General features: G+C 44.2%; 4 protein-coding genes across 8 annotated transcripts in view; all 4 read right to left on the bottom strand.

The window, feature by feature from the left end:
• Positions 1–43,860: 43,860 nt before the first annotated feature.
• Positions 43,861–80,941, bottom strand: SCG2 (secretogranin II). Of its 2 annotated transcripts, none has more exons than XM_050977961.1 (2): positions 80,824–80,941; positions 43,861–46,210 (listed from the first exon to the last, which is right to left on the bottom strand). In XM_050977961.1, the coding sequence occupies exons 1-2, from the start codon at positions 80,915–80,917 to the stop codon at positions 44,319–44,321; spliced, it is 1,986 nt and encodes a 661-aa protein (XP_050833918.1). In that variant the 5' UTR covers positions 80,918–80,941; the 3' UTR covers positions 43,861–44,318. The 2 variants fall into 2 exon arrangements, with proteins under 2 accessions (XP_050833918.1, XP_050833920.1); XM_050977963.1 differs by lacking the exon at positions 80,824–80,941 and adding an exon at positions 74,210–74,418.
• AP1S3 (adaptor related protein complex 1 subunit sigma 3) lies at positions 46,064–100,884 on the bottom strand. 2 transcript variants are annotated; one of them, XM_050977964.1, is made up of 5 exons: positions 100,808–100,884; positions 88,330–88,508; positions 87,064–87,172; positions 85,953–86,090; positions 46,064–46,210 (listed from the first exon to the last, which is right to left on the bottom strand). In XM_050977964.1, exons 1-5 carry the CDS (start codon positions 100,808–100,810, stop codon positions 46,199–46,201), a joined length of 441 nt encoding a protein of 146 aa, XP_050833921.1. In that variant the 5' UTR covers positions 100,811–100,884; the 3' UTR covers positions 46,064–46,198. The 2 variants fall into 2 exon arrangements, with proteins under 2 accessions (XP_050833921.1, XP_009087475.1); XM_009089227.4 differs by lacking the exon at positions 46,064–46,210 and adding an exon at positions 84,520–85,002.
• Positions 100,885–107,794: 6,910 nt separating this feature from the next.
• On the bottom strand, positions 107,795–130,068 carry WDFY1 (WD repeat and FYVE domain containing 1). Its single transcript, XM_009089224.4, has 12 exons — positions 129,854–130,068; positions 123,756–123,823; positions 122,953–123,026; positions 121,705–121,759; positions 120,213–120,363; positions 117,945–118,057; positions 116,292–116,418; positions 114,603–114,708; positions 113,162–113,263; positions 112,351–112,481; positions 111,331–111,439; positions 107,795–110,644 (listed from the first exon to the last, which is right to left on the bottom strand). Exons 1-12 carry the CDS (start codon positions 129,988–129,990, stop codon positions 110,585–110,587), a joined length of 1,233 nt encoding a protein of 410 aa, XP_009087472.2. The 5' UTR covers positions 129,991–130,068; the 3' UTR covers positions 107,795–110,584.
• Positions 130,069–137,312: 7,244 nt separating this feature from the next.
• Positions 137,313–143,834, bottom strand: part of SERPINE2 (serpin family E member 2) — a 23,654-nt gene continuing 17,132 nt past the window's right edge. For all 3 annotated transcript variants that reach the window (XM_030227396.2, XM_030227397.2, XM_030227398.2), the window contains 6 exons: positions 143,294–143,491; positions 140,681–140,879; positions 140,439–140,539; positions 139,355–139,441; positions 138,724–138,807; positions 137,313–137,981 (listed from right to left, as the gene is read on the bottom strand). In XM_030227396.2, the coding sequence (XP_030083256.1) occupies positions 137,944–137,981; positions 138,724–138,807; positions 139,355–139,441; positions 140,439–140,539; positions 140,681–140,879; positions 143,294–143,491 (707 nt within the window). In that variant the 3' untranslated portion in view covers positions 137,313–137,943. The remainder of the gene's footprint in view (positions 137,982–138,723; positions 138,808–139,354; positions 139,442–140,438; positions 140,540–140,680; positions 140,880–143,293; positions 143,492–143,834) is intronic.

Below are 143,834 nucleotides of genomic sequence, written 5' to 3'. Positions count from 1 at the left end.
TAGATTGGACATAAATCTCATCTTTATAGAACTGCAGAAGCACAGACAGAGGACTTAAAAATCACCTACTTCCACACTCCCTGCCATATTCAGGGATGCCATTCCCTAGCTCAGAGCCCCATTTGACCTGTCTTAGAACACTTCCAGGGATAAGGCATCAAAAACTCTGGGCAGCCTGTTCCAGTGCCTCACCACCCTCACAGTAAAGAATATTTTCCTTACCTCTATCTAAACCTGTCCTCTGTCACTTTAAAACCCCTGCCTCTTGTCCTGTCACATTCTGCCCATATGAAGAGTCCTTCTCCCTCCTTTTTATAAGCCCCTTTTATATGGTACATTAAAACCTGCACTGTGTCAATTTTTTTTTTTTGGCCATCCTATGTGTCTCTAATGTGTAAGTGATTTTAGGAATCATTTGCTTCAGGTCCTCAAACTTTGCTGTGTAGCTGCAGAGTGCTAAAGTTTTACCACAGTTTGTTTTCCCTGTGGGAATGAATTGTGCATCTGAACCCAGCATTTGACTTCAGAGCTCTGCTGTGCCTTTACTCTGATGCCTTTGTAGTTTGAGGCTTAGCTGGAAATTGCTCCTCAGATTTTGAAATCCCTGCTCGAATTTTGTGAGGAAGAGGGTCCTGAATGGAGATACAGGTTTGAAACATGAAGTTGAATTCTAGTTCTCAGCCTGACCTCCAAGGTGATCGGTGTGTTGTTGCTGCTGCTGTGTGCAAGGCTGAGGAATCCTGGTGAAAGGCACTACAAAAGTTGACTCTCACCTCCAGTGGGAATGAATCCTGGAGGACCAGCTAAGCTGCTTCCTTTTCCTCAGTGAGAATCAACTACTCCAGGTATTAATTATTCAAAGCTGGTATTTCTGCACTATTTAGGGAGAACCTGGTGGCCCAAATGGCTCCAAGAATAGCTTCCCTTTGTTATTTTTTAATGTGAATGTTTTAGTTAGCTTCATTATCCAGGGATGTTCTTACTAAAGCTATATCCATCATATGTGTTTAATGCACATGAAGCATTAAACATCTTAGCCCAGTGTTTTTACCTGCATGTCCAGAGCTGATCAGACAGCAATTTCTAGGGTCAAAGTATCTCTATCTAAGTGTATCTACAGAAATACAGGATTGGGAGATTTTAATGCTGTTTTTGTAAGCAAGTGGCCTGCAAGCTGCCTGATCCATTGGTTGCATGTGGAATGCAAACCTTCCTGCCAGCTGGGAGAGACTGCAGCTCTGCAGGCTTGTCTTGGCTTACAACAAGGACTTGAAGCAACTGATTCCTAAAATCACTTACACATTATAAAGGCACATAGGATCACAAAAGAAAATGGACACAGTGCAGGTGTTTTAATGTATTATATAAAAGGGGCTTATAAATAAGAGAGAGAGGGGCTGTGAGAAGTTTTAATTTTACTTTCAGTGAAAGTCTGTTAGCCTTTCACACAGCCAAATGAACTCACAGGCAGATACATATTGACTGAAACAGCATGAAGACATTTCCTGCTTTCTTCCTGCCCTTAAAGCCTAAACCTTGGGCCTAAATCTAAACTAATAGGTGAAGAATTTAAGAATATTATAATAAAGCTGTAACTAGCTTTCAAATATACTTCAGCTTCCAGTCCTGTGTCTTTCCTGGCCCTTTTCCCACCCAGGAGAAAGAGTTTCCTCTGTGTGTGTTGTTTCTCCTTAGGCTGGCAGGGAGGTACTGGTACTGCCAGGGGGGTCAGCAGGGCAGAAGAGCAGAGAAGAGATGAAAGATGTGGCTCCACAGGTCACTGAAGACCCTGTGGTGAAGGTGTTTGTGTCTGTCACCCTCTCCCCATCTCCTCTCCATGTCTCTCACTGCTTTGCCTCAGGCTCCTTTGGTGCTCACTGGACCCACACAGAACTGATTTAATGAGTGACCTGAAAGCCTGACTGGTTTCATGCTGTGAGAAATTCTGTTGGCTGCTGGAGCTGGCACCTGGCAGATCTCAGCAAGAGGCTGGCTGTGCAGCTGTGAGCTCTGCAGGAGAAAGGAGAAATGCAGAGGAGAGGGACAGACTTCTGTCTCAGCAGGGACCAAACACTGCTGCCCATGAAACTGCAAGCACAGTCTGAGCAGAAAGGCTGATCCAGGACAGAGCCTTGGATCCTGGAGGGTGTGGTGGTGATGGAATGCAAGACATCTAAATCCTGCACTTCACAAAGATAACAAGTGCTACATGCTAGCACAAATCAACCTCCAATGTCTAGGGTCACTTGTTTCTCTGTAGATGAATTAAAATTGGAAGGTAGTCTCTTCAAGATGTTTTTAGGACTTGATAATGAGCTATCAAGTGTTGCTTGGTTACAACAGAAGTTGTATTAGAAGAGAGGATGAGCTTTCCCTGTGTAATATTTGACATGTTAGAATACACCCCATACTCATTTCTTTGGCTTTCTCGAGCAAATCATTGTGCTGGCTGATTTTGTCTGCCCACATCTACAGGTCAGGATAGTTGCATTTAGATTCTGCATGTTGATTTATTTTATGTTATGTGAATACAGAAGTGTTGGAAAATGTTTATTGAGTTGGAGAGTGTCCATCCTGCTCCAAGTTTACATGTGAACCTGAAAAGTTCTGTATAAGACCTGTTTTATGTGAAGATATAAAAGGTGAAGATTTGCTAAAATTACACACAAACAAAAGCCACACATCTAATCAGTATTTCCAAGTATTATGGCTAAAGTTATATTTCTGAGGGGATGAAATTTGCTGGTGGATGTGCTTTCCCTTCCAGTGAGTGAGACATCAGCCTTTTTCTAAGCAGCAGTCTTTGTGGCGTCAGAGGGAATTTCGTCTGCTCTAGAGGATCTTTGCAGAAGCTCTTCATCCCATTCTTGAATGCTGCAGCTTTCCAAGCCTGTGTTAGGGTTCTGATACACTGACTGCTGTCTTTCACAGCCATGGCTTTCTGAAATGTCTTTCTCGAGTCTTCAGTAGCTGTCTGGAGAGAGAAATGACCCACAGGAGAATGAAAAAAAAAAAAAAAAGAGAGAGAGAGAAAGAAAGAACTTTGCCATTGAGGAGTTTTGGTGGTTCTTTTCACTTTTTTTCCAAATATGATTAAATGTGTTCTGTTTTTTCCTCCCTGGAGGACCTAATGGCTGAAAACCTAGAGCAGGGAGAAACCTGGAGAAGTTTGTGAGGCCCCTGTTTACTTTTTGTAGAGTACTAAAATCTTACTGGCAGAAGAATGAATTTAACCTTACAGGAGCTCAGCAGTGCTTTCGGCACTGTCTTCCCTGAGGTCTTTTGGTTACCGAACAAATCAGTGCCCACAAAAGTGCAAAAGAGCAAAGTGAAACCCAATCCCCAGGTGCAGCCAGGCGGCCCCGAGGCTGCGGATCAGCTTCAGCCCCGCAGTCACCGCGGCAGGGCTGAGCAGATAAGGCATGGTCATTTGATAGCCCCCCATGGTCATTTGATAGCCCGGCCACAATGTGCTCTCATTAGCTGAGAATGACTCACGAGTGCTGAGAGGACTTTTCCAACTCTTCATAGTAGCTAAATCCATGCCTGAAGTACACATCTGGACTCATCTGGAAAAACATCTTCCGAGTTCCACCTCCTGTGACTCTCCTTGCTACAATTGCATTCATTATTTTCACTCTTTCGCAGAGCTGCTGTGCCCAGCACAGGATGGACAGCACAACAGGAGGATACTGGGTGGGTAGGAACACATTCCTAGGGATTTGCCCCCTCCACAATTCCCTAGACCCCCTCCCCCAAGTGGGCAGCCCAGGATTCCTTTCTGGATCCTGCTTTCTGAAAGTTCCAAGGAGTGAAGTGATGCACCAGGGAGCCCAACACTGCTCCTGCTGAGATGCCCACCATCCTGCTGCTCCAAGGGCCTTGCAAAATAAGGAAAAAAAAATAATATTTATAATTGCAAATAGGTACAGAATACCAAGGCTCCCTAGGACACTCACAATAATTAACTGGCTTACATTTCCAGGCTTGAAAATTGTATGTGGATTCTGATTTTTGGAGACATTGTGAGTTGTAAGTTACTAAAGATATAAGGCACTTTGCAAGGTTTAATGGACATATGTAATTACCCCAGGAAGTAAGAATAATGTAATAAAAAGACCTTGAAAATCTATTAGTATAACCATAGGTCCCAACCTACATTCTACAATAAGCCACAAACCAGATGGGAGTTCTTCTACAATACTGGCATGTCAATAAGGAGAAAAAGACTTATATAATTATTTTTCCTTTAATATTAAATCTTCCAGAAGCCAGCAGTAACTTGAATCTGCTGTTGCCTGAACTACAAAACCAGCTTCTTTGAGAAAAACCTGTAGAAGAATTGTTAATTTCTGGAGGTGGATAGAATATAAATGTATGGGTAAACTTTGTAATATTTGTCTTTTGCTAAAACATACCAAATGTTTGGTTCTGTCACCTGTGATAGGCTGAGGGCATTCCTCTGGCTCTGACAGAGCCAGCAAATTGAGGAAGGTAAAATGAGTCTGAACATTTCCAAGGATTATATAAGAATGTGACAATTAACTGGGATGGGAGAATACAGGTAAATATGGTTTGACAGAAAGGAAAATGTTACCAATGTTTTTGTGTTGGAAAAACACACTGGTAAAAAAAGGAACTTTAGTGAGACATTGTGAAAAGCAAACATGGAATTAGGGAAGAAATTATCAAGTTGCCAGCAGTACAATTGGGAAAATGAAAGACAATTTCATAACAATAATCAATTGTGTTTTGCATTGCAGGGGAAAAAAAGGTAATATGGAAGTTATTGAATGGTTGGAGAGCTGTTTTCCATTGAATGTATATGACTTTTATACCCATTGATTTCTCAGAATCCAAAATGCTGCATAGTTATACAAGATCCTGGACAGATGAATTACCTGCATGAACTGAAATAAGTACTGGTCATTGTCTCTGGAAATCCTGGAGGACATGAATATGTGAGAGGTGTATTTGGCACTGTTCTGTGCAAAAGTGTAGGCACGCAGTTTGTGGAGTGGGGCTGGCCCAGCCCCATCCCCAATGGGCACAGCTGTGACAGCAGGTGAGCAGCACTGACAGCAATGAGCCATGGAGTGCCCAGGGGCACTGACCAACCACCAAAGGGAGCAGAGGGCACACAGGGGCAGTGCAGCAACAGGAGGGGATAAAAGGCTGGGACAAAGAACAAGGAGGGCAGAGGCTTGCAGCCTGCTGAAGTGGTGAGGTGTTACCCTGTATGGGTTGGAGCATTCTGAAATGGTGTGGTGACACTCTGTGTATCGTGGCCCTCTCAACTATGCCATGTGCTGTGACATAAAAGGAGATCTGTGCTTTCTGAGATTGTAGCTCAGGGTTTCAGCAGATCATCCTCCACAGCTCAGAAGAGCATTGTTAGCCCTGCCGAGCACCAGGCACTGCTTCCCTGTTCCCTCTCACATGTGTGCCCCCATTCCCTGTACCCCCATTCCCTGTACCTCCATTCCCTGAACCCCCCCCCCCTGTATGTCCATCTCCTGTGCCCCCATCCCCCGTGCCTCCATCCCATGTATGTCCATGCCATGTGCCCCCATTCCATGTAGGTCCATTCCCGTGCCCCAGGAGGGCAGTGCACAGGTCCAGCTGCAGGAGCACACGTGTCCCTGTGGAGATGCCTACATCTTTCCACGCGGAGGCTCAGCAGGATCTCTCCCATGCCCCGGTGTGTGCCCTGCCCGGCCGAGCAGGGCTGTGTCCGGCTGGCCCGAGGTGTCCCAAGCGTGGGATCGTGTTGACCTCTAGTGGCTGCAGCGGGGACCTTGGGGCGGGTGCGCCGGCGGCTCTGGACCAGTCATCCCGCACAGACACCTCTCAGTGCATCGCTCATCTCTTTTTTGGGTGGCATAAACTCTGCATTTATTCTGGATTTAATCTGTTGGTGGTTCGTGGGGACTTTTTCCCCAGAATGTTTGTTTTCCATACAAAATGTTGCAGCTGTCTGCTCTAGGGCAATAAAAGCCCTAATAAAGAGCCCTAATCCATACCTTCATGTTCTCCTCACCCTCCTGGAACCTACTTTCATGTTGTGCTTGGGCTCTTTCACATTCTTGAGGCAGGCTTCTACCTTCAGGAGCACCTTGGGAAAAGATGCCCAGGAAGGAGAGCAGGATGTGCCTGAGCTAAGCTCTCCCCAGCCATTGCACTAGAAACAGGAATGTGACAATTTACAATGCACATTTCAGATGTGCACTTATCTTTCAGCCAAGGCCTTGACATTTTTATTGAGGGAGCACAAATTGCTGACCATCTCACATGCTCCTGTGAAACAGCTCTTTCTGGAGCATTTTCCCTCTTCAGGAGAAGCCTGTAGTGCTCACTAGTGCTGCTGACAGTGCAGGCAGAACCAAAGGATCACTTGTGATCCTGTGTGGGTGTGACAGCTGTTCTACACAGTGGTGGCCCCAAGGGAGCCCTCACCATGACATTGCTCAGCTGAAGCTGAACAGGCCCTGCTCCTGTGTCACAAAGAAGAGAATTTCAGCCTCACTAAAGTCGGTGAAGGCTCTCAGAGGGTGGCAACGTTTATCCCAAACCTTATCTCGTAATTGAGCTGTAATTGAATCCAGCCCTGAGAGCCTCAGTTTGGAAAATGAGAAATGGGCTGTCTCTTACATCTCTAACCAAAAGTGGGCATAAATAATTGATAATAGATCAAATTTGCTGAATTGTATGAAGGAAGCAATCTGTTTTCTTGCCAGCTGTTGTGCTGAATAACCGAGAGGTTTTAGTGGAGACAGATGACAATGTTTAACATCAGTTCCTTCATGCACATTGTTCTTATCATTGTTTGTAATTTGAAAACTGTGCTGGGGGCTAGAGGAGATTAACAATTCCAAAGTGAGTACCAGGGGAAACAATATAGCTCTCTGCAATGAAAGGAAAACAGAATAATGTGTCTGGCACATCACAAGAGCCCCGAGGAAGCTTCAGAGCTTGTCCTCCAGCTGGGAGCCTGCCTCTGCTGGTGCAGGGTCTGGCAGGGCCTCCAAGGCTGCTCTGGTGCATTCCTCACCCACAGCCCCCTTGTGCACAAACTGCAGTGCCAGCAGCTTGGTTCTTTTGTAGAGAAGGCAGCTCTTCAGTGGCCTCCAGATGTTTACAGCTGCAAAACAGTTGAAGAAGAGATGATCTGCCTGATAACGTGTATTCTTTTCAGTTATACCACTTGGCTTAAATAAAAGATTACCTCTTCTCACACCTAAAAAGAAAATAGTGAGGTGTAGAAGATCATGACTGCTTGGATAGGAGATGAGTGTGGCACAAATGTATGTCAATGAGGTGAGGAGGCTGGTTCCACTCTTCTTGTCAGCCTTTTCCTGCAATTAGAAACTATTTTGTAACTTGCTTTCCATGTGTAGTTTGGGGGCTCATGATCTTGAGATGATAGGAATCAAACATTTTCCATGAGCATTATTTGCTTTTATTGGATCTCATTTGCAAATTAATAACCTACACTTAGTTTTTCTGATCTTAAGCTCACCTAACACATTCTTGAGCAAAGAGCTGTTAGTTTTGGGCTTCTATTTATGGCAGTCAGTATCACAGCAGAGTCTTCTGCTTTCACCTTATGATTGAAGACATCAGCTCAGTGGGTGAAATCCCAGCTCTTAAAAACAATGGGAAGAGCCCCTTCTGCATGAGCTGGTTGGGTTTCAGTCTTTGGCTCCAACAGCTGCTGTAAAATGTTTTATGATACATTAACCTTTCCAGCTCTGTCATTACACCTCTGAATGGGAGACTCAAGTATGTTTGCTAATTGATAAGCAAACTCTTAAAAGTGCTCAGTTGTTAAGAGTGAATTCAAAAAACACATAAAAGAAGGTGATGGCAAATTCAACCAGCTGAAAAGCACATCTTAAAGATGCAGCTGGTTTTGTTCAAACAGGAGGCTTGCAACTAGTGTTATACCATCATCAGTGATGTGATGTTGCCTTCTACTATAAAGAGTTTTGCTCTAATAAATGTCAGAGTTTGTGTTTACATTTAAAAGGGAAAAGGAAAGTGTGATTTTTATTTCTGTGATCTGATTTTGTCAGGCTGCCTTTCTAGTATGCAATTTAAGTTGAAACCAGAAACCTTGAACACTGTAACACATTTGTTGACTTCTGTTTCCAGTGCTTTTATTGCTTCTCTAACATGTGTGCATTCAAATGAAAACAATGTTCTTTCAAAGCCACAGCTGCTATTTGCAAGAGAAAGCTAAAAGGTGTTTGTAGAGAAACCTGTATTTTGTGGTTTCTTATTAACAAAGTCACGGTTCTGGAAAGCTTTGTGGTACTTGTGCTGAATTTCATGTTGCCTTTGATAATTCCTCAAATATGTAGTTATGTAAACCCAGGCAACTGAAAAAGGGGTGGAATGGAGCATAATCAGATTAATTTGTGTATTTGGTTGGAGTTATATTGCTTGAGATGCTCTGATCAGAGAAACAGGCTAGAGAAATGTCAAGAAATTTGTACATCAGAGGCATAAAAGTGCTGCTACTGCCTCTTGTCTCCCACTGCTGTGTTTCATGGCTGGTATTGCAAAGCACAGATTTAACCAGGAGGAAGCTGTAGTCATCCCTTTGCAAGCATTAATTTGATTATCTACTCCCCATGCAGCATTATTATGTATTTGCAACTTGCATGATGATGAATACTTTTTATGCTGGAAATAATTATTTCCCAAACTCGATTCCAATCACTTTTGGTCTTTCTACCTGTAGGATGTTTTATGGGTGAATTGAAACCTCTTCAAACTATGGAAACAATCCCTGTGTGAGTTTGAGCTAAACTCCTTTGTAATGCCACCATTTGGCTGGCTTTGGAATAGTTTAAATTGTTGCACAAAAATTTGCATTCTCTCTTCTTTCTGAAGTAACAATCTTGGCCTCCTGATCAATGGCTATTAGTATGTTTTGTGTGCAGCAGTTCTTTGTGCATAATTATACTCAGGGAGAGCTTCCCTAGCCTGTAAAAATTTTCCATATTTATTCAGAGCAGCAAAACCCACGTACTGCTCTTGAACATCACTGAACACATCTCTGTCAGCCTCAGCTTGACTCAGCTCATCTTCCTTTTTAAAAAATAATAAAAGCTCTTCTCCTATAGTCTTTTTTTTATCCCACTTAAATAATGATCTAACAAAGGGAAAAAGTTGTGCCAAATGACTACTTAATCTGTCAAACTACTCAGAAAAAACAAACACAAATCTCTTGATTCCTTGCCTGGCCTGTTATGTTACATTACAGTGAATCATTTTTTTCCTGTGCTTCATTCTCTTTTCTTTATTTCATGAGCAAGGGCTGGAAGAAGTTTTATCTCTGAGCAAGGTGCAATACAAAGCCAAAGCAATATTCCACCACTTAATGGAAACTGCCAGATGCTTAAATGCCTGCTTGACTGAGGTGGGAATACTGAAGTTCACTTCTTGTCCTTGGAGGGGAGACATTTGGGAAGGAATCCAAAACCAGATGAATTAAATAGCAAATCCCCTGTGGAGAGGCTGTTGGTGTTTCAAGATGGAATTCTGTCGACAGTAACAAAATAATGTATTTTTTGGGTTTTTCTCTTTTTGAACAAAGAAGTTTTCACATTTAATTGGTTCTTTTCCTAGGTGGAGTTCAATTGCAGTGAGACATTTTGCTAATGCAGATGTTGTAGAGGGTTTTGTGTATCCATGTCCTTGAAGTGTGGTTGTTATAGCAACAGGCTTAACTATTAAACAGGTTTTAGTCTTATATCTGCTTCACAGAAATAAGGTAATTAGCTTTCTGCAGCATCTTTAAATATCATGCTAGCTAGTAAAAGAGATGAGTATCACTTATCCCCCTTAGTAAATTAGTTATAGGGTATTATTTTTCCCCAAAGGCATTATCTGTAAAATGGGCCTGTTATTAGTCTGCCTAATTTGTTTCTGCCTGAGAGAGAATATGGGAAAATAATACTTCATCTACATATGCAGTGTTAAAATGTGCAAAAATGGTTACATTTCAAAGAGCTCACAACCTGGATAATTCCAAAAACCAAATTCCAACTGTGGCCTTTTAGCATTGAAAGTCTTAGCCAAACTTTGCATCTGCACTTCATAATTCCCTGCTCAGTGCTAGCTATCACTGCCCTCACCTTGCTCCAAGCCTGTTCTGCACACTGCCCTCAGCAAGGACAGAGTTAGACAAACAGTCTGGTGAAATGGGTACTTGGGAGATTCCTTTTGGATCTGCTTTTCCCTTAAAATTACCTTGAAATTAAACTCCTGGCTGATGTGTGAGCTTACAGCTCAAAATTTACCGAGCAGAATTATCTGTGGTAGGATCTGGTTGTGGGAGCAATCTCTAAAATCTGTTTTTCCCTTCAAGCACCAGGATACAGGAAGGGGAAGGTGGGGGAGTGAAGGGAGAAACTTTCAATTTCTGTTTGCATCAAAGGATGTTCCCCAGACAGGAATAATGGAGCTGTGGAAAGCTTTTTACAGGGGTTCTGCCTGCAGTGCTGCTGAGCCCTCTGCAGGAGCTCAGGTGGGGCTGGGCACACTGGGCATGGGGCACAGGAGCCCTGGGGAAGGACAAGCCCTGTCCCTCTGTGTCCCTCTGTAGCAGCTCTGGAGAGGACAGCCCAAAGCAGCTCCCCTGGGTTGGTCCCATGTCACTGCAGGACACGAAATAACACGACATGGACACGCAGCTCTCTCTCAAGGCAAAAAGAGAATATTTAATTTCTGACTCTAACCTTTACAGATTTCCAAAAGTGGCAGTGGATTGGAGGGTGACAGTGCCACCTCTCCAATGACACTGGACAAACCAACAGTCCACCAAATTTCTCCTCCTCCATAAAGGAATGTAAAACAATAAGTTATTTGCAAAAAGTGTGTGAGAAAGTTCTTTACAAAAATGTAAACATCAGAAGGCTTGGAAAAACTCAAGAAACAAGGGCAACAGTCCCACATGCAGATGATGGGGTGCCAGGCACAGGGATGGGGAGAAGAGCCATGCTGAAATGCAAGGTTCAGCTGCCAGAAAATGGGCACTGTGAGGTGCTGAGGTCCTGCCTGCAAGCAGCACCTCCTTAGGTGTTGCAGCTCCCAGGGCTTCCATCTGACATCCAGCTTTCAGAGGCCTGGGCTTTCTTCTGGGTTATGGGGTTTTTGTTATGTTTTGGGGGTTTTTTTTATTTCTTCTTCCATTGAGACGTCTGAAAAAGGAAAATGCTGTTCAATGGAAAACAAGTACTTGCAGGAGGAACTGAGCTTGCAGTGCAGGGTGTATGACAGATTCTGGTGTAGGGCCTTTTGAGACAGCTTTGCTGTTATCCTGTCTCTGAGTGAAGCATTTAACTTCCCCAGCTCTGGGGGATTGCAGCATCTTGGTACCAAGTCTTGTGGCTGAGGGTTTGTCTCTTGGAACCTGGATCCAAAGTCTGACAAATACAATGAGAGAAATCCTTCACAGTCCTGGGGAGAGCCAGGGAGGTGGGGGGCAGCAGACAGCATGGAGAAGGGAGCAGATTTTGGGGGTATAATTTTTTAAATTAAGAAACCTGAGGTTTAATTATTACAACCCCTATTGTCGTGACCAGATTAGCAAATTAGGAAAAGCAGTGTTGCATTACAATGAAATAACTGCTGGTTCAAAGAGAGCAGCAAGAGTTGTAGCTGTGTGTGCATTCTTGCATCTTATTTGCCCGTGGCACCCTGGTAATCGAGTGTACACAAATGAGCTGAAATTAAATTTGTGTAATTTTGCACAAGCTAAATGTGTGGTTTTTTCTGGTACATATGGCCCAGAGCTGCACCAGGTATTGATAGTCTTGTTACTAGGTAGCATTGATCTAGCAGGTAGAATTGATCTACAAGAAATGTTAATGATATTGATGGATTTTAATTAATTACTTTAAATTATTGACCTTTTTATTTTCAATAAACTTCTGTGTTATGTAGAACTAAGAGGGGATCTCTGTAATGCTTGCAGGACTGTATGTTTACTCTCATGGCGCAATGCCTGCAATGTATCTCAGTAACTGTCTTCCAAAATTCGCAATTTTGCAGGGTTAGAATGGCTATAACTCATTGATTGTCCTATGCACCACTCAAATCTGTCTAGGGTTAAGTTATTGAACCTACAGTCCAGCTTTTCATGGTAGGAGGACAATCAGTCTTTGGAGACAATGTCGTTGGTTTGAGGGGGAATTGAATCTTGGGTGAAAGAAGCAGGGTTTTTTTTTCCTTTATTCCTTGTCTTAAAAATAGAAATGGAAATCTTAGTCATGTCTTTAATGACTGTCTGCAAATTGATACCATAAATTTGTGAATAGTGTTCTGCCACTTTAAAAAGCAGGCCAGAGCTCATGTGATATACTTGTACAATACGACCTTTTATTTTTAAAAAGGTAATTTTCAGCTCAGCCTCCAAACCCTGGAGCTTCTGGTTTCAGAACTGTGTAAGATTTGTTTTGCAAATCTCTCTGTTGCTCTCTCAAGCCATTCCTTCCTTGTAGCTCATTTGACAGACCGGTGTGGTAGCTGGATGCTTCTTTTTCCCCTCATTAATCAGCCCCTAGAGCTCAGGGCACCCTCCTGAGCTGCCCTGCCTGCCAGGGACAGCAGCACCCTGCATCACCTCACCCTTCCCTGGGGATGGGCTGCACATCCTCCTGGAGCAGCCTGGCAATCACACACTGCAGTGGCACCTCAATCACAATCACAATCACACACTGCAGTGGCACCTCAGTCACAATCACAATCACACACTGCAGTGACACCTCAATCACAATCACAATCACTCACTGCAGTGACACCTCAATCACAATCACACACTGCAGTGGCACCTCAATCACAATCACACACTGCAGTGGCACCTCAATCACAATCACAATCACACACTGCAGTGACACCTCAATCACAATCACACACTGCAGTGGCACCTCAATCACAATCACAATCACAATCACACACTGCAGTGACACCTCAATCACAATCACACACTGCAGTGACACCTCAATCACAATCACTCACTGCAGTGGCACCGCAATCACAATCACAATCACACACTGCAGTGACACCTCAATCACAATCACACACTGCAGTGACACCTCAATCACAATCACTATCACACACTGCAGTGGCACCGCAATCACAATCACAATCACTCACTGCAGTGGCACCTCAATCACAATCACACACTGCAGTGGCACCTCAATCACAATCACAATCACACACTGCAGTGGCACCTCAATCACAATCACAATCACACACTGCAGTGGCACCCCATGGCTTCTGAAGGGCCGCCCTGAGGAGCAGCCCAGCCGTGCTGGTACCCAAGGCAGCCCTGCCATCCCAGGGATGGATGGAGGGATGCCCCAGCTGGAGCAGCGATGCTGCCCAGCTCCCGTGTGCCCTCGGGCTGCACAGCCCACCTCCCGCCGGCTGTGACGGTGATTCAGCAGCAGCTCGGGTGACTCATGGAGCTGCCGAGGAGATTAAAATCAATTCCTGCTTCGGAGATGACAAACTGCCCTTTGGAGTCGCATCAATCTGGGCTGATCAAAACCGGCCCGGAGTTGGTGACGCGGCCGCGAGAGGGAGCTCACAAATCCTGGGAATGCCACAGGGATTTGGCGGGGTGACCAACAGAAGGGTTTTAATTATGGTTATTAGAAACAGTTGCTTGTTTCTTACTCCAAATCAGTTTATTTTGTCCTTTATCGAGTTTGGTTTTTCCTGAAGTTTTTGGAAGGTGTTAGCAGATTTAACTGTTGAGGCAACCATATTCAGGCTTCATTTGTGATCATTCTGTTTGTTGTATTTTGGTTAAAATTTAACCAGATTCTGCTCTTCGACAAGGAAAAAATCCTATAAAAGACTGAAATGTCAAACGTGGCCAATAAGTGTGCTCTGTCTCACTCAGCATCTGCCTGTAACCTTCCTTTCCCTATAATTGGACTGCATACATAATTGTAGGGAGTTATGTGCAAGGTTACCTCCATTCCTTTTGGCTCACACAGAGCTCCAGAGGAAGGACAAAACTCAGAAGGTCCCAGTCTTTGTCTCCTGTAATGTATTGTGAAACAACTGCCTGGAGAGCACACAGGGAAAAGGCTCTGAGCAGCAAACCCAGCCCCTAACTGGAGGGGGTTTTATCCCCAGCCAGCAGGAGCTGCCCATGGGGACATGACAGGCTGGCCTCAGGTCTCAGTGACACTGGAAGCAGGACACAGCAGCAGCACAGCTTGTATCCCCCGTCACATCACTCAAAGGAACCCCAGACCAACATATACTTTCTAAATTATAGCCAATATTTAATCAAATCATAAGAAATTGGATGAAAAACCCCAACCAACCAAAACCACACACTAAACTTTGCAAATAGCAGAGCGAGACTGTGCAGCTGGCATGGCTGAAGGGAATCATTTCTTGTAATTACAATTTAAAGCTTGGGAGGATTTTTTTGTGTTTGTGGGGATATATTTCCTCTCTCTTTTATTTTTCATGTGCAAGTTAACTGAATGTTTCTACAACACCATATATATTTCTTGTGAGATCTTAAAGGAAGGAAAAGATTGCTGTAATCCTCAACACTTCATGTATGCATGAAGCTCTGGAGCATTTCCAAAGGCTTTTTTTTTTTCAACTAAAGTCTCTAACTGGCCTCTCCCTGAGATTATTCCCATCTATGAGTCTGATGTATTTCCCTCTGTGGCACTCCCAGTTTGCTCCTTGTTTGCAGCTAAGGATCTGGCTGGCTTTGAGTGATTCCCAGCAGGATGAAGTTCCTCTGACGTCCTGTAAAGAAGGAGCCCTCTTGCTGCTACAGATCTATTTATTGAACAGTCAGGAAAATGCCTTAAAAGCCTTTATTTCCTCTGGCTGCAGCTTCCACACAAGTCAGCAGGCTCATTAAATAACCATTTCAGTGATATACACTTGGGGGTGTATTTCCCCTGTGCTGCCAAGCCAAAGGGATTCGAAACATGCTGGAGTTTGATGTGGCTGGAGGTTGAAATGGGATTAAAGAAGGCAGGGTTTCCACTGGCTGTCAGCAAAGGAAGAGAGGGTGAGTGTTCTGAGAGCTCAGCAAAGCTTGAAAAAGCTGCAGCTAAAAGAGCCCTGAGCTTCATCCAGTCCTGTCACATCCCAATGCCTTGACCAGCCCTTGTGCCCAGGCTTGGTCTTACAGCATGGTGCCTCTGAGACATGGTAGCACCCACTAGAAATGGGATGTCCCAGTGCCTAGGGACCAGAATAGTCCTTCCTTTCCCATAACTCATGTTGCCTTAGTGAAATCATGGACACAGCTTTTTACAGCCAGCCCCTGGGGCCCAAACCACTTGCTTCTTCTGCACCTATATGGTGGCATCCTGTACATTGTCCTTTAGCTGCCCCCCAAGTTCATCCCTTCCATTGAGCAGATCCCCATGTGGCTTTCCCAATCAGACCTGAGGCATGCACAGGCTGTGTTGGATTTGCTCTCTGCTGTGTAATCTGCACTCCCTTGGCATGAACATTCCAGTGAGACTGGATGACATGGCATAGGGGATCCAGGCTGCTGTTTCTTTGTCACTCAGCACTGACTTGTGCTGACTAATGCCTAAGAAATTATATGAACTTTTTACAAAGAAAAATGTGCCACATGGATGGAATTTTCAATCTTGCTCAAATGTCAGGCAATCTGCTTGCAGAAATTAGCGTTCTCATTTCTTGACTCCTCGACCTTAATAACCAATGGAAATATTGAACCAACCTTTTAAAACTGAGATTACTCATTTAAATCCAATTGGAAAACATGGTGATGGTAAGGACAAAAATGTCAAGGAAGTTGGGGGCCTGAGTTACATTTGCCAACCATGTTAGGCTTTGAAATCTGCTGATTTCCTGCCAATTACAAGTTTGGAGGTGTTTGTGGAGATCAGTTGTGTTGGCCTAGATGTTACAGGCTGATAGGAGCTTTTGTATTTCCTTGTGAAATGCGCCATTAGGATGGAACATGTTGTGCTCCTCTGTTTCTGGTTGCTAAGTACCCATTCTTCACAGCTGTACCTTGAGGCAGAAATTTAATAACCCTGTGATGTTTACTGTCTTTCCTACAGAGCTGCAAGATTTCTAGTCGTAGGAAGGAATACAGTCAAACAGTGCTTTAGCCAGCTGGATAGAGGCATATAACAGACAGGTTTTCCAGCTGGAGTGGTATGTATGGATGGAAATTAACTCATGTTTGCCAGTTTAGGTGCTGTTCTAGTATTAGTGTGACCCCTTGGGAAGTGCACTTTTGTGGACAAATGCTGTACTGAAAAGAAAGGGTATGACAGAGGACAAAAAGTAATTTTAAATTCAAAATGGCTATCTTCCCTGAACTAATACCTTATATCTCAGAAGGTAACTTGCCTCGAAGCTTAAGACCTGGGCAAATATCAATGTTGTTATGCAGTAATATTAAAAAAAACCAAAACAAAACAGTACCTCTCTGAAAGAAAAAGTCATACCATTCCTGTGAAAATGAATGCAAGGGATCCATGCTGTTGGAGCTGAGGAAAGCCTAAAAGCCAGCTACAATTTATGTTCTGTTTCCTATTAGGAATTCTCTTGACTGCAGCTGTGGTGTTGTGGGATTTAGAGCTTTTACACTGGTGGGGATTTGGCACATCAGAGCAGAAGGTATCTGCTGGTTGCTTGGGGAGATGCAGAGAATATCTGTGTGCTAGACAAAACAGAAGCACGTCATATAAGGTTCCTGTTTGTTGGATGAAATCTTTTGCCCTGCTCAGTAAGATGCTGATGACTTTGATACCTTTTTCAATCCATGGCAGGGAGGTTGGAACAAGATGACTTTTAACCCAAATCATTCCGTATTTCTATGACTGAGTGATTTCCTGGCTAGACAATTATAAAGGTTTTCCTCTTCTTTGGACCTTCATGAATGGCCCTTGTGTTTCCAGTGAGCTTAGCCAAGAAGCCCACTTGAAAATCTGTTGGAAATCCAAACATATTCACATCTGGAGCTGTCCAAGGACATTCCAATTTGAGCTTGCCTTTCTCCAGATTCTTATGTGTGAAAAAGCTGCAGTTTATTTCTCCCCTACATATTTACAGGAAGGGCTAATGCTAATCTTCCAAATAAAATTAAATTGGAGCAAGTTTGCACATTTTGATCTGCCTCAAAATCAGCATGACAAAAGCACTCCCTAAAGGAAACAAGAGGTGTCTTTTGTTTTGTTTCTTAAGATGAACCCAGGGAACAAAGGACTGTCTTGCAATGCAGGGATCTCTAAAGGAAGAGGCCCACCTTGCCAGAAGGAAAAGAGAAAATTCAGTGCTCCAAAGAGAGTGAGACATTTGTGCTTGATAATCTGTGCATTAAACATGACTGTCTTCAAGCAGAGCCAGAAACTGTTGTCTTAGATAGCAAAGGTTCTATCATCATCATAGTACAAGGATTTCATATTATCAGAGCTTCATACCTTCTTGATACAGGCAGCTCCTCTACACACTGACTTCTCCAGGTCCTCACAGTAATCTGACTCTCCTCTTTCCTTACTCTTATGTATCACTAGTTCTTATTGATTGCAGTGTGGCCTGTTAAGATCAGGCCCACCTCCAATCTTCAGCAACTGACCCAGCTGTAACTCATTGGGGGACAAGATCACCCTCTACAAGAAACCATGTGTGATATTTGAATTTCAGTACAATACTCTTTCATTGTTCACCTGTGTTTTGTTTTTCCTCTCAGACCCTTCTCTCTCATCTGAATCTGGGATTTTTTAAAAAAATCTAACAATGAGTTCCCATCCCAGTTGTTACTGAGCACCTCAGATTTATGGGAAACTACATAGGAGCACTGTGTTCCTTCACTTTTTGTGGATAATTAACTGGCTCAACTATATTTGGACTTCTTTCAAACTGCAGAATTATTTACAAGAATGGTAGCTGATCAGGTATTTTCAAAGAAAGTTTAGTAATAATATACATCTACTGATAGCAACTAAAATCCTAATTTCCTAGGTGGGTTTGCTCCAGTGTAGGAGCAAATTTTGCTACCCAAATTAGGATATTGTGGTGAGCATGCAGCTTGTGATCAGCCCTTCATGGAGGGGCTGTGTTCAATACTCAGTATATTTTCCAAGAACCTCATCCTAGGGAAGGTTTAAAAAAGGCTTATCAAAGCCTTTTGCAGGGCAGTCCTGTGTCTCAGAGGAGGGGAAATGCATGGTGTCTTTCCTCTCACTGAGCAAGTTCTTAATCTTGGGAAATCTTTGCAAGAATTTATGATAACTTGAAATGGTCCCACTTTGGGTGGTTCAGTGAGATATTTTATATCTCAAAATAGGTGGAGCACTTCCTTTCCTCTGAAACAGTGTCTAAGCCTTAATTGGAGATGTGATTATAATTAAGGTCATCTTTCCCACTCCAGCAATCAAAGCAGCTTTTCAAGCCCCTTTTTAAAGTACTGTCTATAAAGCTCTTAAAAACTCATAAACACATCAAAGAGTTAAAAATAACTCCTGTTGTTTCCCTGTTGCTTTTTCTCCAGGGCTTTGAATTGCATCCTGTAATCTCCTGAATCTCTGCTCACAAGCCCTTCCCACAAACATCCCTTGCACTCTGCTAAAAACACAATCTACTGCTCTACCAACACATCCTCACACCTTGCTGTATATTAGCTCATCTTCATTACAGTATCTTTAACTGGAATTTGCAGCTGATCTTTGAGGCTTCCCAGCAGAATCAACGACTTTTTGCTATCAAAATAAATTATTTCCCAAAAGCTTCCTTCCTGTGCTGGGAATTCAACACCACCAAAAGTGAAACGGGTTTATTAATTAATTTCTTGGTCACTTTGTTTGTAGTTTTTTTCCAAGGTGATCCCTGCTTAATTTACAGATGTAAGTGGCAAGCAGGGTGGACCTATTGTTTATTCTCTGGGTGTGTACACCTGCAGCTGGGAAGAATGAGCAGATGTGTGGGTGCTGAGAAGCTCATGTTGCCTTAGGCCACATCTGATTTTCCTGAAAAGCTCTTGTTGCCTTTGGCCACACCTGATTTTCAGCATAGGTCTGGGGCAGGGGTTAGAAACAGGGAAAAAGGGAGAAGTCATTTCAGCTGAATAACTCTTTAATCTTCTCTCTGTTTACCCTACTACTGTGCAAAAGCCAGGCAAATCTACCTTTTTAATCCTCTCTTGAGAGAGATGCAAAGAATAAAGATGTGTGTCAGGTTGTGAAGAAAGAGAGCAGTGACTTGGAACAATCCAGCAGTGTTTGCCCACTCTGAACAGCAGAGATAAGAACAGAGGTGATAAAGAAACCCAAACCCCACATCAACAGCACAATATTAGAAGGGCGATTAAGATGATGGACCTGAGGGAATGTACACTGCAGTGATGAAAGTGGAGTACCTGGGTTTTAGGTTACCCAGGAAAACAGGCAGGTTGGACTGACCTGTGCAGGCACTGATGAGGCAGAGGGGCACAGGCTGATCCCATCAGTGCTGGGATGCTGTGCTGGGGTCAGGGGCTGCAGCACAGGCTTGTCTGGCATCAGCAATTTGCCTGATGGGAGCAGGGCAGCTCCATGACAAGCAACCAAGCAAGGGCAGTAAAAGGGTGCTGCTTTGGAGCCAAGTGAGTTTGCATTTAAATTTCGACTCTTGGTTTGTCTTTTCCCCTAAAGCTGACCTCACATCTGCAGAAATGTTTGTGTTTAATGAACCTGTGCAAATTCCAGTGGCAATTGCTGCTCATCATCTTCTTGGATCCTATATATAAATGTACAAATGCTGTACTCTGGTCAGCTCTATTTATAACTGAACACTGTTGCTTTGTGCTTCAGTGCTCATATATGGTAGCCAACTACAATTAACTAATCCATTAATTAACCAGAGAATTTTTATGTCTGGTGACATACTTTAGCTTTGCTGTTCAAGGAAGGAGCAACAGAGAACTGTTCAGATTTTTAAGGAGGCTGGAGTAAAACTGTTCTTGAAAATCTACTTTCCAGCATTTACTATGCCCTTGGAGGATGAATTGAGGCCAGTTGGCAGGCTTTCCTCAACAGAGATGACAAAACTGATAACATTTTATAAGCTCCCACTCCATATTTCTGTTTCTTGTGACTATTCTTAGAAAGCAGAGTTTTTATGGGTGCTAATTATACCATTAAAATGCCAACTCTTTGTGTCTTCTGTAAGAAAATTGCTGTAAAGCTCACACTCAGTAACACTTCTTTGGATCCCAGTGATGGGCTGGTGGGTAGGTGTGACCCACAGAGAGTGAACACTTGCAGTCTGTCTAAACTGAGCAGAACTGACTAAAGCAAAGATGATGCAAGAAGCTCAGCACACCCTCTTCTCCCTCTCCTTCTCAAGTGTCCTGCCACGGAGAGGTTGGAGGTCTCCTGTGCTAGGGCCACAGCTTGAATGGAAATACTGGGGTTTGAGCTTTCCTCTGTTTAGGAAGGAATTCTGCCAGCAAATTTCTTGTTCCTTGCACCACCTCTAAAGTCTGGTGCAAAATAACCTCCCAGCACTATCAGAAAGGTAGGATGTGCTCCCAGTTCTGAGGATTGTCTCAAGTAGGGCATGATATTTGGTGTTTCTAACCTAAATGGTGTTAGGTCCTCAATTAGAGCCAACTTGTAGTCACCTGCTCTTCAGCCCCTGACTTACACTTGGCTATTAAAAGCTACAGATTTTCCTGCAGAGCTGTCAAGTAAAATGGCTCATGAGACAATGCCAGAGAACTTAACATGGGCTTATCAGCCTCTTTTGATAGGCTTGTGACTGTAGCCTTGATTTACAGCCCTGCTTGTGATGCAGACATCCCCTTCAGAGCTGTTTTTTCCATTTCTTATGTAGTTCTCTTGTTGTTCCTGTGCCTGCAGATGGTTTCCCTTGTTTGAGGAGATGGAAACGCACATGCACAAATGCTATGTAATGAGGCTGTTCAGAATAAAGCTATCACCTTCACTGGAAGATGATTTGGATTGAGACAATGGACCCAGATGCCTGTGATGCCTGTGAGCTCCATTTTCCAAGACAAAGAGAAGCATGTACAAGGTCTCAGGAGCCAAGAGCCTGAAGGTAAGCCCATCACTGACTACAGAGAGGCCACAAGGCCCCAGCAAGGGGGCAGGGAACAGCCTGGTACTGGCAGTATCTGTGTCTCTGGAGAATGTTTGCCTTTTCTTCTTCTTGAAACAATCTTGACATCATGAAGTACAAAAAAATCACAATTTGTTCTATTAAACATGTGCACATCATGGTTATATGTACTTCATGACCTGATGTCTCTTCCCACATCATGCCTAGGGCAAACAGCAGGTCACAGTGGTGGGAGAGGGGTGGAGGAGGATAATTGCTGTGCCAAAGTGGGAGCCAGGCTGTCCTGTGTCTGTCTGCTGGAACAGCAGCCAGCCTACCCTCCCAAACCTGGCTCTGCTTTACATCCAGCCTTCTTTGTGGTTCCTGCTGCAGTGGCAGCTGTTTCTTGCATCAGGCACAGGACAAAGCACCTGCTGTGAGAGAAACCCCGAGAAAGAACAGCATTTTGAAACTCTGTGCTGTTAAAAACTGCTCAGCTGTAATGCAGAAAGGTGCAAAGGGACCCTGTCCTTTAGGATGAAAAGCACAAGGCAACACAAGGCACAAGGGCAGCCTGGAGAGAAGAAATACTGTCTTTCATTGACGTTTCTGGGTGAGTCATTCCCCCTCGGTCTGACTCAGCACCGAGCATGGCCACACTCCCCAGAACATCTCCCATCTCACACAGCCACTGCCCCAGGGGCAGAGCCCCTGCTGGGTCTGCAGGGCACCCTGGTGGCTCAGAGAGTGCCTTGGCCAAGCAGCTGTGCCCGGGACAGTGGCTCTGACCCTGACCTCCCTCTGCAGCTTGGCAAAGTCTTGCTGACATCTGCCTGAAGCCTGGGTTTTCTGGAATTTACTTGAAAAGCTTACAAGCAAAACGAGAGAGGAAAACCTTTCTGTGATGTTCAGACTGTTGCTGCTCGTTCCAGGTGCTGATCTAGATCTTTCCCATTTGCTGGGAGAGGCTGTCTGCAAACTCCTGCCCATCTCCCGAGCAGCAGGAGGGGCTCCAGCTCTGGGCTCTGCCGTTGCCATGGCTGTGCCCCAGTGTAAATGAGATCACAAACTGGCTCCCTGCCACTGCACATGGGTTCTTGTGAGAACTGAATTGTGCTGGTCATTGTTTGCTTGGGTGGTTTTTCCCCAGCAAGCCCAAGAGTAGCCCTGCTCAGATAATCCTCACCTTGAGGAAGATGTGGTGGTGATGTTTCCTTTAAAAGGGAAAATGAAAGGAACTAAAATGAATTAGAGAACCAAACAGTCCCTAAATTTGGACACTGTGTCTCAGGGTGTGTTTTCAGTGGTTTTGTCTTCAGTGACATGCCTAATAACTTTTGTTAGCACTTGGCTAAACAGAGGGCTGGGAGGCACAAGGTCCAAAATCAGCTCTCCAGATCTGCCACCAGTAATCTGGTTGGTTGGGCTGAGTGGCTGAATCTTTTGATGCAGATGCTTCCCTTGAAAAAAAAACCAAAAAAAACCAAACAAACAACAAAAAAAACCCCAAATAAACAAACAACAAAAAACCCCTGTATGTAATTTTTCTATTTTGGCTCTTTAGATGGTATTGATGAGGCCCTGGTATGGCTCTGCAGCAGCCCTCTAGCAGGAATATCTCAGGCAAAGTCTGCCTGATATCTAAAGTGCCAAGGGTATGAGTGGAGGTAGGTGAAGTAGGTGTAGGCTCAGCTGCAGGAGACATATTTGATGTGCAAAGAAATTTTTCTTTTCCCTTATTCACCTGGCTTAGGTGGCTGGGAATATTTTTCTAAAAAGGATTTTTCCTTTCCATTTTGTTTTGTATAGCACTCATGTACTGTATGCAGTACATATCATATGTCACAACATTCAGAACTTGTATGCTGTGAACTAAATCATTGGACTGTCTGAACAAAAACCACTCCCTTTAATACGTTCCAATATCTTCTGAAAAAGTTAAAATTCAAATACATTTCTAAATGTTGCACCTCTAGAATTCTTTATGTGAGGACGTGTCTTCCTGTAAGAGAGTTATTTTTTATTTTCACCATCCTTTTATGGAGGTTTAAATTATCTAGAGTTATTCAATAAAAGCCACAAAATTGCTCTTTACACAATTACTCAGAGAGAGTGTTCCATTATGTGACAGTCACACAGTCACATAATATCCCTTTCATCATAACTTTCTGCTGCTTTTTCCCACTAAGTGTCTGAGAAAGTAAGACAAGTTCAAAATATTCCAGTGCTCCTGCTGGCCTGGGTGCTGCTGTTGCCAATGGAGAAGTTCTGGGTATTTCTGTGTGGTCCAGAGAAGCCTATTTTTTAGGATAAATAATGTGGATGTGCCTCTCCACCCTACCCAGGATTCTCTGACCTGACTTGCTTTCATAATTTCAGAGCATCTGATTTCCTTTCTATCCTGAGCACTGACTTCCTGACTCTCATATGAAAAAGGTGATGATGGTGATGATGCCAAGCACTTGAGACAGACTTAAGTCTAAGGAACTTGGTGGATTTTGAGGAACACTCACAGGTGTGAGCTTGGGGGACTCAGGTTTGGAGTTTAGTTCCTATGGGTCCTGTAGCTCTTGGATCAGACTCTTTGGTCTCTCTATGTCTCAGTTTCCAGCCTCCAAAAGGAGGAAATTTCTCCACTGCAGAGGGGTGCTGTGAGCATAAATGCTAAAAATCATGAAGCACACTAATCCTATGGGAATGGAGGCTCTATAACAAGGATGGGCAGAGAGCAAAAAAGGTTTTTACATGGCTCAATTTAATGTTTGGAATCTGATGAGATGGAGCCATCTCATTTGATGGTAAAAATCAGAAGTTTCATTGATTTGTTGAGAATCAGCCTGGTTGAAAATTTTGCAGATGTTTCTATGATGAGAGCTACCTAGACATGAGAAGAAGACTTTTCCTGTGTGAGCCTGTGCACAGTGCACCAGCAGTGGGAGGATTTCAGAGCTGGTCTCCTCATCCTGGATTCCTGCTGTGCCTGGTCAATAAGGGCTCAGAGATTTATTAGGTCTTGAAAAGCCCACAGGAAGGAAAAAAAGGTTGAATGTATCTACCCCTGCAAACAAATAGTATTTTATATTTCATCAAAGTTTTCTTCATGGAAAATTATGGTTTTGCTTTCTATGTTTGCAGGCTGAATGCTTTTCAGCTTAAGATCCATTAAAGGGTTTGTTGTGCTGATCTGGCTGAATGAATAGTTTAATGATAAACAGTCAAACATGGCAGGAAAATATGAAAAGCTGCAGGTGTAGGTCCCCCAGCAGGGCTCTTTGAAGTCAGACTCACTTTTGAAGTGCTCTGTAGGTTTTACTCTCACCTTGCAGAAAGCCTCCTGGCTGGCAAGGAAGATTTTCTCCCTCAGAGCTGCTGGCAGCCTGGCAGGTGGGTGAGCAGGGGATCTGCTCTTCCTTACCCACATCCATGATGTTTGCTTTCTGATTCCTTTCTGCTGCTCAGGTTTCCCCTGGAATCCCTGTTACACTCTTTATTTGGTACTCAGGCTGTGAGGAAAGTGTGAACCCCATGCATGGAAGCTGTAGGTTGCTGTGAATTTTTCTCACACTACTAATGGAAATTCAGTTCTGAAAGCAAATTTGGCTTCACAATTTTGGCAGAAAATACTGTGTTAGGAGAGCCAAGGTCATCTTGCCTCGTGATGAAGAAGAGTGTGAGGTCTGAAGAGGCAGTGGGGGATCTGTCCTGTCTTGCATGGTGACTTTCAGCCATCTGCTTGGGAGAGTTTGTCCTCTGCAGTGCTGCAACAGGGCATGGGCAAGGTGAATGGGAATGGAGGAAAACTGCCCTTGTTCCCCTTCCCCTGAGAAGACACATCTCCTGCAGCTGCACACAGGGGCAGAAATGCCACTGCTGCTACCCTGGGGGCCTGTCAGCTCAGAGAACCTAATAGTCATGGAGAAGGAAACAACAACAGAAAAGGGAAAGTTAGAACTCATGGAAGGGACAATTATTTTCTCCTGAAAATTTACATGCAAAGCAGGAATTATTCCTTATTTGAACCAAAAATATGAGGAACAAAGTTGCAATGTGTTTTTCTCTAATCGAAATAGAAAATATTTCCAAATGCACTTATAAAGAATGACACTTTTATTTATTTATTTATTTATGTTTTTTGGATGAAAAAGAAGGCAAAGCATTTTTGGGAGGCTGTGATCAAAATAAAGCACAAAGGGTAGGCTTTATGCTGGATCACATTTGCAGGTTTTTCATCCTGTAGCTAAGCCAGGTGTTTGGAGTTTTGCTGCCTGTGCTGCCTTTGCCTGGCTCCCTGCACTGGCACACCTGGCTCTGCAGAGCTCCTTTCCTCTCCAGAAACAAAAGCCTGCTGGGGTTCCCTGCTCCACAGAGCAGAGCCAGAGGCTAAGCCAGGCTTGAAGGCAGCTCCTCTGTCTTGAATTACTTGCACCTGAATGGAGCTACCTGAGCCTGTGCCAGTTCCTGGGAATTGGGCACTGCCCAGCCTTGGCACCTTATTTATTGTTCAGGTGGTGCCTCTTCCTTAGGAGCCATGGTCACTTTTGGCTTTGGGTTAAGAATGTTCTCAGGCTTGAAAGTTCCTCTTTTTGATGGTGAAGGAGATGTTATAGTTAGCTTTTAGTGAGTTTTGAGTTTTTCCATGAACTTTTTATGTGCTGTTACTCACAGCAGTGTGTGAGAATATTGCATGTGTAATGAAAGCCATTTGGCTCCTTTATTTAGTTCAATAAGCATTCATCTAAGAATTAAGAATTTTGTCTCTGTATTTGAGAATCTGACTTCATAAATAGCAGCCTTTGATATAATCAAGTTTTCACATATCTTCAAGATCAAACAAATCAAATAAATCATGCAAGCCTGTATCTTGCTCCCCAGTTGGCTGTTGATTAAATGTGCTAAATCCAAGCCCTCTCAGGGCCAGAGTCTTGGTCAGAGGCATAAACAAATGCTTCCTCATCTAAGAGCAGAAATGTTTGTCACTGGATAAAAGTTAGAAAATATTGAAATGTGAAACCAAAGGAGCAAACAAAAATTGAAAAATGTTTTCCTGTATATGTAATTAGAGGTCTGCAGATTGTGGAACCCATCAAGATAAAAGTAATTGCTCCCACTGCATAGGACAGGCAGGACAAATTGGTTGTTCTCTATTCCCTACAAGCCAGGCTTGTGAATTCAGGTTAATTTTGTTTTGTGTTAATTGTGTCTTGTGCTGACAGGTGAGCAGGGGAAAGGGGTTTGGAGGTGCAGACCTCCTGGGCTCTCCCCAGAGATGATTGTCCCACAGGCAGCAGAGCAGATAATGAAAAACCTGGCAGGGAGGGCTGGAAGTGAGAGTGGTGCAGGTTAACCAGTGAGTCATGGTGTAATGCTGGAAGCAGCAGGGTGTTTGCCAGGATGAGTCAGAGAATGGAAGGATAAGGGTCCAGGTTCCTGAGACTGGGAGGGGTGGTTAGTGCCTGCCCCAAGAGCTGCCATGAGCTGGGGAAGCCCTGGTTAGGACACTTGGCCTCCAAGGAGGCTGCACACCAGCAGGCTCCACAGCAGAAGTGCTGCCACTGGCTTTAGCTTGACCTGGACCTGGGCTGAGATGTGTCCCCTTGGTGAGATGTTTCTGCTTCAGACTTTCTTTGCAGCACGGGGAGAGCTGACCTGCTCCTGTCTGAGAGCCAAACTCAGCTACTTCCCTGAAACAAGTGGAAAATTCAGAGCAGCATGCTGCAGGCTTTATCTGCCTGCCAAAATAAAGCTCTTGGGAGCAGAAAGGCACAAGCCTGGAGGAAGGATGACACAGAAGCAATAACAATGCTGCCTCTGATCCTTCACCACCTCTTTTACAGCCTGGATGCTGCCTGATTAGGAATTGGAAGTGCTAGCTTTTCTTGCCCACGTTTCTCTTTGCCATCTCTCCTGTGGTGGTGCAGGACTGAGGTGTTGTCCCTTGTCTCATGCAGCTCCTGATTTTCTCTTTACAGCAAGCCTTCCTTCAGACAGGGAAATACTCATTTTTCTAGCCAGTAAAAGAAACAGCAGTTAAGTCCAATACAGCAGAAATGTGTGTCAGGAAAAACCCTAAAACATCTCAGATCCCAGCACTCCCCAGAGGCTCAGGTACAGTGGAGACCTGCTGGCCAGTGAGGGTCACAAATGATTGTGCAGGATGGGATTGTGCTCAGGAGTTTCTTTATCCACGGAGTTCTCAGGGCTGTTTTCAGTGCCCTAAGCCATCCTACCTGTTCCACTTCAGCAGAGTGACTCCTGGGCCAATACTGAGGTGCTCCAGCTCTCATCCCCTCCCCACTTCCCTCTGGGTTCCTTTGTCAGCCCCTGTACCCATGGCCACAAACATCAGAAATCATCCTTGTCACCCCAATGCTCAATGGGTGCAGTCTGTTCCCCTTGGCAGAGCTGGGTTCATAAACCAGGCCAGGGGAACTTAACAAAAAGAGGTCTCAAACAGTTTCCATTTGCCTCCTGACACACTCCCTGATCTGCTGGAAGGTAAGCTGGGAGACAGGGCCTGAGGTGGCACACAGAGGGTCCAGGGCTGCCTCATCAATGTCTCTGGCTGGAGCTGCTGCTGCTCTCCCTCTCTGTTGCTAAGGAAGGTTTCTATGGCAAAGGCCCACCAAGAAAGTGAGAATTAGAGAGAGTCAATGCTCAAAAGGGATGAGCTTGATATTATGGGCAGCTGGCTTCTACAGGGGAAATAATCTGCTGGAAAGGAAGAGTGGCTGTGTCAGGTGCTGTGCAGAGCAGGAGGTGCAGCTGGTGGAGCTGTCACTTTGGCTCATTTTAATGTTGGTAGCCTGTGGTAAATGCAAGCCATTAAATGAAATACTGGTTGTGAGATATTCTCATTACAGGAGTGTTCTTGTAGGATGATAAGCTGCAAGCTTCAGCCACACTTCAAAAACTCTTGCTGTCCTGTAGATGTGTCCCCTCAGCTGGAGCAGAGGCAAATGGGATCTGAATCCCCTGAGTAAAAATGTTCCAGTTGAAGTGGAACTCTGCACACAAGACATCCAAAAATCTTGGCACCCTTAAGGCTTGCCAACACCTCAGAGCATCCTCCTTGGTGGCCTGGAATAGTCCCAAAGTGGTGTTGTATTTGCAGGGACCCCCGTGGCAGGGAGGAATGAGGAATCTGACTCCATGTTCTCAGAAGGCTCATTTAGTATTTTATGATACTCTATTAAATTAAAGAATACTAAACTAAACTATACTAAAGAATACAGAAAGGATACTTACAGAATGCTGAAAAGATAATAATGAAAACTTGTGACTCTCTCCAGAGTCTGACACAGCTTGGCCTGATTGGCCAGTGAGTGAAAACAACTCACAGCAGAATCCAATGAAACAATCACTGGGGGTAAACAATCTCCAAACACATTCCAGACAAGCAAAACACAGGAGAAGCAAATGAGATAATTATTGTTTTCATTTTTCTCTGAGGCTTCTCAGCTTCCCAGGAGAAAAATCCTGGGTGAAGGGATTGTTCAGAAAATGTGACTGTGACAGAGTGGTGCTGCTCTGTGTGTGCTGCAGAAGGACTTGTGTCCCATCCCTTGTCCTCTGGGCTAGCAGTGGTACCACCAGGGCTGCCACTGGGCTCTGAGCCTGGTGTTTGGAGCACTCCTCAGGAGGGACTCTCCCAGACCTGCACAGGTTTGAACACAGAGCATCTCTTCTCAAGGAAGCATTTTCACCCTGTGCCAGCTGGAGGCACTCTGGGAGGCACAGAGCTCCTGCATGGGGGAACCACTGGAGGCAGGTCACTGGGGGAAGGGTACAGAGAACAAAAGGACACTTGTCCTTCTCCATGGTGGGCATCACATTCACATTCAGGGCTTTGGTTCATCTGAGGCTGGACCTGCCTGCTGCAGCTGTAACTCAGAGCAAGGACACAGTGGCTGACTGGCAGGTGGGGACAGCAGGAGGACAGCAGCCTTGGTGCAGGAGGGATCCTCCAGTGCTGCAGCCAGAGCTGCATGGGAGATCACCCCAGGGAGGGGGGTGAGTCCCAGCAGTGTCAGTGTGCTGCCTTGAGGGCCAGCAGAACGTCTGGTTATCATGGGAAATGAGCAGATCTGGGCTCAGAAACAGGGCTTCATCCAGCTGGATGGCCCTTGCAGCCTGCAGCTAACCTTGCAAAAATGGACCATCACTTAGAGTTTCTCTCTGAAGTGGGACTTCTGAGATTGAGGATTGCTTCCTGACAGAAGGAATGTGAAATCTCATGCTACTGAAACCAGTTTTCCTTCTTCAGCTATTTCTCAGTGCTGTTGGTCTGCCACTTTTAACACGCTTTAACTTTGCTGGGGGAAAAAGGTATTATAAATTGGTATCTGCTATGTCCTGTGGCTGCTCTGATTGCCTGTAGCCTGCCTGCCCTTCCAGAGAGCTCAGGACAAGCTGCCAGAAATTCCTTTCCTTGTGTGATACTGCTCTGATTTTCTTTCCTTCTGCAAGCCTATGGATGGTGCTGCTAATTCACTGACGACATGAGCCTGGCCAGAGGCTGTCCCACTCCTTGCTCATGGAGGCAGAGTAAGAGGATTAAACTCTTGAGGTTAAATGAATGACCTGGCAACTCTGCCCAGCATTTCTGTCTTGCTCTGTGGTAAATAGATGGTGGCTGGCCTTTCTGCAGCTGATTAGAAGAAAGTGGTTAGAGAAAAACCTGCATTAAGGCCAGCTGCTATTTTTGGTCTGTGTGATGAGAGAAATACCAACTCTGCCGCTGTGCCTGCCCTCCACCCCTCCCCAGCTGGATGATGGAGGGAGGCAGGGGCAAGCAGAGCCACAGGGGTTTCCCCACCCACCCCCAAAGCCTGCAAGTGCCCCAGATTCTCTATGATCAGAAATATCCCTGTGGCCAAGCCCCTGTGCTGGTGTCCCTGCCCTGTGGTGCCAGACTGCACTTTTGGGGTTGGAGGCCTTGAATCCCTCTGGTGCTCAGCCCAGTGGTCTCAGCTCCATCCTGCAGAGCCAGCTCAGCCCTGCTGTGCTGGGGAAGCAGCTCCCTGCCCCAGCTCACTGTGCTGTGAGGCTGCACTGCAGTGAGCAGTGGCTGGAGGCTGTCCCTGCCAGGGACAGGGACAGGGGCTGGGCCAGCACAAACCTGGCCACGCTGAAATTCAGGGACAGATGTGCTGTAACTTTAACATTGGCTCTAGTAATGCATGGGTTATTTGCCCTTTAACTTGAAAGCTAAATACTCTTCAAAGCTAAACTGACTTTAGCTAAGTTTTTGCATTCCCTTGTACTGCTCAGAGGCTTTCTTTCACACAGCTCTTGCACTGCTGCAGAAATCACCACACACCCATGAGCATGGTCTCAGGAACACAGACCAAGGGCTTCTTCTTTGCTGTGGGGTCAGGAAAGAGACATCACACTCATCTCACATTGCCTCAACATTACCTTGCTACAAGAGAAATAAAACCTTGTAGAGGAAATAATTTTCTTGAAGTTACAAAAGACTCCCTTAAAATGTGCATCCTGCTGATTCCTTGTGCTCTTGGATGCTCAGACTTGGAAAGGCTTAACTCAAATCCAAGTGGAAAGATGGTTGGTGGGAAGCACTCGGCAGTCTGTTGGTTTTAAGAGGTGCAATAAACCACTATAATAGTGGGCCAATCCTCCAAACTGCACCTTGGGATGAGGCCAGACACTGCATCCATGATCTGGGCTCTAATCTTTCTGACATCTCACCCAGACATGCTTACCACAAAGAAGAGTTACCATTTTTTAAAAGGCATTGTTCATAATTTAAAGCTGTAGCTTAAAGACATTACAGCCTGCTGCCAGAGCTGTGATGTATAATCTGCAGAGGTTTACCCCCTATTAGATATTACTGCAGAAGTGACTTAAACCTCCTCCCTCAGTTAAACAATTCTCTAAATGTCATCACTGTTTACAGTATTAGCAGAGCACTCAGCAATGATGATCTGTGCTCTGACAGCCTGGGAGCCCCTACAAACAGCAGCAGATTTACACTTTGCTGAAAACTGCCTCATTATCTGCAGCAGCAAAGCTCCTCTCATAGTCTGGTGTGCTCAAGCTGCAAATGGAGTTTGTGTAGACTGTAATAAAACCTACTTCCTGAATGGTCTCCCAGGTGTTTTAGCACTGATTTGTTCTCCTTCCATGCAGTGAGGGCTCCAGGTGGCAGCCAGAGGCACTGGGCTGTGGTGCAGGCTGGGGAGCTGCAGTGGGATGGGCTCCTGGCCACGCAGGAGTGCCACAGAGAAAAGGGCTCAGGGCTGCCACAGCAAAGCAGGGCCACTGTCCATCTGCTTCATGGCTCTGCAGCAAACTGGGGGCTCCAGGCACCTCCCAGCAGTCTTGCTTCCAGCTCTTATGGCCAGACTGCTTTTCTACCTAATCCTGACTGGCTTCAGCTGGGATATGCCATGCTGCCTCATGTCCACACACACACACGAGGTTGTTAACTGCTACAGCTGGTATTCCTGCTACACAAATTGTTCAGATTTCCCTGTGTCCTTCCCTGGATGTCCATTCAGAGCACTGAGTTCTTTGGTCTGGTTATGTATTAGATTAAATAGTTTTTCCTTCTGACAGCTCTGTGTTTGCTGGTTTTCAGGTCCTTGATTGCTCCTGTGCTCTGAGATGGGAGGGACAGGACCTGGTGGTAGCACAGCTTGGGTGCACTGCAAATGAGGCTCCCTCTGGCTGATGGGCTGTGCTTGGGAGAGCTGAGACCCCAAGCCCACCTTCCTGGAACAAAGCACTGTGAATGACTGGAAATTTTTCCCTGTCCTATTTTCCTGTGTGCCTGTGAGTGCACAGCACCAGAACCTTACAGCAGCTCTCTCACCCATTTTCCAGCAAGGAGCTGCTGATAAAGCCAGAGTGCAGGGAGCCACGCTGGGGCTTTATGGAGAAGGGCAGGCCCTTGGCTCCATTGTTTGTAGCACAATGCTTCTCATTCAACAAGAAATGCACAAACCAGTTATAGTTCAGCTAATCTTACTGATCTTCTTTTAATTAATCCCTTTCAATGGAAGTTCATTTCCACTTGCACAATCAGCCTGGCAAAGGCAGATACTCCTGCAGGAAGAAATCACCCCAGCAGAAAAATCACTCTTGAGATCAAGCCTGGGAGACATGAGACAAACAAGCAAACCAGACCTACAGAGATAACAAAATAGGAAATTGAAGAACAGTTTATGCTGCTGTCTCTCCTAAGTTGGCTCAGTTGTTTTGCATGTGTGACTAATGTTGCAGAGGCAGCTGCAGCTGCCAAGAGCCAGCATCCCAGCAGGACTGATGCAGCCCCAGCCAGACTCTGCACTTGCTGGAAAACAGGAGATGGAGATGGCTGCTGGGAGCCCCTGAAGTGACCACAGAGGCTGGGTGCTTTCAGCTCTGTTGCTTTCCAGTGAGCCTCCTTCAGGCTGTACCTCCCTAGCTGCACGTGGAGCTGCTCCTGGGCCTGGGTCAACTCCCCTTGGGCAGCTGGAAGGGTCCTGCAGCAGCTACTTTGGTTTTACTCAAAACTTGAGCAGTGCTTCTGTTTTAAATACAGGAACATAAGAAAATCCTTTCTAGGTTTGTGGAAAGAGTTTGGAACTTAACGCCCAGCTAGGGCAGATTTTAACACAAGATTTAAAAGCTTAGAAACAGCATTAGAAAAAGGAGGGAGCTTTAGAGCTTTGCCTTAGGGACAGGACACATTTCACAGACATGGTCTCTAAAGACCCATACAAGGTCTGGGAGATACTGATGGCAGTGGACTCCCACTGAGCTCAGAGCAGTCAGATTTTTGCCATTAATTTCTCTATAGGCATTAACACAGCACAGCTAGCGATAATGGGCCCTGCTACAGCTCTGCAAAAAGTGAAACCAGAGTGTAGTAAAATTTAATATTTCTCAATAACAGCAAATACTCTGAATTGTGAAGATGCTATAGATATTGCAGAAACATTTGGTAACTAATTGGCCAGAGTGCTTGTGGATATTTTAAACATTTCCTCTGCTAGAAATGGAACTGAAAAGGCCAGGGCTGATGCAGTTATAATCCCATTTCTGTATTTACTGTGTTCTATGACCTCAGGCAAGAGCTGATCAGCCAGTTCCTGTATGTGCATTGCAGAGCATCATCTCTCACTCAGCCTGCACCTCTCAGACATCTCCTGGGTCAGTGTGGGCTGCAGCACCGTGTTCAGGCAGACCAGGAACAGGCCCATGTGCCTCCTGGACTGCTGTGGACCCTTTGCAGCAGCCCCCAGACTCCCAGATGCCCTTTCCTGACAGGCACAGGCAGACTGGTGCAGGTGGGGTGCAGGGAGCCCATGCTGAAATAGGGAGCAGCACTGGGGGTCCCAAGGTGGGGGTGAGAAGAGCTTTTACTCCTGGGGGGCATGGGGGAGCATGGCTGGAAAAGCTGCCTTGGCAGTGCAGAAAGCTCACCCTGTGGATTTGGGCTCACCTTGGGTGTGGCACAGAAATCAGCAGTGGAAAAACCTCCAGAAATTTCTGGAAAGCCTCCAGCAATGTGTCTTTAAAGGTATCACAGCCTGTTTCCTCTTTGCTGGCTCACATTTGCTGCACTGCAAACTTGGCATTCTAAAGGCAGGTGAGGAGCTTGGGGACCAGGAATGGGACCAGGGTGACAGAGCAGGGACAGGTGTAAAACCTTCCAGGTCAGGGTAGCCCTGGCAAACGTGCCACCACCCTGCTGGGTGCCCTGCTCCAGTGAGAGGGGAGTCAGCTCTGGGCTGGGAGGAGCTGATCAGGTGCCCAGGAAAGGGTGAACTCAGCTAAAGGGTGAACTCAGCTAGAGGGTGAACTCAACTAAAGGGTGAACTCAGCTAAAGGGTGAACTCAGCTAGAGGGTGAACTCACCTAAAGGGTGAACTCAGCTAAAGGAGCCATGAACTCACCTAAAGGAGGGAACCCCTTTAGAGGGGCCAAGGGCAAGAGCAGAGGAGGGGAGGGTTGTATTCCCCTTTGGTGGACCCAAAGCTCCAGCTGGCTGCTCCTCCAACCCTGTGAGCACACAGGAGATGTTTCCCCAGAAATTCCCTTGGGAATTGCTTCATCTGACAGATACCTGCACACACAAAGAGACCTCCTGCAAGGGCTGTAGCACTGGGTTAGACTCAAGAACATCCTTTGCAGATGCAGTAACCTGACTCTGTGATTCATTTATCTCATGACTCTGTGTTACCATCAGAGCTGCAGCAATTCCAGGTTTAAGGGGGATCCACCCTCTAAGTAAAAGAATAATTTACATTGAAGTAGCTAATTGGCACCTCAACACTTTAATATATCCACTTACAATTGCATTTGGTGTTGGAGAGCATTGTGTGAGGTAGCTAATGACACTGCCTTCCTTCCCCTTTGAGCTTTCTGCAATGGGCAGAAAACCATGCTGCAATGAGAGGGCTGGGCTCTGTAAATTACCTGCTAAATTGAACTGGATTCTCAAAATTAACTTTAAATGTCGGTTGAACTGCTCTCACAGAACTGCAAAGCTGAAAATTATATCAAATTCTAAATTACATGTGACGAAAGCAAACTGGCTAGTTCTGGGGAGCAGAACTGCAGCTTTTATATGCTATTATCAGTAATGGCCCCTACCAGACTTCTCTGGAATAACAATACTTCCATGGATGGGAGGATACCTTATGCTGGATACAGGATATTTTGCAATAGGCTGTAGTTGTGTCCCAACATATTTGTATGATATTTAATTCTCCACTAATTATCTTGCCAGAAGGAATACAGAAAGCCTCTTACAGATGCTATTGGCCACAGAAATGCTGAAAAGAAGATCCCAGTTTCTGCTTTCTAGCTTAAGAGAGGAGAATGGTATTTTCTTTTCTTGAAGCAAGATTTTTTTATCCTGAAGAATGAAAGTCTCTTTTGAGTGAAGCAGTCTGCAGATTCCTGAACAGGTAAAAACCCTTAGAAGCTAAACAGACAGGGAATTTTCAGAAGAGAATATAGTTCATTTTATGTTCAGATGATTCTTACCTTCAGTTTATACTTCATTTTTATAGAGGAGCTTTGAGAACAACTTCAAGAGCTGTATAAAAATTTGTGTTGTGTGAAATGAAGTGTTTGGGGTTCAATAACATTTGGATCCATGTACGTTGGAAAAACTGCAGCAGGGATAGACCATAAGTGTGTCTGTCCTTACATGGCCCCAGCCACTGCCCCCTGTGCTCCCCAGGATCCCCTGATCCTTGAGGATCAGGCTGAAGAAGAAAAAAACCTTCCAGAGCCTGCCCAAAGACAGTGCCTGTGGCAGGGGAGGGCAGGGGAGATCTGTCTGGCACAGCTGGGAGCTCTGTCCCTGGGAGGGCTCCCCCTGCACCTCCCCAGCCAAGGTCCAGGCTGGTCCCAAGGTACCCCAGCTCCTGGGGCTGCAGGGATGGCACAGGGCCTGCAGGACATGGGAGAGCTGTGCCCTGCCCATTTCCAACAGGAAATATTAATTATTTTATTATTAGTTCTTAATGCTCAGGGGTGGGCTCAGGAGGCACAGGAGCACATTCCTGTGGGCCCTGGGAATCAGTGATGGGTCTCCACAGAGACCTTGGACATTTCCTCCCTTGGCTCTCCTCTTGGGCTGGGGCAGGTGGTCCTGTCCCAGCTGTGCTCCCACAGCCTGCCAGTCCTCTGCTGCCTCTGGGACACAGGGCAGAGCAGCTCTGCTGGGCAGGGACTGGTGCTCTCCAGAGATCTGGCTGCACATGGAGCTGTCACACACTCAAACAGGACACAGGGGACATCATTTGTCTCCATTACTGGTCTAGATGGCCAAACCTCTGCACTCAGTGAAGTCAGCAGGGCTGCAGCAAGGTATCCCAGCACACAATGTGGCTATTTGTAGGGAAAAGCCAACCCCAGTGTTTTCTTAGCTGTGCCAAGGCACAGCAGCTTGGGAAGATGAGCTGTTTTAATGTAGGTGCCCAGTTTTAGGCAGCCAAATTGTTTCACAGTTCCAAAAGTCATAATATTTTTATAAAGCCAGCATCCCTGGCTTTAGCTTCTTTTGTCAGAAGATGGATAAGTAACAGACACAAAGAGGAGCCTTCCTTGTGAGAAAATCAAGCTGAAGACCTGTCTCCAGCTGCCCAAGTCAGATCTGGTGGCAGAAATGGTCCCCCACACCTCATTCCTAACCTGTGAATGCCCAGCAGGGTCTTGCCTGCTCTCCTTCCATATTTTCTCCTGTCTGTAGCAGCAGCTGCCCTAAAGCACCTGCTGCTTTTGCATCTCAGTAGTCTTTGTTAAAAGGGGGGTAAATCACTGCAGTGCCTGTGCTCACCCAGCAAGGCTTTACAAAGCAGTGCACTCCTTCTTCCTAGGCTCTTGAAAGATGTAAAGTAAAAAGGTCAAGCTATAAATCCAACTTTGTGCTCATAGGATATGTAGGAGGACAAATAATCGTATCTTGTCAGGCAAATGACTCTTTAAATTATTTCCATCTCCACACATAGAAAGTCAAAGCTACTGAGATGTGCAGCTCAATAGGTAAAATGTGCAGCTAGCCTAGAATTGCAGCACATCTATTTTCAGGTGCCACAAAACACATGTTCATCAAGAAGGCTATTAAAAAATTCATTTCCTAAAGACATCAGCACGAGGCTATGGAGGAGATCAAGTACTGGGTAATGAATTTCACAGGCAGCATAATGTGCACTATAAAAAGGTGAGCTATGAGGCAAAGTCATTTCCTTGGGAAAAAGGCAAGTGTCTCAATGGCCTTGGCATAGGATAACTATATTCTACTTTATCTCTGCAGTTTGATATGTAAAGTATGTATTTTTGAAAGGTCACTCCTTTTTTATATTTATGGAACATTCTGCTTTTGGCTGCTTCTTTGGAGAGGTGCTATAGGGCAGGACTTAATTTAAAAAAATACCCAAGCCAAGGGTGAAGTTGCACTTTTTTTTTCCCATTCTGGATATTTAAGCTGTAGGAGCTGGTGAGCAAGAACTTTATCCACAATAAAATAGATTCAGAATTTATAAAGAGGATGATTAAGCTACGTTTACTGACTCAGGCACTAAATAAGTCAGGAGGATGGTAAATGGAAGAAAAGTAAATTGTACAACCTGACTAACAAATGAGTTAGCCAAGAAAGTAACCACTGAGGTGTCAGCTCAAAGACAGAAGGCTCCCAAAGCCTGAGGTTGCCCAGGGGAATGCTGATCTTCAGGCAGTCTCCAGGGCCATTTTCCCCAGATGTTTCCATTATTCTGCAGCATGGCCAGGCTCCCAATTATCATTTATCTTCCCTGTGGCACATGGTGGTAGTGAGGGACAGGGATGGGAGGGCTCCCCAACCTCATTCATCACCTGGCTTTGGAGAGCACTTCAGTGAGCATCCAGTATCAAGTTAAAAATATAACTGTTTCCTTTAGCAGGGTTAATGAAATAAAGCTGATCACATTTTCTGGCTGCCTACTTGGGAATCAGATGGATGGGAAAAGGTGTTTGAGCAAGCATTGACTCGACTGAAATTTTCCTGGAAGGTTGTTGTCAAAATATCGTTCCTCAGGAACTTGACCTGCCTGCCACAATCTATCTTTGCATATTTTTAATATCCAAATTACTTACCATCCCTTTTGTTCCTATATCCATGCCTGAAGAGTTTTCCTATTTTTCAGAGTTGTTACTCCAGCCTGTTTGGAAGGCTGGTGGGGAGCTGAGGGGGATGTGTGAGTAGCATCCTAGCTTGGAGCCCAGAGGTTTGGAGCCTGCTGTGGCTCCCTGTGCAGGAAGCAGTGACCAGCCCCACGGAGGGCACATTGCTCTCACCTGAAGGGACTCCATGGCCACAGCAGAGCTGAAGGAAACCAGAGTTCTCTGTGGCTTCCCCTGCAAAGGGCTTTGTTTGACTACACAGCAAAGCACATGCTTGAGCTGTACAGTTGTCACTGTGTCTCCAGGGGTTTGCACTGCTGACCTGACTGTCCCCACCTGGGAGGGGGACATGGGGCAGCCAAGGCAGCACCACGTTGTAATAGGACACTAAATGACACACTGGAACGTCCAAGGCAAAAAGGCCTAGTTTATTTCTGACTCCAATATTTATAGATTTTTAAAAGTGATCATGGGTTGGAGGATGAAATTGCCACCTCTCTAGATACACTGGTTAAACCAACAGTCTATCAAATTTCTCTTCTTCTAGAAAGGAATGTAAAACAATCATTATTTACATAAAAGTGCGTGAGAAACTCCATTACAAAAATATAAACATCGGAAGGCTTAGAAGAACTTGGGGTGACAGTGCCAAGCACTGCTCTGTCCATGGTGGAGGATTCTGGTTCCTGCTCCACATCTTCCCTGGGCTGGGAATGAGCTCCAGCTTTAAACCAGCCTCGTTGTGTGGGATATCACACAATCTCCTGGCACAGACACAAACAGCACCACGCAGCACAGAGCTGGGTGGAGCTGTTGGATCCACCTGAGTTGGGTCAGATATAAATAAGACTGATGCAAAAGGTGTTGCCAAAAGGGGAAGCAGGCAGTGGCTTTGAACTCTTGTGCAGCATCAGAAAAGTGCAGTGTGCTGACTCTAAAAGCAGCAAAGGAGAAACAGCATGAAATAAAACAAAATCAGTGGTTTTGTAATCAGTAAAAAAGTAACAAGCGATAACGTTTGAGGATTTGGCAGCTTTCCTTTTTCTCTAAGCTTTTATCAGCTGTGGCATTTCTGACAGTAATTTTTCTTCTAGAATAAAAATATCCATTAACTTTTCCCTGCAGATAAAGATCCTATGGATGAAATATCTCCTTTGTCACAAGGAGAAGGCTCAGGAGCACAGAAGACAGAACATCTTGGCATTGGAGCAGCCACTGTGCCCCAGCTGTTTGTAAAAGTTTGTGCTACTGTGGTTGCACCAGCTTCTGAGTGAGGAGAGGGCCAGGGGGCTGGCATTTTTTAAATGGAAATTAGAAAGTAGAAAATCTATTTAAACAATTTCAGCCTGACTATTGCTTCAGGGAAAGCAAAGTCTGGGGCCATGGGTGAGGCTAAAAGCTCACGAGTTTGCACAGTAACATTTCTCTAGTCTAAAGTACCCAGTAGAGCATGGTGGTAGTCACAGACTTACATACAGAATAAATTTTCCAATCTAGGCTTTTTTTTTCCTTATCCTCTTTCAGTGTGCTAGTCACTATCAAAAAGTTTCTACCTTGTTGCATTCATGTTTGTAAGAAAAAAAATCAATTGATAGTGTGTTGGATCTGAGTAATTTTACCCTTGCAGAAAACGGTTTTCCTGTCAGATTATATTTCCATCCCAAAATTTACTTACAGGCATTTAACATGTCTCCTGTAGTTATGCTAAATGAACAACAAGCAAGGAATATTGGGGTTTTCCCCATTTAATGATTTATCTTTGTTTTTACCTTTTTCTCTGTGTGTATATGCTGTTCCTGGCCTGGCTCTTACACACTGAATAGGGGGGTGCAAGAAATCTAAGTGGTTTGTTGTGCTGCTATGACATTTCTCAGCAGGTGGCAAAACATGTAGCCATGTTAAAAATGTGTTTCTTGGCAGAAATTATATGTTGCATCTCATCCAGGCAGTCTCATACCTTCTCTTAGGTCAAAGAGGAGAGAGAAAAGTGGGGATGGGAGGTTTCTTTTTGTGTTTAGATGTGTATAACGTGAAACTAAATGGTATCTAAAATTTGAGCTAGGAAAAAAGATCCACTTAAAGGATGTACGATTTTGGAAAGAGTTTTAATAGACAAAAAAAAAATGACCACATGTTTCACCTGGAGATCTCAACAGGCAGATGCTGTGCCCCTCCTTTCTGTGTGTTGGCATGAACTTAGAGGAAAATAACCCAAAAATGCTTTCCCAAGGTGACCCTGAGCAAAGTCCTGCCAGGGAAGGATCCCACTGTCTCCAGTAGATGAGGTGTCCCAATGGTGGTGACTGCAGAGCAGCAGGAAAACTGCCCTGATGTGGGTGACCCCCTTGAAAAACGTGCTCAAATTTGCATAAACTCTTAGTTCTCATTAAACATTTAAATGGAGTGGCACAAAATGCACCCCACAGCTACACCTGAGCAGATTTACTCTAGCTTAAGCAAGAAGCCAAACAAACCCCGTGGGCCCAGATTTGCTGACATAATCAGGGAGACACAGAAGTGGAATAAAGCCCCTCATTTCTTTTAGATCCTGGCTTGGTGCTGCCCATCCAGCCCAGAGGACCTGGAGACTTTGTGGCACTCCCACCAAGGCTCTCCATAGAGCCTGGCTTCTCTGCCAGGTAAACACAGGGCTCAGCTTTCAGGCTGATGCCAGGAAGGGTTTTGGGAAGCACATCCCTGAGCAGCAATTGTAGGGGCTGGGCAGTTGCCAACAACCCCTTTTTAAGATCTCCTTCCCCAGGTGTGTAGGACCTGCCTTGCTCACAGGTTTTTGTCTTGGCAGAGCTCTGCACTTTGGACCATGTCATTACACAGCAGATCTGCTGAGTGGCTGTGGGGAGCCTCTAAAATAATTGTGCCATAGTCGTTCACCAGGGTACATTACATTTGGAATCAGAGGTCACTTTCCTTTCTTTACAAGGGAAAACATTGTGAGTGAACCTGTAATTTTGAGTACACTAATTCCAAGACATTTGCAGATACCAAGTGGTTTCCTGGAATAACAGCCTCTCTCAAGAGAAACGTCAAATGCATTTAATCAGCCACATTTAGAGCTCTGCTACATCTACAAATGAATTATTAATGACCTCAAATGTTTTTGAATGATCCAAAAGTCAGGAATAACACGGCTCCTCAGCTAATCAGCTCTGATTCAGGGCTTCTCCTTTCCACTTTATGCACTAGAGGCTCTGCACCTGCCTGCTGCTGCTAACTGGAGTTCCTGTAGCTCACATTAACCTCTTTGGAGGCTCCTGGGTAGCTGAACAAACACAGAGTGCAGCTGACATCCAGCTGTGTCTGTATGGATTTGTGCATCACAGAGTAAATAGCCCTGGAGCCTGGGGGAAGGTGCAGGATGCTCCAGGGAATGGAATGCTGTTCCCACACTGCACATCCCACAGAGCCCCTCTGCTCCTGCCATGCCATGTGTGACCTGGCTCATGGCAGATGGGCTGGCTCAGGTGTGTCTGGAGATGCAGGTCGGGATCTTTAGTGTTCTCATTAGTAACAGCAGGAGTGGCAGAGTGAAGCTGTGAGGCAAAGCACAGCTCAGGCTGCCTGGGCTCCAGCCTTGGCTCCCCTTTGTCATGTTAAGAAAGTCACGGGTTATGTCACTCCTCCTGCAAAACAAGTGTCTTGTAAAGTGCTTTGGGAAACAGTTACAACTGTCACATTGCATGCAACTCAACCCCTTCCACTGCACCGTGGAAATACCCTTTTAGAAGGAAATAATTGCTACAATCTCATTTCTCTAGTCGAGGTAATTTGGTTACATTAATTTTTGAATCAATAAGTGTTCTCATTTAAGAGCTCCAGCTGACAAAATAATGGAATCATCAAGAGGCAGATGTAAACAAAGCACTTGCAGTAGCACATGAATTAATGAAAAAAACAAAACAGCACTTACTCTTATGGGTACTAATAAATGAATTCCAGGGTATGTACAAAGAAGAACTACCTCAGGTACTGCAAAGGTGTTCAGTAGCTTGATTTATTTGGATAAGATACAGAATTTCTGTTCAATCTGTGTGTGTTGGGGAGGACCTTCAATATGAGGACACAATGAAGCAAGTTTTAGGAGGAAGAATTGAGCAGAAACATTTTCTTTGCTGGACAAAAGCCACTGGCACAGAGGGTATAAACCAGCTGCATCTGGGATGCTGTCAAATCATAACACAAAAAGGGAATTAAAAATCTGTTCCTCACTTTGCCTGAGTAAGAATTGCAGGGTGGTCACTTTATTTAGTACATAATTATAGTAATAAGCTTGATAGTGTATCTGTTATGGATTATGCATTCTGTGTGCATTATTAACAACATGACTGTTTGTCCCACTGCAGCCATAAGGAAAACACAAGCCACAGACAAATGAGAGCAGAAGCAGCCGTGGCCATGAAGAACAATTAAGTACTACACAGCCTCTCTGCAGGGGAAGGCTCTGGAGTGGTTTAATGGAGCAGATCTCATGATGGGATGTACTTTTGGATAATGCTGTCTTACATATTCAGGTATAACTACTGCTCTGCTGCAGGAGCCTTGGTTGCATAGCAAGAGGCAGCTCCAGCTACCAGGAGAGCGCTGCCTATTTAATATTTTCTCATTTCATTTAATTCCAATGTAGAGTTGGAGATGAGTTTGTTAGAAATAAAGCACTTCATAGGGAGATTAGTTGTCTGCTTTCCGTGGCTTGCAGAGGGAAAAGTACTGATGTAACTTCTTAGCTTGAAATCAGCTTGACACTTCATATAGATCTGTTAGACAAAGTTCTGTTATTTCAAGCACAACTCCCCTTTTCTTGTTTGGGAAGATGAACCACAAAGTCCCTGATGGCTTGCACACACTGTGAGTGAGGTGTTCTTCTAAAAAGCGATGTAGTTACTCATGCCAAGATTAGGATTTTCCAAAGCTTATTCTTCTTCCACACAGTGTCTGACAGATCTGTCCCTTAATGCATAGGTTTGTACTACTGGTTTCTTGGATTCAAAATCATTCTGGTATCTAAAGTTGTCATTGGGCTCTCCCTAAGAGCCTGGAGGCAGTCAAGCAGCTCCCCAGGGCTTTGGTCAGCTCAGGAGCCTGGGAAGCCCAGGGCAAGGGAGTGCTGCAGGCCATGGCAGGAGGGGAATGATGCTAAGGGACTCCCCCCCGTCATGTGCCACCACATGTGACATCAGGTCCTACACATGCCTGGAAAATCAGATATGTTATTGTCCTGTGTGTATTCAAGGAATAAAGGCTGGAACAGGGGCTGAGCTCCTGACTGCTGTGAATGCTCGGGGTAATGGCAACCCTGAAGATGAAGCTTTATTTCTGCAGCCTTTGTACTTCATTAGACATGGCCAAAAATCATCCCCACCCCACTTAGCCCAGATGAGCTGCTGCAGAATACCACAGGGAAAACCACTTTTAAACTCTAATCCTGGAAATGAGCTGTCCCATGAAAACCACCTCTGACTCACAGAGTTATGCAAGCACATTTCCTCCTGTAAAAGAGCCAGAACCTTTCCAGGCCACCTACTGCAGGTCATGATAGGAGCTCAAGAGGCAATTCACGTGTCCAGATAGCGTGCTGAATAGTAAAGGTCTTCTGTGTACTTGTGGGACATGTAATGGTCATTTCATGGAGAAGGAAATAATGTTTTTATCAGACAAACAAATGCTGTTACAGAGGAGTTCCCTGCCTGCCTTGTCTTGGATCTTGCCTCTTCCTTTGAGGTTGTCAGTGTGAGAGATGGAGGGGACTCGTCTGCAGAGCTTCCCAGAGCTCACCTAGGAAGGTTCCATTCTGTATTTTTTCAAAGCTTCATCATCAAGCCTGTCCCAGCTGGACAGATCATCTGTGTTCCTCCTGCTGCCAGGAGGTGCAGACACACCTCTTAATTCTGTGAGGCCAAATTTTCAGTTGTACTGCAGCTATTACACTGATTGACTTCAGCAGGCTCTTTAGGTACCCCCTGCCCTTAAGGGTAATGCCAGTTATGTTCTTATGACCCAGAAAACCCCAAGTTTATGCTTACATCTTAATTTGTAGGAAAAATAATATATTTCAGAAGGGTAATCTGTAGAAGTAAAAATATGTTTCCAATTAGCATGACTTTATCAAGTGTCACAAAGAAACAAAGTCGATTGTCCAGAAATAATTTATTCATCAACAATAAAACACTGAATAGAAAAAGCCTTGTAAATAAAACTATATATATATATAATGCTTTATTTTTTTATTCGATACTGCACAAAAACCACTACAGACAGTAACAAAATAATCCAATTAATCTTAAAAATTTCAAATTATAATTGTCACTCTTCATTTATCATGTTTTATTAACAATGCAAAGGTCATTTGTTTACATATTATACTTTTACTTGATATCATGAAATTGTTTCTTAAAACACTTGAAGCAATTGGTTGTTTGCCCCATAATTTATAACATAGAAGTATATCAATAAACAATATAACAGCTCTGAGAAAGATATGCAGACTGTTCAATGGTAAATAGTCTACCATAGGCTGTTTAGTGTGAGAGCAGGAATAAATCACAACTGAATTGGGATAGAAGTCAACACATTGAAGAGAAATAATACTTGGGGAACAATTACATGTTTTCCATTGCTCGCTTGGTGATGTGATCTCTTTCAAGCTCTGATTTCTCCTGTTTTAGATACTCCAGCACCTTTGCCAGCATATCCTCATCCAGGTACTGCCTGGTTTGTGTGTCATCAGCTTCCCCAGCCATGGAGAGCCTTTTGCTGAGCGAAGCCAGCTTGGCAGCCTCCTGTGGTCCCAGCTGGTTTAGGTGCTCTCGGATGGCCTGCTCCAGGTGCTCCTCGTCCTGCAGGTTGCTCTCCGAGGCTGCAGCAGGGACTCTTTTCATCTGGTTGGTATTGATCACCTCGGGGTATTTTGCCAGCACCTTTGCCAAGTAATCAGCCAGCTCTTCATCCTTCTCATTCAGCTTCTCGTACTCCGCTTGTCGCCTTTCCAAGTCGTTCATCCAGGCAGCTTTAGGGAGCAGGTGTCCTTTCAATCTTCTGGGAATGTAAGACAGCCTTGGCAAATCGTTTTCTTGATTAAGACGATTTAGTAGGTAGGAGGGATTCTGGTTAGCTAAATTGTCATTTCCCAGAAGGCTGACAATATCTTCAATATTGAGGTCTTCAGGTAGATTTTCTGGAATAAGAGGCTGCTTCATGTACCCATTTTTAGAGTTTATATTATTTTTAAATATATCACTCTGTCCTAGATTGGTTTCAGTTATCTCATCGAGGTCTTCTGGGAATTCCATTTCCTGCTCAGCTTCCAACCTTTCGCTCTGAAGCTGATTTTTTTCTCCAGCTTTCAACATGTCTATTAAATCCTCAGGAGGAATTTGCAAATTTCTTGAGATTTCTATCAGCTGAGCTATAGCCTGAGGATCAAGTTGTTTATCCAAAAACATGGATGCTCTTTTTTCCTCAAGTTCTCCTCCAGTCCTTAATTTCCTATTCCCAGCATTACCCATCAGCCTCGTCAGATAATAATTCATTAGTTTTGAGACGTCCTCTGACACTTGATCTTTATTTTCTCTTCTTATTTCATCCTCAAGGAAGCTGAGTTTTCCTGATCTTTTCATTTCATCGTCAATCTCCTCTTCGTGCTTATCAATTTCCTCTTTGCTGTCTTTTATCTCTTCCTGTGTTTGGCTTTCCACTTTTTCCTCTATGGGATTCCAATCTTCTCCTCCAACCACATCTTCATAGGCGATGTTATTCACTTTGTACACATCATCTTCATCATCTGTATACAATTTCTGGTCCTCATCCAGCCTTTCTTTCTTGTGGTTACTGGGTCCTGCCATCTTTCCCAGCTCCTGGAACACGGACTCCAGCGTGGCAAGGCTCTGGGGGGTGTACTGCTCCTCCACGATCTCGTTGGTACGCTTGAAAGGACTGTCCCTTGAACCCTCTTCATAGTGCCCCAGTGGCATCTTGAGGTACTTCTGCCACCTCTCAGGCCACTTGTAAGCCTCATAATCATCAGTTACTCCAGCTGGAAAGTTGTTATCTGGACCCAGACCGTAGGGCTTACTCTCCTTTGGGCCAGCTTTTGACTCCTTCTCAGCTTGCCGCAAGGCTTCCAGCATCACCTTAACCCACTGGGACTCATCTTCAGTCAAAGAATCCCTCACATTCTCTGGGAGGTGCAGCTGGTCCTTGCTTTCTCTCTGTGGGAGGAGGTAGGGCACACTTTGATAAGAGCTATAGTCAGGGCTGCCTTCCCCCTTGTTGGTTTGCTTGCGAAGGTCCTCGATGTATTCCAGAGCTTTGATCATGTCGGGATTTGGGAGCCTTGGTAAGTTTTTCATTGCATAGTCTGGGTCTTTCTGAAGCAGCTGGTGCTGCTGGAAGGAGGCTGCATCAACCCAACAGATTAGGACAAAGAAAAAGGTGAGAGCACAGGCTGCTCCAGGCTGGAAGGTTTTAGTTTCTGCCATGTTTAAAATATTTCCTTTAAATAAAGAAGAAGAAGAAAAAAATAAGTTGTTAACACATGGAGACAGGCTTAGGAAACAGAGCTATGCAAGAAATTTCTTATCTCTATGCTCCATGTACTTTTTGAACATTAATTGTCCAATGGCAGCACCAAAGTACAAAATATCAATCCTATATAACTCATGAAATGCCCATAGACATACCTAGATGTCATTTTGATCATGAGAACAAAGCACCTAAATGACAAAATTGGTGTATCCATACATTTAAATGCTGCTCAAAATACTGATATTAAAAATACAGACAGAAACATTTTGTGACATTGCTCCATAGGGCATCTAATTTCATGCCAGGACAATACAGCTGAATGGTGCTAAACTCCAATAAAATTAATGTGATGAAGTGAACATGACATATAAAATTACTTGCAAGTTTATTTCTGACATTGCTGATAGTACTGAAGCTATTATTTCCTTTATTTTGCTATTTCATATAAAAATTATTTGTATTACAATGGAATATCAGTTAATGACTCTATGATTCATCTTCCTAGGGCAATGATGAGAGGAAAAATATGAGAGGAAAAATATAACTTATCCTAAAGGTATAAAATAATTTTACTGAATCCTTGAAAGCCCATCTTGGAAATGAGCTCGAGTAGGTAGGTTCTGAGCAGTGATTTCATTCATTTGCTTATTCATTCACTCCAGCAGAAATTGAATCAGGTCCCAGGACAGGCAGAAACATGACCACTGGCAAATTTGGTTAGATCAGTAGAAGCCCATGTCTGCCCAACTGACCCCAGACAAAAATAAACTCTGGAGCAGAACTGGGAAAAACACTCCTGTGACAGAATTAAGATGATTACAGCATCACTGTGCATGAGGATACAGCTGCAAAAGCCCAGCCTTGCAGGGAGCTGGGCACCCTCCACACAGCACAGGGGAAATTGCCACCAGTCATTCCCCAGGACACTCTCAGGCACTGGCACACTGGGGCCACAGGACAGATGGGACTCTTTTCTGACCCACTTGCATTAACAAATAAAGCACAATAATGAGAAAGGAATGATAAAGATATCAACTCCTTTGATTAATTGACCTATTTGGTTCCTTTGGTTCTTGGCTTGGTAAAAGCATCATCTTATTGAGACTCTGGTGGTTCACGAGAGCCTGAAAGAGCTGTGGACACCCGTGTTTCCCACTGCTGGAAGCAGAAAGTGAGCACGGATATGTTCATTTCAGCTCACTTGTAGATTTTTTCCACTCTGTTTTTTTCCTTAACATAATGTGACTTAACTAAATAATTAAAGCCCTATCAGTTCAGAGAGCTGCTTATTTCCCCCCCTTCAGTAGGCATGAACAGGCTAACAGGCATAATAGCAAACAATTTCCCCAAACATTTCTGACTTCAAGCCTGGATACATTTGAGCATTGATTTCACAAATGATTAGTTCAGCAGCTAATTAACCAGTCCCACCCTCTGGATCTGAGTTTGCCCTGAGTCAAAGCCAACACATTGCTTCATTTTCTGTCACAGAAAAGGCATTAGCCCTGCACATAAATGTATATATCCATTAAAAACCCAAACAAACAAACAAAAACATGCAAAAACTCCCCCAACCAAACATCACCTTATTTTCTATTTCTGCAGCAAATAAGTGAAATTAAGGCTTTCTTTTTCAGCAGACTGGTCATTAACAGAGTTCATTTGATCAGCACATGAGAAACTGTCCTTTCCACGGGATGGGGGAAGGGAGAGTCCTTCTATAATCAACTGCCAAGCACCTCCCACTCACAAAAACCAGGAACTCACCCTCCTTCTCTGCACACAATTTGGACTGTTACAGCCTTTGCAAGGGCTGTCAGCATCCCACTGAAATCAAAATGTGTGCAGCCAGGCAAAGTTTAGTTTAGTGTTCCACAAGGATGTTGCTCAGTTGGGTACTTCCTTTGCAGGAATAACAGATCATTGGCTCCTCTCTCCATATTTGGTCTGCATTTGCCTCTAGGTCAATTTTTACTTCTAATTTATTGGCAGATGATATTTGAAAGCCTTGTCAAACAGATTTGGGAATGATTTCTTTTACAAGCTATCATTCAGGTCGTAAATCTCGTCATTAAATATACTGCGCTATCCAAGGTAAGAGGATTCCTCCCCAGTCTTTCAGACTTTATTTCCACATTTGTTTTTAAAACAGGACATTTTAGCCTATCTTTAGGAAATATTGTAAACATTCTCTCCTGTGCCTCTCAAAGAACAGTATGCTAAAACAGCTCTTTTGTCTGCAGATCGATGACTCTGAAGGCAGTCTAGATGGAGAGCATATTTTCTCCTCTATTAGAACCTAACAAACAGGAAAATCATCTTTTAGCCAACAAATAAAGATGAAGAAGAAGCTCCTCTTTACAAAATGAGGCAACCACGATCAGAATTTAACACATACAAAGGCAATACAGACTGAAAAAAGTTCCCTAATAAACAGACACAGAAAATATCTTCTTTCTGGGATGTTTCCATGGTAGCAGTAATTTTCTCTCTCATTCTCCTGGCAGTTGTTTCTGATATGACTCTAATGTTTCCAGTGAAATTCAGCTATGAAAACTCATAGGTTTTTCTCATAGATGTGTCCCTGTTCTGACAGCCTTAGGTGAAACATAAGAGCAGTTTTCCATAGGGAAAATAAATATATCATGCACTCTTCCTCCCATTTCTTTTTTGCAATAAATAACACGACTGCAGCACATCTGCCTCGTTTAAAATCATCCCTAACCTTTTACCCTGTGGAAGGAACTGAAAACACAAACAAAACAGCAACGAAGGGTAAAAACCCCAACCCACGGCAGTCCTACTGACTACCAGGACTGTTTGCAAGCGGATCCGTCTGGGAAGTGACTGGGAGGGTGTTTGGAACCCCCCGCCCATCCGCGAAGTGCCGTGCCGGCGAGCGGGCACGGCTGAGTGCCGCCGCTCCCGGGAGCGCTCCCGCTCCGCTCCCGCCTCAGCGCGGCCGGCGCTGGCAGCGCACGGATACAGTACATATGTATTTATACATACACACATGCATTTTTATATGTGTACTATATATATAGCCACAGAGGCTCATTTTATAGAGATGTGTTCCCTTGCGAGCCCCAGCCCCGGCACCACCGGCTCTCGGTGCGACTTCATCGCTCTCGGTGTCGGATCCTCCTGCGGACCCCTGGGGCTCCGCGCTGCCTACATCCCAATCTACATCCCCACATCCCTACAGCCCGACGGCCCTACCTGCGCTGCCGCCGCTCCGCCGCTCCGCCGCCTTCAGCACCCGGACAGCGCCCGCTTATACCGCCCCGGCCGCGCGTCACGGCCCCGCCCGCCCGGCTCGGTCCGGCCCCGCCCGGCTCTGCTCCGCCCGCCCGGCTCTGCCCAGCCCAGCCCTGCTCTGCCCAACCCGGCCCGGCTCTGCCCAGCCCGGCCCGGCTCTGCCCAGCCCGGCCCGGCTCTGCCCCGCCCGGCCCGGCTCTGCCCAACCCGGCCCGGCTCTGCCCAGCCCGGCCCGGCCCCGCCCGGCTCGGCCCCGCCCGGCTCGGCCCAGCCCGGCCCGGCTCTGCCCAGCCCGGCTCGGCTCTGCCCAGCCCAGCCCGGCCCCGCCCGGCTCTGCCCCCGCGGGCCCCAGCGACCCGCAGCCCGCACGGCGCGGGCACACAGCCGGGCAGGTAAAACCGGCAGCGGAAAAAAACCAGGGAGAAAAGTGATAAAATACAGAGGGGAAAAAGGCACGAGGAAAATAAGGAGAGAAAAGCGAGGCAAGGAAGAAGGAAGGGGGAAAGGGGAAAAGGTTTAAAAATAAAAAAGAAAGGAAAAAGGCAGACGTGATACAGCCGGTGCCTTCTGCTTCTCAGGCTAGGAGGAAGGACTCGATAAACCCGACCCAGACCTCGTGGGGTGGGTGCCGACCAAACCAGCAGCAGGGCACACGCCCAGGGCTGTGGGGCAGGAGCAAACCCCGAGGTGGGTGCAGCCCAGCTGTGAGGATGACTCTGCACCCCAGGGTCAGTGTGTGTGTGTGTGTGTGTGCCTGGCTGTGCCGCCTCTCAACAGCTATGCCCAGCAGGTTTGTTGGTTTTTTTTGGTTTTTTTGGTTTTTTTTTTTTTTTTTTTTTTTTTTTTTTTTTTTTTTTTTTTTTTTTTTTTTTGTATTTTTTGTCTTTAGTTCATTGACTGAGCTATGGTGGAACATTTCTGGCTTTGTCATGGGGCAGGGATAGTTCATGGCCTTGTCATCAGGTGTAGGAGGTCCTGGAGCTCTGGACCAGCTAGAGATGGGTGCTCCTGAGGGAGGGGGCTGAGCGGGAAGGACACCCCTCCATTGTTTGTCTGAGGTACATGGACAAACTGAAGCACACTGGGGAAAGAGAAGGCAGAAGGTTCCTCCTGCTCCAGCAGCCCCCATCCCAGCCTGTGTGCCCTGGCTGTGGTGGCTGTGGCATGGGACAGGGGCCAGGCTGGCACTCCTCTGGATGGGGATGGAGCCAGAGGGGGACTGCCCATCCTTGGGGCACTGCCAGGCACTGCTGAAAAGGCCCTCATGGTTTTACCCCCATTCTCAGCACTCAAAAAGGGCAGCACTTGCACACCTGGATCACTGGGGTGAGTAAATACCACCATGCCATAAGTCACAAAACACAAGATGTAACACATGGCTTCAGCTGATGCTCAGAGTTTTAGCTTGTTCCTTCTGTTTCCTTCCTATCACAGAAAGGTTGTTTTACTTTGGCTTTTAAATAAGGATTCCTTTTACCCCCAAATAAATCTTTCCTGACAATTTTGACCTTTTACAGCACAAAATGCAAAAAAATCCTGGGATGAATGTACCTTCTAAGCCAATAAACATTACAAAATTACATTATTGTAAGAACAGTAAGCTAGAAATAATTGCAGCCATGAACAGACAACAAGAAAATCCTGGCTGCATTTGCTGTAGCTGACATGGAGATCTGGAAATAGAGATCTTGTTTCACCTCATGTGGTTTTATGAGTAAAACACAGTCTCAGTTTTTGTGCTGAAACTCTTCAGCAGCAGCTTTATTCTGGCCCCAGATTCCATCCAACACACACAAGCTTTCATTAGCAGACCCAGGAAGAAAAGAGCCCAAAAAATACTGCATTAGGGCCCATGATAGCAGCCCTGAGGAAGGGAAACAAAGGCATTGCTGCAGGAAGCTGAGGGCAAGGTCCAAGTGCCCTCTGAGCAGCTGGGAGCTGTATTGTGACCACCACATCCCCTTCAGCAGGGCTCTGAATGCCCACAAAACAGCTCTGCAGACGCTGCTGCCACTGATACACCTCAGCCCACGGACACAATACTCAATGTAATCAAAACCAACAAACAAAATAATAACAAAAAAAAAAAAAAAAACCGAAGAAAAAACAAAACAGCAGGAAATCTCTCAATTCAGACTTTCAGGAATTTTCTTGTGCTTCTGCAGGTGTTTCCAACAGGCTCTCGTGCATTCTGTCACCAAATGACTAATACTTATGGAGCAAATTCTTTCCCTTGAAATCATCCTGTTGAACCCCATCCATCCATCCATCCCTGATCTTCTGCATTAGAGCACATTTCAGACAACCCAAATTATTTGGCACATGAGCAAGATTCCATCCTCCTTAACCACTCACCTCAGATTTACAGCATATAAAGTCAGCCAGACACTTGGCTTAGGTCTCTGCTCTGGCTGTTCTGGGTTCAGTGGATAAAATTTTCCAAAGGCTCTCTACAATCCATCTGTCAATTTTGCTCCATATCAAAAAGTGTTGCCTGGACTTTGTGCTCATGATTGGTTGCATCCACACAGCCCTTACTGAATGTACTTTTTTTGGTCATATTGAATGTGCAGCATTCTTTTCCTCAGAATGAGTCATGCAACTGAAAATTGGATCTGTTCTGTCATCAGAAGTTCCATGGCATTTTATACAAGAGTAAGATCACATCACAGCATCTCTCAATTTTAGGAAATTGCATTAGAATTAGCTCAATATCAACTGCTCAAGCAAAGGAGAGGGGTAATCTTGTTTTTCTGAGTGAATTTTGACCATGTGCAGCCTTTTGTGCATCCTGGGAGCAGCCCAGCTCTCTCTGCAGTGATTTCTCTGAACAGCTTGCCTTGTCACATGCTCTCCCTTACCTAGTCATGCATCATGAGAAGGCAAGAGTTAATCAATCAACCCTGCACCTTGCAGCAAAAGGCTTTTCTTTCATTTCATGCAAGAAAGAGGGCATGGGGTTGGGAGGGGAACTTCACTGCAGCAAACAGAGGATGGGGGGTTCCAGCCCACTCTGTTTTGTCCCACCCCAGCTGGAATATCATCATCCCTTCAGTCAGGGGGGAAAGAAAAGCCAGGAAACTTGTCTTGAGGAGGAAGCATGGTCTGGCAAAGGGCCTTGGGGTCACTGTCCTTGTGCCCAGGCCCCAGGACACACCAGCACCAGGGGGGTGATGGTGCCCAGAGCCACAGCAGTTCAGGGACCATGGGCTCCCACCACAGCTGGCCAGCTCCCAGCAGAGGATGGAATGATGATCTTGCTGGGATAACCATCCCAGCAGAAACAGGGAGGCAGCACATTTGTCTTTTCTAAACACCAGAATGGTTTCTGCTTCTGCAGCTCTGGCTCTCTCCTCCTCTAATTGGTGCCACCAAGATCAGCACTGCTTAAAAATAAAGCAGGGTTGTGTCAATATTGATTATTTCCCTCCCTTCTTCTGTTTCTAGTGGCAACTAAAAATAATTTACAATTCATTACAGACATGACATCTCCTGCAGAATAAATGCCATTTTCACATTTAAAATTCAGCCCATATCTGACTTGAATATCTTCATTTACTCTGAATATAATGAGAAAGAGGAGGTTTTCTTTCCTCATAAAAAGCTCATCTGCCATCATAGATACAGATTCATTTAAATTATTTTAATTTTAAAGTACTTGAACTCTGCTTGTATCAACATCAGACTCGTCATTTTCTGCTCATTTTGCACGCTTGAAAGATCAATCATATTTGTATGCAAATATTTTTGGCCTCCCTAAATTTAGTGCACAATAAATGGCTCAAATTTCATTTCCAAAGCCATAAGGGGAGGGATAAATACAGCATTGTCAGGAAAAAATAAGGGTTTTTGCAGTTTTCAACCACAGTCCTTTAAAAGCAGGGATGTCAAGGCAAGCATCCACTAGCTGTAGATCACTGGGCTTTATCCAACACTGCAAGGAGATTAAGCAGGTTTAACACCAGCCTGCCCCTCACACCTCCCTGAGGGGACATTTCAAGAACAGGAAAAGCTAAGGAAAAACAAAACAAAAGAAACCAAATCTGGATTTTTATCCAACATTTACAAGTTCAGGGTTTCAGACTGCTTGCTTATTAAAAACTAACTGAAGAGGAGCCTTAGGCAAGGCTTGGCTGCCCCCCTGCACACAGGGTGTGCCCCAGTGCTCGGCCATGGGATCACCCCTTCACACCAGGGCTGGGCTCAGCTGTGCCACCCCTGCTCAGAGTCCTTCCCTAGGGCTGTGTCACCCTCCCAGTGCCTCTCCAGTGTCTGCAGGAGGAGCCCAGCCCCACTGCCTCACTGCTGCTACCTGCCCAGGGTCCTACACTTCCTATGGGATGCCTGAAGCTCGGGATAACCTCTCCATCCCATGGGAGAGACCCCTGCTCATGGGATCTCTCAGCCCAGCCAGGGCCAGAGGGGCAGAGAAGCCTGGGCTGGAAGGAGCTGCAAAGGCAGCAGATGAATCAACAGGGGAAGAGTTTGCTGCTACACTTCTTCCAGTATAGCAGCCTCCACTTTGAGTACCCTGCACAGGAATAGCAAAACACCAACGGATTAAGGAATATATTCCTTCTCATAGAACCACAGAATTATTTTTATCTCCAGGCCTCCCACACACATACTCTCATATTTTTCTCCCGTGGAGTTTCAAGGCTTTTCACAAGCTTGTGACATCTGCTTACCAACATTTGGGGTGTAAAAATACCGATATCTGTTCTGCATAGCTCTTGTGAGTGCTACATTTACCAGCCAGTAAAGATCAGGAGTCTCCTGGGAGCTGGCTGGATCAAACTGTCATGATTTCAGCACTGCTTTGCGTCAGACAGCAGAATTTAAAGTCAAAACACAGATAGTTCAGGGAGGAAGACAATGTGAAGCCCTGAGTCATACCCTGCTGAGGGTGAGGAGAACAGATTAATAGACAGCAAACATGAATGAAACTGAAGGGCTCATTTAGTCACGCGGCTGCTTCTGAAACCCAAAATAGGATTTATTTTTAGTCATAGGGCATGAAAAGAGGATTTCTTTGCACTTTGCCAAGGAGAAGTTGAGAAGAGAGTTTCAATTAGCATGGGGCAGGCTCCCCTTTGCCTTGACACCCCGAGGGCTCAGCTGCAGGACTGGCTGTGCTCAGGCAGGGGTTGCTGCTCTCAGCCTGCTCCAACAATTCGTCATCCAGGGCATGCTGCACGACCCAGCAACTTCCAGCATCATTCACATAAGGAGAGGCAGCCTTTACTCCAGCCCCAGCCCACTCTGCTAAAGTTGAGGCACAATAGTCTGCTTGAAGCCAGGGGGGTTTGTCTGGGGAGCTGCTCTGCTCCCCACTGCTGGCTCATGGGGAAAGGAGACACAGCAGCCCTGTAGTGGCAGCTGGAGAATCTGCATGGGCCAACCCCAAATCACTGGAGATTACATAACTGAAACCCTTCAGAGCAGCAGCAGCCAGCAAAACCGGCTTGCCTGTGCCTTCCCAGTGCATGCCACCTGCTCCTGTCAAGATCCTCAGCTGGTGTGAGTGCCCAGCCTGGGGTATTGGCAACCTGGGGTACCTGGCTCAGCCAGGATTGCCCTTCAGTCGTGATTTCACATGAGAACACAAAAGTTTTACATGGGAGGGAAAAAAGTTTGCACAGCAGTGATCTGTACACACATTTATGTGAGTTTTCATTTTAAATCAACAGAGAGAAGTGCTTTCACAGCTGTGCATAAGATCAGGTCCATTATTTAGTCCTCTGCTAAAACATTCAGCAATTCTGCTCTGCAGAAACTTCATGATCTTGGGGCTAAGTAATTTCTATTCCTTACTTACGTTAAACCCTCATTAATATTTACATTAATTACTCATAAACATGAAGAAGCTCAGTGATTTTGGATCTCTGTGTCTCTGGCAGAAAAGTGTCCATTTTGTTATCAGCTGCCTTGTCTGACAACACAGAATGGGGGTTAGAGGAGCAAAATTGCCACTCCAAATTAAAACTTCTGTGCTCCCTCTTTTTTTCCTTGAGAGTCCAACCATTCCCAAAGCATGAGCCAGCATATTGGCATTACTGCACGTGGGCAAATGTTCTTCCATCCCCAAGCCACTAGGGCAACAGGTGCTTTAGCAATGGAGCATGTGAGAGTTTATGTGCTAAAGCTAGGAGGGCAAAAAGCCATGCTCTGCTCTGTGCCATAGAACATTATCACCACTTCCTTGTGCATTGTCCTCGTCAGGGTCATTAGTTTCCCTGGTTTCATTACAGCCCATTTTGTGGCCATAGGTTTGTCCCTTGCTCAGTACAAACGTGCATGAATTCCAACCCTATAGCTACAGTAATTTATACAAATCTGGGTCAAAGTCAAATGCAGTATTTGGTCAAGGATGTGACAAAAATAGGCAAAAGAGACTCAGTGCAAGGCACAGCACAGAGACAGTGTTATAGAATTCCTTCCTTCTACAAGAAAAGAGCAAACAATTTGTTAGCTCGTATGGAGAAGGCAAAGCCACTTCATGCCATGCCCTTTTTAAAAAATGTGTACTAAATTAAAAGTTTAGTCAACATGATTATGAGTGATTGCATCAAAAAGAGAGCACAAATTCATGTCCTCCCACGTGGTTGTGGCTATTAGCTTTGTCACATCAGCATCAAAGCAGAAATCTTGTTGTTTTAGGGTTTTAGTGCTGACTTTGAATTTCAGGATACAGACGCAGGGAGAGCTGGCTGGCTTCAATGGCAGCTTCCCTGTTCAGTGGCTGTGGAATGAAGGCAAGTCCAGAGTCTCAGAGCAAAAAGCAGAACAGATGCAGGTTAATCATTTACCTCCCCCTGCTGCAGGCTGTGCTCAGGAGTGACCCAGCACAGCCCACTGACCTACTGACACCCACTCCTGGGTGGTGAAGCTTTCATGCCAACAAACAGATGTGCAGGAGGCAGACTGTGGGCAGCAGGAGACAGAGAAATCCAACAGTGTGATCTGTGAGCTGCACAATTCCTCAATGGACAAGTGTCCACGGAAAGGCACCATGCTCCATCCAACATGGGATGGGGTGGGAGCCAGAGGGTGGGTGCAGCTGGGTACATGGCACAACGTGGCATCCATCCACTGCAACATTAAGAGCTCTGTTAACATCTACAATTTGCTTTTTCTTATCTCTCAGTCATGAAAAGGTCTCTTGAGGCAGGATAAGACTGATAGGCAGGCTGCTCCCTTCTCTGGCAAAAGTCAAAATACAAGTGGTGACATTGTTTCTCCAAACAGCCTCCAATCTACAGGACAACTACTAACATTTCTGCAAGCTGGGAAGAACATTTGTTTGGATGTCCAAACTGTTTTAGATAGCAGTCTCACATCTCTCTCAGCTATAAGATCCTTGACTGGCAAGTAAAATCCATATAATCAGGTGAAAATGCTGTGATTTTCCCCTAAGGTAAATACTTTCTGTCTCACATACCTCACTGCTAAGTGCCTGAGATGAGCTGAGTGTCCTTCCCAGCCCTGAGGCTCCTGCTTGGGAGGGTACATTTTTCACCAGACTTGGAGCTGGTGCAGTTTGAAGCAGTTCTGGTGCGGCAAAAGTTCACCCCGGGTCCATCCCACCAGCAGCAGGGCTGCAAAACCCAAAAAGCACAGCCCAGGAGCTGCTCACAGATGCAACCTGCATCCCCAAGGACTCAGGGGCCATCTTCCAAAAAATCCACGAGGTATCCTGTCATCTGCTCCTCCTTCATTCAGCATGATGCTGCATCTCATAGAAGTGTTCTGCTCTCCCAAAATAAATGGTCAGAAATTCAAGGCAAAAGCAATTCATTGCAGCTGTTTAAAATCAGGTCACAAAGCCCTCAATGAATTGCTGTCAGCATCACCCCAGTGTGGCTCACAGGTGCTCCTGTATGGACCTGGGGTCACAGGGAGCTCTTTAGCTGCCTCTGGGTTTCCACCAGAGTACCTCAAAGATGGACCAAGAGGCCAGATGCTCTGCCTGGCACTGTAGATCTTCTCTGAAGAATTAAATGGATTACTTGTCCACGCCAGGAGGTTTCCACCATCTGTTGCAGATGTAATATCGATGAGGTTCTCAATTGTACATGACCAGTTCAGGATGCTGTTGTATGAGAAACACACACAAAACCAAGCCCAGCCATTTCAGGTTGCTGATGCTCACTGTGGATCAGGGAGCCCTGACCAATCTGTTTGCTGAGGTGGATTCTCCTCATTTCCCCCAGTGTGCTGGTGCCTGTTGTGGCAGGTGTGTCCCCATGGTGTCATGCTGTGCCTCTGAGCACGGCTGCAGGAACTTTGGGGAGCCCCTGCTGGCTGGTTCTCACCCTGGTGCACAAAGGTCCCTTTCTCACTCCTCATCCTCTCTTCTGCAAGGACCTGGAGTGTGGCATTCACATTCTCTGAACAGAGAGATGTAATTCTCTCTTTCAGGGCTTTTTCCTGGAGAAGCACAGAGAGAAAAAAGAGAAAACAATTCTTCTCTCTACTTGCTGCTCCTGTTGTTTTTGCACATGTGGAATGTGTTAAGAAGATTGTTTACCTGAAGTGATTTGGCAATTAGATTCTGCTGAGGATTGCTTTGTTTCCTTGGCCAGGTGGAAAAATCTGTGCCCTGGCTGTCTGGAGACAGTCACTGGTTTTCAATAGTAATTTGGTATGGTCTAGTATAGTATCTTTTTAATATAGTATAGTATCTTTTTAATATGGTATAGTATAGTATCTTTTTAATATGGTATAGTATAGTACAGTATAGTATCTTTTAAATATAGTAATATAATAATATAACAATATAGTATTCTTATACATTAATATAATAATATAGTAATGTAATATAATCTAGTTTTAATAAAGCAACTGTTCAGCATTCTGAACCAATGGAGTCAGTTGCCAGTCATTCCCTGCATTAGGGGCACCCTGTGTTACTGTACCTGGTGGTGCTGGCAGGTACAGACTTGGTCCTGTGCACCAGCAGAGCCCCTGAGCTCCTGGGGAGGACATCAACCCCATTTGATGATATTTTTTGAAGCATGGATGTCTTTTGTATGGGACAGGAAGGATGGGAAGAACTGTAATGTGAGGAGACACAGCAGGAGTTGGTAAGTGAAGGCAGCTGCCAGGGATGCAGCTGCAGTGCCTGAGCCAGCAGAGCACAGAGACCAAACCTCCTCTGGAAGCCACAGACACAGGCTGGAGCTGGGGAGAGCAGATGGTGCAGGAGCTGAGGCAGGAATCTGAGCCTGTCTTTGAGGGTCTGTGCCAAGGAGGTGGGACCAAAGGCTAATTAGGCTGATGAGCAGTGATATTAAATGTATTAAATGAGGCTTCAATGTAAGAGAAATCTTAGGAAAAAATAGTTGAAGGGAAAAGCATAACAGAGTACATCCCAGCATAGGGGAGCAGAAATACAGAACCTGCTCCCAAAAGTAAATCCATATAAAAACTCCAGTTGTGTTTCCTGATTTTTACCTACCAAGCACATATATGAATTCCAGCCATTTATTTGCTTCAGTAAACCCACAGGATTCAAAATATATGCTTTGGCTGTAATGAGACCAAATGTATTTGGAACGTGCACAAAATTAAAAACACATCTAAGAGCTTTGAGCAGCAGTCAGGGTTTGCTGAATGAGAGCCCTTAACCATGATTTTTAATTAGTATTGACAAAATCCTTAACACTAAGTTTATGTTGTTACTCCTCCCAGCTGCATAGACAGCCAGGGCTCAGAGATCATCTATCAACAGCAACACCCAGACAGCATTACTTGGAAACCAAACACAACTGCAGACGCTTCTCTGTGCCAGTGGCATCAGACAAAACCAAACCAAACCTCTTTTCATAATTATTTTAACCAAATCCAACCAATCCTTTCACAAAACAATGACACTTCAGGAGAAGAGAGTAAAAAAACAAAAACAAGCAAGCAAGCAAAAAATTTCCAGGCAGACAAATAATAAAACAAATTTGATTGCTCTGTTGATCATCAAAAGCAGCACCTACAAAGCTGCCTGATAAATCTGGTATCTTCCCATGGCTATATTGCATATTAGCCTAAGACTACTCTGACCTACAGAGTAGCTGTTGAGTTCATACTTTGCATTGTGCTGAAGTAAGTCTTAAATTCATAAAACAACATGAATTTTAATAATGCTGAGCAAGTCTTGCCTGAAATATCAGCTGCATTAGCTTAAAAAAGATGGATCACCAAATACAATAGTATATAACCACACGTGCAGAAAATGGTACACAGCCCAAAGAGGTGGTTTGATCAAATTTTTAGGCAGAAAAGCAATGCAAAGCAAATCTTTTTTATATAGTTTTCTAAGTCCCTAAATCCTTACATAGCACAGACAAAAGTTCTGAGATGACCCTGTGCCTTAACGAGGTCTCTAAGTGCTTTAGGTGCTGTGAATCATTCCTCTCCAAAACTTACTTCCATTGTCTTGTGAGTACAGAGGTTTGCAAAGTAGTTTCCATTCCTATACATTTCTTTCTGCTTCATTTAGAGGCTACCAAGATACCTTAAAATAATCTGGAACAGCTGTGGTATAAAAACAACTCCAGCTGCAAATAGCATCCTAGAAAGAACCAGGAGTGTTTGTCTTGCTGGGTGACAGCAAGTATGTATATCCACTCTTTGGCACAGACAGAAGGCAGACATGACTGTAAATAAGAGCAAGTGCAGCACTTGCAGGGGACAGAAGTGGAGGATGGTTAAATTGACCTTTCACAGGCCAGTTCAATGCTCACACATTCTAACAAATGTTTTTTTCTGCAATCCTACCTCTCCTTCATCACATTTCTGAGAATTCTCTACTGTGTCTAACCCAATGAAACCCTGGCTTGGACCAGCAGAATATGAATAATTTGTATTCCAGTACAGCTGTTTGTGTAAGGATCAAATCTCATTATACCAGTCTGAGGGAACACACAGCACGTTCTTCTGGTCTGAGTTCAGGTTAAAAAACCTTTACATGTAAGTAGGGATCTGTCCCTCTGTTTCCTCCATCCTGGTTTGCAGTATTTAACAGCATCCTACTACAGTGGAGTGTAACTCCTCCTGCAGAACAACTGGCAGAACAGAAAATAAAGCAGCTTGTATTGCCCTTTTCTTACCAAGCTTTCCATAACCTTCCTGTAGACTTTCTTGTAGCAGTACAGGGCAGTCAAAGCCTTGGTGGCCTCTCTGCTGAATGACAGTAATCCTGTGATCATTCCATTAATGTTATATGAACAAAAGTTCTGTAAGACATTTGCCAATTTTTGTTACCTAGAGGCATTTTGGGCAGCCACCTTCACAGAAATTCATATCACAGACACAAGAATGTTTCCTTCACCAATTGTTTGCTATTCTCTGGTGCAACCCTGAAATATTTTGAAGTGGTTTGCTTATGACTCAAGAAGGGAAAAAATAAGTTAATAAAAAAAGGAAAGATCAGAGTCAAAAATTTTTCAGTTGATGCAGTCAGCTGACATTCATGACCTCTTGTACTATTTAAAACTAGACTGAAGGTGCAGAAGGCAAAGGCAGAGTAGCAGATAACTTGCAAGACTGACGAGGGAAAGAGAAGTTTCCAAAACTGCAGTGCACCCTTTTGCACTGCCATACTGGCATTAGTCAGGCAGACAGAGGGCTTTCATCCAAAGCAGCAATATTAGCATGCAGTGCCTGACTACATTTTCATTTGAAGCTGAGCAAGCCAGGCTCATTCTCTCCAGCAAGTCAGGCTGATGCACTCTCCCAAGAATCATGTCTTACAGAAAAATAACCATGAAATATTAATCATTTCCTATTTGGAGCTACAACTGTCACAAATGATGTAGCTCTCTCATGTACAGCCTCCTGCTGAAGAACTGCATATGAGCACAGCAAACGTACCCTGCTTCCTGGGCAGAGGAAAAGCCTGGACCGTGTGAGCAGGAGCAGGGATAGTGCTGAGTCCTGTTGCCAAACCCAGCCCAGATCAGCCCCTGCCCATTGCCAGGTCCCCCCACCTCCCTGCACCACGTGCCACATGTTCAGAGCCAAAGAAATGCTGCCAGAGCCTGCTCACAGAGTTCTGCACAAAGAGGCTCGGGATTGCCCCCCACAGCAGGGAGCACTGCCATCCCTGGCCAGCAATGAACTCTGGGGGAATTCAGGACATCCCTCTGGCTGCCCTGGATGGCTCCAGCCCCTGCCAGGGGGCTCAGAGACCTTGGCACAGAGCCCAGGACCCCTGTGCCTTTGATTTTGACCCATGGAAAAAATGACCAACCTTATATGAGGATCTACAAGCCACACAAGTTTAGGAACGATAGTTAGTTTGCCCCAGGGTGAAAAGTAGAATTTGGGGGTTTTTAGAATGGGGGCTCAGGGTCCCAAAGATGGAGGAATTTGGGTGTGCCTTGTCCTTCTTTCTCCTTCTTCCTAGCCTCCATCTTCTGGGTGATGGTGGCACTTTTGGATTGGTTTAGGGTAGAGATGGACTGTCTAACAGAGGTGATGGGTATTGGAAAATTATTGTAAATAATGTACACGTAGTTTTTAGTATAAAAAGACAACACTGCCCTGAGGGTGGGCAGTGTGCCTGCTGAATGGACCTCAGCAGGCCAGGGAAAGAATGTTAGAGATAACAGCAAATAAACAACCTTGAAAACCAGAACAGATGAATCCTGACTCCTTCTTTGGTTCCCAGGCTGGGAAAAGAGACTCTGTGACACATCTCAGGTCATCCTGACCACAGAGACCCCCGAGAGAACACAGCACAAGAACAGGAATAGGGCACAGAAATCCCTCTGTGTGAGGGTTTGTGCTCAGAGCACTCCTGGGCACTGCTGGAGGATCATCCTGGGAGCTCCATGTGAGCTTGGGAGCTGCTCATTCAGGGCTCAGCCTCAGTGACTTGCAAGGACTGTCACCCAGGCAAAGCAGCAAATGATGAGAAATAATGTCCCTGCATAGCTGATAGGCAATCCAGAGCATGGAGCCATTTGCATAAAACACTCATTGTCATTTCACACATGCAGATCTCTGGCAGCCAAAACCTCACAGCAGATCATTCAGGCGTCAAGGCACAGAAATTGAATCAGTTGTTTGCTACAAATAACTCATCCAGTTGGATCTGACAGGACACTGCCTCCTCACTAGATACTGTCAGTGCTCCAAGCTATGACCTGTGCCCAGGATCTCAGGGCATCACACTCTGGGTGACATCTGAAGATGCATGCTTGGCTGCTGCAAATGGGACAGGAAGATGAAATTTTTCACATGGGTCATTAGAAAAAAATCACTCCCAAAATAAAGGTGATGTTTACCAGACAGAATTAGGTGATCTAGACCACAAGAAATTAATGTCTGTAATTGACTGTTTGTAACTGGGACACTTTGGGGTTTGATGATAATTTTTTCCTACTATCAAATACACTTTCAGTCACATATTTAGTGGGTGTCTTCTGATCTTTCTCAATAACAATTATATTTTTATCAGAAACAGAGCCTCCTTTTCACAATATAGCATTTTTTGCATATGCAATTTCTTGAAACCATGTGATTCTGCAGCACTTTTTCCTTCCTGACACAATGGAAATTAGTTTTTGGACAGAATCAAGACATCCAGCTATTACCTCTGTTACCAGGAACTTCTTGGAGTCAGAGAGGGAAGCCATCTCCATGGAGCTGGCTTCTCCCTGTTCCCAGCTTCTCTCCCTGCAGAACAGACAGCTTTCCCTGCCCATCTCAGCTTCAACATTAAGCATTCAAGACTGACAGGCCCCTTTACTATAAAAAAAAAAAGAAGACATGAAATTTTCAGCAGGTTTTGAGGGGGGTATGAAGGCAAACAACTCACAGGATAGAAAACTGCTCAAAATAAACTACATGAAAAGAGAAATGTGACATAATAGCCCCTTGTATTGTGACTGAAATCAACTGTCTATGGCTTTGTACAGAAGTTACCTGCAAAAATTTCTGTGTTCTAGAGCATTGTGGCATTAGAGCAGTTCGTGCTCTGAAGCACAACGAATTTAATACAATTTAAAATATAGTTGCTTACAGTTTAACTAAAGAACTTTTAACAATCTCACATCATAGGCCTTACATTTTAAGGTCTACCACTAAAATCCAGTTGTGAGAACAAAAAGGCCAGGTTCAGCTCTTCAGAGCAGTGAATCTTTTTCTCCTGATGTGCCATGCACTGAAAGGCATCAACACTGGAACAAATATTAAGAAATCTGTCACTTGCTATCATCCAGCTGGAAAGAACAAACTCCCTAGGGCTCACTGTTGACAGCACTGAAAGAAAGAGCCTCACCTGGAATCACACTTTATTTCATCACAGGGAAGGCTTCAGTGTGCAGCCCTTCCCCTTCAGATATGGGCAACTGGCTATTTTCTGCACTAATTAAAGGATGTTAAAATGAAATCAGCCACTTCTTATTGCCTGTCTCACATTTTGTGTTCACAGGCTTGTTGAAACACAGCTAGGGGTAGCTAAATATTAACCATGAACAGCTGGAAAAAGAAAATCAATAATTTCTAGATTAGTTGCCTTTCATTTCCCCATTCTAGTGGCTAGAATTTCATCTGCCATTTACTTATTTACAATTCACATGGCTGAAGCACCCCTGGAACAAATGAACAACCACACATCCATATTTTGCCCCTAACCTAAAGGATGGATGGGAAATGGATGGATGTGTATTTCTGGAGCTGGAACTAGCACAGCTCTGGGGATGCAGGGCTGACCTGGGCTCACCCCAGCAGGGTGCACAGGCAGGCAGGGGCAGCTCCCAGCGGGAATCAGCTGGGAATGTCTCCCTCCCTCACTCCCAGGGTGTTTGGGCTTTCTCTCTGCCACAGTGAAACCCCAGAGTCTCAGCTCTGTGACCCTCCAGAAGCAGAGATGGGAGCACAGAGACATCAGGGGTGCAGCCAGGGCAGCGCCCATGGGGTGAGCCCTCACTGCTGTGCCCAGCAGCACTGGGCAGTGCCAGGGGGCAGGCATGGACAGGGAGAGCAGCACTGCCTCTCCCAGGGCTCAGCAGAGAGCTCAGGGCTCTGCTGCTTCAGCCCTGTTCCTCCCCAACACCAGGAGTATCAGAGGAATTTCACCCAGTTGGTGGGAGGAATGATGAGCAGGACTCCATGATATCAGAGGGCTAATTAATTACTTTATTATACTGTATTGTCCTATACTCTATTAATTACCCTACATCTAAACTGAAAGTGCACAAGCACTCAGCTGAACAAAATCCTGTGCCTGTCTCCTGACCAGCTGTCTGCACACGTGCTTGGCCCTGACAGCCCAAGGGAACAAAACCCCGTCACCCTGGGTAAACAATCTCCACATGGCATCCTACTTTGGCACAACACAGGAGCAGCAAATGAGGTAAGAATTGGTTTGATCATTCCCTTCTCTGCTTCTCTCAGGCTCAGAGAATGTGAATCCCACACAGGAGAGCCCTGCTGTGCTTGTGTCCCCTCCAGAGCACTCAGGGACTGCTGGAACCCTCTGTCCACAGCACTGATGGCAAGGTTTGCTCTGTCCAGGGGCCACTGGAAGCCCCAGTGCAGGATCACTTTCTCAGAAAACCACCACAGCTGGCATGATTAAGGCCTGCCAGGGAGGGACAGAGCAGGGTAATAATGCATGCTGTCCCCACTGTGTGACAGGCCAGCCAGCACAGCAAAGACAGATGGCTGCTGCCTCTGATAGGCGCCACCAGAAATTGTATATCAGACAAGTTAGATCCATCCATTCTAGCTAAACACCCAAACATCCCAGCTTGGAAGCTCCATCTCCTTACTGACAACAGTGAAAGAAAACAGCTCAGATATCAGTCACACAAGTTTCTTTTTGCTGTTGGCAAATTAAGAAAGCGTGTTCAAAACAACAGTAAATAATCTGCCTAACAATTCAGAAATATCTGCATTGTTTTGTGCCTCTGTTACAGCATTAATCTCCCTGGAGATCCTTCAGTGGCATGGACTCACTCAAAAAGCAGTAGTGCAAAACCCCACATGGCACACAGGCAGCTTGTTTGTCACACAGGCTGCTCTCTGGAGCCCACAGTCTGAAATGCACCAGGATAAGACAGGAAACAAGATCAGCAGCAGTCTCTGCATCTGCCTGATAGCAGCACACAGAATAAGGACAAATTAAGAAACACAGGGCCTGCACTTGGGTATATCACAGCAAAGGTTATCTTTGTGCCAGCTTGTCACCTGGATTGATTCTAATGCCTTGTAAGTCTCTGCTAAGGGCACAGAGTTACCCATCTGCCAACAAGAGAGAACACCATCTCAACACTACCAGGTACAAAATGTTTCCAGCTCAGGTGGTTTTCCCTGCTGATGAAGCTGAGTCACACAGGGGCTGGGGGTGCACACAGGCCCATGTACATGGCAGCTGCTCTCAGCCCCCAGCTTCTCTCAAATTACCAGAAGAGAGGGTCAATAGTTACAGAAACTTATTGCTGCTGCTGCTGCAGCTCCTCGAGGGGGAGAGGTGAAACCAACAGTGTTTCTTGCTCCAGGGGAATTCTTGCCTTTATTACCAACTAAAATCACAGAGAGTGACCATTGCAATTTAAAATCCTCTCTCTGTGCTTTAACTTCTGTTCCCACATGGGGATTTTCCCACTGTTGCACTGGAACACCACATTGCTCTGCCACTGTTGTTCAGCAGCACACTGAACACTGGGAAGCCATCCTTGTGAAGATGACACTCCTCAGACACCCCTCCAGGCTGGGGTCCTGTCACCCAGCACTCTCTGGGGCTGGAGTCAAGGCTCTTTCCAGGCTGGCAGCCCAGCCCACCCAAGGGGCAGTTTGAGAGAGGTGAGAATTGCTCCTCTTGCTCTGGCTGTCCACAGCTCACCTGACTACACACTGCACATTAAGAGAGCTCAACCTGCACAAGGAGAACACCACCCAAAGTGATCACATTTTGAAAAAATCAGCCCAAGTGCTGGAACACATTAGTGACACTGTGAAAAATGTCTGCTGTGTAGTATCTGCAAAAGGTGACACCAAGGCAAGCCCAACCTGCCCACCACACCCACACATTCCTACTTATCAGCTCATGCTGAATTTCAGACACCATTCAAACAAGAGAACAGTGCTTTTTCATCAACAACAAAGATTAGTTACATTTTAAATTAAAATGACTGCTTTCAGATTGAAATGGCCTTTAAAATGTCTCTGTTGCACTGGAAAGGGATGAGAGGTGAGGAACTTCCCTAACTGCTGCTGGTACCAAACTCTGCTTCAAGGTACCCCATGCAAGAGTTATGTCAATGCATGGGCTCAGCCTTTAAATTCAGCTGAAATTTTAGAAGAACCAGAGTTCATATGAAGAAATAGCAGCAGTGGCAATGACCACCATCAGTCCCAAAATAGTTTTAATCCACCTTTACTGTAATTAGATGAGCCTTCCTTTGCAATAATTACACGTCATACCATGGACAGATGGCTTTTGATTTAGTGATCCCCTTCAGTAACTAATGGTGAGATTAAGACAGTCCTTCATTAAACATTAATGATTAATACATCAATACATCTAATAGCTAAAGATATTAGAGTAGTTTCTTCATATTCAGTTATTGTCCAGAATGATGGCTCAGGAGGCCTTCCACAGGGACATGGGGAGCTGTGGGAAAGGGTTAATCATCCTTCATGGGTCGCTAAGCAACACTGTTCTGCTCCTATGGCAGGTTTTGCCAGCCAGAGCCTTGCAATGATGCAACCTCTCTGCATCTCATCCAGAGTTGGCTGAAAACTTGCCTGCCCAAAGAGCAAACCCCTGGGCTGCTCATAGACTTCAGTTTAGCTTCTGGTAGCTATTAGTTTTCAGATTGATTTATAGCATTTAATTTTCTGTTCCAAAACATACTGGTTTTTAATATGAGTTAAATGATGGAAAAGAGGTCTAACTAAAATGCAGCTGTAGAACTAAGAACAAAGAAGCACTAATATTCCTCAATATTCATATCCCACTAATAAGCCACTTCAAGAGACATGAAGTCAAATATAACAAATAAAATCAAACTTGAAAGACTGCAGAAATTCAGAAGCCAGGTTCAGGATTCAGGAATGGTCTCTTCTCCCTCCCAGAGGGAAAAGAAAGGTACAAGGAGGGTACAAACAGCTTCAAGCAGCTGCTCTGGAGGTGCAATCCAAATCACACCAAGACTGCATCAATCATCAAGAATTACTGAGGGCTGGTAACCCATAAATCAGTCTTATTTATTTGTGGTCATCTGGCAATACAGAGCTCATAAAAACCTTAATCAGAGGGAAGGATGCCTCCTACAATAAGCAAGGCCAAAGAAACAGGGACCTGGGAAATACATTTCCAGCCTTTGAAATTTAATTTTCAGGGACTCACTTCTGCACAGACTTGGGGAACATTTAAATCCACACATGAACATCAAGACTGTTTCAGGCACAGCACATGTAAATCCACTCCTTGCTCAGCCTCAGTCACTATCAGCCAACCTCTGTGAAACACAAAATCTCTGTGCTGCCTGCATTCACTAGCAAAAACTACTAATCAGATTTCATGGAGCCAGGTTTTGCTTTGTTTCCTGCTAATTTCCTCCCTGCCTTATATAATACAGTGAGACCTGCTTACAATGATGTGCTCTGTGTTTGTCACAGGGGATGTCACCCACTGGGGCCAGGCAGCTCCCAGCCCAGCCCAGGCTGCTGCCACGGGGTCTGAGCAGGAGTCAGACACTCAGACACATCCCCAGGGCTGGGAAGGCAGCCAGCAGCTCTGCAGGTGCTCTGACCCTCCTTTGGTCACTCCACTGATCTCTGGGTCTTAGCCCAGTAAAAAACCCCAAAGCTGCTCTGGACTAACAGCTGGATTGATGGATGAAAGTGTCTGGAGAGGGTCAATAACTCTCATGAGCCCAAACTTTTACATGGGAGCAGAAAAGATGTCTCTGAACAGTGCTGAATTAACTTTGCCTTCTGGAAGGATGCTCCAAGCAGGCTGGGAGGTCTCCTTTGGAAATACTGAAACTAAAGGCAAGGTCTGTGTGAAGGAATGTTACATTATATTGCCTTGCTACATAATTAGTTCCTTAGCCAACCAAATTATAAGAAAAATAATGAAAAACTGTGGATTTGGGGAGCTGGGTAGCCTAACTTCATTGAGAAATAAATGATGCATCTAGCCTTATTTCAGTCTCAATGCTAATGCTGATATTTGTTCCCTGCACTTTGTAAAGACATTTAAACAAGTGAGAATTTTTTATAAGAATGCTGGGGTATAGTGTGTTAAGTTAGTTTTCATCTAAATTTCTTAAAACAGGACTTCAATATTGATGAAGAACAAAAAACCTTTGAGTGAAGAAAGACAAAAGAAATCCTTTAGACATACACAAATGCTCGTTTCAGAAAATTCTCTATTTTGTAATAAACTGGGTTTGCTTTTAAAATACCTTGATCTCTTGCCACGTGCGGATGGGTTATGTGAGGAGAGGCTGAGCAGGCTCACACCTAAGGCCACATCAGCTTCTGGACTTGCAGCTGGACCAGGGAGACTTGTGGGATGGAGTCACCACGGACACTGGGAAGCCTGACTGGAAAGACAGAAGTGTGGGGAGCTGGCAGCAGTTCTGGAAGCAGAACCAGCAAATGAATAAAAGAGCTCAAAGAGCCAGAAGGAAACCTGGGAAGAGGAAAGCTGAGGCAGGCTGGAGGTGTTCCTGATGGTTATTTCCCTCCTGCTCAGACACAGGAGCTCAAAGGCTCATAAATATGGCTGGGCACTCAGTCAAGGTCCTTCCTTCACTGCACACTTCAGCTTGGGGCTTGCCTTGCAAGGTTGATGATATTTAAAAACCTTGTTGGAGATTGTTTCTGCCCTGGAAACTTGCCCAAGCTGTGAAAGAGGAATTCAGCTCTAGCTCAGATGTGAACCCCTTTGAAGTCCTCGTGCCTGTGTTTCAGTCCTTGCTCAGCTATCACCTACCAGCCAAAGGAAACCTGAACGTTTCTAAGCCAGGCTTCCAAACACACTTGCCAATCTCTATAGTTCATGGTGTTTCAGAAGGCACAACAAGCTCCCCTGTCTTTGAGTGAACACCCTCAGGTTCACTGAAGCTAGGTGGGCTCCAAGTGCCCAGGAATGCAGTCAGACCCTCTCAGGTATTCCAGCAGCAGGGATGGACAGTGACTCAGTGCAGAGGAGTGGAAGTGAGTCATGAAGCAGCATTTCCCCTTACTGAGCCATTGTCCTAGCTGAGCCAGGGCCTCTGAACACCACGAGATTACATTAGATTTCTGCTGCTTTTTCTGAAAAAGCTAAAGAGATAAAGCTGGAGAGGAGAGCTCTGAAAACCCCTCCTGGAAAGGCAGAGCTCCTCATGCCACCAAGGCCATTCTCTCACACAGGAGTAAAACACCCTGCAGCAGGGACCTGCACTGCTTTTCTAGCAATGTGAAAATAGAGCTGGAATGGGCCTCTGAAGGCTCCCTCCTGCACAACAGTATTAGAAACAATTAATTAATATTAGCTAAATTACTTCTATAGGACCAGGAAATGCATATGGACACCCTGAAAAAACCAGGAAATCTCAATGCTCAAAACCCAGGAAATGCTCAAATGCATGAATAAGACATGCACTCCCCCTGCCCCCCACAGGCATGCTGCAATACAGTCAGACAAGAATCTGGGGCACAACTATTCCCTGTATTTTGGAAAAGAAACAAGCAAAGCTGACAGCAGCATGCATTTACTTGGGAACAGCAAGGCAGTCTTTCTGTGTGCCATTAATTCACCTCTACCTTTTCCAGCCTCATAACCCACACTTCCCCATCAATCTCCTGCTTTAGTATCCAGATCAGATCTGGTTTAGCTCACATTTCCACAGAACTCCACAAACCCTCACTCCACTGGGGCAGATGGCTCAGAATATATCAAACTCTTCTTGTGCAGTTGCTCCCAGGCATCTTTCGCTGAAAACCTTCCCCAGGGGAAACTGGGCTAACCTGTCACCTCTTATTTTAACTTATTTTAAAGGATGACTATTGAAGATAAAGAAAATTAGTTACTTTTAATAAGTGCTGACTGATTTTTTGGGAAAAAAAAAAATAATAATTTCTTCAGCAGCTCTAAATTCTCGTAACCCTAAAATTCATTGCTATACTTACAGCTCCACATATAGCTACATTTGATATTTATGTCTAGTCAGGCTTCATTTAGCCAGGGAAATGCCACTACATGGAAGGAAGCCATCTGTTCCAAAACAATCAGGTTGACCTTGTTTTCCAGCAGGCTGGATCTAAAAGAAGGGCATGTCTTTGTCTCTCTGAGGAGACAAGGTGCCACGCTCTCAAAATTCAGAGCAGCTTCACAGGGACACTCAGAATCCTGCCACAAAGTCCAGAAGGATGTGACAGGCAAGATCAGGCAGCCAGAGCAGGGGGTGCAACAGGTATTTCAGTCTTCATGGGCATGGACTGAAGGCAGGAGGGACCCTGAGCATTCTGCTCGTGTCTCCTGGGGAGCAGGGAGCAGTTCATCCTGCACCAGAGTCTGAGCTGCTCATCTGCCTTTGGCACCTGTGAGAACAGCTCCTGGCTGATGCACTGGAGTCATCTGATGTGCTGGCTTCCATGGGACAGAGCCCTCTGGAAATCCCACAGTGCCTGATCAAGGATGGAAGATCAAAGAGAAACTCATTTCTGACCTTAGAAGAAAAGAAACGCACCCCCTCAGGCACGGGAGAACAGGCACCTCTGTAAAGTTTTAAACTTTTAAATTTTAACTTCTGAAGCTCTTCTTTTTATTATAAAAGAAACAAAGAACAGAACTATCACAATCACATCTCTGAGTGCTCTGTCAATAATTAATGATGACACTCCTAATGAAACCAGCTCTGGCCCTACAAGAACTCCCTGATGCTTTGCTGAGTGAGTAAGGCATTGACTGCAGCCCTGGGCAGAGCCTTGGTCAGCTCTCCCAGGCACAAACTGAGGGGCCAGAAGTGAGTGAGGAATCTGATGATTTGACCAGCAAACTGTGGTGCCTTTTCCTGCCCAAGACTGTGATCACTAATGAGCACCAAGGCAGGCAGCAGCCAGGATGTGCTCAGATGAGAGTGCCTGAGGGAGGGAACACCCACCCTCCAATGCCACGGGGCTCAGGCTTGGACACTGATTTGTGCCAAAGACACTGATTTGTGCCAAAACCTACTGGACAATTTCTGGGTACTGTTGACTTGGCCTGGGGAAAGATTCCTGAACCCATCCTTTAATCCCAGTTTGTTTTGGTCCTTTGTGTTAATCTTTCTCCAATTATTATTTTTCCAGACAAACTCACATTTTTGCTGAGTACAGAGAGCAAAAGATTAAATGGCTGGCTGAATCAGTCATTAAAAAAAAAAACCCAAAAGCCTATACTTGCTTTGCAATTAAGAGAAAAAAATGTGTCTGGAGAATAAGGAAAAACTTCAAACTTGTTTTTAAACCTTTCCAGCCTTTCCCACAGAGAGTGCTTCCAGTAATAGAAATGTCAGAGCAAAGGCCATCAGCTGTCCTCATCCACAAGGCAGGGACTGCATGGAGGGAGCTCAGAGGCTCCCAGGTGCTCAGGATTAGGTGCAGTCCCAGGCTTTGGTGTCCCAGAGGATTTCTTGTTGCTGATGGCTTCTCAGTGTTGCAATACACCTGACATGGCCATTTTCTCTGGGTGGCTCTTATCAGCCTCTTCAGAATCTTTTGCTTTCTTGCATCCACATCTTTCCAGAAATCCTTCTCTATTTTTAATGTGATATTTGACTACACAATGCATCTGATTTCCCAGGGAACAACAGCTCTTTTGGAGGACTCTTTTTAATGAGCAACTTTAAAAAAGCCTCCTCTGTAGAACCAACATTTGAGACAAAAAATATTGATTCCAGAAACACTATTTGGTTTAAATTTTAACTGGTTTCCTCCTTTTGTTTTATTCCCACACTTCCTAAATCCCTGTTTGATTCCCCCTATTTTCAATATTCCTCAGTTTTGCTGGCAGCTCTGGTGTGAGACCTTCATTATTATTGCATGTCATACCATGTATGCTCCATCTGCAAGCAACACTGCTTGCTTTGCTGACACCTTTTCCCTTTCTGTATAAATAACTACCCTAAGCTCTGAGATCCAAACTGGGCTCTATCCCACAAGATGGAGTGGGATATCTGTCTAGGCTCAGTGCCTTGTGATGCTGAAGAATCCAAATCTCACAATAACAGGAGTTATTAGTAAAGCCAGGTATACTTATAATGTCATTTACTTATTAGAATCACATCTTTCAATATGTCTCTCCAGGGCCAGAAATTAATAGGAATTTGAACATAGGAGTCTCAAAGGCTCAGAAGGCAGACATGAAAAGTTCCAGAAGAGATGTGCCACAGGACCCAAGTTACAAATCACCCATCCTCAGACACCCTTTTTCTCAGCTTTGATTCTGTGGGGCACACAGTCACTTGGTTCATGGTCTCCAGTTGCTTGGGACAGGGTATGTACAGAACCTCTCACTGCTGACATCTGTAAACTGAGCTCTACCACTGCCAAAATCAATGCAAACCTCATTTCCTTCTGATCCCCCCTTCCATGGGGGTTTGACAAGCTCCCTGCTCACTGGAGCATGGCAGTGATCTGGGAAGCTACAACCCTCATAACTGGAGCTGCTCTCTCATCCTTCTGGCTCTGGTTTCCCCAGCCAGGGCAGTCAGCCTGTTGCTGGAATCCCATCCCAGATTTCACCATTCCAATGAACCCCCCTGCTCCCCTCCCTAAGATTTCCTGTCTCATCTCTGCTGGGCCTTTGCTGTTACCCCAAATATCTAAACAGCCACCCCACCAGGAGGCCTGGCCCTGCTCAAGGAGCAAGGCCAGCTCTCCTGAAAGGGTCCAGACTGGCCATTGTATCTGCAGGCTGAGAAGTGGGCTCTGGAAATCATCTCATTGCAGAAATGGCAAATCATCAGCTATTGCAGCTCCAGGACAACTCTCTTCCACAGGGATGGTATTTGGTTTCATCTGCCAGGATTTTTTTATCTATAAAAATAACTCAGTCCATTGAATGAGCACATTTTAGGAAGCTGTAGAAGTTGGGGCTAATGTGGGTATGGAGGAGCTGATAGGATCAGTTAAACTTTGCACAAATCAATTCAAGACAGCAAACCCACAGTAAATTGGCCACAGTGCTGAAAGATGAAAAACACAGTCAGTTTTCAACAAATCATTTCAAAGTTTCTTTTCAAGAGCTCTAGTTAATTATGTTCTGCCTATATATCCCTGGGCTTTCACAGGTCCATGAAAAAAATGCCCCAAGACAGAAAGGTTCATCAGACTCAAATGGTTTTGTTGTGTGGGCTCTCTCTTATTTGTCTGACAGGCAGAACAACTTCCTCATCACATTGTACAGATAATTAAAGTCAGGGTTTGTAAGCACTCCTACACTCCCCACGGTCCCAGCACTCCACCTGTGTAGGCAAAGCTAAACCTCATTTATTTTCAAGACCAAGCACCATCCTTCTGTTCTAAGGCAGCTTCAACTGACCACCTAGGGGTTGGGATTGCTTTGGGAATAAAACTGCCCATCTTACTCTACCTCTGGGTAAAAGGCAGCAGCTCTTGTCCAAGACATTTAAAACTAGAGAGGAAAAGTTCAGCAGTGAATAATTCAGTATTTAGGAATTTATGAAGTTTTGACCTTTTCTGAAATAAAAGTAGTACTCACCCAAAACAGGATCCAATGAATCCTTTGATTGTGGCATGTTGGCAGCTGAAGTTTAAAGCTCATCACAACGAGTGCAGCATCTCTTGTCATGATACCAATTTAGCAGCAGCTCTAAATGATCCTGTCACCCCCAGAAGATGTTTATGAACAGAAGAACTCTCAGAGAACAAACCTGGACAACTCTGTGGGGGGATGGAATGTAAGAGAATAAAGATAGTGCAGAAGGCAATCTCAACCCCTGAGGAGTTGCAGCTGTACTAATTACCAAAGATTAGGAACAGGCCTGCCCTTAATTGGCCACAGCTGAGTCCAATGAGGATGAGTGCTATAAAAGAGTGGGTGAGATGGTTAAGGAGGGAGCTGGAGTTTGTTGGTTGTGCTGCGAGGAGCTACCTATGAGAAATCACTGAGAGGGTATGGAGGTTTCACAATAAGATGACAACACAACTCTGCTTTCTTTGAGAATACACAACTTTAGGCTATGAGATACATACAGAAACCCAGCCTTCCAGTAAAATCCATGTCTTGCCCTATCAAGGGCATTTGCTTCCCCAAGTACTCTCTTCTCAAAAACATAAACACAGTTGAAGTGGTTGTGGCAAGTGAGATGTAGATGATGGTCAGAACTATATTACATAAGCTCTACATGAAATTGTTAAGTCATGCCTATGCTTTGCTGATACCAATGACTATCTAAAAGCTATTTACAGTGGTATCAACAGATCAGTGAGATCATTGTCCTCTTCCCTCACTTCCCAATACCTGGATTCTAGCAGATCCAGGTAAATCAACTGCGTCTTCATAATGAAAACAGAAATTTAATTATTCACAAGCATTCCCCTTGAGCTTTCTCTGGGCTTTTTGTGAATGATTAACAGAGCAGCTGCTGCAGACAGCACTCTCAATCCCTGCTTGCTGGCCTGTTAACAGCAGTGACTCATCAGCACATGACGTCAAAGCCTCCTCTCCTCAGAAATGGCAGGAAGGAGGTTTCATTAAAAAGATAAAAAAAGGTATCAACATAACAGCCTGAACTTCCTCCCAAACACAGGGGTTTGGTCAGGGGTCATCTCTGCTGCTGCTGCCTGAGCATGTACCCACAGCACCTTCCAAGTGCAAACTTTTCTGTTGAGCCCATAAACATCCTTCTTCAGGCACTCTGATTTATCAGATACTGACTGAGAAATGGAAACAACCCTCCCAGCCCTAGGCCTTCTGGCAAGCCCTGCTTGTGCAGCCCCAGGAACCTCCCTGCTGAGCAGGGCAGTGAGTGCATGTCCTGTCCTGGCCCTCCCCTGCTCATGGCAAGGTGGGAGGGCCTCAGGAGATGCTGACACAGCCAGAGCAGCTGTTCATCAGTCCTTGGAATGCCCCAGTGATGCTGCCCACAGCACCTGATGAGGGTGCCCAAGCAGACAGGAAGAGAAGCATCAGCAAGTCCAGTGCTACCAAACTGCAGAGCCTCTGTCCTCTGTGCCTTGCTAAGGCCATGTGAAATGTGAAGACACGAAAAAGTCACACACGAACACAGCCCTGAATTTGTGAAACAAATGGGACTGAGAGTTAAAAGCAGAAGTAACCTAGAAAGGGTCTATTTCTATGTAGTTAAAACTTGGATTTTACTTGAGACTGCAAGTCCTGTTAGATGCACTGTGGCATTTTACCCAGAAAAGCTTCAAAGTGATGGAGAGGGGAACAAGCTGGGTAACTTGAGATTTAGCTCTTACATGGGATTAATTACTAACAACTGTGATGTATATTTTCTCTGCAAGCTTTAGGCAGCACAGCCAAGCCCCAGCCTCCTGTGAGCCCAGACAGCACTCTCACTCCTCAGCTGAGAATGGCAGGGGATATATTTAGTTCCAATCCTGGCTGCCTGGAGGGCAGCATCACTTACAGCTCCCGAATCCTGACCTCCCCAGCACGGTGTTGGAGGCAGAAATACTGCTGTTAGCTCCATCTCTTCATCAAAGTCAGTCAGTTAGGGAGCAAAGTGGAGGTTTGGAAAGTGCATGGGGCAGAGTGGGACTGGCCACACACAGGAGGTTTATGCAGACATGGAAAAGGCTGCTGGGGTATGGCTGTGCTCACACCCGAGCTCCTTCCCCCAGGCCTGCCCAGGCTACAGCCACAGTATGAAAGGCAAGGATGACTGAAATGGTAGACCAAACATATGTGACAGAAAAGGTGCAGAAAAAACTGTCACACACAAGCCAAGAGTTGCCATGACACCAGCCTCTGCCCAACACACTTTTCTATTTAAAAATAATCAACAAAATCAACACCACCTTTCTGTCATTTTGGTGTGAAACGCATTTCCTGTCTGACCTTTTGGCTCTGTTAGCATTCTTAGCCTTGGCTTGGTTTAACTGCTTGCTTTTCTGTAGGGTCTCTGTTTACCTGCATTCCAAATCAGCTTTCTCAAATAGATCTGCAGCAGAGATGGAAAGTTCATAGCAAAAATGCCCACTGGGTGTCCGAGTGAACTCTGGACAAGAAACATGCTAAAATGTGAGTGAATACTCTTCTTGATCATCTTTCTAGAACTGATTAGCAATGAAGTCTTAGCAGTTTTCCATATGGCTCTTAATCTCATATTTGAACTCTAAATAACATTCCAATTTCGAAAAGCACCAAGCTGCCATCTGATCTAGCAGCAGAAACACCTTTTGCAAAGCATCACAAACTGCAAAACCCACCTGAGTTTGACTGAGCTCTGCAGTTACTCAGGGGGAGAAATGGGATATTCAACACCAGAAATGTGGTCATTCCTCAAACAAGGCCTTCCAACAGACTTTGCATCCTTGGCAGAAGCTCACACAGAAAGGAGACAAGAGAGAAAGGTGGTGGAAGTGCCATCAGCAGGAGCTGAGGGTAGCAGAACAAGGGTCCCAGGCTCCGCTGCTCTGCTGTCCCTGGAGAGACAGAGCCTTGCCTTCCCTCTGGGGAAAGTCAGTTCAAAATGAGTAGAGAGGTAGAGACAGGAGGTGAAGGAGAGTTTATGCAAGACTAGACATCAGGAAAAGGAAAGGAAGGAAAACCAGGCTGGAAAAAACAAGGAAGGTTTACCAAAAAAGTGGTAAAGAGAATGGGGGCAGCAGCAATGCAGAGAGCAGGATGAGTGGAAGCTGTGGATAACACCACCAAAATGGTGCAGTGGAGACTGCACCTGAAGGCCTCCTGCTCAATCCTCCCCCTTGCAAAAGCCTCTCCTTCCCATGGGGTGCTCACCCTCCCTGCCCTGCCCCTGCAGGGATGCTGGCAGCAGGGCAGTCTGCCTCTGCTCCCACCAGCTGCTACCGGGCACTTCTCTAATGCCCTTGGCTGCCCTCCCTGACTAAGAGATTTCCTGCTTCCCCAGCCTGTGCCAAGGGGAAGCTGCATGCCAGACACCTGGAGGAGCTCCCTCCTGCTCCTGGCTGGGATCACCTTGGAGCAGAAGGGGAGCAGGAAGCATTTTCACTCCTGTTCACAACAATCATCGATACATTGATAAACAAATTTTGTATTTTCATTAAGGAACAGAAGGGAAATGGAGGTTCTCTCTAAGAATCCACTTGCTTTTCTGTTAGTTTTTCGTTTTACCAAAGTAATCTGCAGATATTTAGGGTCCCAGATTTTTGGATGCTCCAACATGGCTGTTAGGACAACCTTCTTTGCAAATGACACACAGGCTTCTCTGCTTGTTAATGCATGGCAGGACAAACCAAACAACAGCAAACCCTTGTGTCTTGCTGACAGCCCCTCAAGTCCTTCTGCTGTCCCAAAGGATTTCATTTCCCATTTCCTCTCCAAGCCAACACATCTTGGGACACTGCTTGGGCACTTATCTCCTGAACAGGACTAACCTGGCCACCACACTGTCAGAAACCAGCTGCCCATGGGTACTCTTAGCCCTCCCCTCCACAGGCACCAGGCTGCAGCTGTGCCCAGCTGTGCTCCAGCACCCCACAGGAGGAGCCAGACATCATCCCTTCTGAAATTTCTTCCTTCACTGTCTGCCTTCCAGCCATACCCCATTTCATATTTTAAGTTTCCTGCCATCCAGAAAAGCCCTGCCTGTTAGGGGTGAGCTCTTCTGCTGCTTCCCAGCTGGAAAATTACATGTGGGAATCTCATACCCACAGCCAGAACCTGTAGAATTTAAACAAGCTCTATTTCTCATTAATTTTATCTTAAAACATGACTCCAGAGTTCTAACAGTGAAAAGAACTCTCCTTTTCCTACACCTGGAAAGAAACAGCTGTTTCCTCAGGGCTGAGCCAGCCAGGCAGGGGGGAATTTAAACTCAAAAATGCAGGTACCCCTTTAAAGCAGTCTGAGTTTTCTACCATGTTTGTAACAAGGTAGAAAGTATTTGCTGAATCCAGGCCTCATGCTCAGCTGTTTTGAGCAGTTAGAGTGTGAGAAAACAGGAGAAAGGAATGATGCTCCTGCTTTTAACTGGTTTAGTTGCTATGAACATTTTCTGACCAACCACTCATCACCACCACGGAATGCAGCTCAAGAGGATCGAGGATCGAGGCAGACACCACCCAAGAGCCCATTCTGAAGGCACAGCCAGCCTTGAGCTTCCCTGCTCCTGAGCATTACCTGGGAGCTGGACAGCAGAACAGAGAGCCCTGAAAGGGCTGCTGCAGGGAAATGGAATGGAGGCTTTGTCTCTGCTTGCTATCACAAGTTGTACTGGGCTTATGTTGCAAGAAAGGAGCTGGCATCAGGAAAAGCATTTCATCTCAGAAGGGGAGTTTAGTTTCAGGCCAGATTCTTCAGGAATGTTCTGAAATGTCCAGCACAGGCTGATTTGAAGAAGTTACAAAAACATCACTCAGAATTTAAGAGCAGCTGATCTTGCCTGGGACTGAAGGATGAACAAGATTTCTTGAGGTCTTAGGCTTTCCACTCTTGTGCCAGACTTAAACATAAATATTAGAATATACATTAGGACATAACCTTTTTGACAATTAATTGTTTTCATCATCATTCCGACAGAAGCGTCATGCTAAATGTTGATGTTTCCTCGTATTAACCCAAGCAGAATGAATCAATGTTTTACTACTGTATTTTAAAATAACTTATGGTATTGCATTGCTCTCTGTGGTACCTTTTGCAGCAGAACATTCTTGTCATTGCCAACATAACCCTGTGTCAGCCTTTGCCAAGTAAGAACTCATTATCCAAGCCAGTTTTCCCTCTGAGAACAAGGAAGGACCACCTTGTCCTTGACAAGAGACACCAGAACAAACCCTCCTTCACCCCAGTGTAGCTGTCAGTTTACAAATCCAGCCAGCTCCTTGCTCATTTTCCCAGAATATTTCCTTCTTGCCACATTGTCAGATTGTGCCTTCAGAGCTGTTATCCAGCCTAATACTCACCTAGAACCCCACCCTAAGCCCTCTGGAGAAATAAAAAGATTCTTTCACCTGAAACTTCTCTGAAGATGTTCCCCTGTGACTTGTCAGTGTTGGCTCAGCCCAGCTAAGGCTGACCCCTCACTGAGCTTGGAGAAGGGCCCTGAAGTGTGATCTCCAAAGGCAGGGAGACTTAGAGCTGCTGGTAATTTATTCATGCAAGATCCTGGTCCAGAGGGCACCTGAAATTCACAGCAAGCTGTAATGAATTTGTCACCCTGTGTAAACTAGAGATTCTACATTCAGCACTGTTTTTTACAGCAGACACACAAATTCACTTCTGCAGGAGAAAAACATTCTATTCCCCATGGCAGAATCTGGTGTGGAATGAGACATACTGGGTTTGGAGCAGGAACTCCAGAAGAAAGAAGTCTCAGTGGGAATTCTAAAAGGAGATGGCAGAAGGATGACACCAACTTCAAAACACCTTTTGTATGTTTCCTTTCAGCATTACAGAATAGCAGTCTTACCACACCAATACACAGGAGTAACCAGATTTTTCCAAAAGGCTCAGTTCACAGAAATGTTCCTGACCTCATATTCCTGAACTCTCTGAAACCTACAACTACAGCCAAAAGGCAAAAGTCCTCAGCTAAATTGCTACTGTCCCCTGGCATTCCAGACCAGCCTCAAGTTTGCCTTCAGTGTGTGCTTTCCACAAAAGTTGAACAAATTTTGTAGTGTACTGGGAGGGCAAGTAACGTGCTATTTCTTTCTAGTCAGCCAAAGGATTAGCTTTGAATTACTTTCTTTGCACAAAAACATGTGGTTATATGAGCTGTTGAATAAGTGAATTAAAAGACAAGGTTAAGTGAACTGGACAACAGAATTTGAAATAACTAAAATTCATAGTATTATATACTGCTGGTCTTGCTTAGGGTTTGCTGAACACTAATTTCAAGAATAGCTTCTCCTTTTCCCTTAGCCTGTGTCATTAATCATGTTCCAAGGCAACAGGTTTCCATGACAGCAAACATTAACTCTCCTGCAAGCACAGCCTGTTATTTCTGCTACAAACACAAAGCTTTCACTCATACACTGTAACCCAGCCCAGCTATCCTCATGAAAAAAGATCCCTGAAATATGCTAACAGACATTTAAATCAACAGCTCTATTTCCTTTGTACTGTGATCCTGCCAAGGAACACACACACTTCTGAATTCAGCAGGAATGCTGTCAGCTCCCCCAGAAGGACACTGTTACCTGGTCTGAGCCCAGAGTTCTGCCAGCCCTCTAAACCACAAATCCAGTGATGCAGGAGGATGATGCAGACTCCATGCTCATAAAGACACTGCATAAAGGTAATGAAAACCTCACCATACAGATCAGCTGCAGAACTGAGACCTTTGGGTTTAGTCATCTCAGGCAGGGTGAGAGCAACACCCCCTCAGAGAGGCTGTGCTGACAGAAATAAATGCCTGCACACGCACTTGCAGAGGAACAGAGCGTCAGGGACAGGCAGGGATGGGAGCTCTCTTTCTCCCTCTCTCTCTGGGAACTGCCTTGGTATTTTGAGGGGACTGTGGACTGAACATCTCTGGGTACCTTTGAAAGCCCCACTCACACTCTGATCTTCCCTTATAAGCCAGCCCCAACCAACACCTCATGTATTCATTCTGCATGCTCCATTACTCCAATGCAGCACAGTGCTAAGCAGAGGATAAAAAATATGCTCTCTATTGAAAGGACTGTGAAATAAATTTAAAAAAACTAGTAATTCACTCTTTTGTAAGTACATCATTATGTCTAAGGAAAATTCAGATGCAGAATCACACCTGAACTTTACCTTTAGTTTCCCACTGGGGTTTCTGAAAGCACAGGTTGGTTGCAGGAGCAGCTGGGGAAAGTATTGAAGATATTCAGTGGCTCTTGGTTAAACAAATCTGATAGGAGGTAACCTAAATGTCAGTTTTCTTAAATTATTTTAAAGAACTGACACCTTTTAATGAACACTTAGAAATTCACAATGAAAAAAGAAACAAAAGTTATAAAAATTCATGAATCCTGTGTGATCCTGCCGCTCTTGCCTCTCTCACGATGATTTGTCGTATTTCTATTACTTCTGACACTATTACACTTGTTTTTATCCCAGTCTAATGTTTGTCTCTTCTGCCATGATATGTTCAGAGGTGTCTCAAATCATGTGTTGCAAATAGTTGCACGACAGAGAAGCAGCTCTGTCCCAACCACTGAGCAGCAAGATCACACTAAGAATCCTCCAGGCAGGGATGCTCACATGAAAATCAAGCAGCTTTTTGTTACATGCAGCTGGTGAGAGCAAGGAAGGGAATCTAGGCTAGCACCATGACTATGATTAATGGTTATTTTAGTAAATGCAATTTTGCAAACTAGGACGTGCTGAAAGCTTGTCAGCAAGGTGAGAGTTTAGCTAATGGCAAAAGATTATCAGATGGGGAATATTTAAGGAGCTTGCTAATAGTTTTTTGGATATTAATTTCATAAAGTTTCTCAGAAAACTTGACTAGGATAGTCAGGCAAGTTGAAAAGAGAAACATCAACAGCAAACATAAATTACATGCTTCAGAGATTAGTGAATATGTACAAGACATCTGCACCTCCTGCTCCAAGAAAAGCCAAGGAACTAAGACATCAGGAGACACAAATCTTCTGATGAGCTAGGCACTGCAGTGCACTAATCTGTGTAGGGTTCTGTTAGTGACAATGAAGTTCACAAAGATGGGAACATGTGCAGTCTGACAGCAACCTAAAGGTGACTTGACAACTGGGCTTCATTTGGGCTTCTTCCCTTTGGAAGAAGATCTGAGGTGAACTGAGTTCCATTACAATGTTACTTACCTGAGTGATCCCTTTCTCACTGAAGGTTGTTAGAAGTTTAAATACAAGTTTTATGTTTCAAACCCACCTGCTTTTAAGTATGCAGGCACAAGTCACATACAAGGCTAAGGCTCACCTGCCTGCTTTGTGGAGCTCTCCTACACACAAAAGCAGCAGGAGTTTCTTGAATCATGAACATAATTCAGCAGTTCTTTTAGAGTACTTAACATGCTTTCCATTCATCTTTGTAGCACAGAGGCAGGCGGCACAACAGGCACACCATATTCCAAGGAATTTTTGCACTAGGGTAAGGAAACCAGACTAAATCCTTCACACTTAGCAGACTAATTCCTTCACACTTCTCAAGCTGACACTGGATACACCAGTTTGGCAATGCTATTTATTTCAGATGCTACACTGATATGGCTGGTATAAGTACTTCTACCTAGTCCTTTATTTTCTTCCATCAGGAATTCTCTTCAACTTGAAATGATGCAGAAAGAAGCCTTCTAGCTCTTCTTAAAATGACTGAAAAGACAGGCTTTTGAACCAAGAAATCTTTTTGGTACTCCTATTTTGATCTAATTCAGAATTCAACCAACATGACAGGTTTAAGAGTCAAAGAATTACAGCATGGCTCCAAAAGGGAGTAAAATCAAGCTACTGATGATTTCAGTCAGTAGAAGTCACTTATAAAGGCAAAGAGCATGAGCAGCCTCCTTGCACATTCTGAAGTGATTTCTTAATGATTTCTTAATCAATAAAACGCTGTACTTTAAAAAACTTAATTTCAAACCATGAGAAAATAATATACAAATCATACAATTTCAATAACTTACTATTAAACTGGATGTCTTCAGAGCTATTAAAGGCCCTTCAGAAATTTTCACTGTCTTTTCCAGGCTAAAAGTATGCCTTTGACATCAATACAGAGAAAACAGATGGATAAAGTAATTATAAAAAAGAGCAACATGATGCTATGAACCAGTTTGTCACAGTTTTACTAACAGACTGGAAAGCACAGTCAGAATAGTGGGCTGACAATCAGCAAAGTTGTGTTGTGTGAAAGTGCCCCCACTCTCCAAAAAACCCCAGTGTCCCTTCTGTAGGAATATGCAAACTGATAAGGAAGGAAGGAAGGAAGGAGCAATGCCAAAATCAGAGTAAGCATTCAGGACTAATTTAAAGATTAGAAAGACCTCTGAAAGAAAATATTGATTGTACATCCCAGAAATCAAGGGGAATGTACATATTGAAGGAAAAGGCAGCAATTCTTGGATCATTGTGACATATTTTTCTGATTACTTCCCTAATTTTTGTGTAGAGTAATTTCATGATTGGACAGAAACAAAACATCTAGCTGAGAGTTATGGGCTCAGATAAACAGAATTTCTCTGAGCTTTGGATTCTGTTAAAGGAGCACAATCTCTTTAAGGGAGCCAGTTCAGTCAGTTTATAGAGTCTGAATTGCACTGAAAGGCGAGTTAGCACACCTGGCTCCACACAGGAGGGCACACAGTCCAGCTGACTCCTCTCTACTATGTTATCCTTTTCACAGCTTGCAAAGTTATAAAAAGCTGATTAAATTGCTCAACCTTCAAAAAACAGGTCATTTTCAACTACTAGAAAGCTGATCATCCCAACAGGTGTGTGAATTTGAGACTGAAAAACTCTGTGAAATACAGGTTTAGGATACCAAAAGACACACAAGATTATCTTCCAAAGGCTGAATTTTCTCTTCAGGTTTTCTCCTGCACTCATGCTACACAATTTCAAAGTCTGGAGCCTTTGGAGAGGTTCAGAGAATCTAGGAAGGGGATAGGAAAATGAGAAGAAAGACAGAAACAGGCCATCTGCATGCAGCAGCAAAAAGAGGATTCATTAAACTTAGAGAAGCCTACTTTCAAAACAGTATTCCAGATTAAAAGGAGGCACGGAGTGCACTCTAGGAGCAGTTGGAGCAGCCTTATTAGCAGACTAGAGCAGAAAAGAGAAGGAAGACAGTCAAAGAAAGGAGCTGCCCCAAAGAGATGCATTATTTCCTCATATACTTGAACAGTTAATCTTGACACAACAAGTTTGTGAAATCAGGGCCCACAACAATTTGGCTTTTAGAAAAAAATTATTATTACAGCAGAATAACCATTACATTCAAAATAATGGACATTTGTACAAAAGTAGAGTCATACAGTCAGCAGTGAACAAAACTAGTAAAAATGCCTCTTCAAAGTATTGTCAGAGGAGCATCTTGTGATGACAAAACCCGTAGCTAAAAGATGTGGTAAAAAACAAGAGTTGAGTCCAGCAACGAGAAGAGAAACTAGACTGGGGCAATAACAACTCTGAGAAACTCATGTACAGAGTAATGCAAAGCACAGAATTGTTAAACCCTCTGCTACATTAGCTGACCTTCATCTTCACCATTATACAAACAAACCCCGTCAGTTATTGGTTTTTGGTATTGCTCTGCAGATCTGGCACATTGGGAAGAATTTCAGGAAGTGCACTTAAGAGGTGCATACAGCAGTTTTCTCTCCAGGTAGTTTAACATTAAAATGCAGGCTTGTTCATGTATTCTTCCACTGTCTAGAATAAACAAACAAACAAAAAAAAACCAACTGATGCATTATGGAATGGTACAGTAATAGTCACAGAAATCCTTTTGTCCTCTTTGAGGACTGCTGTAGTTTTGCAGGAAATGATATAAAATTTATTAAAGTGCAGAAATAATTCTGCTTTAAAAACATGTAACAGAGTGGTATAAAATGTGACATTTAAATCATGCCATAGCACAGCTGTGGCCAAACTCATCATGCCAGTGGCCTTTGCACACTGTGGCTAAGTTCCATGTGCACAGGGCAGAGCAAGTGCTCAACTCCCACAGCACAGCCCAAGCCAGTTCTACCACTGTGCTGCTCCCTGCAGGATTGTGAGGGATTCTTCACTACCAAGGAAAAACATGAATGAAACCCATCACATTCAAATGGTTTTGCCATTCCTGCCTCAATGTTTCTCATTACATTCCAAGTTACAAGAGAATTCCTGCACGGTTCTGAATAAGGGTTACATATCTGTGCCCTGCAGAAAAACTACTCAGGTGCTTCTGAATGAAAGCAGAGTTTGCCAGCAAATACTCTTTCCAATTTTAAATGTTAATGGTAGGTCACGTTTCCAATGCTATTAGTGAAATAGCAGAGATTTTTCTGTATTTACATGTACATATGCACACATAAAATACAACCTTAGATTATGTTCTTATATTAAAGAAGTATCTTAGATACATCTAAAACCATTTCTTAATAAACTCTAGCAGTTAAGCTGCAAGAGAGCAACAGCTTTATATGAAGACCCTCCAGATGATACCAGAAGGGTTGAATTGAAAGCTTATGTAACTACACTGTTGTACCTGTTGAAACTGAATGTAAGACACACTCGCATAATTAAGTACCACAAGTGCTTAGCTGTGTTTTCATCTCCTGTCAAACAAGGAAGATTAGTAAGATGAGGTGTTTTCCTTTTGTCCTCCTCTGCCTTACCTCCTGCAACATGTCAGAGTCTTCTATGGCTTTCACTGCAGTCTTCTTTGAAGTCTCTTGTACTTCTCCACCAATTATAAACTCATCAAGAATAAAGTAAGCTTTTTCAAAATTGAAGATAATGTCCAGCTCGCACACCTGCCAGAACAAGAGGCCACAACCACATTTAAACCACTTTTACAGTATCATAAGCACTACTAGACCAAAAGTTGTGATGAACAAATACCCTCAGCATAAGCACCCCTGTGCAGGTAGCAGGGTGAAGAAACAAACTGCATGTTATGCAATATTGAAGCTTCTGCACATGTTCTCTCCACATATACAGACTTACAGCAAAGATATTCCACTTATTATTAAGTTCATGCTGGCTAGAGATCCAAGCTGACTTCCTGGCCCACTAACCTTATCACATCTCCTACACAGCCCATGCTGTATGGGTTACCTAGGTTCAGTTTCACAGTGCAAGACAGTTTCCTGCCCAGCAGGAGCCACCAAGTGCTTTTTAGTTTGGAGGCAGTACAGACACGAGTCATGGGACACTGATTTAACTAAGATATGAATTAAGGTAGGCAGGATCATTTTAAAAATATCCAGAGAAAAGACGTCTCTCTTGTACTCTCTAAAGACTTACTGAAAGACTTATTTGGACTTTCTCTTAAGTCTTTTCTTTAAAAACACACTGATTTTGTCTTTTGCTTCTATGTACTTAATTGTTACACAGTATTATAAGACAAACCAGTATATCTGAAGATGTCAGGAGAGAGAATTAAACCAAACAAATCAAACAAAATTAAAACAAACAAAACAAATCAAAGCCAAACCTATTCTGAGGTTTTTTAATAATTTTTCCTGAAGTTTTCCCTTCAAATGCTATACCAAGACAGACATACAAAGCATCAAAATTAATTCTGGGCAAGTGGAAAAAGGATGGAAAAGCAATCTTATGACCATTTCAGCACTGTTTTATAAAGTACTCTAATAATAATTTTCATTTTGGATTGAGAGGTCCTGCAGGGCAAGTGCAGCAGATGGAACACAAAGCAAATCGGCTCCACATAATTTTGTTTATCAGACAGACAGGAATGAGTTCACGGGAGAAAATGAAACCTACATTTCCAAAGTATCTGTCCAGGAGCTCCACGTATCGGTGAACGACCTCTAGTGTCAGCAGCTCATTGTCCTGGTCTTCTATTGCACAGCAGAAATACAGACTAGCATACCTGGGGAAACACAGGCAAAACCATGGCAGTGAACAGCTGGGACCTCAGTGCTCTGCTCCTCTCTTACAGGTCATTCACATGACAATTAATTCTTATCTAGTCTCTAAAATAAACATTCTCTGTCACTCCTACAGTGTCCCAGAGAACAGATCAGATGATTTAATAGTTAGAAGAACCAAATCCACCCTTGGTAAAGTGGGACATCTTTAACACTGAAACAGGCAATAAATCAGTAGTAAGTAGTTCCTTCAGGTCTCCTCCTCCTGCTGCAATAGCACTGCAGTAAGTGGAGTTAATTAGACTGTAGAAGCCACCCCTTCTAATTAAAAAATAAAAATAAGGCAAAGGTGAAAGAAGTTACATCTCAGCATTTGACATCTGCTGGCTGTCAAATGACAGTGTTTTACAGAGGGCCAGAATGCATGAAGCTGCTTAGAACAAAGAAGCTTTGTAACTAACTTGCACCAAAACTATGTTTAAACCAACCCAAGATCTATTCAGCTTGCTGATACTGTGGCTGGAGGCCAACTTGTCACAGCTTCTGATCAGATGTTTATATGCTTCCCATCACAGCATGGAACTCAGTTTTTGCTAAATGGGAGATGATTAATTTACCCAGTGTACTACACATTAAGGCTACATCTGTTTGCTACAACTGTAGGAGAACAAACAGTTAACATTAGGCATCCTGTGACTGGGGACCAGTGATTTCTTTGGAAAAGGAAATGAGAGTTAACACTTTCCAGAGCAACAAATATTTCAAATACAAAATTTGACAGAATTATGGAAGTGCTTGGAACAATTCCTCCAATCTCCACAGCTGATAAAACCCAGCACACATATCTCAGTCAGGCTACCCTGTGGAATTTGAAGGGGCAGTGAGGTCTAACACCTTCTAAACAGTAATACCTATTACATTACTCCTGTTTTTCTCATTTGACAGACTGTACAAGTATTTTGCACCCCACAACTACCCTGCTGGTTTGTCCAGGGACACTGCCTTGTTATACCCAGACTGCCAATGGCAGGCTCCTAAATCAGCCCAGCACTACCAGCGTTGTTTGCTGCTTTTCCTTAGGTGAGCCTTTGTTTTTCCTCTTCTAGCATGTGTTATTCATATGAATTGTGATTATATGTTCTTACAAAATTACTCACACCTTTTGTAAACAAGCTTGAGGTCTTTCCAGTCAACAAAACTACTTGTTTTTTGATTGCGAGACAAAATAATCTGAATAATTTCTCGAATGATCTTTTTCTTCTCTTTATCAGGTAGCGTCGTGTACCATTTCTGAAGCCTTAACTTCCCCTGCCGACTGAACAGCAGTATAAAGTGTATCTAGAGTAAACAAAGCAACATGGTTAACACCAGGGCCATGGCCAGGGAAGAGCATTCCTCTGTCTGGCACCAGAAATCCGAGTCCTGGCCACACACCTCCAACCCTGGCATGATGCTTGGACACGGTGTCAGTGAGGTCCGGGGGAGGCTCAGCATGGGAAAGATCTCTCCTCTCTCCTGTTTCTTTCCCAGGCAGCTTTCCCCTCCTTGTGGCACATCTTCTCTAGGTAAACCCTTTACATCCTCTCCTACCCATCCTCCTTACCTTGTGCAAACAGCAGCTTTGCTTCCTTTTCTGCCCCTGCCCTGGGGAACAGGAGGAGCATCACCACTTTGCAGTGGTGAGAAGAGGGCACCAATCTCTCCCTCCTCCAGCAAAATCAGATACCTCAGTGAAGGGAATAAACACATCCACAACAGGAGGAGGGAAATCAGGATCAGTGCGGCAGAAGGCTAGAAATACGAAGACTGAGATAGTAATCATAATCGCTAACAACTCTGATATTGCACTATTTAAGATCACAAAACAGCAGGTTCCTAGAAGAGGCAATAAAGGGGCTAAAGAAACCTACTTTGCAAAGGAAGCTTGACTGGTTTTATTGAAGAAATCAGGATATTATGAAACTCAGACAACTGTAATAATGAAGGACAGACCTCAGTGAACAATATTGTATTAAGTAAAGGACAGTATCTATACTGTTCAAAAATTTCCACTTTAAAGTGACTCATAACTTTACAAGGTTTGATCTATGAATGTTTCATGCTTAGCATAAACAGTATTACTGAAATACACAAGTTCCAGCTTTTAAATACCAGTGGGGCTTTGGGAGAAAAGTATCAATTCACATTTATATAAACAGTACTATGAGCAGGTTAAAATAGCTGACCATAATGTATATTAGCAGTACAGTATCCCATTCACCCAGCACATGAAAATTACTTTAAGCATGCAAGACATCAATTTGAGCACAACATCCTTCTTCAATATGACATCTGCTAAATGGGAAAAAATCCCTATACACCCACCTGGGGGGTGGGGGGAGATAGAGAGGTGTTTAATGGCTGAAGACACCTGAAGTGCCCTGCTCCTGCCAGGCATCCTGACTGCTGCTCTCACCATACCAATACCAGGCCCCAGGGGTCTGCAGGAAGGGTAGCTGTAGCTATACCCATGTGTGTGACAGGTACACTGCCAGCAGTCCATACAGTGACTGGTGGCTTCCCCTGATCCTGGGGGGACCAGGAAGAAGCACAGGAGCCTCACTTTCCTCACTTGCCCCCAATCCTTGCAAAGCCCTGATCCAGCAGGTCTCTTACCACATCCCTCACCATTAGCCTAACCTTATCCGTCCCTAGAGGTTTTTCAATCTCTACCCTAATCCCTTCTGCTCCTTGCTTCCTGTTCAGTGTATTGCTGTACCTATACTTCATCACATTTCCAAGTGAGGATTACAAAGTTAATGTTCACAATCACTATCAAGATTACAGAGCAGATTTCTGTGAAGATATTCCACAATCATTCCACACTCTGGCAAAGTCTGAGCAGAGAAGTCAGAGAAGTTTCTACACAAAAGAAAAAACAAAGGAAAAGCTACTGGATTTTAAACAAAGCATTCATTCATCATTCAGAACCATTCTCTAGCTATTGAGTTGCACAGTTGTTGAGTAATCTGGAGATAAAAGTTCTGACTACACTGAGAAAGACTTCACATGTGGGATCATTTCAGGGAAAGGAAGAAGGTTTTAGTCATGTGTGTCTTTGGCAGGATCTACTGCTGGATATGAAGCTCTGGCCATTGTTAGTCTAATGTGCTTGATAAAATTGCAAGGATTTTGCAGCTGCATTCTGTTGAGTCCTATAATACTCTCCAGACAAGCTTGCTAAATAAAAAGTAGGCTGCTGGCAGGATACATGGCCTGATTACAGAGAAGAGCAAAGCACAGTGGTTTTGCCTTTCTCTGTTCATATTACCAGCTGGGTTTTAACATGTGAATCTTGGAGCTGCCAGGGTTACCCCTTCCCAGGTGATGTAGGGACAGCACTCACTGTCCACACACTTGCACACTGAGAGGAACTGGCTATTTTACAGTCTGCAGCAAAATAGTGCACCCTCAAGCCTAGGTACATATCACTGGCCAGCTAAGAATTACTGTAACAAAACCACTTATTGGAGAGCTGCAGGTACTTAGAAGCAAAAATATCAAGCGTGGGGTTTCTCCTCTTTTGGTTCTTCGTCCTTTCTCTAATTTCTGAAGCCCCTTCAATTTGGGGAACTCTGTAGGAGGTAAACAATACATTCTTTAAAGGTTAAATGGCTTTCAGCACTTTCAATTTCAACATCCAGTGTTCCATTCAGTTCAGCTTTGCTCTGCCCAGCCCCACTGTCAGGACACAACACATTCCTCACTCTCATTGCTCTGTTCATTACATCCCACTGGAAAGACTCTGATGCATCAATAAACCTGATAATATTGAAGTACTGCACAAACACAAATCTAACAGCTCATCTGTTCCTTGCTCCTTGACTGTGAAAACATATTTGCTTTCCTGTAGTGCTGATCACAAGACAGATGTTGATTAAGAAATTTTTGGTTCGTTTTCAGCAGCCAAACTGCAAAGAGAAGCAGATTATCCTGCAATGCTTTACTCATCTTTAAAAGTTCTAATTCCAGAGGAAAACAAAGGTAAATGACTTGCTACAAGCAGAATAACCTTAGAAAGCAGGGTGCTTGGTTCCCTTTCTTACTATCCCAGGCCATGCTGGCTGTGACTAACAATCACCAGACCCAGGCTGATGCCAGAGGGAATTTTTAGGTCCCAGACTGAGTGGGTTGGGATGAAGAGTACAGTTCCTAAAAGAGCACTGGCTTCCTTCACATGTGGAGTCTGTGGAGACAAGCTTTGGTCTGGAAGCTGAGACTAATTTTATTAGCTTGTTTTACTGAATCAGACCCAACCACCCACAGCACTGTGCAAAATGACCTCCATAAACGTCAGTAAGTAATCCAAATGACTGCATTTTTTATTTGTAGGCTATTGGAAAAACAGTTTGTCCGGGTACTTTTTATATCAAACATTTAAACCATGGAACTCTACCCCCTTCTCATGCATCTATGAATCAACTGCAGCAGTAAGTCACTTAACAGACTGGAAAGTTATGGCCCTCTGTTCTATCAACTGCACCAGGATAAAAACCAACACCCTGAGTTTCAGGGCTACAAAAAGAAAATCAAATGCTAGACTTTGACAAGAAATAATTTACCAATAAACAGACATCAAAAATGCAAAGTATAGAAGGCTCGCATATTCATGAACAACAAATACAAGAGAGACAAATGAAACTAACACACACTGTGATTTCTTTCCACCTTCTTTGGGAGACCTTTCCCTCCTTTAACTAATGGGCTGTAATAATCTGATAAGCAGCTCACCCAAGCTTGTCTTCTGGAGTGCTCCCTGCCAGGACTGCAGGTCCCCTTTGCTGCAGCCTTCCCCACTGTTTGGCCATTACACACTTCAGACTTATCTAACACATTACAACTGGCTCAGTAAGTTCAAACTTGGATCATTTTTGCCTTTATAGAGGGTTTAAAATTTAACCTAATCTGCAACAATTAGTACAACTGTCTAAAGGGCTGCATTTCATTCCATACACAACAAACCACCTGCAGGGCTAGCAGATAAAAATGAATACATGGGAAAAGGGCTTCCCTAGCTTTCCTTTCCTACAGTAATTTCTCCAGTTCACTGTTTAATAACACAAACATGTAAAAGATGCCCCATTTCTTCCTGCAAGGTGATCTCCAGGGGTGTGCAAGAGGCTCTAATTCATTGCACTGAGAGAAAGAAGAATGTGCACTAGAACTGCTTCTCCTCTTCCTGTAATTCAACCTGCATAACATTTGCTGACTGGTTCCAAACCTGTTCTGTGGCATCTGGCTCCTCCATGTGCCTGGGGGAGGAGAGCAGGATAGAGATGGGAACTCACCAAGGAGCCTCAGGGGAGGGGAGGCAGAAGAGGAAGACTGCAGAAAAAAGAGGAAGAATCCTCTTTCCTGTCTGGGTGTGTGGTTAGGCAAGGATTTGCTTGGTGAGGCAGCTCAGTCACTTCAGCAGCTCTGGGCTTACACTCTGCTTCAGCTGTAACCTCTCCAAATTTGGTTATGAGCCCTCCAAAATCAAAGCCACCTTTATAAAACAGACACCTGATATTCACATGTAAGTAAAATCTGCAAATTAGGAATTGCTATCCTTAAACAGATATCTTGGTAAAGTGAAGAAACTTTCAGCTTTCCTTAAAAACCTTCTGTAGGGCAACAGACAATACAAGACATGCTAATCAATGAAAATTCCCAGACCGCATAAAATGGGCAGTGGGATGAAGATCCACAACTTCAGCTGCCAGCAGAAACCTGTGGAAAACCAGTCTGACTGGCTGTACCTGGTGGAGAGGAAGGTACTTGCTATGTGAAAGCTCTTTTACCCTTATTCTGATTCCCCTGAAGTCTGCTTGATCTGCTGCCACTGTTTTAGTCTAACAGAGTTCATATTCTGCTTTTCTTTTACTATTTTTCATTCTGTCCTCTGATATGAAAGAATCTATTTCCCAACATAGACAACTGTCCAGATGTTTTTATCAGTATTTACTTTTACATCACAACTGAAAATGAACAAAACCTACTTTCATTAAATTTTCTATTTTAAAAAAGATGAACATTCACATAATTCCAGCCATCAGCTTTTTTATCTCCAAAACATTTCAAGAATAAAAAATTCCTTTTAGTTTGTGCTTTGTTTAGTGAAGTTTGTTTTGTTTTGAGGAGCAGGGGTAGGCAAATACTGAAATTAAAATAAAAATTTCTGAACATATAGTTGGGTTTGGAATGCCAGGTGTTTAAGGTGAAATGAGCAACATGCACTGAACTGACCTACTGACCTATTAACAATCTACCCACATCAGGACAAGACAGAATACTAACACACTCAAGTAGAGGTATTTTGGTATTCTCCTGTTACATGAAATCCCATCTGGCTACTGAACTTTAATACACACTCTGGGGTTTCAGACACTTCTAAAGCAAATATGTAAAATTCAAAACAGACTACTAAAAATATTAATTTCCTTACTTTTTTGTTCTGTCTCTAAAACATTTATTCACAGCAGCACAGGAGCTGACAGATGTTTGTTAAATACTGTTGGCTCTCAGCTTTAAAATTTCAAACATGTACATAGTCTGCATGATGTAAGCAAATAAGAAAAAGAAAATAAGCACAAACCCAGCAACACAGAAATTCTGAAGCAGCGTGTTGCTGCCTACCTGGCACAGGATTCCTCCTCACTTAATCTCCATTAGGAACATTTCTGAGCAATTTCCCCTGAACAATACATCCAAAGTCCATGCAATAAAAGCTGTGCCAGATCATTACAGGCACACGTGACCATAGTTACACATTGATTTTATGCTTTTCATGATGCAGCAGTCACTCTTATCTTATTACTGAAGATTTTAAATGGACCAACACACCAGCATTTGAAGGGTATTTATAACATATGGTATCGATCCAGACAGCAACAACCTTCTGAATAGCCTCACTTGAGTTAAATAAAACTATGATCAAAACAGGATAGCTGAGCTCAAGCTGCTCCCTCCTGATCCCTAACTAAGGACCAGAAAACAAAGCTCAAGGAACTTTCTAAGTGACCAAGCTCCCTCTAGCTCTGCTTCAGCTTATCTCAACATCCAGCAGGTTGAGTCCTCCCAACTTTGGCTCATCCCTCATAAACTGGTGGCATTCCTTCACCAGTGTCCTCCTACAGCACAGGCATGGACTGGTGACATTCCTGCCCAGTGTCCTCCTACAGCACAGGCATGCCTGTGCCTCCTCCTCACAGGCTGGGCTGTCCCACCAACAGTAATGCATTTCCTGCTCTGGAGAGCAGAGGCAGCACAGCTTTCCAAAACAGCTCCAAATGGGTGGATGCAGGCAATGGTACCCAGTTCTTACAGAGGATAATTACTCTTAATTTTCTTAAATTTTTATTCCTGCCAGTGGAATTACTCGTTTTCAGGTAACAAGCAAGCACAGACCCAGACTGGAGTTTGCCTCAGGCTCTGCCACAGGAGAGCAGGCCAGGGAAGCAGCCACACCACTGTCCCTTCAGTGCCACCACAGGACAGACACAGCAGGGATGTGAGCAAGCTGGCTGAGATCACAGAAAGCAGCAGTTTGAAGAGATTTTAAACAATTATTAACCAGGTAATCACATCCCTTCTGCCTCCTAGGCTGGGCTCTTAGAGGTGTTTTTATTTGCTTACATGTTTTTGGGAGGCAGAGGACCCTTCCCTTAGGTTACTACAAGGAGGAATGGACCAGAGGAGAAGCTGAACAAGCTGCCAAGAGCTACCCCCAATTCACTACTTTATAGGCACAATAAGCTACAGGAGCTACCCCCAATTCACTACTTTATAGGCACAATAAGCTATTTTTCCAGCCTCTTCCTTTAACTCCAAGTGAAGAAACAGAGCTAAAAATCTCACCCAGTGGCTCCAGCAAAAGGTGCAGCTCTTTTAGTTTCATTTCCACTTTGCCTTATCAGTTATTTGCAAAGCTCTGCTACATGAAGGCACTGCAGTGCCCTTCCTTTGCCTCTGACTTCTCTAGGAGCAAAGTTAAAAACCTTTGCTGTGGGACAGGACAGGCACACCCAGATGGTGATTCCTGTGTCTGGTGGAGCAGGAACAGTGCAGATCGGTAGCAGCCCCACAACCATTCCTCCAGCTCCCAACAAAGATGGTCACAGAAAACCTGAGCTCCAAAAGGACTAAAGGACATGGGAGCACAGATCATGTTTATAACTCTGAAAGAGCACAGAATAATCTTTTGGAAACACTGAAGCATTTAACTTAAGCATTTTCAATTGAGAAATTCTCCATTTTCCCTTTTAAAATGGCTTTTTTTTTCATTAAGGTAATTAGGATTCAACCTAAGCATAAACATAAAAGAAGCAACCACTGTTTACAGAAGGAAGGGCCAAAGCAGAGAATCCCAAAATGCTCTATATGTTAGCCCAACATTTAGCCTGTAGAATGAGAAGGGATCACAAATTCATTCTGTTATTTCTCCAAGTTCTGTCATGAAACTTCAAAGAAAGGAAATGCCTGAGGTACTGCCTCTTTCCCATCCCATCTCCTGAGCCCAGAGGCTGCTGAGAGTTTCATGCAGCACTTCCCACAGCTTCTCTAGAGCTCAGAGCACACAGGCACTCACCCAGCACTTTACCTGCTCTCCTTCCAGCAGACAGCCTTGCACAACAAAGGCACAACATGGTACATTTCTGCATTTTACTTAAATAACAGTGAGTCTGTTCCTCATTCCTTTGTAGTTTGTGCCCATCACTTACCCCAAGGGGCTAAGCAGAGGATGGTGACCACAGAGCTCCTGTGCTGGTTAACAAGCCACTGAGAACTGCCTGAGTGTCTGAGCAAAACTATCCCCAAGCTCCGAAGGCAAGCAGCAAGGCAACAAGAGGCATTTACTGGTTAGTGAAAAGGGATTTTAATGCCCTCCCTAAGAGAGGAGAGCAGATGGACATCCTACATCAACTCATCAAGCTAGAGAAGAAAAAAACCACTGGTGAATGAAGTACCTGGGGTTATGTCTGTAATACTGAGAAACCCACATCAGGACATCCCAGGCCAGACAGGCACATCTGGCCAGACCGGCACGTCAAGCTTGCCTTCAAACACACAAATGTAAATTGCACCTTCCCATCCTGCCCCAATGCCTTTGCATGCTGTATTCCTACTCCCAAATGAAGTGCCATGCTTGCAGGACTGGATCTTGCAACTCCCTGTCTACATTGCAACATCTGCAGAAATGCAAAGGCCCAGGGGTGGCCACTCAAGAAAGCACAGAGTGAATGCAGCCAAGAAAATGCAGATGACAGCCTGCAGGAATAGGACAGCAGGAAATGAAAGGGCAGGGATGGAAATCAGTAACTGGGCACACATGATACAGACAGAATACTTTTCACACACACAGTACTGTTTTCATCTAGGCATCACTAGCAAGACCATGACTGGCTCACAGCAATGCCTGATGTGGATGCCAAAGCATAAATCTTGCAAGTACTTGAGGAAGAGGCAGCTCTATCTGCCCTCCCTAACTCAGCAGTTTCCTCAGTACTTTCATCTCATTGTCCCTTTGCAGATCTTGCAGGTAACTGATGGCTTCAGAAGGTCCATGGGATCATTTATAAAACATGGGATTTTGAAGTAACTAAAGACATGGAAAAGCAGCAAAACCTGTCATTTTCTTGCCTCAGCTGCCCCTTATCCCTGCAGCCTTCCTGCATTTGCCCACCCTAAATGCCATGGCTTTCCCTAAAGCCCTCTAGGCATCCCACATCCTAGTAACTCCTGGCTCTGACATGCCTGCAGTTTCCTTATTTCTGAGCAAAATATATATATTTTTTCAAAAACAAGAATTTTTACATTGCTGATTATTAAGAAAATAATCAGCAGATGATCGATCATAACATCTATTTTGCTTTCCAGGAATAAACTTAATATCCAGGGGCAGTAAAGCATGAATGGGAATTCCTGCATAGCCTGAGTGGACTCCAGTATTAAACAGTGACAATCTGGAATGGTCATGGGAAAGAACATCCAAAACTGGCAAGTCAGAAATTACACACTTCTTTAGAACTGTAAAAACATTTTTCCTCACAAATCCCACAGAATGCTATTCTTGAGTCCAGCTGAATGACAGGGAGTAACAGAATGCCAGATTATGGATCATCCCCTGAGCTGTAGTCTGATCTAAGCAGCTTCCAGAAGGGCACAAGCATAAGGAACAGGGCATGTGTGAAATCATCTGGTAGTGCCACCTCCAGGAATCACAGGTTTAAGAGTTAGGGACAGAAACTGCATGCAAACAACCCACCTGTGGCCCCACCCTCTATGAACTGCCTAACTACTGGGACATCCACAGCAGTGAATTGAAAACAGTCATTTACACTGTGTGAAAAAGAATGGATGGAAAAAAATCAGGATGCACCCTGATTCTTTGTGCAGCAACCAATCTTTCTAGTGTTCATGATTTCACGTGTTTCTATCACTTCCCTTGCAGTCACCTCTTTGCAAGCAGAAAGTCTACAAACTCAGGATCTTCTAACAGGATGCCATTACACTGCCATTATGTACTACAACAGTAAAAGTTCACCACAAGAAAAATTAACAAAGAAATACCACATGAACTTTTTTTTTGTCATCTAACATAAGAATTGCTGCCTTCAACAACACATTAATTTATTTGTCATTTTCTCTCCTCTCATCTGTTCTAATCTGTTGCCCTCCTTGTCTTTCAGGGCAAATGCCTAGAGGCAAAGTTCATTGTCCACTGAGGCCAACACACAGGTGTACCGTGAGTGGAAAATAAGGAGTCATTCTGAGAACTGTAAACAGTAAATTCTGTGCAGCACTGAAAATGTCTTTTGCAGATCTACGTCCATTTTCACAATTAAGGGAATTGAGGGTGTTGATGAGATCAATATTCAGAAGAGCTGAGAGTTAATTTCCAAACACTAGGGAGGTGTCAGCAGCTGCAGTCACAGCAACTGATATTTCCACCCCAGCTTCTAGATCAGTGACTGGTTATCAAATGTCTTGCTAAGTGGAAACAGTGCTTGCCAACTCCTTTTCTATTCAGGCCAAGTAATTTTTAGAGCAACTGTGCTCAATGGGATTCTTTTGATCTTTCTCCAGGGTTTCAGATCATGCCCACAAGTACTAATTTATCTCCCTGTAGTGATGAGTAGCACAGGTAGGAGGGAATCAGACCCTTTACTATACAGGCACCAATTCTGCATGGAGAGCCACGCAAGCAGAGCCCTGTATTTATTCACAAAAGTAATCCTGATAACACCGAGGCAGCAGTAGGATCGACGTGTTGCAACACTTACAGGCACAAGAGACTAACAGCAACACATGTCCTTGGGGAGACTTATCTTTTTCTCCTCTGTGCTCTCTCCCCACTCTCTGACTTTGTTGAGACAGCAATCCTTCAAGTCATGTATCTCTGCTGCACCCACATATAAGAAGAAGCAGGATTTAGTCTTTCTAAAAAGTAATTGTTAAAAAAACATGTTACAAAGCACAAGCTGGGCATAAAAGCTGTGTTTCTCAACTGGATAGGAAGTCAGCTTTGCTAAACAGACTCTTCCCTGAAACTTACATGGAAATCTGCAAGAGAGCAAACAATTGGAACAACCCTCTTGCTAAGACATGGTGCCATTTGCACAAGCACCTTTAATTCCATCCCAAAACACAGCTGTGGCAAGGACAACTCATTCCAAAATTTCAAAACAGAGGAACCAGTCTATGGAAAGTTTACATGAACTTTTAGTGTAAAGTTCATCACTTGTAAGCCTGGATAAGACTAACTCTTGGTTTGTAATCCAGTAAACCCTTTTTTCTTGACTCATAACTGAGTGCTAACAACCCCTTTCCAGAGACTAGACGACAGAGAAATTTAAAGCTAGAGTTCCCTGACAAAAGCACTGTTTCATCAGCATCAGATCCTCAAGAGAAGGACAGGGTAAGGCTGACAGCACTAATAAAATGCAGAACACCAGCAAGTGTTTGTACTATGGCCTCAAAAAAAAGGAAAAATAAAATTCTTACTTGTAAGAATGCACACTCACCTTGTAAAATTCTAACCATCAGTACAGCAGCCAGACTCCAGATCGTCAATAGCAGCACTGCTGTAAAAGCAGTGCTCCCCTGGGACTATTGTGAGTGCTTTGAAAACTGGCATTTGTGAAGTACCCGCATCAAGGAGAGTTCTGAGATCAGATTCCCTGAAATCAGCTCCCATATTTACTGACCTTCAAGGGTAAAACAGGAACTCCAGTTGTTTACATAAGCTTTACCAGAGGGAACTGGGTATGTAGGGCTGTCTTGGGGTGTAACCAGAAAAGTTACATCTCTACAGGGACTTAAAGTGTGGAGACTGCACTGCCACCTGTAAACTCATTACCGTGCATATTCTATTTGCAAATATAATGACAGGTATACCTTTCTAAATACAGGAGACTGACACATATTTAGAATTCTGGCTTAACCACTGAAGAGAAACAACATAGCTCTGCCTTTGAGGATAGAGACAAACAACAGCACCTGGCCTCCACTGAAGGAGTTGAGAGGCTTCTGTTCAGCTGCAATGCCAGTAACTGGTATTACAGGTGCACACAATGGGCAAATTGTGCAAGACAGCAGCTGGGGACATGCCCGCAGAACCTGCCTCAAGCCTGACTTATCAAGCAGTGAGATGGTTTCTCTATTAAGAGGCATCACTGACCATCTCACTACTTGGGAGCCTGCAGTCCCCCCGTGGGGAACATCCAGCTATGGTTCTCTGGACGCTGGCCATCGTTGTTAAAAAAAGAGAGCATCCACAGCAACCTTTTCTGATCTCAGCAAAGCAACACCAAGCGCAGCACTGGGGAGGCGAAGGCTCTCCCGTCGCGGGTCCCGCCCGCCAGCCCTTTAACCCGAAGGGCTGCTGCCCCTTCCAAGCTCAAGCACGCCACTGCCAGCCCCGGAGCCGGGCCGCACAGTGACACTGGTGACCGACAGAAGGTTCAGAACCAGACCCATAGGCTCTCGCTGATTATTACCTGATGGAAAGGTGCAGCCAAATCCCAACCAGCCCCATCAGAGCCGGCAGTGGTGCAGAGGCACCCGGGCTGGAGGTAACGCCGCAGTGCAAGCCCTCCACTTACCTGACACCAGGGAATAGACCTGGGGAAAAGCTCATCCCAACGATCCCGATACAAGAAAACCCAGCGCCCAGCACTGACCCGCCTTGCCCCCAGTCAGCCTAGAGACAGACAGATCCCCACGAAACCTCACTCCATCTTTCTCCAGGCATTGGAGCCGACCTGCACCTCAGCTCCTCGAGTTACAGGAAGACTTTATAAATAAAGCCTCTCTGTAACAGCCTTGTTTTCTGATTGTCTGAGAAAGGCTCTCGGCGTGACCCGGGCTCATCCCGAGGGTCGGAAAACAAAGCGGAAAAGAAGTTTCATTTCCCCCGAACAGGTGCAAACCTCGTCCGAGCCCGCCTGGGAATGGCTTTCAGCGTGCCGGTGCCGAGGGGCAGCCCCGCTCCGCCCGGCCTCGCTCCGCGCCCTGACAACGCGCCCGTCGAGGGGCTCGGCGGCTCCGGCAGGGCACGGGCGGCTGCTCCCGGCCAGCCCGGCCCCGCTCCGCTCCGCTCGGCCCCGCTCACTCACCATGGTGCGGCGGCTGGCTGGGAGCCGGCCCAGCCCGGCCCGGCAGCCTGCGTCCCGCCCGCCCCGCTCAGGTGAGGCCGGGCCGCATCGCCTTCCCACAATGCCCCGAAAGGGAACTGCCGCCGCTCCTCCCGCCGCTCCGGGCAGCGCCGCGGGGCACGGGCAGGGCTGCCGGGGCCGGGCAGGGCAGGGCAGGGCTCCGCAGAGCCACGGCCCAGCAGCGAGGGTGCTGGCAGGCCCCGTGTGCCGGGCCCCCGCACGGGCTGACCGCACCTGCTGTCCCGTACGAGCCTGAGCCGCTCAAAGGGCGCCTTCCTCACCTCGGCATTCCCGACACCAAGAAAACACAGTTCGTGTCATCCACTGGCTCGAGCTACTCCCCTGTCAAGCATTCATGCCCTAAAGACACGGGTAGATCTACAGGCATGATTGCTGTGCTGCCCATCTCCATCAAAATGGAACTCTGATAGTTTAAATACCTTCAGTGGCTGGGCTTGGCTCAGCGGTGCTTTGTGATGCAGCTGGAGGAGAGGGCAAGACATCCCTGTGGCAGGGATTTGCTGATAAGTAGCTGGTGCCAAAAGAATGTGTAACATCCACAGACTCAGCACTTGAATCAAAAGATCTAAATCCAGGCCTAAGGCTTCTCAAATTTGAGGACTCAGGTCCAGATGCAAACTACCACACAAGCATAAAGAGAGAAGACTTAGCAAGCTTAGGTCCCGTGTCTTTTCTTTAAAGGGGAGACACCTCCCAGAGCACAGCATGCATCAGTTCAGGATATGGATCCCAACTGCTCGGGAGGGAGGAACTGTGCCCTGCTCCTGGCTGCAGTGGTGCATGTGAGCCATCAGTGAGAAAGGGAAAGAAATCCAAAGGGACTTGGGGACTTCAGGGATCCCTTGTGGTGTCAACGACAACCCCTCTGCAGCCGCTGGCTTCAGAGAAGGGAGACAGATCCTGGCCGAAAGCAATTGTTGCATGTACAGCTGAGAGGGCAGTCGGGTTGAAACCTGCTCCCAGTTGGAAATGCAAATTTGCAAGAGCAGAGTGCAAATGCAGGTGTGTGCTCCTTATGTTCATTCAGCAGCCTGGAGGTGATTTCCACATTTCCCTAACTGTGCATGACCCTACTCCCCTTAGCTCTCCCTAGGTTTTGGGTCAGCCAGCACAGACACACTGCTCCTGCTTGCTGAGCTCTGGTTTCTGCATGTTCCAGCCCCAGCCCGCCAGGCAGCACGTGGCACACTGTGCTGTGATGCTGCTGGCTGCCCAGTGCTCTGCATTCACTTCTGGAGTGCACCCCACACAAGGTACAAGGCCCAGCTGCCCCACAGATCTCAGAGATACATCTGCTCACTTGTCCCTGGGCCCTGCCCTTCCCAAGTACACATCCCGGGCCCATAAAGCAGCACTATCTGCAGAGGGCAGGAACATCTCACCCTTCCTGCTGTGGGGTGCAGCACACACCGTGCTGTGCTGCCAGATAGCACTGGCCTCACTGGTTTTACTGGGGCACCACCTTGAGTGAGCCTGCCAAATACATAGCACAATCAGGATCTGTTTAAGCAGACCAAAACCTTTTACCAAATTGAAAGACACACACCAAGTGCCACTGCCTCTCCCAGGAGATAAATGTCTGCTTCCCCCATAACCATGTTCATACCCCTGTCCCTTGCACCCCCAGTTCTACCTGCTGTGGCCTGTGCACAACAACAGAGGGCTGACTCTGCACTTAAAGCCCAAACTCTCTTGCTGAACAGGGAGTGCTCACAGATAGCACTGCAGCTCTGGGAAAGCCAGGTCTCAGAGAACACTCAGAACTGGGTTTGCCTAACACACAAGAATGTGGACACCACGGTGCAGCTGTACTACAGATGTGAGGCATCAATACTTTCATCTCCAAAAAGAATTTTACAGTAAGTGATGAACATACCCCTCACTGCCTCACTGTCTAATTTACTCAGGTGATGGACAATAATTTTTTTTTGCTTAACAATATTTTTATTTTTCTATGCAAAGATCTTACCTAATTAGGCCATAAACTCAAGAGAACCAGCCTGCTGCTTGTGTGTTTTTGCAAGTAATGAGAAAAAAGTAGCAGCAGCAGCAAACTCAACATAGAGTGAACATTAAGAGCAGTGGCCAAAGTCAGCCCATTATGGCCAATCTTGGAAGCTGTCAGAAAGAAGCCCTACAGAAACAAGCCTGCAGATATAGGACCATGCCTAAATTAGGTGCTTTCCAGCTTAGAAAAAAGAAAGCCAGGCTGAACTTAATGACTGCCTAACTAGCCATGGTAAGGACTTGGAAATCTTCCCCTCTCTGCCTCTCTGCCACTAGCACTGTGTAGCAGCATAATTTTCTGATAAAGAAGATAACCATCAGTAGTTCCTAGCTGGGAAGTTTGAGCTATTAGAGTCAAACTTATGTCAGTTAAATGCCACAACATGAACTCCTTCAACTGCTTCCCTTAGGCCCAGTTAGTTAACCTGAACATGAATGTTTGCAAAGTAATGCATATTTATTTCTCTAACTCAAAACTGCTGCAAAATGCAGTTTTGAGACCCTTCTTTTTTAGCTTCCTTTTCTGCATGGAAGGAGTATAAACATTTTCTTTCTTAAGGGTTCTTTGAAACAGGCTTTTAAGAGAGGCAAGGAGCTTTTTACTGCTTTGGCACATTTTATCCTCTTTGCTTACATTCCACTCTCCTAGCAGCCTGTCATGTTCAGTTGTAGAAAACATTCACACGGGGAGTTACAGTGGATTCAGTGAGCCTTGAGTGCCTACACCTGATGAAAAACTTCCCTAGCTCCTAAGCAGCAGTTTTGGTGGCATTATTTATGTGAAAAGAAGTCACTGCTAAAATGTCAGATGCCTAAACCTGCAACGGGTTTGTCTTGGGTCCTCCTATCTCTGCAAGCTTTGTGCACTTCAGAAGCTAATCCTGAACCATATAAGTAAAGCCATATATTCAGCAGTGATTGATTGGGAAGTTATTTTCCTGTGCATTTTAAGAGGAACAAATCCTGTCAGCTTCAATTAGGAGACACAAACTACTGTCTAATGAACAGTAGGGAATGAACAAAATCTAACATTCTCACTCCTTCTAAACAAAACTGCACAAGCTTTCCTGCTGAAAAAAACCCAAACCACCCTTTCATTGCAGGAAGAAGGCTTTTCACTGACACTGAGTACCACAACAAATGAGACAGAACACTGAACGCTTATTCTGATTCTAGCCAGCAGATGCTTTGGTGGTGTTTTTCAGCATGTGAACTGAGCTCACAGACTCCTTCAGATAAGCTGCCCCATGCAAACCAAGGAGTTGAGGCTGATGAACACTCCACTTGATTTTATAGGAGACCTGCTGTGCAGGTTTTTAACCACTTGATACGAGGTCTGTGGGGGAAAGAAAAAAAACTTTAAAAGCCCAATTTAAGTTCAGCTGCAGGAGGTAGCTTTTAATTGCACTTTGGATCAATAGAGAAGCAACCTAACACTTGGTTACTAGGCAGGGCTTGTACTTTTCCAGACTTCTTTTCCTATGTTCCCTTTTCCCTTATTTGCTCACCAAATCTGCATTCTCCACAATTTTAAGTGCAGAACAAAGCATTCATATCACTAGAGCACATACCAAATCATGTACCTGTACAGTAGATGTTGGTACCTTATCAGCAGCAACATGTTCAGTAAGTAGTCCCCACATTTATAGTGTTAGAAAAGTGTTAAAAATAGCAATCCAAATAATTATAGCCTGAAGTGACAGGTCTACACAAGCACTTAAAGGGTGTCAAGTAGTATTTTATTTCATTTCCCAGCTGTATAAAATTAAAAGCAGGCCAAGGTAGACAGGCATTACCAAAGCTCCATCGAGAACTGTTTCAATCCAGAGAAAACTGGTTCCTGTAGCCCTCTTGTGTTCAGCTGGATTAACAGCTACTACAGCCACAGCACCCTTCCTTACCTCCCCAAAATCTGCAAACAGCTCTGCATGCCTTAACCACACTGCCAGTCAGTTCTTTGTCCTGTACACCTTCATTCAGTTTCTTTCCATCCTGGTTTTAAGATCAAAACCCGTTCAGGCTCCCATGCTCCTGACACAGCGGAGTGCTCAGTTGGTATATTCACACCATAAACCAGGGAAGGATTGTTTTGTGGTATGAATAGGGCTAAAGCACCTCTCATTGCCTGTGAACGTGTTGATATTCCCAGCATTTCTTCTCCATAAAAGGACTGTAATGAGCACAATTTACAGCCTTGTTTGTCTCTTTCAGATAATGCCTGTGAGTTCAAGTTTTAAATTGAGTGTCCCACAAACACCATTTAGACACGTGCAATTCTCCACCCTTGCAGAAATCATCCCGACTTTCTCCAAACTCTGACTATTGACAGTTCTGTTTATTCCACACATTCCCTGCCAATCACCAAGTGATGGCTGCACTGCTTTGGGTGCCTAATGGGATGGAGTGTTGTAACTGAGGATAAGGAAGTGGTTGTTTCCTAAACCACACTCACCCTACATGTCTGCTGCCTCAGCCATCCTTCATTCAACCACTGCAAGAGAGATCAGGAGGCTCTGGTGAGCAGGGCAGTTGTGCTTCAAGAGCTGCTGTCACCTGTCTCAGGGAGCCAAACTCCAACATGGGTGTGCTGCTGTGGAGGAAACCTGGAGGAGCCATATACTAAGGAAGAAAGAAAGAAAGAAAGAAAAATGAATGAGAACAGATAAAAGACAAAGGACAGCACTAGAAGTGACAGCCAGCCATGGCTCAGCAGCAATGCCATCAAGGAGTACAGGCAAGCAGTGCCCACTCTTGATCAGCTGCACTTGAGCTCATGAAAACTTAGAGTTTTGACAGATATACACATGTAGATTTTGAGAGCAGTTGAAAACAGGCTTCAGAAAGAAGACTCAGTGTAGGTAGTGCAAGGCATAGAATCTTTACTTGAAAGACAGCTAGAGTAGCAAAGCCAGGAGCAATTTAAACCCTAATGTGTATTTCTCTATAAACAAGGTAAAGAGAAAAAAAACATGTACCTCCACAACCCATAATATCTTTGTGATACAAAGCAATTTAGGAATGAATGTACCAAATTTTCTGCAGACAAACCAGTCAGTCCCACCAAAATCAATATAATACATCAAGAATAAGTCAAAGAATATGCTTCTATTTCTTTGCATGACCAGATTATACATTAAAACTTGTCAGAGACCCTGGGTACAAATGTGAGTCAGACAGCAGGTAATCACAGCAACTCAGAGCTGCTGACATGTTGGGGGGAAAAGGTTCATAGAAGCAGAAAGAAAAATTTCTAATGATCCCATATATTTCACTTCATGATTTGATACTTTATTTTATGAAAAAATTGTATAGATTTTATTACTGATATTATTTTGATACTTCCATTGCCAGAGTTATAAAATAAGTAGTGCTGTCTTTGAATCTGTTCAACAATTAGCTTTTGCATATTAAAAGTTGAGCAGACTACACAGCTGCCTAGAGCCCATGGCCTTACATCTTCCAAAGGGACAAAAAGCTTTATAGGATCACTTGATAGCAGTCACTTAAGAAATCCTTGATCCTTGCCTTTTGTGAATGAAAGGCCACATTGAAACTCCCTGTATGATGGTTAGTTGATGACAAAATCAGTTTTTAAACGTTAGGCTGTCAGAAATTAATCATTTTCTGTTGCATTTGATCATGGCATTTCACAGTTGGGTTATTTGGGTTATCACTGAGGACTTGGTCAACAGAGATAAAAAAACCTTAGAGAGCTTTCTTTCTGTAGTAGTGAATCTGATCAACAGAAAAATCTGTCACTTTCCTGCATCTAATGTATTCTAAATCTCCTCAATGAGTAAAGTCAACACTACTAGGTACTAAGACCTGGCACAGCTATCTGAAACTTAAATGAAGTTTTCAATATCAGGAATCTGAAGTGATCAGCTGTGCATTCTCAGTTAGAAAACCAATACATCTATTTTTGTGCTTTCACTACAAATACACCGTTTGGAATTCTCCAGCATCTTCAACTAACTAGAGTTCATATGCCTAATTCAAAACATAAGATGGTCTACATAGACACCTAAACAGGCTTTTCTGACTATAGATCAGCAACAGCTTCATTTTTTCCAGTCAGTTTTCACTGGAATTTTCCTTGGGAAATGTGAGAAGTTTAAGCAGTTCAAAATGAGACATATCATGTTAAAAAAAAAAAAAAAAAAACCAAAAAACCCTACAAAAATTATTATATATCACACAGGCTCTTCAGCCTTCATTCAAAAGTGGCAAGTTTGTCAAACTCTTCCAGATTCCCTCTCTGGCTCCCAAATACCCCAAGGAAGCAGTGAGCCACACAGCATACTGATCGACTAACATTCAGACATTCCAAGTGTTGAACAGCCAGCCAGTGCTGAATTTGAGCCTGTCAAGGCTGTGAGGGATAAGGATGCTTTCCAGTTTACCTCCATCCTTTCCCTGTGAGAAAGTATCATGAAACAAGTGCAACCACCTTGTGTGGCTGCAGTTTGTGTCCTCTGTATGTATTATATTGTAGGCTGTGCTCACCCCAGCCAGCAAAATTAGCATTTCTCTGGCACCTCAGACAGGTCCAAGGCATCTCAGGAAAGAATCCTGTGGGACTCTGCAGATCAGAACCTTTGCAGAGCTCTGAAGAGCAGCCAGCTGAAGCAGAGATGATGTCTGTATGAGCTGGCAAGCAGAACACAGGGTAGGGTTACACCTCCCTAACTGGGATCACACAGCAGTTGCTCATGTCTCAGCTCACTGGTTCATTGTGGGCCTTGGACCTGCTGCAGCTCCTTCAGTTCCAAAACAACACACCCAACAAGCTCTCCCAGAACCCAGAACTGTAGCTCTCTCTACAATTTGTACATGGGGCATGTAGAGGAAGAGCCAGAGCACAAAATGCAGATTGTGCTTTCACAGGATGGAAAAAAAAGATGGATCATCCAAACAGTCTAAGTGAATATCAAGAAATATTTTATTGTACATGTAATCAAAATTTAAAAAACAGACAAGGAGGAGCAAAGGACAGATTTATCTAGATTCTCTTAACTATGTAGGGTACAGAAATACAACTAGGAAAGAATTAACACATTAGTACCCTTTGCTCCCCTTCCCTGCCTCAGTGGAAGAGGTTACACAAGCGAGATCTGTAATGCTTCAAATCAAGGCTTCTCAGTAACTGCACACTTGAGCTGACATAGCTAAGTATGTTCAGTTTGATGAGAGAATGAGTGCCTTCAAAATAGTTGTTTATAAACAGAACTATTCTCTCTTTAGTGGTTTGTGAGCATTACTCATTCAACACCAAGAGTATACTTAAGAGACTAATGATTTAGTGGCCATAAACTGTCATTATATCTAAACTGACACAATCTTTAAGTATATCAATTATAGAAAATAGATTCCTTAGGCAGTAGAGAATATATTATCTAGTGGCAAAAACATAATGTAAAGAGGCAGAGGAAGTATTCACAGGGAAGGGAGGGGGGAGCTGTGTGCTAAGCAGGGGCACATTGAGTAATCAGAACTAAAAAAGTTGAGTTCTGGAGTGCTAACTGCAAAGGAGTCACACCTCAGCATTGTGGGTATAGGTTTCAGAATGTCTGGGTTGAGAAATATGGTACTCATTGCACATCTACACCAATCTCCCACCTTAACTCACACCCTAGGTCCTCCTAACCTATTACAGTGTGATATTAAACAATTCTAGCACAGTAATTCATGTTCTGCCTTACATGCTGTGAAGAAGAAAGCTTCTGCTCTCTTCCAGAACCAGACAGGACGAAGTCTGAAAGTGAATGCAGAGACTTCCCAGAGCTTATTCACCCCACAACACTTTCCTTCTTAGTTTAGAAGGGTGAAGGCCTTCAGAGCATCAAGCTGCAACTTTCTTTCTCTCAGCACCTTAGAAATAAGTCTTCCCAAAAATCTAAGTAATACAGCATGTAGGCAGAGTTGAATCAAATGGGTGTGACAAGTGCTAAATCCTGGACTGAAGGCAAGACAAGTTTTGGGATCCCCACAAATGATGGTTTTGTTTATTCTTCAGTGGCCCAATAAGGCCAGCAAACAAAAACTCTTCACAAAACTTCCAGAGAAGGCCCATGGAAAAGCAGACAAAGTAACAATAACTATCATATTCTGGATTCAAATGCCCTTTGGAGACTATCAGATTTTTTGGCTTAAAATGCAAGTGAATCACCATGTATTATTGATCTTAATCTATTTCAGCCTACAGCATGGTCCAATGCAGATTATTAGTGTCAAGTTACACACCTAGGACTTGAATTCACTAACACTCATAGCACCACTTGATTGTTGCTGTAAGTAAAGACAGTCTAACCCTCAACTCTTCTGCCAGAAAGAACATATTACCTTTGATAATTGTGTAACACCACCTATTCCAGGCCAGCTGACCTACCCTTTTTTGTCCTTGCACATATTGCATCTGTTTTCAGATAAATCTTACCAGCTCCAAGCTTAAACTCTATGACATATCACCTTAGCTTCCAAAGTTACAAAATAAATTCTTCTTTACAGTATTCAAATGTAGTAGATTCACTCAACTGACAAACCAGTTTACTGACAGTATCTCTCACTAGTTATTTACTTTATGTGCCAACTGCACAGTCAAAAGCCTCACAGCTCTTCTTCATACTTCTCAGCTTTGAAACAGGAAATGATCAATATAGATATCTCAGGATTAACACTCCTAGGTGCAGGGGAAAAAGCAGCAGTTCTGTACCTCAGTAATTATTGCTCAGTATTTATCTGTTTTAAGCAACATCAAGACAGTATTTGAATTTATGCTGTACTTTAGCAGACAGGTTCCCTAACATTAAAGAACATCAGCCTTTCCACAGAACAAAATCTCTAAAATTTAGCTGGCCATTTTTTCTTAACTGTTACTTGTAACAAGGCAGGTTTGTTTAGGTTTCCATTCTAACAACATTACAGTTGTCAGAGTACATGGCTCATACCTGTGGCTAGTCTTTAGAGTAGGTGGGCTGCACACCTTCATAACTACAGAAGTTTATCAGCTATGCTAAAACACTACATAAAAAGCCCAGGATTGCTTGCAGACTCACCAGCTACCTACACAGAACAGCTGTTCCACAAAAGTGATTTCACTAACAATTGAACTTGAAGACAAACACAACAAGAAAGCCAATAAAAGATCTTGTGTGATCAAAGGTTCTCTTAACTTCTTTCAGATGAGATAGTATCTTCCACTTTAAACTATCTCCTCCTTCCATAGGAATAACCAAGATATCTTTTGGAGGCAATTTAGACAGTGACTGCTCAAAAACATTTCAACAGAACTGTTTTTTGGACGAGAGAGTAAGTTATTTTACTATTTGCACAAATTGAATTTACTACACTCATTTTACTCTGATAATGTTTTAGCTACAAGGTATCTGTACAAGATATATCAGCAGAGATAGCACATTGTTAACACTACATATGTAAACTGAGAGACAACAGGTCCTTCCACCCAGGTGTCATATTGCAGATAAACCATTGGTGTCAGTCCGAGAGGCTGCGGAACCGCGCTTCAGCACCACGGAGATTCCCGGGGAGCCCCACAGATCAGCTGTGCTCTACAAGGGTGACTGTCCATCCTGGAACAGCAGCAAGAGGAGAATCAAGCAACCAGTGTTTGCAGTAATATTCTTGAGGAGGGTTCCATTCATTCGGTGCATATTGCTGTACATAAGGTGCATAAACCTGCCACGGAGGAGATCAGCGGGAAGAGAACCCAGTGGCAAGGCTGCAACCAACTACTGGCGTCATGTCCCAGATCTGCAGGAGAATTGCACAGCATTAGTGTCACACTCACAGGTCCTTCTGCAAGAGGCATAGAAGCAAACAAAGATATCCCTGGACATAAGGTAACAACTCTTTTTTAACCTATGCTTGAGGAAAACCTCATAAAGAGTTACAGCAGCATTACAAACCAAAAGCCAAATTTCGGGCTCAAGAGTCTTGAATTTCTGTGTAGGTCTGTTTTAAGAAGTGCTATGCAGTTTGTCACAAACATGCTTAGAGCCAAACAAGAACCGGATGGCACAGTCCCAGTTCTGACATGCATGGTGAATGTAGAGCCCAGGCACAGCAAGATTTCATATCAGTCTGAGCTCCGTGTCACTGTCTCATAACAAGGGCTTTCAGTGGCCATGCTCCAAGCTATGGAGCTCAGAGCAAAGGAACCTGCACATTTCCTCAGGTCTGTGTCTTTGGGGCTGCTGGCAGATTCTCCTGCTGCCCATGCCTGCTGTGTTTGTTCAGAGACACAACAGCTGCACTCCATACAGTGGAGTTACAAGGCATTTCCTCATTCAGCTGCAGAAGAACAGGTTAGCAAATACAATTCCATCTTCACACAATAGATAGCTTGTAGCAATAGTTGTCAGAAAGAAAGGAAGAATACACAAAAATGAACTCTCTTAAATATCTCCTAGAAATGCAGGAAAGAGATGCAGCAATACCTTGACAATCCGGTCGCTCCCACAAGTCACCATTAGCCCTCTGGATATGTCCATGGACATGTGTGAAATGTTGTGTTTGCCTTCATGAAAGGTGGCCAGGGAAGTACGGCTGCACAAGAACAATTGAAATGAAAGCCAGCCATCAGATGAAGCTTCATGGCATCATTATAGCAGTGCAAAATAAATTTAAAAGAAAATTAAGTTGCTCAAGTACTAATAAATCTATTTCAAGAGCTGCAGTGCCATATTAAAGGGGATAGAATTAAATTAGCAAGTCATGCTAAGGCACTGCTTGTGGAGTTGTACAGGTGTGACATTTCCTGGCCTTCTGCAGCATGACTGTTAATATTAGAGCACCTGGTTAACAAAATCAAGTTCAGCTACATTTTTCCCCTGCTGGCTACAGAAGCCAACTAGGGCACCCCAAGCAAACAAAAAGTCCCAATAACAAAAAACCCAATAACACAAAAAAATCCCCAAACACTCCCAAAATTTTCACATCTGATTACTCTGTTCATACCAAAAGAAAAGGGGTTCCTTCATTTCTAAGACAAGTTTAATGAGACAGCAAATGATGCTTAACCTGATTTGCTTGCATGGGAAAAATAGTGTTGAGTTCTGAAGAATATTCCCAAAGTTTTAAAAACTGTACATGAACTAATGCATATACATCCTAGTAGCTGTAATGCATTGCCTGGCAGACACTTAGCAATGTTAAGTGCAATCAGTAGCTTTTAACTAAACTGAACTGTTGAGACAAATATATCTCAAGTCTAGATCTGGGCTCCTGGAAAAGAAGAATTAAAAAAGGATAAAAATGTTGTAATTCTATATCTGATCCAAATGCACTTGCAGAGGCAGATGGGGGATTTCTGCCATCACAGTGCTTTCAGACCCCAAGGCCTAATAGCAGAGAGTCAGCTCAGTGTGTTTTGTAGCATTGTGTGTGGAAGTGGAGCAAGCCTAAGGGTTTCTGCACACCAGCAGTGTTACTACAGTTTATTACTCCCTAATACTCACTCTTCATCCTTGATGGACTCAAAACAGGAATCACAGACACGGACCTGGAATTCAAATCCCATGATTGGGTAGCTTGACCTTTTGGTGCTGCACTTGCCACACACTGCCTGCCCACATTTTCTGCAGTGATGCTTCATGGAGGAAGAAGAAAATCAACAGAAGAAAGTAACTATACCATGTCACTTGACAACCATACAAGTGTCCACTGCACAACAAAAACAACAAAGCTTCTGTTTTGCAACCTGTTAGAAAGCAACCTGCTAGGAAACACCCTGTTTCTTCAACCAAAGACCAACGTCTCTGGAGTTATGAACAGTGACTTGGATAATTTATGGATTTAGCTCCATACTCAGTGTATATCCTCTCCTCTGGCAAGCTCCTTCTGGGAGAAAGGGAAAAAGAGGTTTGAACAAGCAACCCAGTTAAAATCATTCTGGTGCAGTAAGAACAAGGCCATTAGTGCTTCACTGGAGTGAGCATCTACATTCTCAGTTATGGGGCACTGTTTGCCATTTTACACTACACTTGAGGATTAGCTGTCCATAGTTCCAAAGCATGGGAACATTCAGAGAAATCCAGCAGAGCATGCCTAGCACAGTCTGCTTTGACCTGTGACAGAAGTTTGATACAACACTTTCACAGAATTTGAAAATGTCTTAGCAGTGCCTAGAAGTCGTAACTTCTCAATATACCTCACTTCAAAGGAGTGAAAATACCAAGAGATGAAAAGATCTAGCAGCCTTAGTGGTCTTCTGTTTACATTTTGCTCAAGTGCTGAAGTACAGCTACGCACTGAAACCAGCCATCTCACCTGTCTCAACCCTATCGTCTTTGTGTCCCACATTTGCTTTATATTCCAGAAGAAAGGTTGCTCACATTTCTGACAGGAATCACTTTCTAGCCATTGAGGAGCCTAGAAAAGAGCAGGAAATGTAAGCAATCAAAACTGTTTTCCCTTACACAACAGTCAAGGAAGTTTAAGAACCCAAAGTAAAGTCTTACTTGGAAAAATGCCCTGGTTCAGTTCTGGACATTACAACAATAAATAGCCTAGAGCTTAGTACAAAGAAAGTTTAGCACAAAAACTTTAAACCCAAGAATGCAGTTACTGGTTACCTACACACCTCCTACACTTTTTAAGCCTACAGGAATATGTTATATTACTGCCTTAATAAGAAAACTCATTCAAACACCTACGTTACTAAATCTGCTGCAGGCATTCAAAGACTGCTGCTCTAGTTGTCTGGATGGCTTTTAGGGATCAGTGTAGTCCAAACTGCAGAAGCTATGAGGCAGTAATCCCCTTTAAGAAAGGGGGTGTCCAGAAGTAAATTCTGTGAGTAATTATCTTTTCTACTTTCATGGGATTGCAGTTTGAAATAATTAGGAATTCATCTGCATTTTTCATCCTGCCCCCATGCTCGTTAAACATCTCTTCTCCTACCCACACACTTTTCCTGCCATAAATGGACTAGACCAAATGAAAATAGAGCTTTTACACATTTCAGCTCTCTCATACTTTAACTGAACATCCCAGTAAGAGACAGAAAGAGAGCCACAATATTTTAGTACATGGACTTGAATTTGAACATGTATATTCTATACAACTTTAAACATCTCACAAGGAAGTTTCCCTGAAACTTGACAGGAGCAAAGCTGGAACAACAAAGCATTTTTTCTCTTCAATTCACTTACATTCCTGACAGTAAGAAAACAAGAGCATTCTCACTTCCACCACCATGGATATGAACTGATGCAGAAAGAAAGTGTTTGGCTGGGTCAATTGCTGTGTACTGAGAGCTTAAAAAAAAAATGTTGCCTGGGGACTGAACCTCTGCCTTCTGAACTGCATCTCAAAATCTGCCTCTCACTTTTTTACCTGCTTTGACACAAGTTGTGAACCTATTTCAAGACTATTGAAGCACAGTCCTTTGGTTTCTTTACTGCAAGAGCTTGACTGCTTTAGAGTGTTCCAGAAGGAAAGGCCACAACCATTCCAGTGAACCTGTTGTCTCTTTGAGATAAAACTCTTAAGCAGTCCAAAGCATCTCCTGCACTTTTCCTGTCCTGGGAACCCATTTAGTACAATGCAGCATGGACAGCCATTAGAACAGAACAGGTTTCAATAATATCATTCAGCTTTAAAGTGTCAGACAACATGAGGGAAGCAGCCTGCAAGACTGACTAAGGACAGTCACATTAGTTTCTGAAAAGGGGAAAGAAAAAATCTTTGACCTATGACATGAAGTTACCTCTTCTCGGCTGATATCCATGTTCCAAACAGCAATTCCCCCATCAGCTGAACAAGACACCAGCTGCCGTGTCAGCTGGATGTAGCAGATAGCCTGCACCTTGTCACTGCCAACAAAGCACACACTGGTTACCCACAAGTATTTAAACAAAGCTTGGTTTCTCAGCAAACCCTGATTCCTACCAGCAAATAAAGCTACTGAGGAAGGCCAAAACTGATTTTCAGTTTGCTAAGCCAACTAAGTAGAGCTTTGAGGATGAGTGAACAGATGCTGTCACCTGAGCACTATCCTAGCATCAGGATGTTACTGAGAGTGTTCTTACAAGCCTGACCAGAATACCAGAGGTACAGTTCAATGTTAACATTTGCTGGCAGCAAGCCCTGATGGTGAACTGAGTGTCAACTGACTCAGAGTGCATGTGCAAATACTCTTCTGTGTTGGCAAGGAGAGTAATTTGTTGAAACAGAAACAACTGAAAAAATAAAGAGAAATATTTGTTTCAAGATGCAACTAAGCAGCAGAGAGAGGTTCCGCTTTTGCTAACAAATCACAGTAAGTCAGGCTGTAGCTGCAAAGCAAAGTATGCATTCACCAATAAGACAATTTAATCCTAAAGAAAGTCATGTCAAAACAAAAGTCTGCCCTAAGAATTTAAACAAAGAATCTGACTAGTATCAAACTGCTTTGCAACATCTAAATTGAATTAAAAAGTTATTCTGCTTCTCAGAAGAACTTACTTTCCCATACAGTACAAAGAGAACCTAACTGTTACAAAGTCTTCACCAGGAAACATGAGGCAGCAGTAACAGCAATATAAAGTCCTCCAGTCACTGTCTTCAGTTACTTTTTTGCAACCAAGGCTCTATTTTTAATTCTTTAGCCATAAGACTAAACCCTCAAGATTTAACAAGAGTTCTAGAGCTAAGGCTATCAGTCTTGACCAAAGGTAGATGGAGGCATCTATGGAATTAGACAAGAGGAGAACACACTATACAAATATCTTTAAATATAAACAAAATCTCTACTACCAGTGCATTTCTAAGTAGAATATATCTTCAGGGTGAACTGTCTGTCAGACTCAATTAGAGCCCTACATTTAAAAATGGCAACTAGTGTTGGGTCTCTAAAAATTAAGACTTGATTTTTACAGATAACTACCTCAACTTCAGAAGAGGGGAAAGGGGAAACATGACACTTTCTGAAGTTGAGAGACTACCTCTGTAATTTAGCGAATCAGTTATCACCGATAGAAAGACAGAACAGGAACATATTGAAGCTTATTTTATATGCATACATGAACATGCTTATATAAAAGGTTCCAGCCCTCCTCTCACAGGTAATTCAGTGCAGTATTTACATATAAATATAATACAGACACATGCAATTTTTGCATAAAGGCCAAACCAGATGATTTAGGATTTTAACCCACCTCCTTCTATAAACTACTACTGTGTTACTTCTAAACCATGATAATATGAACATATCAAACGTGAAAAAGAAAAGAGCTTTATCAGTAAGGCTTTCCTAGTACTGATTATCCTTCTTCCCCTTCAAAGTACTCAGGGTTCTGCAAAGAGTAATTTTCTCAATTTTTCACAATGATTCAAATATCTTGCCACGCTATTTAGTCTTCCTGGGACTGTGTGTTCATTACAAGATGTGTATGAAAAATAAGACTGCATTACATACTGATGGCCCTGGAGCAGCAGCGTTCGCCCCTTCCTTCCACCAATATCCCACATGATGATGCTGTGGTCAGAGGCACCAGAGAAGAGCAGCCGTTGGACAGGATCCCACCACAGGGAAGTAATGCTCCCTAGGAAAGAACATTCTGCAGTTAGATGGAAGGGACTGGCTCCCCAACACAGTGATGACCTCCTGGAACAAAAAAGTGAAACCTGAGGTACTGCCTTACACCAGTAACACGTTGGAAGCCTTAAAGCAAAGGAAGCATCCAACAGCAAAGGGCAGTCCTGACAGAGGGGCAAGAAGTACTGGATAACAGAACAGATGTCCCTAAGAAGACAGATATAGCATAAGCCACAAAGTCTGAGTTCTGCCCTTTGTATTTAGGAAGGTGATTTTAAGAGTTGCCTGGCTGCTATGTGAGCTTTGTAAGACACTAACAAAGCTCACCACTTGCCAAGCAGAAACCAGTATCTACAGCACAGTGAGGTGCTTGGCCAGTGGTTGCAGCACAGCTCGCAGTGTTCTCAGCTAAGCAACTCCCTCACATAACCATTTACAACCTTAAAATAGCTGGACTAAGAACAAAGTGAGAACTTCACTGCTTGTTTCAAGGATCACAGTCCCCATTTGGAAATATATGAGCCAAAGGTGGCTGCTGTGTCGACAGCACTGCTGAAGTTGGTGCTTGGAAGCCCATCACAACTCAAGAGACAGAACACACACTACAAGAAGGTGTCACACAGACATACTGCTTTCAGACTAACTGTAACATCTACCAAGAAGTGCATTTGAACACAGACCAGTGCAAAAGTATAGAGAGGCAAAGGAGTCTCTAGGGCCAAGAGAACCATTTTGTTCTAAACTGAAACAATCTGAAATTCTCCTTGAAAGCAGAAGAGACATTTATCACTTGAGATTTTCAGCTTGCCTCATGCATTGAAAACCAGCTGTATCATTTTAGAGTCATCTGTAGATCAGGAGCCTACCCAGCTTTAACAAAGCCTACTCTATACTTCCAGCTGTTAAACAAGGCAGCCTTTTCCAGTGGGTCAGAGACTCATGACCCAGTAGTTCATCCCTACCCACATGCAAATTGTCAGCTGATTTGAAAGTTGCAAGTACCACAGGGGAAAAGGCATTCTCTTGTTTATTTTTCTCAGCATATTATTAAGTTACACATTATTCTGTGATTTGCATTCTTGCCTTGCTCATTGCAGCAGACAGTGGCTCTGTATCATGTTATGGACCACCTGATTCTTCATTTGATATAAGGACTTCAGCTGTACTGTAGAGGATGAGACATTTGCCTTAGACTAGGCAGTTTCTCCCATGTTGAGAATAAAGCTTTTAAAGGTGGCCATCTAGTGGATAATTTGTGCTTAACTGAATGCATATGTTTACTTTTGTTTTTCAGCTATAATAAAAATACCTGTAGGTATTTATAAGGCTAAGATTTCCCTTCAGCAAGGATGTTTGTTCTTTAACAGGAAGTCAAGTACAGCTTTCAACAGCTTGTGATAACCACTATCCTGAACTGGTTTTTCATTCAGTATCTACCCCTAAGAGGCAGATATGCAACTGAACATCTCACCCCAACTTACAAAGAGGTACCATATCTGGGACAAGTGGCTTTAAGACAAAGAGTTACTTTACCTTCATGCCCTTTAAGGGTTGTGATAACTGAACAGGTATTCTGCTCCAGCTTCAGAAGAGTGATCTGTCCAGAATAATCACCAACAAATGCATGCTGAGTTTCATGATCATATCTGAACACCAGTCAAGGAGAAGCATCCCCAGGAGAGGAAAACCAAGATACAAGGATGCTGACCCTCCACAACGAGTTCACCTTGCAGTGGAAGCACACCTCCAATGTTCTGCCTACTGCCAAGGTGAGGCTGTCTCATTTCTTGTCCTGTTCTCTGGACTTCCCAGGTCCTTGAGTGTGGTATTGAAAACTGACCTAATTTCAGGAAGGATTCTGTCAGTTAACACTGAGATAAAAGCTACACCACACCCTAACATGGCATCCATTAACAAGGTGGCACATTGGGCAAAAGCATTCCACCTCATAACAGTTCAGTTACTCGGTTTTTGCCACGATGCAGCTATGAACTCCAGAAACAAAAGCATGGCAAGCCAATGGAACTAGATGATTTGCTGCTTTTAGAAGACTTTTGTTATTCAGAATATAAGCAAGAGCTATGAAAGATCCATGCAGCTGACACCACTTAACTCAAGAGCTGTGTATAAACTTAGGTGTCCTCCTTGAACCACACAAAAACACAAGCAGCATCTAGAAAAGTAGCTTCTGGTATATAACACAGGCCAACTTAAGGACAGTCTCCCAAAAAGCCCACCACCCTAAGTGAAAATGCAGAGGCTCTGCCATCTGATGATATTCCAAAGTCTCTTAAGCCTTCAGGATCATGAGATAAACAATTTGTTTTCAACAAATCCTCTAGCTCTCTGAACATGTGATCCTTTCTTCATCTTGAAGTTCAGGCTTGCCTTATCCTCACTAATCCAGTAAAGAATAGGCACTCTGCTGTGTTTTTCAAAAGCTTATACATAGGATCATTAACAAACAATGTTCTAAAGACCCTCCTGATAGGGAGGCCAAGCACCTAGTACCCACACCAGCAAGCTGGTTCTTCCGAACACAAATCCAAAGGCAGATCAATTTAAATGGATTTTCAAATGTCAAGTTCTTCAGTGGAAATTTATTTTATATTGATATAAAAGGTCATATTCTTTTCTCCATTTTAATAGTAAACTCTGCCATTATTTGCAATAGCATTAGCTATAGAAGCCACTGAATTCAGTGAGGCTCAGACTGCTCACCAGATTGCTGTGAGCTGGTCTCCTACACATACACCAGCTTTAACCTATTCTGTGCTGCACTCGGCTGAGGTGAGCTGCACATGGAATGTTTCGTGGGACGCAACTCCCCTGGGCTCCAAAAGAGAGCAGCAGTACAACAGGACAAACCTGGCAGTTCTTCAGCCAGTAAGGCAGGATCTGCACAGATGGGAGACCTCAGAAGGACAGACATGCAGCTGGCAACTGAGTTTTCCTCCCAGCTTCTTACCAGGACACAGGTATACAGTCACTCTAGAGAGGGCTTCATGTTTTCAAGAGATGATGTTGACCTCTTTCAGTTTTTCAATCTTGCTGCCTCTAAAACATTATTGCCATCAAACCTCATCCAGCAACCAATACCTTCAATTACTGTCCGGCCACATCTAAACTGCCACATTACCAAGTGCTAAAAAAACTTTTAGTTTAGTTTAGTTTGCTTTCAAAAGCTTTGATATGTGAACTACCTTTCAAGGTATTGGGTTTGTAAGTCTTTTACATAGGGTAAAGAATGCCCTGAAGTACTTACAGCTGAATAGACAGAGTATCTAAGTTGCAAATGCTGCAGTTAAACATAGTTTACAGAAAGCAAATTGGACACAGACAAATTACTACTGGTGAATAAAGTTTAAATATACCTGTAGCTTAAAGATAGAAAATATTAACTTGAGCAGAGACAGAAAAATTAAAACAGTCCAGAGGGGTTTCATGATGTTTTATGTTCTGGAAGGACGCAAAGGCACACTGGCATCTGCTGAACAAAGTGACTTGCCCAGGAAGTCTGTGGGCCAGGCTATAGATACTGTCACTGCCACAAGATGTTACAGACAGACACTTCAAAATTAGGAAGTAGTATAGACTGGGATTTCTCCAGCTCAAGGTCTCTTCTGCTATCTAATAACCACTAACAGAAATAAAGGTATGAAACTTCTAATGAGAATAAGGGTTAGCAGACTTGCAAGAGATGTCACTCTAGTTTTTATACATGAAAAGTTGGGAACAAATTGAGGTAAAGAAACAAAGTACTCTTCCATTTTCAGGGTAGCACTCATTTTTAAAGGATACTGTAGACATGAGGCCCAAGAGGTGAAGTAATGTCTCCCCAGCATGCTCCCACTCCTGGTGCACATCCAGCTGATACACTTGTCATGACCTGTGCTGATAAGCCACTCTGATGCCAGGCAGAAAGTAATAGCAGACACTCGATTCTGGTGAGCTGTGACAAGAAAAAGATTCCGGCTATTTTCCCCCAAAAATCAAAGTTCTGTGTATACCTCCATTCTAATTCAGACAGATAGAGGTTGAAGCTGATATCTAGGCAATGCCCCAGGGAGATATTTCAGCATTATATTATACTTGCATCTTGGCTGAATGAAAACATTCCCATAGTTCTGTTTAGGATTTGCCTTCTGAATAGCTCAAGTGAACCAAACCCATCACTCAGCTTTCCCTCAGAGGGAGAGAAGCTGAATTCAGCCCAGATACCCAAGGTCAAGGAACAAGCAAATCCTCAGCTTCCTCTAGTTAGCTCAGGACTTCTGGGCAGTAATGCAACACATCTGAAAACTTGAATTGCTTTACTAAAGCCATCTTTTCTTAACCCCAGAGAGCTATGCTCACTTTCATAATTCTAAGCACCTGAAAGGATATCTAGTCCATGGCATTCAAACTGCTTCCTGTGACAGCAACCAAATCCCACCCAGCTTTGTTGAGAATGCTGCCACTAAGCAAGAAGTTACACATGCTTTAGAGAGAAGCTTCCCCTGCCCCCCAAGATGCAAGTACTTCCCTTGACTGAATTGTCAAATCATCTCCCTTAGGATAAAGGGAGGTTTTGTTGCTTTAAGAACAAGGTCTTTTTCTCCCAAGCAAGAACATTGCTTCTATCGGTGTCAGGGAGTCACAAGACAAACTGCACTTTGTTTTGCTACATAATCTCCAGTCTTTAGGAGCTTCCTTCAGGCCTTTCACATTAATATTCCAATTTTAACCAACAATTGAGTTTTGTATTACTCTAAAGGATGTGTATAGACAAATGCTGAAATTAGTATCACTATAAATATTAGAATAATCCCACAAACCCTGTTTCCCACATATTGGAAAAATTAGCTCTTTTTCATCCCTGTTGCTCTCCTAGGATGACAGAGAAGGTATAGACTCTTACCTTGAGCTAGGAGTAACCAAGCATATTGATTACAAGAAGTAAGGAGAGAAACTGCAAATACCAAAATCACCTTTATAAAGCTCTTACACCAACACTCATGTAGTACAACTACTCTACCTGAAGAGCAAAATCCAAGCTCACTAGTTCTGGCTCATTACATTGCAAACTAATGATGTAGTGAACTTAATGATCGTGATTACAACTTGGACTCAGCTGTCTGAAAGAACATTTTTCTTATGGCAGTTATCCCCCAAAGAAGTGACCAACTATAAGGTCAGTCAGAATTAAAGCAAATCTGGATTTGATTAATCTGTGACTGTGTCCAGTTTCCCAAGCATTGTAGATACTTTCCCTTTACACAAATGTTAGTGTAGATAGTGGTTAACTGTTTACCTGGATAGGTCTTCACAAAGTTCATCTTATTAAAGTCCTCAGAAATATGAAACTCCTAAAAGCAAAGTGATTTTGTTAGAAGATACCACAGTGGCTTAAAGCAACACTGACACCCAAAAAGGAGTAGCAACCTCACAGACCAAAATTTGCATAGCAGCAGTATATCCCACAAAATCCAGGCAGCTTCTCAGGCTGGAGCAAAGCACACTGAAATGTCAACTGTAAATTAAAAGTGAACTGAATTTTCAACAGGAAACATCCTTTCAGAACTGAGTTTACTGAAAGGAGGTTATAGAAAGAGGTAAGATCTCATTTGTCCCCAGCAGGAGCAAACAAAACTATCTGGTACTACTTAAGATTTGCACGCTTGTGACTTCACAATGGACAGGTTTAAGTGACAGTGTTCTTTATTTGATCCATTAGACTTAATGAAATTTTAGAAGTCTCAACTTGAAATTTCCAGCAGTTATCACTAGAATTCTCTGCAGTTCTTTGTAGGCTATTTATAGCAGTTATCAGTAGAATCACTCTTTATGACACTCATGCAGTACCCTGGCTCCTTATGGGGCAGTTATTATTTTGACCTTATTTTCATAGAGAAAGGAAATCATTAAAGCATCTGAGAGTCACAAGATTTCCCTCCTTTACCAAGGGGGGGGGAAAATAAAACCCAGTTTCTGTTCTGCCAAGTGTATACTCTCCAAGACAGGGACAGCAACTACAGCAAAAGTATACAAAGAGAGAAGAAAGAAATCCCAGCAAGAAAAGAGATTAACCCAGCCTCTTAAAATTTTAGAACTAGTGTTGAAATTTCTACATCATAAAAATATGTGCAGCAAGCAAATCCAGAGATGTGTGCATGGCAGGATACAGACAGATCCATAATCCTGGCCAGGAGCAAACCAACTGCAGTTCACGACCCCTGTCTGAGCACCACCATGGCAACTCTGCCCAGCTTACTGTACCGCCCTCAAAACAGCTCCTTGGCAAACTGAAATTGTTTGGGACCACTCCTGCACTAATGGCTCAAGGGCTTCTTGAGGCTACCTGGCTCACATCTAGCCAGAACAACCTTTGTTTTGCAGTCCTCCCACATACATCTCAGCTGAGCTGCCAAGAAGCTCAGCCATTTAGCAGTAGCTGCATTCCAAAATGAATGGAAAGAAAACAGACTATCAGCTGCCAGCAACACATGGGCAATCTGAGCAATTCTAACCTACATTCAGAAGAAAAGTCACAACAACTTACCATGATAGCTCCATTATCCTGGCCAACAAATATCCGTCTGCTGTCATGATGATAAGCCATGGCAGAACATGGTGCTGTCAAAAAAAGCAAGTACATTACAGTATTTAAACAGAGGTATTAGGATACACATGACTTTAATAAAAGTCAATTCTTTCACTCAGGACAAAAGCTGTTTAAGTAGCTTGAGAGAAACTAGTCTGCCTAGCTAACATCCCTTGGAATGACAGTTCAATTCCCACATGTGGAGCTGAGGACAGAAACGTGACTACTGTAACTCAGATATACCAACAGGAACCATATGCAAACATCATTTCCTGCCACAAGGTGCAACTCAGCAAGAGGAATTTTACAAAAAGATGAAAAGCTGAGCTAACAGCAACAGCTGGTTACAGTTAAGAACTTGAGCTCAATAAAGTTATCTCAAAAGCAGCCCTGAAAAAGAAAAATGCACACCTTGGAAAACTGAGAGTATTCTTACATCTCAACTTTCAGCTAGGTTAGAAGAGCTCACTTAACTGGCAGACAAGTTTTCTCCATCATTTGAGGCACCTCCAGCTGCAGATCCACAATGATTTACCTGGTGAAGGATGTGGTTCTGACAGAACACTGCCACAGATCTCATCCACCATGCAGCTAGTTTTAAACCAAAGTCTGAGCTAGATTTGCTGCAAAGCTCCCAAAATCAAGATCATTGAGGGGATCCAGCCCTTGGGGAAATGAGAAGGAGGTATTCCTACACACAGCACAGGTACAAAACCCATCCTGTGCCTGGCCACCACTTACCACATCCATATTGTACTTACATGCCATGGTGTGATAGATGCTGGGCCAGTACTGCCCACTGTCTCTCTTCAGCCATACTCGGATTGTCCTGTGGCATGGGAAGAGCAGGGAGAAGCCAGCTGTAAGTGCATCATCCCCTACATCTGAACCACTGCATTACTTATGGGTCAGCTCCACTGCCCTTAGCTTTTGTGCTACTCAAATGTAATAGAGGAACAATATAACAGAAATAACAGCACTCAAATACTGCTCTAACAGAGCAAGAATACTGGCACTAAGAATAGGCACCCTTGGATTTGGAAAAATTTTCTTTAAAACTATCTATACATGGAGTTTCAGGAGTATGAAATGGAAATACTATTTCAGCTCACCTCAGAAATTGCTACAAATTGCATTCCTTTACCTCCTTCTTGGCTCTGGTTGATATAAGTCGAATTCAAACTGCAGAAACTTTCTATCTCTGGCAGAGCAAACCACAGTTTGTTTATAGCAGACTAAACAGATACATTAAAAAAAACTGCAAATAATTTCTTATGGAAGTCCAAACTTTTAAATTTTTACTGCATCTCTGTGTAACTCACCCTTCAGCAAGCCAGACACTGAATACTAATAACAGAAGCACCTCATCTTCTAGAACAGCACATTACTGACATCTCCATCCCCAAATCTGAAGAATCCATAGAGGACAGCATATCTAACTCAATATTATTTCCTCTAAGCCATGCCTCTAATCCCTCATGTAGGAATACAAAGGACAAGCAACATGCTGTTGGTTTGCACTGCTTCTCTGCCCTAAATATGATCAGGATTGATAAGCCAGTCAAACGTTAACTGAAAAGCTGACAAGATTACTTGGACAGCATGCTAAGATTCTTTATAAAATTGGCTTTAGTTTGCAAACTTCCGCAATCATCTCTTGGAAGGAAAGGGTAAGTGGTCTTGTGAACATTTAGCATTATACTACTCTGATGGCTGTCAAATCCTGTGAGGAGGGATGCGAGAGTATCAGCATGGAAGGGAAAAGCTATTGTCAATTAAAAACATTCTACAAGAGACACATTGAAGGGACTCTGCATCAAGAAGTTAAGAGCACATATGCAGACAGTGTTAAGGTTAAGTCCTCTTGAAATTTCATCTCCAAACCATTGTTTGCCTTTGTGTTACTGTTTAAATCCAACTTCCTCATTCCTAAATGATCTGTAAATATATGTACCTGGAAACACTGTCAAGAGGCTTCACTGAGATTTGCTGTTCTATTTACTGTTAGCTAATAAAAGTTCTGGTATTTAGAATTCTCTAGAAAAACACTAGGGGACTGATTAGTTAGACATAATGTAGGATCAACAGTAAAAAGTTTAACAAAAAGAGCGCAGAAGGGGACCAGTGTCTTGCACGACAACCAAAAGAACTTTTCACAAGTTTTACTGCTCAAGATACAGCAGTAGCAGTCTAATTTTGCAATCCATTTAAAGGCTTGTCTTAAAAGACCACTCAAAAACAAAGCAGACAATGCCCACCCTTAATGAACTACTTTCTGAAAACTTGAAAGCAATACAGGTGAACATACACTGCTCCAAACAATGATTTTCAGCTTTTAAATCAAGTTACTTTTTGACCAGTTTAGGGGCATATGTACATTAGTCTAATAATTATTAGTGACTAAATAATTTGCATGAAGACTGTCTCTTGAAAGCTATCCCTCCCTCTTTACAATAATTAACAGCCTACCTTATGTCAGTGAGTCACCACTTCAGAAGAGCAGTTGCTATTTCTTGGTAACGCAGAACATAGGAAAAACAATGTTTTCAAGTCATTCTAATGATGCCAACCGAACAGCACAGGTTAGCACCTATGCACCTTTATCAGCTTTTAAACTTGCTTTTTAAAGCAGCTCCATCATACTCAAACTGTTCTGAACATCTCAGATGGTGGCTTCCACCCTTACTAATTCAACTCTTCACTTCTAGGCAAAGTCATGTAATTATCTTTTATTTTTAAAAATGACATGATAAGTTATCATGGTGATCAATCATGCATTGCTGATTTTTCAAAAGCACACTTAGCTTCCTCTCAGTATTGTGGTTAACTGTACTGAACTAGAATAAAGGAAGCAAAGATTTATTTTTTCTAAGAAATTATTTAATGGGAGTATAACTTCTGTGTTGATCATCAATGGTACAGCCCCTCAGTGAAGTCGAGAGCCTAAGCAAATAGCTGAAAGAGTTAGCAAAATTAACTTCTGAAAGCTTCTTATTTTGGTTTAAGTAAGATTTAGACTCTGCTCGCCTCATGCTTGCAAAGATAAGCTGTCAGACAGCTTTATATCTAATTATATAAAGCTCTGACTGAGCAAAATTTGAAGAGATCATTTCACAGTAGTCAGCAAGTGACCCCTGCCAAAAGGCCACCTCTCCCTGATTCTCACTCCTACAGACCTGGTTTTGTGTTGCATCTCCTTATGTTGGGACAAATTAATTTGTAAAATACTAGTTCTTAAAGGACTAGAGAAGTCCTCCAGTAATGCTGCTCCCACAGTCTCCTTCAACACTCAGTTGCTTTGTTATGACAACTGCCTTAGAGTCATTAGCACTTTCCTCAAAACTTGGTCTTTATTTAATGAAGAATCCTGGGCTCAGTACCTGAGAAGAGCTGGCTACCTACCACTCACTTCTCCTTAAGCATTCCCTACCAAGGGCCTAGAAAGACACAGGGTTGTTTGACAGCAGTCTCTGTAAGGATGTAAAAATGCCAAAACTCATTAAGAAGCACCCAGAGATAGATACAGACTTTTAAAATTCTAGGTTCATGTCTCTGAGAGTGGCAGGAGGAAGCAAAACATTTTAAAAAAATATTAGCAATTACCTCCAAACTTCCCTATCATTCAGTACTGAACCAGAAGCTGCTTTCAGCAGGGTAGCATGCCCATTTATAGAAGCACAACTCAGAGGAGTTTTGGCATAGGATTTTTTAATGTAATATAAAGAAAGAAAATCAAAAGCCATCTTCAAGTAATACTGACTGTAGCCTTACCAATTTCTAAGAGTTTTTATTGTCCTCAATCACTGTTTCATCTACAGAGTGAGTAAGCACCCAGCAGTGCAGGAGAAAAAACCTGGGGTTTGAGAGCAGAGACAATGCTGTGTTCCAACAGTGTTTGTGCTACACCAGCTGCCCTCTGAAAGCCAAAACACAGGTGCCACAGAGGGAGAATGATGAAAGAGCAACAGTCATATCCAAACCTGTTACAATACCTGCACTGCTGCAGGTTACTACACAGCTACACCAGCCTTGTTCCCAGCACTGCATCTTCCTAACTCCTTCAAACCACCAACAACTGCTTTCCTACCCAAAATCAACCACTGGCACTTGTTTTCCTAGCAAGAACAGAATACTGCCTCTTTCTGGTAGCTTAAATAAAAAATATTTATACTGTTATCAACCTTGTTCCCAAAACAGCAGTAGGAATCTGGTTTAATCACAGTGCAATGGAAGCTCACAGCTGTGAGTTTTTATCAAGTTTCTGCTAAACTAAACCATGTTTTTGAACTATATAAAAGTTTCATAAGCAAAAAAAAAAAAAAAAAAAAAACCAAAAAACAAACCAACAAAAGCTAATACTGTACTTTAAGCAGCTACTGATGGTCACCAAATAGCAGCATAGAAATGTGCCAGTGACTCCAGAGCTCCTGTTAGCCTGTAGTAAATACACTACTTTCATCTTGCATTTAGGGTCTTGTACACAGCTGATCATCCCTCAGCATTCCCAGCTGCAGCTGGGAAACACTCCTCTTGCCTTAGCTATTTGTCTGCTGAGGGACACACTGCAACAATTCCCAACATTGTCTTGCAGCCAGGGTCAGACAAGCTGCCAACGGGGACACAGAGTTAATCATCCTTTCTAGATAAGTTCTGAGAAAGCTTCCCAGATGGCAAGTGCCCTGCTGAAAAAGCCAATTGGGAAAATTAACTCTTTGTGTCCTGCAGGTATTCTTGTTTCTTTTTTCCTCTTTAAAACTTTTTAAAAAAAATCATAGAATTTTGTTGACATTCAAAAAATATTTTGTATCCTTTGAAAAAAATAAAACAATTACTTTTCATTCTAAGAAATATAATTTAGAATAGGAAGACCTACAATGAGAGAATAATCTACAACATTCCCAGGGAATGTCTGTGCACCAATGTTTTCCTCACTACCCAACTTGTAAACACATTCCTCTGACTGGTTATTATGAAATACTTGACAGCCTTAGCTGCATTAAGATGCAATAAAAAATACTTCAGCCCTGCTCTTAGTACACACAGCAGCTCTTGTGCTCCTTGTACTCTGCACTTTGCTGCCAGGAGCATAAGCAGTTAGGCAGTATTAACACCTACACCCCACTTGTAGCGAGGAAACAGGGGAGCACTGTTTGACAACATGTTGAACTGTAGGTGAAAGCTCTGATGTACTGTAGGAGGCATCCCAGATTAGAGGTAATAAAGGTTTCTGAAAGTTTAAAGATTTAATTTCTCACAGTAAAGTGGGTGACACAAATTCAGCCACAAGTCCACAGACTCACTTGGAAATTACACACACCAAAGGTGGGTGGTGGCCTGTCTCTCCTTGCACAGGTCTCTATCTGACATCAAAACTTGCCCAGATAAAGATGCAGTTCCATCCTTGGCTCTTATTAGCAGTCTAAGCATGCAGAGTGCTTAACCTTCGGCATTAGACCTTGAGTTTAAACGCTGGCACTGTCTACCCACAGGGAAACCTCTGCAAGCCTGTACCATGAAGCTCTGTGAAGGCTGAACCCTGATATGCAGTCTTAAAAATCATTATTTCCTCTTCTCTCCTTCAGGAAGCTCATCAAAGCAAACTAAACACAAACACAATCACACCTAAGTGACTGGAATGAAAGGAAGCTGCCCATTCCCATCCGAAAGCTGTTATCCAACATGTACTGCACAAAGCCATCTCCACAGGAAGGGATGACACAAACTAACTGGAAACCTGATCTGTTTGCACTTTTTGACCTAAAAATAAATGCCAGAAAACCCAGTTCAGATAACACCATTGCTCTGCTGATTTTCAGCACTCATACCCTCCTATTTCTCACAAGGTCAAGCTTTTCAAACAAAAATTAATGCAAATATTAATGCAAATTCAGTTTTAAAAGTTTTATGGTATAACAGTAAAAGTATTCCCGCACCAAGCTATGCCTCAAAGAATGCACTTTTGTACTTTTAAAAGTCCACCGTTGCTTCAAATGGAGCCACAGTTTCTTAAGAAGCATCTCCCATCCCTCTTCACATTTAAGCGTCACCTTCCACATGGCACAGGTGAAATTCCATCTCTCGCTATACACTGCAGATCCCTGACCACTCTCCTGGCCACAACCCTCTGTACTACCTGCTTCCTCATTTCCATTTTCCTTTCATCTGAGTAACTGTTTAACGACATCACAGCTTCCGTGGCAGACGAGGCAGTGCCGAGAAGCAGGGTTGTACGCTGAAGACACCTTCCCTTCCAAGCAGAAAGCGCCGTGCACAGCAGCTCATCACCCCCTCTCCCCTCAGATCTGCCAACTCACTCCCTGAGCGGCTTCAGCCAGAGGGAAGCACGTTTGGGAGCCGCACACCGAGCCACCAGAATGGGCTCGTTCCTCTGGAGCAGCTCGGGAAGCTCCAACTTTCCCGACGGGCAGGGGAAGCAGCGACACACTGCAAGTGTTTCAGCCAGCAGAGCGGAAGGCCGAGGGAAACACGCTCACTCCCTGACTCCTGGTTCTGCTCATGAGCTCTGCAGGATCCATTCACACACAGGACGAGCTGCGCTTTTCCGGGGGCTCCGCAGGGGGAGGACAGCGCGCACGGAGCACAGCACTTTCCCTCGGCGCCCGTGGGAAAGTGTCAGCCCCGCGTCCCGCACCGGGCCGAGCCAAACCAGCCGAGGGCATCTTCCCCGGCGGGACCGCGGTTCCGCGGATCTCCTTACGGCCGCAGGCACGGAGTCCCTGCGCGCCTCCCGGCAAAGGCACAGCGCGCACCCGGATTTCCCTGAGCAGCCCCCGCTGCCCCGGCTCCCTCCCAGCCCCGCGGCCCGGCCCTGCTCGGCGGGGAGCGGGCCCCGGGTCACCTGTCCTCGCCGGCCGTGATGACGCCGTCCTCCTTGGGGATGAGGAGCGCGGCGCTCACAGCGTCCTGGTGCCCCTCGACCTTGCTGAGCAGCACGGGCCGGCGGCTCTGCGGCCGCGAGTGAATCTCGGCGGCCATGGCCCGTAAGGCTCCGTGTAGCGGCGCCGCCCCGCCAGGCCGAGGTGTCCCGAGTAGCGGCGCAGCCCCACGCGCGCCGATGCCGTCACGGGCGGGGCGGGCCGCCGCAGCCGTATTCTCTGGAATAGGAGGGCCGCGGGGCCGTATTTCATAGAAGAGCGGAGAAATCAATCTGGTGGTGGGGGCTCCGGCCGCCAGCCCGGGGCGGGACGTGTCCCCTCCGATGTCCCCGGCCTCAAACACGCGTTTCTGCGGGGCTGCTGCGCTCTCCCGTGGGCTCTGCCCAGGAAAAGTCGTTGCCGTGACCCCGGCTGAAGGAGCCCGGTCGCTGCCCGTCCCGCTGGCACGGGGCCACCGCAAGGCAGCCAAGGAAAGGCTGTTCCCCCCGGGGTAATTAACGGAGGGATATGGGCTGAGGCAGGACATGTAGTCACAGGAAATACATTAGCTCCTTTCTGTCTGTTAAAGCAGCTGTAATCCTTCATCCTATAAGTTCTTAAGCAGCTGGGCCGTGCTGTTATTTTCTCTGTGTTCACTGCATGGGAATGTTGGCCACGTAGCTGGGTAACCAACAGCAGAATTCCTCCCCTCGGTGCTTGGTTTTTGGTCTTATATCTGAATACCATATAGCCAGCACACACTGGGCTTAACTGAAAATGCCCAGACAGAGCTGAGCCCAAAGAGATGAGCTCCAAGATGAGGTGCAGACAAACCTCCTGGAGCAGGGTGCTGGGGATTGTGTCATTTGATAAGCTGTCACAGACCATGTCACACACCTGCAGTCAGGGAGGGTGAATGAGGCTTCCCCAGGATCCTGGGGAGGACAGCAGACAGCAATTTTCTTTCCCTTGCCCTGTCCCAAGAGAGGAATTTTATAGCTGAGAAAGCCAGTAAGAGAGATTGGCTATACAGCAAAGAAAACTGACACAGGAAGAATGGGACCAGCTTGAAGCTTTAAAGATATATGTGGTTAAATAGACTTTGTTTTGCCTCATTTTTTTCCCTGCTTCCTTATTTTTCCTCTGTATTTCCAGAGTGACTTGGTCACTGAGGTCAAGAGTATTACTCCAGGTCTGGCCTAACTAATCATCCCAGTCAAGACAACAGGCAATGACCACTTAAGCAAAATACCTGGCATAGCTGGATCTAAAATCCTTCAAACACAATATTTTAGGCCTTGACCACATTTTCTGTGCAAGGTTTCCCTGTGGCTGTGAATAGCAATGCAGTGCTTAGCCCAGTGGACATATCTGTAGTCAGAATTATAATTTGTGATCCAAGCAGACACCAAAAGGCACCTTGTTGCCCAATGCTCTGGTTATTATTCAGCCTAGTACTCACCTATTCCTCTGCTTTTTAAGCCTGACCTGCTTAGCTCCTGCCAGTTGTCAGAGGTGTTTGGCTCATATATATTTGGCTCTCGGTGTTCTCCACATAGAGGCTTCACAGCAGGGATTCTGAACAGATGTGCATCTCTAGAGAACATCTCACAGAGAAATGTTCTCAAGAACTACTATCCAAACACTTTTTTTGATGACTAGTGGTTATGAGCTGCTTTTAACCTTCCTTTCTTATCACATGAGACATTCCCTCTGGCCTCATCATCTGCTACTCATCATCCTGCTGACCTTGGCTAGGGACACGTGGTGGTGGTGTTCGGCTTGGAGCTACATCCTTCTACCGGCTCCTCCGCCTCCTGGCTGGGGACCGGACCCCCGTCCCGCAGGAGAGGGGGATGTGCTGAGCCCTGGTGTTTTCCTGCTCCCGCACCGGGGCCCCGCCTCGCCCCACCTGAGGGACCGGCACCGGCTGAGGGACTGGCACCGGCTGAGGGACGGGCTGAGGGACCGGCGCCGGCTGAGGGACGGGCTGAGGGACTGGCTGAGGGACCGGCGCCGGCTGAGGGACGGGCTGAGGGACTGGCTGAGGGACCGGCACCGGCTGAGGGACCGGCACCGGCTGAGGGACGGGCTGAGGGACTGGCTGAGGGACGGGCACCGGCTGAGGGACCGGCACCAGGCTGTGCCATGTACGCAGGGCCGCCAGGGGGCGCTGCGGCCGCACCGGGCCCGCGCCTGAGGGACGGATCGGCCGGAACAGGGGGAGCAGGGATCGGGGATATAGGGACAGAGGAATATAGGGATATCGGAATATAGGGACAGAAGGATGTGGGGAAAGGGGTACAGGGGAAATGGGGATGCGGACAGGAAGATATGGGGAAGGGAGAGAGGGAGAAAAGACCAAGTAGATACAGGGAGATGGGGACAGCAGGATATGGACATATGGGTAGATAGGGACAGGGAGATGGGAAGAGGGTGACGAGAACATTGGGATGTGGGGACAGGGGGATATGAGGACAGGGGGACAACAGGATATGGGGACAAGTACAGGAAGATATGGGGCAGGGAGAGGGAGACAAGAAGATTGGCGTGATGGGGAAAGGGGTATGGGGACAGCAGAATATGGTGACAGGGGATCTGGGGAAAGGGGGACAGGGAGGCAGGAGGATATGGGGACAGGGAGACAAGGGAACATGGGGAAGTATGGAGCAGGGGGATATGGGAACAGGAGGACATGAGGAACCTCCTGCTGAATCACTGCCTTGTGCAGAGGCAGCCAGGCAGGGAAGTCACCTGTTCAGCCCCTCTGCTTGGCCCTGCTGCTTACAGGACACTGTTAAGAGCTACCAACAGGAAAAAAAAAAAAAAAAAGCTATAATTTTCCCTCAGAATGGATTTAGAGGGATTTGGGGGGCTTTTCTTTGGTCAGTGGTTTCGTTGTTGTTGCTGTTTTGGTTTGGGGGCTTTTTTAAGCCCAAGGTGGAGCATTGAGGGGTGGCACTGTTTTTCAGAGGGACTGACAGTGCCCCTTCCCCCCAAAGCCCCATCGCTGCTGGGGACAGCCAGCAGCCAGCCCGGTCCTGGGGCAAGAAGGGACAAAGGTGACACAGGGCTGTGCTTCCCATAGGAGCACAGCTGCCAGCAGAGCCTTGGACAGGCCCACTGCAGTGTCCTCACCTCAACCATTTCAGGAAGGGAGAATAGCCCAGGTTGGTCAGATACAGAAAAAAACACTGCCTTCCCCCTTCTCCACCACCTGTTCTGATCCCAAACCAGCCAGCACGCATTAGTCTGGACATGAAACAAATGCTGCCTGTGACCCAAGGAGACAAACCCAGCCCTTCTGTCTAGGACAGGGTGGCTCACAGCCAGTGTAATTAACTGATGGCCACAGGCTCCAGGTGCTCAGTGCCCCAAAGAAAAATCATCTGATTCACTCCCTCTATTGCACAAACGCCCTTCAGGAGCTTACACACTTAATTACAGGGAACATGGTGCATTAGGAGCCCAGATCCAACATTCAGGGGAGATGCCATGGACTTACCAAAAAGGCTTGGGGAAGATAATCCTCGGATCAGGGCTGATTATGCATTGGCAGCATGTTGGAATGGAAATGACACTGTGTTAATGCACAATGTATGGCACATGCATCCCAGACAGGGCCCAATATTTCTTCAGTCTGTACTAATTATCCTCACCATGATCTTGAAAGCAAAAATTAGCATCCCTGGGAGCTTGAGCCCGATCTGAAGAAAAGAGAGGACAGCACAGCACTGAGCTGCCATCCTGCTGTGAGCTGGCAATACACACCCATCAGTACTGCAGCAGCAGCACAGCAAAGTGTCAGCTAGTAAGCGAGCAGTGCCCACCTGGCCATAGCAGTAAGCCCAGAAAGAAGAGCAAGGAGAATGCACTCTGGCACCAGGACCACCCTCTTGGGGAGAAGGGCACCTGCAGCCCCCGCCTTTGGGTTCTCCTACAGCCTTTGATAGGAGCTGGTCTCCTCCTGGGTGTCACATCACAGCTTCCTGGCACCACAGTAATAATGGAAATTATTAATGTTAGACAAGTTTCAACCACTGCAGGTATTGGTATTATTATCACTAATAAATGCACAAAGTTTAAACTGGTGGGGTTAATCTCTTTAGCTTTTAGTTTCTTTGAAGTATGAGGGAGAGTTTTTAAAATGTTGCTTACAAAAGAGATATTTCAACTTCTTGCTCTTTTTCATCTTTATTATGCCACGTTGCTGCAGGGAGGCAATGCAGCCATGTTTTTAAGGGAGAGGTTGCTGTCAGAAGGAGGCTGCCAGCAGGGAATGTGCTGTGATGCCAAAGGGTGAACAGGGTGAACAGAAGTTGTCCCTTTACATGTGCTGAGGAACTGGGCCTTCCCTACACTTTCCACTCTGTCCAGCAAACAGGATTTGAAATCAACAATGTTAATGAAATGTGGAAGTTGTAAAAGAAAACCAGCCTTTTTAGAGCTCTCTGAAGTTAGAAAAACAAAGTTAAGACATGGTTTGGCAGATTAATAGCCTGCTATTTTACCTGTTAATTACTTCATGACTAACTACTTTCTTCATTATGTACCTGGCTCAGAAAATATATGGCAAGGTTTACCCAACTCTTTCTTCCTACTTATTCTCTAGGCTAAAGCAACTGTAATCACAAGCATTTTCCAGTCATTCCCTGGCCAGAGTTTCAGTCTCAGTCTGAAAAGCAATCAGCCTCTCAGGGCTTTCCACCTCAGAAAAGTTTACAATGGATGTGTTATCTGTGCTTTTAAAGACTGAGAAACTGAGGTGTCTGTAGAGAGCAGCAGACAATGAGACCATCTCAGCAGCAATTCTGCAACTCCTGCTTGAAGTAACCCATCCATTACCACAATAAGTTAAACTTCTCACATTCATGGTCTCTGTTCTTCCTTGAGGATGATCTCTTCCCAGCCCTCCTACCCTCAAAACATCAAAGGACTCGGGGGCCCAAAACCATCTCAACTTTGTCAGGATGACAAAGTTCAACTGTGAAGCAGCTGGGAGTAAAGGAGGAATAGGCTGAACCAAGCAGTGTGAGCATTTACCTTAGACTTGACAGTCCTAGAAACAAAGATGACTTTGAAAAAATTAACATGCCACCTCTACTCACTGCAATCAGATTCCCCAAAGCCTTCCAAGAGAAGCCAGCAGACTGCTGCACTAAGGGTTAACAGACTACACTAAACACTGCCTTAATGCAAAAACATCACACTGAACTCATTACTCTGTCAAGCAAGACTGGAAATTTGATATTAATCAGCTCCCAGGATGGAAGAGCACAGTGTTTTTACAGCACTACTGAGAGGAAGTTTTTAGCAGCTAACCTGACCCCCACCTTCCAAGGCTTTTAACTCACTTCCTTTCACCCCAAGCTCCTCTACCCAGTTCATAGGCAAATACCACCAGCATCTTTGTTCAAACCTGCATTTTAACTTTTCTTTTCCAGCATTGAAAAAAGGAAGAAAAGTGCTGCCTAGGAGTGGCAGAGCTGAACTCCCCTTTTTCTGAGTGGTGACATAATTCACTCTTGTACTGCAGAAGATTGAAGCTCACCAGGAGTAGCTGTGACGTGTAGCATTCCCCCTCAGTTTGCTCAGAGCTCAGCTTGGGCAGGTAGTCCTGGTTCCAGCAGGCTAAATAATCCTGTTCACCTTTGCCAAGCCACCCTCTTCACTGTCCACTTCTGGGGGAAAAAAATGCCCAGTTACTCACTGTTCATGCTCTAAAGCAATCATTTCATTTTACAAGTTATTTCAGGACTAACAGAAGGGACTGAAAGTTGTTTACACAGAAACTGTGCTAAGGCAAACCTGAAAGCTTATGTCACTGCATTTTTACTTGCCCAAACCAAACCTGCTTGCTGCCCAGAGCAGACACTGCTGCTGTGTCTAAGTCCTGTGGGAGCTCAGTTTCAATGCCAACCCTGAAATATTTGAATTCTTAACACAAACATTAAATAGAAGCAACTGGAAAATTAATTATCATATTGCAATTTTATTTTGATATTAAAACAGCAGCTGTTACTCTGAAATACAATCCTGCACCACTCCAGAGCCCAAAGATGACGTCTTGCACCCCAGTAGTCAAAAAAATACAATTTGTGTGTGAATTAAGTCCACCTCAGGTCCTGGCTCTGTAGTTTCTGTGGGGCAACATTTCTCTATTCTTACAGGACAAACCATATTCAAAGCAGATGCAAGACAAACCAATGCAAATGTCACTGTAATTGTTTCAGCCCAGTAACTATTCTGTTGTTACTTGCGCTCATTACCTCCATGAGATGCAAGAAACTGAAGGCAGGTGTGGTTGGGTTAGCCAGGAGAGGTCTCCTGCTCAGCACTGGAATCTTTAGTTACATGATCCCTAATCTTTTTTATTTTCTGGTTGTTGCTTTTGAGTGTATCTTTTTTTTTTTTTCATTCCCCACCTGCAGGGTTCACTTTCTCTTCACAAGACAGGAAGACAACAAGGCCATGCTAGCTTCTCCATTCACCTATTGCAGACCTAGCCTTCAGCATGCAACAGGAGCATCCCTTTTTTCCCAGGTTACATGGATTGGGTGGTAGGCAGCTAATACATCTCCATAAATCACCTACAGATTTATTCTTCTTGATGATTGCAGTGTTCAACTCAAGCAGGAAAAGAAAGGCTAGCAGATTGGCTCAATATCTGGCAGCATGTTATGAGCTCTCAGCCTGGGGTTTGGACTGGGTTAAGACTGGCCATGCACAACATCTTCAGGTATTTTCAGCTGGAAGCATTTTCTCTTCATCTTGTTTTCTTACCTGACCAAGAGGCTCAACACATGCTACAGTCCCCTAGTTCCACCAGGGCTGAGTCTGCAGGAGTTTCTCCCCTGAGACCAGCAGCCTCTTCTCCCTGAGTATGCCCTTCAGAGCTGCCAAAATTTCCCTCACCCACCCCAATCCCTCAGTTGCCACAGAAGTACAACAAAGAACCATCTGTGACTAGCCAAAGGGATTTACTGCTTATCTTTTGGGAAGAGTTTTGCACTCGGGAAAGTCCTGCAAGGGGCATGAAGAGATGCCCATGTGCATGTAAACTGCACTACAGGGAACAGGAGGAAAGGTCCCAAAGGTGCACTGAGATGTCCTCATCTCAGGCAGTTTTCAGCAGTAACTTGGGCATACCAAAACAGAGTTCTCTTCAGATACCAAACCTACGGATAATTCATCCACGGCAGAATGACTCAAAAAAGGTCATCAGAAGGAAGGACTAAAACAAACAGGCAAAAATCCAAACAAGCAAAAAATCTAAACAACCAAACAAACCCCATCACAAAAAAAACCCACCACCAACACCCCCCAACACACAACAAAAAGGTCTCACAAAAGATCTCCCTCCTTTTGCTCTTCTTAAATCTCAAACAATTACACAGGGCTCTGGACCCCAACATCCTTCAGCACATCCACGATCCACAACACTGACTGTTCATAATGCAGTTTTATTTTTTTTCCTTTGTACAAAAACAAATATAAAATTTAAATCCAATAGAAAGTGTATACTAGCAATGACAAGTTTACATTACAATGAGACAGGACAATGCGATGTGTATTGAACACCACATTAGTTTAAAACTCTCAGTGATACATGCACTATATAAAAACTGCTAGAACTTTTATTCTATTTCTACCAAGAATATCCAGGTACCAAGATACTCAAGAACCAAAAGTAATCTTGATAGGTGGTATCTACAAAATTAGACTTTTTCCACACACAAGAAGAAACCAACATTAATACAAACATTTATCATTCTTTGTTAAAATCCTCTCACAAAAAGCCATACATAAAATTCTTAGTAGATACAGAAAAAGCTCAGAAGCTGCTAGCATAGGTAACCATTCAGTAGTTTAGAGAATCTTTTAGACATTTTGAAGAGATACTGTAGTTTTCAATCTGTATTTTCCCCACAAAGCCAGAACTATGTCGACTCCTGTTTCAAAACCTAGTCAGTGGTTAAAACTAGTTCTTGAGTGAAGTCAAAGAGTAGTGTACAAAATATTTAACAGAACAGGGGTGTGCCTGTTTACTTCTTGAAGAAAGTCTTTTCCACATTCAAGGTTTGTTTATTTGTCCCATAAACAAGATTGTACCTGAGGGATGAAACAAAAACAAGGGTTAGCATCGTCTGTGAATGGAAAAACTTTTCCATGAAAGCATTAAATCCACAGAGCACAGCCAAGCCACCTTGCCAGTCTTGTCCAGCCTCCCTGAGGTCTGTGAGCTCAGGGAAGTACATGTTTGGATAAGCGGCCAGCTTCTATTTCTAGAGACACACAGCCCTGTTGATGCTCTGTGGAGCCTGGGGATGGGGCCTGCTGCCAGCAGCCTGCTCTTCCCCCAGTGCTGGCAGCAGCACCTTGTTCCCCACTAACTGACATGGATCATACAGGTCACTGCAAGAAGGGCAATTCTGCTCTGGGAGACTCAGCCCATGCTGCAAAGGAGCTGTGAGCATTATATTGGAACACTCACTTATGTTCAGGGCAGGCTGGGGCAGCACCCTGGATCCCCAACCCCCTATTCTGCCTTGGCCCTCACTCTGACTGTCCAGAAAGCTGGGTCCTGCTCAGCAATTCACTACCAGTAAAGAGCTGTTTCCTCTGCACTCAGGGGAATGATGACTATTAAAGACTTTTCTTTTATACCCACAAACCTGCCACACTTGCTTCTGTTACCTTGACTGCCAAAATGGATTGTTTTCCCTGCTCCAAGTTGTATTCCCAGTAAGATAAAATAAGGGCAAAAAAAAAACCCCAACCTGCAAGCACATTTTAATAGTTATTGCCACTATTACATAGCTGATACTCAACTTCTAAGCCAGAAAGTACTTACCTGTAGGATTGTGCCGGATGAAAAATACAAATGGTCTGTCTACTATGAACCAAGGAGGGGATGACCTGGCTATTAAAATTGCAGCTTGCAGGAAAAAAAAAGGTTAAGAGTGAGTTAAGACAAATCAAACACCATAATGCATTACATATTCTATCAAAGTTTCCTTGTAGATAGATTATATATATGCATGTGTGTATATATAGGCTTGAATGGGTGCAGACAAATGCCTAAAACCTACTAACTTGGACATTTAAAGCCTCACAGGTCACATGGTATTCTTACAGGAAGCATTTAAAAAGACAAGACCCACAGAGAGCTGGAAGTCCTGGTCACCCAAAGGCTGTAGTAGCTTACTCCTCTTTATAACCTGGATAGCCAGAACGTGCTATCAGTGGGCTGATAGAGTCTAAGCTATGAGAAGACACTTCTCTAGAAGTAAGCTTGTCAATATTTCTTACAGTCATCAACAATGGTAAGTTGAGATTTGACTGAGAAATTGGATAAAACCCCTTAAGTGATCTGAGTCTGAGCATACTGCTGCAGTGATCTCCAAGTGGGCTATCTTTGCCTAGTGCCAAAGCCTTCTAATGGAGTTTTCCCAAGTCTCACAGTTACCAGTACAATTGCTTACTTGTTGCTGCAGAAGCTTTGGTTCCATCTTCACTAACTTCAATTTTTGTCTTTTGCAGAACGTTAGATACATGAAGACCTTCTGTTCCTGAAAGACCCAAGGAGAAGAGCACCTTCAGTAAAACTCACTGAGAGAGTCCTGAAGTACTGTGTAGCTAAGCAGCTTTGTCAGCATGGCCCAGAATACTAAAAGCTGCTACAGTTCTGCTGGAATCCCAAAGCTGCAGTGCAGAACAATACCTTTGAACACAGTCACTAAGTGAGTAATTACAGAAATAGGGACTAACCTATCTTACTTCTCCTTCCTCCCCATTTTCTAAATTTGCTTATTGTTGGTTTAAGTTAAAAGTGCTCACATGCATTTTCAGTTTTAATTTTAAAAAAACCTGAAAAATTTTGCTATCTGAATTTAAGTTACACTCCCATGTGTCTCAACGTCGAGAAAAAAAAGCACTTAGCAACATACCTTGCTTTCAAAACACAGGCATTTGTTTTCAAATTAAGCCAGCACAAGGTAAGCTTTTTGTTAGACAGTTCTATAGAAGCTCATCAGGATTTTAATGAAAGCAGAGAAGAGAAATAAGATGACATTTTACAGCCATGAGTTCAGAAGTGTTTACACCCCATTTTCAGATACTAATATTTACAGCTCTGAGTTGGTTCAGTCCCTTGAAGTGTGAATGTTTTTCATACATGCTTTCTTACAGCTCAAGTCACTAAACACATACTTCAGGGAAGGTTACACGCTGTAGTTGCAGTATTTGCTACAGACTAAGGTATGGTATTGTTTAAGTCCTGCCAAAGATTTCAGACAATGCCTGAGACCCTCAGGTTGCAATATCAAATCTTAAGAAGCTGACCAGCATGATTTACTGCTGTAATGTAAGATGAGGGAGGAAAAAAGCCACTGCAATGTTGAACAGAAGCAGGCAGTCATGCCTGGCTGGCTACAACATAAAACCAGCTCCAATGTCATGGCAACACTTAGCCAAAAGAAAGCAGACAACTGCATTGGTAAAGCAGCACTTTATTCAGAGCTAGGAACTATGAAAGACCACCATGAATTAAAACAAAAAAACCCTTACTTGTTATTTTTGCAAAGTTTGCCTTTGACTGGTCAAACATATCTGTAATACCAAGTGCTTGCAGAGGTTCCTTTAAGTCTGTTTCTGCTTCTGCTGTAAATCTGGTTGGAACAAAAAAAAGAATGCATCAGTATTATGCAGGAAAGTCACCTGAAGTATTCCTTCTCCTGTATCAGATGAGATACATATAAATAACCCCCCAAGCACTCCCTAAAGAAGGAATGGATTGTGTAAGTTCTTACTTTGGTAAAATAACCTGCACTCTTTTTGCTACCATGGTTGTCATCCAGCTTCCTATTGTTTTAGTGCTGATGTGGGGGATGATAGCAGAGAGCGGCGTTGTGCTTTCGGTGGGCAGTGCAATCAACATGCTGATCATTTCCCCGTGGTATGGCAGCTCAATGATGTTGTACCACAGCTCATTTGGGGTACTCGTAGTGCCTAAAATAATAGAAACAAACAAACACAAACTAGTGAGCCATAGCCACTATAGCCTTAAATCTCTACCTTAACACAGCTACTGCTAGAAGAATCCGTCAGGAAGGCTTTGCCCACACCTCAAAACCAACTTTAAAAGTTCCAGGCTTCCTGATGGGCCTTCAAAAGGCATGGGCTCTGTACAGATGCTAGTATGACAAAACACAGACAAGATGACACCATGGAGCAAATACTCATTTAACAAACATAGTGTTTCCCAGACAAATCTCACCAGCCCAGAGCAGCAAGCCAGCTATGCTAGCAGTGACCAGGACAGTGAATTAACTGGATCTCTGCTCCAGATCTTAGATGTATCAGAATCAACTGTGAACTGAGAATAAAAATAAAGCAAGGAATAGCAGCAGACTATCTTTCCAAACTGAAGAGATTTTGCAGACAAGCTTCTTCCTCCAAGAGTTATTGCAAGAGCTCCTGGTTCCTGTCTGAAGTAGTCTGTTGCATTTGCTTAATTTTCTTGCTTAATAAGGATCTGATTAGGAAGCAATCTGAAGTCTTTCAAGATAATGGAAAGCAGCCACTTTGAGGCAGTGCAAGAGGCCAATTAGATGAGATGGAGGGAGATAGCAACACATCCAAGTTACAGCAAGACTGTCTTTGAGCAATCCTCTCCTCCTCCAAGCTCCCTTTGCTTACTGTGGGATTTCTGGCATGTGGCTGGGAAGCCAGTGCTTTTTATAGTAGTTTCATGTTAAAATTTGTCAGTTTAACTACAGACAGTATTTCAGGCAAGGTTTTAGGATAGCAACAAGATCTTATTGTTTTTCCCCTTTCTTCATCTAAATCTGTACTTGACAGTCCAAGCTGAAAATCAACAGCTTCATTGCAAATTTAATCTTGTTGCCAGTGCCATGAAAGCTGCTCTAAACTCATATTGCTACCAAACTGGCACTATTGCACCTCTGTTTTGCAAGAATCATGTCAAAGTTGGCAGTTTTGCTATTCCTTTTTTATGGCAGTAGTTCTGAGGCTGGATCCTACAGATCTAACACTGGCTGCAGAAGTCAGCTCCAGAACAGTCACACAAGACAAACTGTCCAACAGGTAAATGCTGCTTTCCTGATTTGCTACTATCATTACTGAGGCAAACTGAACAGGAGGGGAGCTCAGCTTCAGTCAGCTGATGAGACTGAAGCTACTTAAGATATTTAAACTTTAAAGATCCCATTCCAAGCATGGATAAAATAGAAGCCCTGTGTTAGGAAATCCAGAGATTAAAAAAAACCTCATTTGAGTCCTCAGGAAATGAGTAATTCAGCAGTATTTCTTTTGTTCCTTTTTAGCCTTAATAGTTTCTCTACCTTAAACACAGGCCAACATAATGGATATTATAACCAGCACCAGAAGTCAAAAGCCTTCAAGATAATAGTCTTGCTAAACCCCACCTTAAATTATGTACTCATTTGAAACTCCAATATTAGTATATACTGCAGTACATACTCACACTTTCAGCAGTTAAAGTATTACATTACAGGTTTGGGACAGAGTCACAGCTGTTTACTTTAGCATGAAGTCTACTAATATTAGTTCAGCACTACTGACAGTACAAGCAAGCATTTAAAAGCACAGTGTGTCTTGCTTTTAGATTTATAGCAAGCTATATTCTCAGGCCTACTTCTCAGAGTGTCTTTAGCACACATGGAAGTAAGTTCCAGGCAGCAATTCTTAGAAGGATGCAACACCAGTTCTTAATCAGAGCATCCATCTTACTTTGACCACTAAAATCCCCACAAGGCTGCAAACTGGAGCTCTGAAGTACACCATCAGTCACATCAAACTGCTGGTGTCAGCTCTGAGAGTCTCTGATGGAAGTCTGGCAGAACCTGCTGAACTTCTTCTCACTTGTGACTCAATCTCAAGAGCAGTTTCACACCTCAGGAGATATAGCCAACATTCTAACCCAGCTCCTCTGGCTCTCATAGGAGTGGAGACTGTGCAATTCCTGTTTCTCTATCTGCAGTACAATATAAACTGAAACTGCAATCTTTCTCTCATATACAGCTCACCACCAGGTAAACCTCTACCATTGTCTGTTGGCAGCTTTCCTTTTTTCTCAGCCCTTATAAACACATACTTTTCTTTCTCACAGCAAGGCTTAACCAACATGCAAATTTCTCAATTTCAGTACTTCAGACTTTCCCTTTTGAAGGCAAAGGATAAGGCAATACTTGACAGAGTATCCAACCTTAAGGCAACTGTTTAGCACCTTGCCCATGCCTCAGCAGCAGGAGACGCCTCTGTAACAATCCATCTTTATCAGCTACAAGAACAGCACCATTAAACACCACATGCACAGCAAGCTCCTGGAAAGAGTCAATTCTACCCCCTTTGTTGGTGGCAGTGGGAGTCACTGGGCTTACCACAGCGGAAGATGGACAGCTGGGACAGCATAGGAACTTGGTAGGTCTTCCCATCAGCTCCATAAAATGGGCGCTTCTTGGTATTTTCAGGTCGAAATCGTGATTTCCATAAGCCCTTGAAATACACAGCATTGACTAACACCAGTCTGGTCAAACTGCCTTCAATATCATCTGGTGCTACAACCTGATCAATCATGCCTAGAACAAATAAAGGAATTATTGAGTATTTGCTGTTGTAACACTGGCCAACTGTTTCTGAAGAACCTGACACACATTACTTTAGACCCCTTGACCTGTGAGTGTGCCAGCTCCTCATGGGACAATATATTTAAAATTCAAAAAGTCACTGCTATTCTTTGTCAAAAGTAAAGTGGGATAACTAGAAATAAACATATCTTGCTAAATGATAGCCTGATGTTTTAACAACTAGCAAGGCTCTACCCTTTCCAGCATGTAAGCAGGTCTAAGACTACACAGAACAGTTTCAGCTGAAACACCTCCCCATTCACACACTGCTTGCAACATTGCTATGCAAAACTGG

The sequence above is a fragment of the Serinus canaria genome, chromosome 9 (genome assembly GCF_022539315.1).
Source record: "Serinus canaria isolate serCan28SL12 chromosome 9, serCan2020, whole genome shotgun sequence".
Classification (NCBI taxonomy): domain Eukaryota; kingdom Metazoa; phylum Chordata; class Aves; order Passeriformes; family Fringillidae; genus Serinus; species Serinus canaria.
Note: the sequence above shows the minus strand (reverse complement) of the source record. Positions and strands in the feature narration are given on the sequence as shown.

Coding starts and splice junctions, on each gene's coding strand:
- SCG2 (XM_050977961.1), bottom strand. CDS start 80,917: ATGCAGTGTCTTTATGAGCATGGAGTCTGCATCATCCTCCTGCATCAC. Junction 46,211..80,823: donor GAACTCTGGGCTCAGACCAG/GTAACAGTGTCC, acceptor CTTTATTTAAAG/GAAATATTTTAAACATGGCA.
- AP1S3 (XM_009089227.4), bottom strand. Junction 86,091..87,063: donor TGGACAGATACTTTGGAAAT/GTAGGTTTCATT, acceptor TTGTTCTGGCAG/GTGTGCGAGCTGGACATTAT. Junction 85,003..85,952: donor ACTCTGACATGTTGCAGGAG/GTAAGGCAGAGG, acceptor TGTTTATTCTAG/ACAGTGGAAGAATACATGAA.
- WDFY1 (XM_009089224.4), bottom strand. CDS start 129,990: ATGGCCGCCGAGATTCACTCGCGGCCGCAGAGCCGCCGGCCCGTGCTG. Junction 112,482..113,161: donor AGACGATAGGGTTGAGACAG/GTGAGATGGCTG, acceptor TCCTCCATGAAG/CATCACTGCAGAAAATGTGG. Junction 111,440..112,350: donor GAGTCCATCAAGGATGAAGA/GTGAGTATTAGG, acceptor GTTCTTGTGCAG/CCGTACTTCCCTGGCCACCT.